This window comes from Pseudorca crassidens, chromosome 5 (assembly GCF_039906515.1).
Source record: "Pseudorca crassidens isolate mPseCra1 chromosome 5, mPseCra1.hap1, whole genome shotgun sequence".
NCBI lineage: Eukaryota > Metazoa > Chordata > Mammalia > Artiodactyla > Delphinidae > Pseudorca > Pseudorca crassidens.
In genome coordinates this window covers 137,044,717-137,167,883 of record NC_090300.1, presented here as the reverse complement: position 1 = coordinate 137,167,883, position 123,167 = coordinate 137,044,717, and the positions used below count along the sequence as shown (strand labels likewise).

Below are 123,167 nucleotides of genomic sequence, written 5' to 3'. Positions count from 1 at the left end.
AAGGAACTGTAACTGCTCTTCTACCAGGTGAGGATGGTGACCCATATCCTTATTGATGCCATGGTGTCCTGCATAGACCTGCAGCTCTGCCTGAGGGCTTTCTCTTGGCCTGTGCTACAGGCTGGAGTGTCCACTGCCTAATGTCCCTGGGAGCAACCCTCAGCCAAAGTAAGGAGGGGGGACGATAAATCCCCCAGTGCGTTAGTTCAGGTCATCTGGGGAGCAGTCTCTGAGATGGCGTTAGGTATATTGATACAAGAGATTTGGGGCAGGGAATAACAATGAGGGGCAAAGGAGAGGAGGCGGGAGGAGGCTGGGAGAGCCTTAGTGCTGAGAGGTCGTGAGGCAGGGAAGGAATTAAAGAAGGTGTCAGACATCAGTGCAGTTCGAAGAAAGTTCCAGCAAGGCTGACAGGGCCCTCAATACAAAGTTACGATTCTGAGGAGTTTCATGTCTCCAGGAGCTGGCCTGCCTTTGGACCCCACCATGCTCAGTAATTGGTGGAGAGCAGTTCTTGGGGAGCATGGCCTGTACAACCAGATTCTTGTAGAAAATCTAAGGCCCAATTTCACATCTACCACACCAGCTTCCTAATCTCATAGGAAAACAGTTAGGTTTCACATCATCTCCCAGAGGGCTTCATTTGATTTGAACCATGGTTGTCTGCAGTGATAACCTCATCACCCAGAAATGGCCAAGAATTTCACAAGTCTTCAAGCAAGTACCTTCCTCATGAGAATATACTAAAATGTAGAGTTCCCTAATTGTTTTAAAGACAGGTTTATTGAGGTATGAGTTATAAACTGTAAAGTTTACCCTCTGTAAACATGTATAGTTCAGTGAGTGTGGACGAATGCCTAATTCTGTTTTAAATGCTAATTTCCCTTGAAATCATGAAATCCTCCTAAAAATGGTCAAATGTTTTAGAGCTGCAAAATACAATATGAAAACGTCAGTTGCTACATTGTAGTGGTTCTTTACGGTTACGGTAACTCTTCTGATTTCTAACATTGTAATATCCATATAGTAAAGGGAGTGTTGCCATTCCCTGATTGTGGCAAAGAACACTTTGGTCTGTGGTGTCAAGTAAATGAAAATGAGAACAATTAAACTTATCTATGGGTGTTAGGTTCACAGCTGCTGAGTGTGACTACAGACTTCCCAGCAAAGGCAGACAGGCTAAAAATTGTTACATGGAATTGGTATTGATAGGCAGTGTTGACTGGCCCATGGTCTGCTTCTGGACCTCCGGGCCCCGGTAATTTGTACTGGCTTCCTCCCAGCCCTGTCGGTGCTAACTCTAGCAGAGGCTCAGAGGTTAGAGTCATCCTGTACAATGAGAATGCCAAGCACAGAGTCTCAGAATGTATATTGTGGTCCACCAGTTCACGGGCTCTTACTTTAAAAGATCTTTAGGAAAATGAGACTTAGATATAAGACATGACACCATCAAACTCCTAAAAGAGAACATAGACAAAACATTCTCTGACATAAATCATACCAATGTTTTCTTAGGTTCATCTCCCAAGGCAATAGAAATAAAAGCAAAAATAAACAAATGAAACCTAATCAAACTTACAAGTTTTTGTACAGCAAAGGAAGCCATAAAATGAAAAGACAACCTACGAACTGGGAGAAAATATTTGCAAATGATGCGACTGACAAGGGCTTAATTTCCAAAATATACAAACAGCTCATACAACTCAACAAAAATAACCCAATTGAAAAATGGGCAGAAGGCCTAAATAGACATTTCTCCAAAGAAGACATACAAATGGCCAACAGGCACATGAATAGATGCTAAACATCGCTAATTATTAGAGAAATGCAAATCAAAACTACAATGAGGTACTACCTTAAACTGGTCAGAATGGCCATCATTAAAAAAAATCGACACATAACAAGTGCTGGAGAAAGTGTAGAGGGAAGGGAACCCATCTACACTGTTGGTGGGAATGTAAATTGGTGCAGCCATTATGGAAAACAGTATGGAGGTTCCTCAAAAAACTAAAAATAGAGTTGCCATGTGATCCAGCAATCCCACTCCTGGGCATAGATCTGGACAAAACTCTAATTGAAAAAGATACATGCACCCCAATGTTCATAGCAGTGAAGTAAGTCAGAAAGAGAAAGACAAATGCCATATGATATCACATAGGTGGAGTCTAAAATACAACACAAATGAACTTACCTATGAAACAGAAACAGACTCACAGACATGGAGAACATAGACTTGTAGTTGCCAAGTTCGGGGGGATGGGGTGGATTGGAAGTTAGGGTTTAGCAGATGTAAACCATTATTTATATAGAAAGGATAAACAACAAGGTCCTACTGTATAGCACAGGGAACTATACCCAATATCCTGTGATAAACCATAATGGAAAAAATATGAAAAAGAATGTATACATGTGTATAACTGAATCACTTTGCTGTACAGCAGAAATTAATACAACATTGTAAATAAACTATACTTCAATAAAATAAATTTTAAGAAGAAAGATCTTTAGGAAAATGTACCTTATACCCCATGCTTGATGATTCACAATACATGGTAAATGATAAAGAGTTTGGCAAATCCTGTAGAAACCATTTTAAGCTACTTTACAAAAGCACTTTGACCATGAAAGCTTACCTTTTACATGTACCTTGAGATGTTGAAATTCCAGAGGTGCCTGCTGCTTAGGGACCAAGAGCCATGTTGAAGAGTGAACATCCTGCAGCCCTGATCTCAGGAAGGCCAAGCCCTGTTATGGCTCTGGTCCTTTGATTTCCACAAGAATCCTTGTGTGTCACTAAAACCATCCTAGCTCTCTTGACTTGGTTTCTTTTTCCAAATGAAAACCATTTTTGTCACATACAAGTTCCTTGTTTGCTCCAGTTGCAATTTTCTTCACTCTGGTATGTGTGAGCAATTTTTCAGTCTTTGAAGTTTTTGTTTGTTTTATTCTCACAACGATTCTGCTCTCAAACTTACTATATTTTTGACTGACAAAATTTCTGTTTTTCCAGTTTAAAATCTTGTCCTTTACTATGAACTTATTCAAAGCAAACAGCTAACGCTATTTGTAACCTACTGTTGTGTTGCCTCTCAAGACCACCATTTTCTCTTTAACAAGGAGTCATCCCTGCCTGTATAATAGGTCTCTGCAGATCCTGATATGAAGGTTAGCTCTAGGCTGTGTAACCTGAAAAAAAGCTATTAAAGATAACTGAATCAGGGCTTCCCTGGTGGCGCAGTGGTTGAGAGTCTGCCTGCCGATGCAGGGGACACGGGTTCGTGCCCCGGTCCGGGAGGATCCCACATGCCGCGGAGCGGCTGGGCCCGTGAGCCATGGCCGCTGAGCCTGTGTGTCCGGAGCCTGTGCTCTGCAACGGGAGAGACCACAACAGTGAGAGGCCCGCGTAACGCAAAAAAAAAAAAAAAAAAGATAACTGAATCAGGCTGTAAACATTCCCCAAATTTGCCAAATGCTTTCTAGTATTTTTGATAAGGAAATCCAGGAAAAGTAGGCCCTATTACTAATTTACATGGTGAATCTGTCAAAATTCATAGCCTTGTAACATATGGTATATTTTTTGTCATTGGGATATTCACTTCTAAATTAATAAATCCCATCATTTACCGGTGACATAAGTGTTTTTGACCTAAAGAAACGGCAAATACATGTTTCAACCTGATACAGGGAATTGTCCGTAGGAGAAATAATTTGGTCAAAACCCAACATTTAAAAATCATGTTTTTGTTTCTTTGTTTTTTTGCAGCATGCGGGTTCTCAGTTTCCCCACTAGTGATCAAACCCATGCCCCGTGCAGTGGAAGCACAGAGTCTTAACCACTGGGCCACCAGGGAAGTCCCTAAAAATCATGTTTGCCTTCAATTCATCGAAGCTATTGGAGCTGTTATCTGAAACACCTATTGGGCTGTTTTACTGATTGTCTGTGAATGCTGTAACAAATTACCACAAACTGGGTAGTTTAAAACAGCAGAAATTCATTCCTCACAGTTCTGGAGTCCAGAGATTCGAAATGAAGTTATTGGCAGCGCTATGCTCCCTTCTAAGGCTCTAGGGAAGAATCCTTCCTGCCCTCTTCCAGCTTTTGGTAGCTGCTGACATCACTTGGCTAGTGGCCACGTTGCTGCAGTCTCTGCCTCTGTCTTCACACTGCCTGTGTGTGTGTGTGTGTGTGTGTGTGTGTGTGTAATCTCCCTCTGCTGTCTCATAAGTACATTTGTGACTGCATTTAGGGCCTACCCAGATAATCCAAAATGATTTCAAAATTCTTAACTCAATCGTATCTATAGACTTGTTTTCCCTGTAAATTAATATTCACATGTTCTAGGGATTAGGATGTGGATATCTTTTGGAGGTGGTATTTTTCATCCCACCACAGGCCTCATTGCTCATTTTTTTTTTTTTTTTTTTTTTGCGGTACGCGGGCCTCTCACTGCTGTGGCCTCTCCCGTTGCGGAGCACAGGCTCCGGACGCGCAGGCTCAGCGGCCACGGCTCACGGGCCCAGCTGCTCCGCGGCACGTGGGATCTTCCTGGACCGGGGCACGAACCCGTGTCCCCTGCATCGGCAGGCGGACTCCCAACCACTGCGCCACCAGGGAAGCCCCTCATGCTCATTTTCAAGGTTCAAGATGGTGTCAGCCCATCTCTGTAGGCCCTTAGGACCTCACTAAGAAGTTTGTGTATACCACCTAACTTGTATTTTAAGTCAGCCAAGCCCAAAGACACTCTTCAAATTTGGTGACAATTTGTCCAGCTATTTTCATGTGCTGTAATAAAGAAGTATAAATAAGAAAGACAAGAAAAAGAAGAAATAAAGTTTTTAAAAGTCACTAATAAAATGGCCCTTATGTTTTTAAACCCTGATCATGTGCTTATTTCATGACTACAGTGGTCTATTTTGAAAGGGTTTGGCCAGAGAAAACCATAATTCAAAAAGACACATGCACCCCAATGTTCATTGCAGCACTATTTACAATAGCCAGGTAATGGAAGCAGCCTAAGTGTCCATTGACAGATGAATGGATAAAGAAGATGTACATATATACAACGGAATATTACTCAGCCATAAAAAGGAATGAAATTGGATCATTTGCAGAAATGTGGATGGACCTAAAGACTGTCATACAGAAGTAAGTCAGAAAGAGAAAAACAAACATCGTATATTAACGCATATATGTGTAATCTTGAAAAATGGTACAGATGAACCGGTCTGCAAGGCAGAAATAGAGACACAGATGTAGAGAACAAACGTATGGACACCAAGGAGGGAAAGCGGGGGTGGGTGATGGTGGTGGTATGAATTGGGAGATTAGGATTGATACATACACACTAATATGTATAAAATAGATAACTAATAAGAACCTGCTGTATAAAATAAAATAAAATCCAACCATTACCAAAAAAACAAAAAAAACAAAAAGAAAGGGTTTGGTAAAGCTGTGGCCTTCTACTGACAGCTCTACTAATGAGTCCAGTTTAACTTAAAGAAAAGCAGCAATTCAGACCAAGAACCAAGAAACATTGACCTAAATTGCCTTAGTTCAAAATCGAAAGAAACCAGGAGTAGGCAGAACATCTACTTCTAAAAGGGCCTAGCACAGATATTTCCCACTCTGAGAAAGGAGAGGTTCCTAGAGCAGCCGCACGCAGACACAGTTGCACTGGAAGTTTTGCTGTGGGCAAGTTTGTTTGTGGTCCCAACTTCACTTCAAACTGAGTAATTTTTAACAAGTTAACTTTTCTGTGTCTCAGTTGTCATAAGAAGCAACTTCCAAGCAACATACTCAATAACATCAACACATCTTCTGGAGCCATAACCTTACATGTGTTTTTCTGGTGCATATCTGTCTGGTATTCCTTCGGGGCTATACAAGTATTATACCTGAAAAGGCAAATAAGAAAAAATCCATTCTCACCCACTCCCATTTCATTTTTCTCTGTCCAGTGCAACCTCCAATTGAAGTGGGTTCTTCTGGCGGGGGGTGGGGGGGGAGCAAGCAAGGACCAGTAGAGTATCTTAATGAGTTTAATTCTGAGGCTGCTGTTAGTAACCACTACCAAGAGCAAAACAGTTTTTCTAAGGAGATAGTACATATTAAATGAGAGAAATCCCCTCCAGTTCTCAGAACTAAACCTGTGTTTCTGCATATCTCCTTCTATAAAGGAAGTGGTTTCTTTTCTAATGAACTATAGCTACTTTAGTATCCTGAAACCAGGGTGGGTCCAGCTTCTCTAAAATGGATGAAGAAATGTTAAATCAAGCCAGATGACAGGGCCTGGAGGGGGAAATGATCTTGTGCAACACGCTAGATTTAAATTCTGCTTTTGCTGTTAATAAAAGCAAGAAGGGGAAGAAGCAAAGAAAGAGCAAAGGCAAGAGGAAACAGTTTCCCGGGGTGCTGAGTTCTTCAGGTTTTCAATTCCTTTTGACCCTCCGGGTTTTGACTTCATTCCCGCATTTACGTCTATTAAGTGGAAATGGAATGAGAAGTCCGTGGGACACACTGATATTAACCAGGAAAAATGATTTGTTGAAAAATGAGGATAGGATGAAAGGATAAGATGTCTTTAGTTACGAGATAACACGGATGGCAGGAGCTACTCACCATTCAGTGCTGACCATAGCTGCCTCGGCCTGCGTACAGCCGTGTTGGAGTCTGGAGATCCTGACTTGGAACTTTCCACTCCACTGTACATACAGCTGAGCACTCTTATTTTTTTTTTCACACACACACACACACACACACACACACTGTATTTTATTTTTACAAGAGATAAATAAACTGACACCAAGCATTGTAAATGGATGACCACAACAAAAGCAACAATGTTGCAATTACCAAACACGAAACACACTCATACTATGTCATAATATTGACATTCAGTCCAGGAATCCTCCACTGTAACAGCTCCTTTACTTTGCAGTGAAAATTGATTTGTATATTTTTTGCCTCTGAGTCCTTGTGGGATTTTTTTTTTTAATTCAAACATAAAGTCACGAGAATTATAATCATCCTCATCAGTTCATTCAGTCCCATGTAATTAATTATTTTTTCATCTTGATCTTTTGTTAAAACTTTTATGAATTCATCAGTTTTCCATTAGAGTTCTGAAAATGCTTATTCATTCAGTTCAGCAGTATAGTCAGTTACCAGAAACCTGTACTTGTCAGAGTCTTTTCCATGAATTCCTTGAAGATGAAACCCTTTTATAGGAACATATTTGCAAAAGCATCAGAGTAAACCCAGAACTGTCTGTAAATGACAAAAGACTTAAAAATGACCACGGTTAAAGATTTGATGAAAGTTCATAATAATGCAATTGACAAGGAAATTTAGTTATTTCTGAGATATACATTTTACGAGCACTCTTTTTTAATAGTGCTCCTGAGGGCTCCAGAGCACACCAGAAGAAAAGGCAGCGAACAGAGTTGTTCCAAAGCAGCCATTAGTTTTTCTTCCTGCTACCTACCCAGACGCTCAGAATAAGAACTCTGCGCTGTTCGCAGTGAGACACCATGGACAGCTCTTCAGGCGCTGCCCTGCTGCCCAGCGTGCTGTCCCGAAGCCTCCCCCCAGCCAGTTAGGCGGGGGAGGCAGGGGGTGGTCCTGATACCCTTCTTGGGCACCTATCAATACCCAGCCCCCAAAGCTTTTCCCCTGAGTCCCTCCCCGTGGTTGGTAAGCTCTGAAAAGCCCACGCGAGGGGCCCGGGGAGGCCGCATCCTCCCTCTCCCAGCATCCTCAGCGGTGGGACCTGCAGCTGCAGCTTGGGGAACACGCCGCCCGAGGAGAAGGTCGCTGCGCGTGGAGGCGGCTGGCAGCTCACGGTTACCTGGCCAGCCGGGAAGCCCAGAGGGGGCGGGACCTCCCCCCGACGTCCCGCCCTTCCCCGCGAGGGGCGGGCCTTCCTCCCCTGGCCGCTGCGCCATGCGGAAGAGATGGGCCTGCTGGAGCGGAAGTGACGCTTCGGGCGGCTGTGGCGGCGGCGGCGGCGGCGGCTGCGGAAGAAGGAGGAGGAGGAGCCGGAGGAAGAGGTGAGCCGGCCGGCTGGTGGGGGGGGGGCGGGGAGCGGCAGCGGCCAGACGCACCGGCTGCGGGGCGCGCGGGCCGGCGCTTCCTGAAGCAGTCTCCACCTCCGCAGCCTGGGCGGGAGCGGTGAGCGGCGACCGCGGGCAGCCAGGTACTGGAGGGCAGGCGGGGTGGTTGGGAGACCACCGGTTGTGCGGGGCGCCGCGTCGGGCGGGGAGCAGAGGTGACAGCGGCTGTCAGCCTGCCCGCGGGGAAGGCACCGAGTCAGTTTGGGCGCCTGGTCATCTCTTCTGGCGTATAATGGAGGGATCGGGCTGCTCCGCACTTATGTCCCCCTGGGAAGGAGCCGCTCTCCGGGCGGTCGACTGTCGGGAAACCCCGAGGAGCCTCGGTCCGGTCCGTGTCCCGACTCGTGACTCTTCCCGGGTGGCCATTCATATCCACTGGCTGCTGCCTGCGGACCCCTCAGCCGGCGGTGCCCTGGCGCTGGGCTGGAGGCGGCGGTAGCCTGTACCGCTGCTCTTGCCCTTCACCGCCGCCCCCGGGAGAGCCCGTTGTGTCGGATAATCCTTTCCTCTTATCTCGCCCCCTAAGGCGCTTTGAATCAGCCTTGTTAACCTTCCTTCGCACCTACCTCTTCTTGCCCCGCAGAGGATCGGCTTGAAGTTTCCGAATCGTTTCCCTTTCAACGTAGTTGACAAATTCTGAAGCAGGAAGCTGATAAACAACTCCGAGCGAAATACGCTCAAAATGTTTCCTTTTGGTAAACATTAAGTAAAGGGGAAACTCATCTTCACCAAACCGTTCATGGACTTGGAGTGATAAAACCCTGCCTTGCCTTGCTGTGAGAATTGGCAGCTTTTCCTCTTGCTTTTCGGTAAAATTAAGTGACGACTTATCTTTTGGAATCAACCATTCTCTCCCCAAGCTCCCCCCCCTTTTTTTTTTACCACCCCACCCCCCCCATCAGAACCTGGCAGGGAGGGACTTCTGGATGCCTTGCAGTCCTTTGCTGCAGAAGGAAACATTAGCTTCATTTGCTTTGCTTTGCTTGGTTTTCACAGGGCTGCCTCGGAAGAAAGGAGAATGGCGTTCAGCAAAGGATTTCGGATCTATCACAAATTGGATCCTCCACCTTTCAGCCTCATAGTGGAAACTAGGCATAAGGAAGAATGTCTCATGTTCGAGTCTGGGGCTGTAGCTGTGCTCTGTAAGTCATCTCTCACAGCCCAGCTGATCAGGGTCTGTTTTGCTTGAAATAATTCAGCTTCAACCATTTTTTAAAGAAGACTCTGATATGCTTTTATTTCCTTTTAACCAGACCTTATTTTCTTTAAAACTTTTATTTTCTTTTCTTCCCCCACTGCAGGTTTTTGTTGGGGCTGGGGAAGATGCAGGTTTTGGTACAGATTTTTGCTTTCTTGGGTTCTTCTGCTGCTTCTCAAAGTAAATCTTTCTTTCCAAAAAATTATCGTTGCAGTGTATAGCATATCACATAAACCTGTAAGATGGCTTGCTTGACATTTTGGCTGTAATGAACAGCATTTCTTATATGTCAGTTGTAGTAATGGACTATAAGTATTTATTTAATATTGTTGGAGGATTTTATGGTGAGGTGCTTACATTTTCATTAAGAGGATTGTAAACAACCTTCAAAATTTCATGTAAGGTAGGTGATTGATTTCATATTGTTTAAGAAACTACTTTGATAGTTTGTTTTAAAGAAAAGGACTACTGCACCACAAGAAAAATAGTAGATTAGTAAGGCTTGGGTTATTTTGTGGGCCGATGGATGAAATTAAAACGAAAAAGATTAATTTGAACATTACACTTGGTAATATAAGATTTCGTCTGGTAACCTCAATTTAGGATTATTTCAAATGTGACTGTGTTGTCAGAGGCTCTCTAGTGGTAACGACTTGTTCTATATTATGCTTTTGCTATGTAGGATCAGTTTAGTTATTGGTCATATTTTTAAAAATTAAAAATACCATTTGAAAGGCATACTTACAACTGTAAGCCCCTAAATATTTTGAACTGTTAAACTTTCTCCATATTCAGTAGTGAAGGGCAGGAGACCCTAATCTCTGCATACAGAATACTAATGTACAGAATATTAATATCAGTTAAACCTGATTGATCTTAATTCTCTGAAATAGCAAAATTTTATGCTGATTGGGGAAAAGGATAGTGACATAATGAAAAGTCTTAAGCAGAGAACAATGTATAAGAAATATGTATTTTTTGGTACATGTGGTAACATGGTTTGAGTGAACAGGAAGAGACTATATGTGTTCTAAGAAACAAGTGTTAGTAATATGGGTTATATTCAGTCAGACTTAATTCATTTACTGATACATTGTTATTTATGCTTAAATCAACTAAAATATTACTTGCTACAATATTAATTTTGCAAAGCATGTTTCTTCATACTACAAATATTATTCTTATACTGATGAATTCTATCTAGATAAAACTATCTGTGGGGGAAAAAGGTTTGTTTCAGCATGTGAAACCCTTTTCAGCTGCTTGTGTGTTTTGGTGATTTCCTAATTTGTCTAAATTCTAAATGTTTCTCTAATTGTGATTACTGGTAATAATGGGAAGTCAAATTTTCAGCTACAAAGTTTGTATTACCTATAGTTATTAGGGTTATTGCTATACTTTACTCCAAGGTCAGGAAGCTTAAGGATAATCCTACTTCCAAACCTCCAGCAGTCCTCTCTTTTATGCCAAATAATGGTTTAAAAAAACAAAACAAAACAAAACAACTTCCCAAACCATTCTTTTGGCATTAACATTCATTTTAAGGAAAAGAATCTTAAAAACATTGTCTTAACTATTTATTAACTCTTTTTATTTTCATTAGATTTAGACTATATAAGTAATTCTTTTCAGGAGAAAAAAACTGTGAATGTTGCCTCTCTCCGTAAAGCTAGCATAAATGGATATATAATCTCTTGGGTATGTCATTAGCTTTTCTACTAATTAGCTTTTCTATGTCAGTAGCTTTTCTACTGTAAACTTTCATATTTAAAACATTAATATTTAAGAGCTAACAGACCTTTTTATAACTTATTTGACGTGTAAAATTAATTTGACATTCAGGTCAGAATGATACCAAGGTGTGTATTGTGCTGTAGAATGTTCATTTTTAAAACCTTCACATTTTGTCAGTGCCTGTTGTATTCAGGGGGCTGTGCTTGTAAAATACTGAGATGTTCTGTTTATCTTCACCAATCTCAGACCTTTGAATTTCGATGCATCTTGCATATTAATCTACCAGAAGAATCTCCTAAAATCATTTTTGATATTAAACCCAAATGTAACCCTATTTTTCAATAAGCTTAAGTTCAGACTCCTCAGCCTGTCAATCAAGGCCTGCCATCATTTGGTGCCACCCTGTTGGTTCAGTGTTGATCTCCTTTAAGGGAGACTGGTGTTTCCTCAGTGCTCTCCCAAAGTAGCGTGCTTTTTCCAACCGTCATCATGCTGTCCCTCTTCCTCCAAGACTGCTAGAATGCTTTTTTCTGCCTTTCCAGTCGAAGCCTGTCAGTTCCAGCTTGAGTCTTCTTCCTTAATGAGAATCTGCCCCTCCAGCTCACTCTTGTCTCTTCCTTCCCTTCATTTTGTGGAACTTAGTCTGTATCACAAGATGAATGCTTTTTATATGCTGCTTTTGTTGTTCTCTACATGCTTGTATGCAGGTGTTTTTCTTGAACGTACATGGTGAGAGTGACCCTAGCAGGACTCAGTTTCACGTACCCAAAGTTTGTGACTTCTACAGGCTTCAGTTGCCTGGGTTTAACGTTTAAACAATTAGACAGCTTAGGCAATACATATCGTTAAGGACTAACAGTCACTTAATTTTCTTGGCTTAGGCCAGAAGTGTCATGAGATAACCAATATGAAATGTCATTTTTCCTATTAGCACATATTAAAAAATAGGGTGCGAGTGAAAATAAACTCAGCTCATGGGTCCTCTTAGGACCCAAGTATCCACTAATTAATCAAGCCTTAGAATTCTGTCTTAATGTTGATAAAGATGTTAAATCAGTCATGATGCTATGACTTAATCAATCAATGAATCAGTGATTTTCAGCCCTGTGTGCACATTATAATTCCCTGGGAAGGTTTTTACAAATACTGATGCCTGGGCTCCAGCCCCCCAGAGATTCTGATATAATTAGATTGGGATGACCATTTCTGAGCATGGTTTATATAGGCCTTTCTATGATAGATTATGGCATAACTTTTTTGGCTCGCAGACGCTATCCAAAATAACCATGTTTCCAGAATTTCAGTGCTGTTACTGTCTACTGTGGGGTCCGTAATGAGTTTCCTTGAAACCCTCAGCCTGAACCAAGTGCTGATGTTCCCATAGCGCTTTTTAGTCTAGTGCTTTTCACAGAACCTGGAACTGTGTTCAGGTTTCTGCATCTGGATGCTTCACTCCTTGAGGAAAAGGCCCGGGTCTCAGTAATCTTTGTATCCCTAGTGCTTAGTTCAGTGTCTTACTCATATTGCAGAATAAATGATTATTAAATAAATGGCATGGGGGGAAGACTAACCTAATGTAGATAATAGTATTCTATGTTTGTAGTGCAGTATTCTGTGTTTGAAAGTGTGGTACCTTTTCATATAAAATTTATTTTCTGTCTTTTAAAGAATTGCTGTTTGACCGAACTGCTGATGTGAAACACATATGTTACACATTGTTTGGATTTGTTACTGAAAAATTCTCTTGGAAATAACTATTAACCACATCATTAAGGTTTTTCTGAAATGCCAATTAAAATGTGTGTGATGAATGTTCTTCATAACTACCATAAGTACTGTTAACAGTTTGTTTTAAAATTACTTTTCTTGAGATGGAAAATAATTTTATTGATTTCTTTCATTGCATTTATTTATTTAAAGAAACCTTTGGACTTCCCTGGCAGTCCAGTGGTTAAGACTCCACACTTCCACTGCATGGGGCACGGGTTTGATCCCTGGTTGGGGAACTAAGATCCCATATGCCTCAAGGCACGGCCAAAAGTGAAAAAAATAATAATAACAAAATAAAAATTAAAAAAACCTTCTGAAACGTTCTTAGATAATAGTTAATATTATTTTTAGTCACATGCCCATTTTCAGTGTTACTCATTTTTGAAAATTACTAGTCCAGAAAAATGTTCAGTTGAACCAAAAATTTGATGTCTGTGGAGCAGTGACTCAGTGTAGCAAGTGGACTCTCTGTGACTGGTATACTGCGTCTGAACCAGCATAAGCACAAGAGTGATGGTCAGCAAGTTGTAACACTACACCCTTCTTCTTGGAAACTAATTTTTTTAAAAAATTTATTTATTTTTGGCTGCGTTGGGTCTTCGTTTCTGCGCGAGGGCTTTCTCCAGTTGTGGCAAGCAGGGGCCACTCTTCATCGCGGTGCACGGGCCTCTCACTATCGTGGCCTCTCTTGTTGCGGAGCACAGGCTCCAGACGCGCAGGCTCAGTAGTTGTGGCTCACGGGCCTAGTTGCTCCGCAGCATGTGGGATCTTCCCAGACCAGGGCTCGAACCCGTGTCCCCTGCATTGGCAGGCGGATTCTCAACCACTGCGCCACCAGGGAAGCCCGAAACTAATTTTTTAAGAGATAAAGGAAGACATCTGTCAGTTTGGTGTTGAGTTCAGTTTTCCTCCACTTTGTACAGTTAGACACATGAAAAGACCATCACAGGGGACGGACAAGTAGCCAGTCAGACAGATACATGCTTTAAATTCACAGGCTATCTCATTATTTTACAACCCATCTCATGCTTTAGTAAAGGTAAATAATTTGCTTTATAATTGTATTCTAAATAGAAGATGGAGTAAAGGGGAGGTCAGCACATCGGAAATGGAGGATGATGTGCGGGTCACATAGATAGTGAGCGTAACATCTGTATTAAACGTAAGAGAGAAGTTTATAAAGGGCATTGGCAATAAACTCTTTGTTGCAGCTGTTTTCCAAGTAATGTAAATACTTTTTCCTGTGATTATGTATAGCCTTGGAATGGCGCCTTTTAACTAACCCATATGTGTTTGATTTTCAATGGTTTTTTAATATTCAAATGTATATATGGTGCTCACTTTTAGGATCCGCAGTGTTGCCCATTTATGCTGCATGGCTGTATCATAGCCTTACTAGTTGTGTGTGGTTGGTTGACCCTCTGGGTATACAAATGTTAGTCTGAGTGGCGTCTTACTCATTTGTTCATAAGTGAATGATTGTGCATGTGTTGTATGTCATAGTATGTCGTCACATAAAAGGGAGGGAGCAAATAACCATTACATTAAAATAATGTTGGACCAAATGACTTACTTGCTCTAAACAGTTTCTTGTACCCCTTAACCTGTCTTCAGAAGTTGCATAGAGTTACCGTAGTGTGTAAATTAAATATTGTGAAGTTATGGATCACCTGTTTAAAAGACGGGGATGTACGGTGTTGATGTAAACTCCTAACTCTTAAAATGAGAGCTTTCGTTCTTTTGGGTGTCACATACTGGTACGGTAGAAAGGATTAATTGCGTTTATCTGTCTAGTGGTAAGATTATCTTCAGGCTTTAACTCTGGACCTGGTTTTACCCCACATTGTCCGTCTAAGTGTCTTTGTCTACCTAATTTGTTTTCTTTTATCATGGAAACCTGAGCTGTAAAACAGAGGGATAAAATTCTTGAGCTCTTTGTCACAGAATGTGAAGTGTCTTGCCTTTTCTATGAAACTGCACACGGTAAAGGAGTCATACTTGCTATTCACTGGAAGTTACTCTGCTAGTCACAGCATTAAGCCAGAGGGGCCTAAGCTTTCTCGTTTTATGGCATCCTTGGGGTCTTATTAAGTTTTTAACAGCACCCGTAAGCCACCGTTCTGTTCATTAAATAGTTAGGTCCAAACAATAAATATTTATGTCCTAACAACCTTTAGTAGCTGTTTGGAAAAAATATTGCAAAGAAATTGAAAATAATTTACTTCCTTCATAAATAGCCACAGTTCCTTATTTACGGTATGGGAATGCCTGTTGAGCACTGAACAGCTTTTCAGACCTTGGGACCAGATTGAAAAGCACCACCCTCATTGCCTGTTCCACGTTGATTTTGGAGCAGTACTTGTTTTTTTTTAATCGCAGCAACCACTGAAAACCCAGCTTCGCTAAGATCTGATGTCTGATGTCATAAAGGAACATACTGCTATCAAATGTTAAAACTCTGAACTACCCCAAGCTAATAGTTTGGGCAGTGTCCAGCATGTGTTGAATATCTCCGTGTTTCTTTCCATTTAAAATATCCCTCGTCTCTCCTGAGAGTTTGCTGAAGTGTCCCAGAGCATCTCAGCATACAGTTTAGACTGGCATTAGACGTGCTTTATTTCATTTAATCCTGTGGGTTGTACTTTTATCCACACTTCGCAGATGTGGAAACTGAGGCTTGGAGAGATTAAATAACTTCTCTAATGACATAGTCTTACCATTTGCTTTTTCGCTCTAATTATTATTTATACTTTTGTTAGGGTGGTGGTTATTATTTGAGGGGGGTTGAGGAATGAAGAGCAAAAAGAAAAGAATGCCAGTAGACTTTAGAGTGAAATGGTAAGCATTTTCTAATGAGAGAAGTGTTAAACTTGCTGTGTTTTTACCTACAAACTGTTAATATCTAAGAGGGAAACATGGTTTGATTTAGCGTTAGGTAATTAGAAACTTTATGTTTTAACTTTGCCAGGCCAAGTTAAATGTCAGGTTTTAGAATTTTGGATGAATGTAGTAGGTGGTGATGACAAGCAGTGTGCATAGTTTTTTGTTTTTTTTTTTTAATTGCCAAATGCTACTAGTCAGCACAATTGCCCTTTACATAAATTGCAGTATCTTATGTCTTTTTAAGGAAAAATTTCAAGTTGAGGAAGGAAGTGCCTTTTATTTTTTTAAGAATTTTTTTTTTTTTTTCTTTTTTTTTTGCGGTACCTGGGCCTCTCACTGTTGTGGCCTCTCCTGTTGCGGAGCACAGGCTCCGGACGCGCAGGCTCAGCAGCCATGGCTCACGGGCCCAGCCGCTCCGCGGCACATGGAATCTTCCCGGACCGGGGCACGAACCCATGTCCCCTGCATCGGCAGGCGGACTCTCAACCACTGCGCCACCAGGGAAGCCCAGAAGTGCCTTTTTTATAGTTGACTTTTTCTGTGCAGAAAAATGAAATTTAGACTTGTTATATATCACTTTATGTTAGGGTTGCAAAAATTCATTTTCTTTTTGTAAATAATTTTTGGAATGTTCATATTTAATAGAAAAGAAAATAAATAGCAACTTAAATATCAACACTTAAAAAAAATCAACCTTACTTCTCTATCCTGGGCAGCAGGATTAGCCTGCTAACATAGGGCCAGTAGTCGTTCCTAAGTGCCTTCATTTCTTTACCACTTAAGTGTGCTATGAGGAAATAAAAATGAAGGCAAAAAATTTCTCTCTCACTGAACAGTAAAGCCTTGTTATGTGACTTCTTATTATATGATTTCAGGTCTCTCAGATGTTCTAAAATGTCCTTAAAATATAACTAGGCCAGGAATGTAGCAGGATACTTGCTTCTGAGCATGATGGTGTAACAGGATCTGTATTTGCCCTCCCACCTTAAATAACAACAACAACAAAAGAACAAAAAAATGTGAAACAATTTTCAGCTCTTGAACAATAGGCAGCACAAGACACTGATCCCTAAGAGAAGGGAAACAAATGAGGGGAGCCTTGCAGTCGCTGCCTTGAGAGCTTCCAGGCTACAGCAGCAGCAGGGTGAACCCAGACAAAGCCTGGCAGTCTCCCTGAGTTGAGGAGATAGAGTAGGGGCTTCGGCGAAACGCGAGCATCTAGAATTCTCAGGACTAAGTACCAGGAAAGGAATAACTGCACAGAGCTCCTGAGATGTGTAGCGGATTACACTTGAGACATCAGCTGAGTTCTGATTGGTGCCAGTGTATGAGGAAGCTATCAAGGCAGGAAAGAACCACCGAAGAGGAGCAGGCAGAAAAATTCCTGGAGCTCAGGGCTGGGAATAGTTCATGCTCCAAACAGCCAGAATGGAGAAAACTGGTAATTCTTGGGGGATTGGGTTGAGCACTCAGAGAAGGGTATATTACTTCAGTAGTGGAGCCAAGTAGCTCTAGACCACATGCTGCTCTGGTCCTGCCTGACAGAGCTTCAATGCAAGACCCAAAGGGGTCAAACTGTTTCCAGATAATTTCCAAATAACTCAACTGTATCCCAGAATAAAGATTAAGACTGTTTATAGGAATACAAAATGTATATACATGTATCCAGCATTCAACCCTGTCAATTTCACAATGTCTGGCATTCAATTAAAAATTACCATGCATGAAAAGAAGCAGGAAGATATACCCTGTAATGAGGAGAAAAGTCAATCTGTAAAACAGATGCTCAAATTAATAAGAACATTAAAACAGCTATTATAAATATAGTCCATATGTTCAGGAACACAGGAAAGAATGAGCATGTTAAGAAGAGACATGAAAAATGTAAAGGCCCAAATCAAACTTCCAGAATTGAAAAAAAACAATGTCTGAAATGAAAAAAATACACTGATGGGGATTAATAGATTAGACTCTGCAGGATAAATGAGTGGCAAATTTGAAGACAAAATAATAGAAACAACCCAAAATGAAGCACAGAAAAGCAGACTAAAATAGATAAACAGAGCATCAGAGGGCTGTGGGACAACTTCAAGTGGCCCCATATGTATGTGCAGTTGGAATCCTAGAAGGAAGGGGGTGGAGCAGGAAAATATTTGAAGAAGTAATGGCTGACAAGTTTCCAGAATTGATGAAAACTATAAATCCATGGATCCAAGAAGCTAAATGAACCCCAAGCAGAAGAACCATGAAGAGAAAGAACTACACCCAAATATGTGATCAAATTGCTTAAAACGGTGACGCAGAGAAAAATCCTAAAAACAGCCCAGGAAAGAAAAAAAAAAAAGATATACATGTAGAAGAAGGAAGATACAAATCATGATGGACTTCTTCAGAAACAGTCCAAGCCAGATGAGAAAGAGCTAGATCTTTATTTTTTTATTTTTATTTTACATAGAGCTAGATCTTTAATGTACTGAAATGGAAAAACAAACAAACAAACAAAAAAAACAGCCCTGAAACTGTCCACCTAGAATTCTGTACCCAGTCACAAACAAAGATGATGTAAAGACTTTCAGATGTTCCGAAGCTAAAAAAAATGAGCCAGTTATATGAGTAGCAATTAAAATAGTATTGCTTTTCTTTGCATCTAGCGCCAGTACATTCAGAAATTTTGAGGTTGTAAAGTCTGAATCAGTGACATTTTGTTACTTAGTTATGTTTTAACTCTAAGCTTGAAAGAGGTAGAAAGAGTGGAATAGATTAGTGCAATTGGGGTTAGTCTTGTAAGCAGAGTGCCAAAAGGAGGTATATATTTAAAAATTGCATATCATGTTTTTACTGGTGACAGTTTAAATTTGCTTGAGTTTTTTAATGGTTGTTAATAAGAATTTGTGTTTATCTTTTTCCACTAAAATAGATTTTGCAAGTGAAAGCCATCATTATTCCTCTGTAATGTTACACAATATAAGCAATGCATTCACATTGGAGTGCATTTCATAGCTAATGAACTAATCAAATTACTGTGAGTACATTTGGCATTTGGTGATATGCATTAACTCTTCGTGGTCAACTGGACACCTATTTAATTACTCCCTCAGTTCAGGCTGAAAGAATTTATGTGCTCTTTATACTCCTGGATGATTTTAAGATAACTTAGTTAAAAGAAAAAATAAAAAACAAAATACTTCTTATTAAATTATTAACTAAAACATATTGAATGTTATTAAAATACTCTCTTCTTCCCTTTTATTATAGTCTTCTTACATAACTTTATAAAGTTTCTTTGCTTATATAAACTAGGTCTTCGCAATAAATATTTATTATGGGTTATGTTTCATTTTGTTCACTAGTCGACCGTAGGATTGCTGTTGTCTGTTGAATACCTTACTGAAAGGTAGATAAACAGCCTTTTAATATCCTGTGGACCATGTTCGAAGTATAGGCAGGATGAATCTTATTATTTGTTATTTATTTTATTTTTTAAATTAAAAAAATATATTTTATTCATTTATTTGGCTGTGCTGGGCCTTAGTTGCGGCACACGGGCTCTTCTTTGCGGCATGCGGCTCTTTCAGTTGTGGCATGCATGTGGGATCTAGTTCCCTGACCAGGGATTGAACCCAGGACCCCTGCATTGGGAGCACGGAGTCTTAACCACTGGACCATCAGGGAAGTCCTGAATCTTATTATTAAGTAAATTCCTAGCTGGTTGTACATTAGTGCTCGTTAGTGGTCTGTCTTGGTCAACGTTGGGGATGTGACTTTGGCCTATCTTGTTTCACAATTTGATTATTTTCTTGGAGAATGGGATAGAAAGGTCGTTATCAGATTTGTAGATGTTGCAAAGCTGTGTGGGACTGATACAGAGCTGGGTAGAATAATTATTTATTTTGGATGGCACAGCTGAGATCCAATTTTTTTTCAAACTGAGAAAATGGATTAGAACCTACAAAATGAAAATGCCCTCCCCCTTGTTTGAGTTTTATGTCCATTCCTGAACCAACTACTGTGGCTACAGGGATATCAGGTGCTACTTGGGTTGGGCAGATGATTGGCAAAAGAAGGTAGAAATTTCTATGATTGTTTGAGTTCCCATAAAACCCCACCTGTACCATGGCTACATAGTAAGGGAGGGTGGGCACAGGTACTGGGTCGATGGTCACCTTGACCACTGCATTCCTTCAAATCTGCTCGCCTTCAGTCTTCCTTATCTCAGGGGATTGCTTTCCATCCACCTAGCTGCTTAAACCAGAACTTAAGAATCACCCTCTACACCTCCTTCTCTCTCATTTCACACATTCACTCCATTACCAAGTACAGTCAACTCAACCTCCTAATTTCATTGAGAATCCACGCAGTTCACCATTTCAGCTGGTTCTACACCAGTCAAGCCACTGCAGTCTCTTTCATGGACCATTATAATAGCCTCCTTAAATGGTCTCGCTGCTTCCACTCCCCCTACCCACTCTTCAGTGTTCTTAAATACACAGTTTAGATCTTATTATTCCCCTGCTTAATACCCTTCAGGGGTTGGTCACTGAACTTAAAATCCAAACTCTTTAAAATGACCTGCAGTAAAATCGAGTCCATCTCCCTCTTCAGTCTTACACTGTACTGTCTGTTGGTTTCTGTGTTCCAGCCACATTGGCCCTTTTTTTTTAGTTCTGAATGTATCAAATTCTCTCTGGTCTCAGGGTCTTCACAAAAGCTGTTCCTTCTGCTCAGGATTTTATTTTTAAAGATAAACTTGTTTGCACACGTGGAAAAGTATATAAACGATAAATGTTCGACTTGACTTATCACAGAGTGAACATATTCATGTTACCACTACCAGGTCGAGAATAGAACATTATTGCTGGCTCTCCAGAAGATTCTCTCATGTTCCTTTCCAATTATCTCCATCATGATCTGCAAAGATAATCACTGTCCTGACTTCTTACCTCATAGATTAGTTTTATCTGGTTTTCAACTTAACATAAATGGAATCATTCAATATGTATCCTGTTGTGCCCAGCTTCTTTCATTCAGTGTTAAATATGGGAGATCATGCATGTTGTAGCGTATAGCAGTAGTTTATTCATTTTCATTGCTATGTAGTATTCCACTGTATGAATATTCCACTATTCTGTTGACATTTGCTTTCTTTACAATTTTTCCTATTATAAATGACACTAGTATGAACATCCTTTTACATGTCTTTTGGTGCACACACATACATATTTCTGTTGGATATTTTCTTAGGAATGGAATTTCTGGTCGTAGGGCATGTGGATGTTGTCTGGAACACTTTTACCTGCACTCTTAATTTGGCTAACTTCCTGTTTATTCTTCAGGTTTCAACTTACAGGTCACTTCTGCAGGCAGGCAGGCCTATTCTAACCACCACAGTCCCCCACAAACAATTTTAGATTAGGTCCTCCTGTTGCAGTCTGTTGGAACTCCATCACTGTACTTAGTATAATTCATAATTTTGCAGGTGTATGATTATATAATGCCTGTCTTCCCAGTGGAAGGTATTGGGGCACCGACTTTTTTTTATTCCTAGAACTTTGCCAGGATCCTGGTATATGGTAGGCATTCAGTAAATACTTGTTGCACAAATGAGTGAAAGGTTATTTTTATTTTGAAATGTTGCCAAGATTGGGATGTGCAGTTTATATAGAACACTAATTTGGATAGCTGAGTATCTTTCAGCTGGAATTTTAGTTATTTACTGATACAAAGAAAACCTTTTTCCTTTAAAATAATTTTCTCTTTATGTGTGATGAAATGGAAGGAGTCTTTACCACCAGCTGGTTATATGATCTTGGACGAATCACCTAACCTCTAGTCTTTTTCTTCTGAAAATGAGTAGCTTGGACTGCACGATCTCAAGGATCCTCTGACTAGAGGCTCTCTGCTTCTACACCAGAGCGGTACCTGCATGCAAATAAGTCAGCCACAAACTGCGGTGCATGCAACCACAGGCAAATTGTGTTTCTAGGAAGGTTGTGCTAACTTGTAATCATATTCTTACTGGCTTTCTTCAGCTAACTTGTTTTCATATTCTTACTGGCTTTCTTCAGCTTGGTCTTCTGTATCATCAGCTAAGGAAAGACAGTCTGTTCCCACCTGGAAGGTTTGAGCCACAGCAGAATGTTGACCTTGGATGGCAGGACCTTCAGTGGGTAGCGTAATTATTTAGTTTGAAATATTGTTAATTCATCAGAAGTTAGAGAAATCTACATTTAAATTTAATCTTCAAAATACCATTTAGGTTTTTAGAGAAACGACTTTTTATTTATCTGAATGTCTTAGATAATAAGTTAATTTTATTTCTTTCCATTCAGATGGTAGAGTTAGCAAGGCAGATGTGACCATCGTGTTGCAATTATCCTATGTTTAATAAGCCTGTATTTTAGAGACACAACTCATGAAAATCAAGACATAGGTATATGATTATGTTTTCATCTGAATTTCTGTAGCCTGATCTTATGTTTCTTAATTGCCTTAACTTCTCATTTGAGAAGGGCGGGTGTAACACCAACAATGCTGAGTAATGCCAGCTGTGTCATATGACAGAGTGCTATAAAATAAGCCAGTCCAGCAAAAAAAGATGTTGAGTAATGTGATAGAGAACAATAGGTATGTTAAATTTTGATAGAGAACAATTGATATATTTATACTCTGAGTGTTTTCTGTAGTCTATAAACAGATAATCTCCATACCTTCTATTTTCATTACTTTACTGTAGTTTAAATAGGAGATGTAGATTAGGCCTGCCTTCAGTCATCAATTTGTTCAGTTAAACAACTCTGAAACAGGCACAGAGCTAATATAATGAATAAGTTGTCTGTATTAAGTTGTGGGATATCACTAGCTTGTGGCTTTATGTAGTTTTAAAGACTTCTTAACTACTTCTGTGATGACAGGTAAAGGTAAGCTTATGATTTTCCAGCTACAAGTTTGACAGGAGGATATGAAAGCTAATTTATTTAGGATGAATGTAAGGAAAACATTTGTGACAGAGTATTAGCAATATTTACCCTTCCTGGGCTCCCCATTCTATAATTGCCGAGTCTGCTTCTTTCCCAATTTGTTATATATCTGTTATTTGATGAATATATGATAGACTTGGGAAGAGCAGGCCATGGGGCCATTCTCAAGGCTGTAGAACTTATTGCTCCCTTTCAAGTTTATAAAAGTCCTAGTGCCCATTGAACTTTTGCCTACTTGGAGGAAAATACCTCTCGGATCACTTAGAATCCCAGTAGCCTGTCCTCTTCCACTGACTGGCCAGGTTATCTTGTATTCTCTCCTCTCTGAATTTATCCAGGATACCAAAGGATGTTGTCAGAATAAATTTTATCTGGGGAAATATCAAACAGACATCAAAAAAGAGAGAATAGTGTCATTGATTCCCATGTATCTGCCAGCCAACCTCAGCGATTATCACAGACACTTTTAAAAATATATTTATTTATTTATGTCTGTGTTGGGTCTTCATTGCTGCGCACAGGCTTTCTCTAGTTGCGGTGAGCAGGGGCTACCCTTCGTTGCGGTGCGTGGGCTTCTCATTGCGGTGGCTTCTCTTGCTGAAGAGCACGGGCTCTAGGTGCGCAGGCTTTAGTAGTTGTGGCGTGCGGGCTCAGTAGTTGTGGCTTGCAGGCTCTAGAGCGCAGACTCAGTAGTTGTGGCACACGGGCTTAGTTGCTCCTCGGCCTGTGGGATCTTCCTGGACCAGGGCTCGAACCCGTGTCCCCTGCATTGACAGGCGGATTCTTAACCACTGCGCCACCAGGGAAGTCCAATCACAGACGCTTGTGTTTATCTATATCCCTTATCTGCTATTGCCCCCCCACCCCCGCCACCACTGTTTATTTTGAAGTAAACCCTGGACATCATTTAATTTCATCCATAAATATTTTTTGAGAATAAATGTTTATGGCACATATTTTATTTTGCTTTAAATTCTTTTCTGTGACCTGATTCATATTCATATATTCACTAGGAGTAGATTCAGAGGCCCTTCAGATGATCAGTTCTAATGATGTGAGAATATGTTAAAAATATAGCTATAATTATAAATTTATGCTTAAGATAGCTCTGTGTTCTCAGGAAATGCACATTTGCACTAGATTGATGACTAAGATTTAAAGCACGAATGAAAGATAGTGTTGAATGTGACATGAGAAGAAAAGTTTTTCCAGTTAAAATAAGGAAAATAAGGAGGAGGTTAGTTACTGTTGTTGCCTGAGGTGTCACAGCAGTAACTTCAGAAGCCAGGCTCTGTCTTACCTTCCGGGCTTAACAAATGAGCTGAAGACATGTGGCCCTCCTTACCTCAGCTGAACTGCACAAGATCTTGATCGGCTCAGAATGACTCCTAAAACAATGGGCTTCTTGGCTATTCCTACCTACCCGTGGTTAGAAATCAGTCACTTGTAAAAAGAAAGATTTGTTTTTCCTAGCGTTTCGTTTGTTTAATAACAACATGAAAAGGAGGAAAAAAACCCACTTCTCTTTCAAAAAGCAGTCTGTTGCCCTCATGGAAAGCGTAGTAGATAACATTGAAAGACAGCACTAACAAGAGAGTGAGTAGCCTGAACTTCCGTATCACCACGTTTCCTGAACTTTCATTTCTGCTCGTTGTTTCCTCTGAGCTCTCCACACCCCCTGCCATTTTATACACTCCACAGCTTACACCCTCGTTAGCAGTCATTTAACAGTGCCCATTTTCCCATCCTCACCTTCACACCCCAGGACAGACATGACGTCACTGTGAGGAGCTGTTAAACTTCAATAATGAAGGCATTCAAATGCTGTCAATAGTAAGATAAAATGTTTATCTTTTTATGCATTATTTATTTATTTATTTTTAAGGTTTTTTTAAATTTTTAATTTTTTTAAAAATTTTTTATTTATTTTTTTTTCGGTACGCGGGCCTCTCACTGTTGTGGCCTCTCCCGTTGCGGAGCACAGGCTCCGGACACGCAGGCCCAGCGGCCATGGCTCACGGGCCCAGCCACTCCGCGGCACGTGGGATCCTCCCGGACCGGGGCATGCACCCGCGTCCCCTGCATCGGCAGGCGGACTCCCAACCACTGCGCCACCAGGGAAGCCCAAATTTTTTTTATTTAAAAAAAAAATTATTATTACTACTATTTTTGGCTGTGCTGCGCGGCTTGTGAGATCTTAGTTCCTGAACCAGGGATTGAACCCAGGCCCCCTGCAGTGAAAGCACAGAGTCCTAACCACTGGATTGCCAGGGAAGTCCCCTTATGTATTATTTTAAAACTTACGAAACATTCCCTTTTGTGCCAAAATCTCTCAATTTATTTTTGTCTGTTAGATGAATACTTAATCAATAGCTGCAGTGTTTAGAGTCACTGTGTTAGGTGGGCATCGTGTTGAGATATAAAGAAATAAGACTTAGTTTCTATTGCTACTAGTAGACGAGTGTCTGTGGCATAAAGTAAAGAGAAGAAAGATTTCCTTCCAGCCAGAGTAATCAGAGGAAACTTCAGGAAGAAAGTGGCATTTTTTGTTAGGTATTGAAAGATGGGTAATATTTGGAAACACAAAGATGGCTAACAAGTGTTCGGGATGGAAAGAACGTGGTGAACAGCGAAAGAGGGGAGGGAGGGGAAAGAACATGGAGCCTGTAGGAGGGGCACACGTCACTCATTTTGGCTAAGGCCTGGGATGCAAGGGGAGAGTATTAAGGGAAGAAGAAAGATGGGGATGGATTGAGTAAAGTCGTTACAAATGCTGTGTTTTATCTAAAGGTTATACACATTATTTTAAAGTGTTATGGCTTTCTTTCTTTTTTTAAATTATTTATTTTTGGCTGCCTTGGGTCTTGGTTACTGCACGCAGGCTTTCTCTAGTTGCGGTGAGCCGGGGGGGCGGGGCTTCTCTTCATTGCGGTGCCTTGGCTTCTCATTGTGGTGGCTTGTCTTTGTTGTGGAGCACAGGCTCTAGGCGCCTGGGCTTCAGTAGTTGTGGCTCGCGGGCTCTAGAGCGCAGGCTCAGTCGTGGCGCACGGGCTTAGTTGCTCCACGGCATGTGGGATCATCCCAGACCAGGACTCGAACCTGTGTCCCTGCATTGGCAGGTGGATTCTTAACCACGGTGCCACCAGGGAAGTCCCATGGCTTGCTTTCTTTTTTTTTTTTTTCCCCCATGGCTTTCTTATTTTAAGTAATCTTTTTACAGTGGAGGAATCTCAAATTATTTTCTAGAATTAAGTTACCAGAGAAATGGGATAATAATTTAATTAGATCCCTCCTAATCATATATTTCTCTGGATTTCATGGAGTTTCATAAAAGAAGGGAATCTTTTTCCCCCAATTAAAAAAATACATATGGGGAGGGAATAAAATGGTATTATAAGAGTTTATCTTCATGCCATTTAGAGAAAAAAGCTTCATAACTTAGGCATATGCACATGTATTTTCAAAGTTATTTTTACTGGCTACATTAAGAAAAATTTTTTTAATTTTTAAATAATTTCAAATATATGGAAAAGTTGAAGTTCAGTACAAAAGAACTTTTTTTTTCTGAACTATTTAAGACTACTAAGTTGCCAACAAGTTACCCTGTCACCCCCAAATACTTTATTACATATTTCCTAGAAAGGTATTCACCTACATAACTACAATATAATCATCAAAAAATTAACATTGGTACCTTACTGCTGTCTAATCCTCAGACTCCATTTAAGTTCATCAATTGTCCCAACAATGTCTTTCGTAGCAAAAAAGGTCCAGTTGAATTTTGTGCATTTTATTTAGTTATCATGTCTCTTTAGTCTCCTTAAATGCGGAAAAGTTTCTCAGTCTTTGACCTTTATGACCATAAAACTTTTGAAGATGAAGGCCATCTTCATTGTTTTGTAGAATGTCCCTCACTCTGGGTTTGTCTTATGGTTCCTCGTGCTCAGATTGAGGTTGTCTTGGCAGGAATATTACAGAAGTGCTGCTGCGTTCTTTTCATTGTATCCTGTCAGTTGACACAATCTTGACTTGTCCCATTACTGTTGGTGTTCACTTGGATTACTTGGGTTAAGGTGGTGTCTGCCAGGTGTCTCTGGCTGGCTCTTTTTTCCTTTATAATTAATAAGTGTTTGGAGGTGAGGTACTTTGAGATTATGTATGGTCCCATTGCTCTTCAAACTTTCAGTTTATGGGTTTATTCAGTGGGTTGTAATCTGTTACTCTTATAATTTATTTTGATGCTCAAATTGTCCCAGATTTCACCAGTAAAAGAAGCCCCTTTAAGCCAGCTTCCGCATTTTTGTAACATGCCACCATCATTCTTTGAACACTCCCTTACTTTCTGGTGCAAAAACATGTTATAGGCTCATCTTGTCCCTGCCCTTCCCCTGGAATTAGCTGTCCGAGGAGTCCTAGTTCCTTTTAGTGGAGAATGGTATTAGAAGGCAAGGTCTGGGTGCTAGGTGTGCTGTTTGTTATTGGAGTATTGCTGGTTGTGGTCCTGTCAATGGCTAGAGCTAAGGAGAACATGTAAGTGTATATGATATGCATACGTAGTTATACCCACCCATTTATATCTGTGTCAGTCTGTCTCACTAGAAAACTGTGAGTTCATACTGGTAACTCCAATTCTGATCAGCACTGCAGTGTCCTTTCTAGTTTTCTCTCTTTCCATGTTTGCAGTTCCCTTCTCTGACAGTGAGAAGCCTACTCCTGTGGTCTTTGATCATTCCCCTGTGCATAACCACTCTCCTGTTGCCGCTGCAGCCTCCTCCACCGTGTGGCTGCCTTCTTCACCCCAGTGGGGCTCCAGCACCCTGCCTGGGGCTCCCTCCAGTGCACCCTGCCTTCTCATCCTGTGCCAGGCCACTCCTACTGTCTCTGGATGGACACCACCCTCCTCACTCAGACTTCATCTCCTGCCCGGCTGCTCCTCCCCCCAAGTGGATGCTTTCTTTCCCCACCTCTGGCTTCAACTCCATGAACAGGGCCACCCTTCTTACTCTACCTAGACTCTCACAGCCTGCAAAGGACCTCCTTCCATCCACCCCAAACCTTTGAAGCGTAAATGGAAAAATAGGTAATCATCTGCAGTCCTTAAATAAAAATATTTAAGAAGAAAACACTTGGTTTTCTTTTATGAAATTGGAAGTGTCTAGAGATAAACGTTCGTATGGCTCTGAAATTGCATTCACCAGTTCATTGAACATAAATTACTGAACCCCTCCTGGGTGCCAGGCACTGAGCTAGGTCACCGGGGATAGGACGGCGAGCTAGACAAAGCCCCTTCCCTCATGAAGCTGCATTCTCTGACTCTGTTTAAGCTTAAACAGGTTAGTAGCAACTTAGTAATCTCTCTAAGCCTGTTTCCTCATGTCAAGTGGAAGTAGTCACAATTCTGCTCATGGGGTGCTTGTGGAAATTGAATAACACATGAAAAATACCTAGCCCAGTAACTAGTTAGCTACTGTCGTGATCATCACAGAAACAATATACAAGTACCTCAGCTAAAATAATATTCGTCACTCTAAAAAAATCATTTAAATTTTTCATTTAATATTTTGAGGGGAAACCAAAAAAATTCCTGGCAGGGAAGATGAAATCTCATCTATTCTTTGAATCTTTTTTTTTTTTCTTTTAGCATACTTTTATCTAAGAATATGCACTTTAGTTTAAATTGTGTGTTTAAATGTGTCCTGTTTCTTGAGCCTCAGAATATAATACAAGAGCACAAATAACCAGGCAACATGACATTTGTCTGCATGTTTGTATCAGGTGACAGTCTAATAGATGGGTCTTCTTTGGGCCTGGAAGACATGGTAGATTCATATGTTTGGAGCACAGTTAATGAAAAGGTAATTATTATGCATTATTAGAGAGAGAACATTTTGTTGCAGGATAATTTGTTATAAAATGACTTTCTCTTTTCTAAGGGAAGGTGATGACTTAATATTAAAAATATATTTTCTTTTTAACCCTTACTAGCTGCTGGTATTGGAACCCAACTGGTTGCTGCTAAACTGATAGATACATCTAGTAATGTCTATATTATTCTACCAGTGATAGTATTTGAAATGCATGTAACATGTAACCTGTAAAACTCTGGAATAGTATTTGCCCTGGAAGCCATGCCTTCTGTCATCAGAGATAGCAAGCCTCTCTAAGGTTTGCTTTTGTACATGTGGTACTCTGAACAAGGCAGTATTTAGGGGAAGAAGTTCCTGTTTTTCTTTATAAAATATTAAAATTTATGTTGTGATGTTTTCTAGCTGTGTTCCTTGTCACTGAATGTTAGGAGTAACTGTTCCTAAATATATAGTGCAGTAATAATCATAGGAACTCTAGGAATGCAGAATGAAGTTCAAATCCCCGTAACTTCAGTGGCTTGGTGAAATCTTCCTCACTCCTTAACTTCATACTGGGTGGTTTGATAAAGATAAAGACCTACCCCTAATAATGAACATACTAGAAAATTGTGACAGTATCGGCTAATTGAGTGACTGAGTCCTTCAGTCTTATAAGGCCTGTGCTGCCAGCTAGCAGAGCACAGCTCATTCGAAGGCAGAAATGGGATAACTAGGAAGAAGCATAAGAGTAGATGGTCTGAAAAGAGGTGAGGCAGGCAGAGAAAGTGAGCTGGTCTGTAGAACCCTGGAGAAGAGCTTCAAAACAAAGGAAAAGAGCTCTAATGCAGAGTACTATGGGATATTAGGAAAGCAGTAGACTGAGAAGATAGCCATTTTGTTGGCCATAAAGGTCGACAGAGAGGGACTTCCCTGGTGGTGCAGTGGTTAAGAATCTGCCTGCCAATGCAGGACACACGGGTTCAAGTCCTGGTCTGGGAAGATCCCACATGCCGCAGAGCAACTAAGCCCATGTGCCACAACTACTGAGCCTGTACTCTAGAGCCCGCGAGCCACAACTGCTGAGGCTGCAGACCACAACTACTGAAGCCCATGTGCCTAGAGCCCATGCTTCGCAACAAGAGAAGCCACCGCAATGAGAAGCCCATGCACTGCAATGAAGAGTAGACCCCGCGGGCTTCCCTGGTGGCACAGTGGTTGAGAGTCCGCCTGCCGTTGCAGGGGACACAGGTTCGTGCCCCGGTCCGGGAAGATCCCACATGCCGCGGAGTGGCTGGGCCTGTGAGCCATGGCAGCTGAGCCTGCGTGTCCGGAGACTGTGCTCTGCAACGGGAGAGGCCACAGCAGTGAGAGGCCTGCGTACCGCAAAAAAAATAAAAGAGTAGACCCCGCTTGCCTCAACTAGAGAAAAGCCCGCGCGCAGCAATGAAGACCCAACGCAGCCATAAATAAATAAATAAATTTTAAAAATGTACTATAATTCTGTATCAGAATGTAATTTATTAGAATTTATAACATACTATCGTTCATGTACAGATCATAGAGGAATGGGGAAAGGGAAAAGGGGTAAGTGCAAGAGATAAGAGGTAAATGAGGAGTAAACCAGTCAGCTAAGAGGTGAGTTGGTGGGTTGTGGGTAGGGAGTGGATAAGGGAAGGCAGTAAAGAAGAAAAGAACTGGAAGGGAAAGGATAGAATGAGAAAGAGGCTCATACCTTTCCAGATTTGTAGACCTTAGAATGTAGTATTTGTACTCGTCCATTGAGTTACTAGCTGTGGTTTATGTTTCTTTGGTTCTGTGTTCAATTTTTAATAAGTGTATTTGCTAGGAACTAGGCATTTTCCTTTAAAGCTTCAGGATTTGTTTTTTTGTTTGTTTTGTTTTGTTTTTTCTGAATAGAATAACCACAACAGCCTGTCCTAGGGAAATTATTCTGTGCGTTATATTCATTAGCAGATAACATTAACTTCATAGCAGGAGAAATAAATCCAGACAAAGGCCAGAATGACGATTTCCCCCCTGCTAGACTCTGTGGTCAAGTATTGCCATTAGCTTTCATTATTTAAACGTTAGTAGCCTTTTGTGCGTCAAGCACTGTTCTAAGTGTTAGGGATGAAAGGATGAATAGGACAGAATTCCTGCCTTCAAGGAGCAGGCTGGCTAATGAGAAGGACAAGCAATGAGTATATTTTAAATGTTTGGGCAGCGTGAAGAGGGAGCTCTGTGAAAGACCTGTGCCTGGAGGAGTAAAGAAAGGTTTCCAGAAAGTGATTTTGTGCCTGTGTTTTTATAGGGTGAATAGAATTTTGCCAAGAGGCAAAGGTTGGGTATAGAGTCTTTCAGGCAGAAAGCCAGATCGCTGTGCAAAGGTGCAGAAATGTAAAAGACCATGCTTGGGCCATAGTGATAGTTTAATATGATTGGAGCCTAAGATGCAGGGGGTGGGAAGGAGAGGAGAGTTATGAAGAATGAAGCAGAAAGGGTATGTTGAGGCCAGATTCTGGAAGACTCTTTGTTAAGGAGTTGGGTGTTGTCCTATAGGGGATATCATAACAGAGAGTGTTCCTGGTATTAGAGTAGGTGAACAGATCAGTGGAACAGAGAAGAAAATTCAAAAGCAACCTCCAAAACATACGAATATTGTTAAAGGTAGTACTTCAGATCTTTAGGAGAGGATGGATTAGGGAATAGATGGGGCTGGAGTAACTTGTTAATTCTTTGGGAAAAACTGTTAATTTACTGGTTTGAAAAAATCTTTTATGCGATGCATTTATGTTAAGAATATCAGGTTTAGATTTGGACATTTTTGCTTGAAACTCTGGCTTTATAGCTAAATAGAATCTGATGTTTCAGGTCCTTTTTCTTACCCTAAAACTTTTATTTATTGATTGATTGATTTTTATAGCATCAGCAGAAAAAGAAGCAATCAAGAGTACATACTCCAAAGTTCTCGATGCCTATGGACTTTTAGGTGTTTTACGATTAAATCTTGGTAAGTAGTCGATATAATTGATCTATTTTTTTCATTTCTGTTTTTGTAATTCTAAGGATTTGAGAGAGACATCTATTTCAGACTCTATATCTGAGCTATAAGTGTGGTAACAGCTTTTAAACCTTAATTAAGCTAATCTTGAGATAATGCTTCTTGCCCGAAAAGGCATGCTACATGCTGGTGCTCTTGTGATTTTAAGTTCCAGAGACAGTGTCCTATTTGAACACTTTTAAGAGACTGGTATCAGTTGTCAAAAGAGAAAATCAGGGCATTGCCCTTTTTCCTTGTTTCAGTGCATTTAGGAAAAGATGTCTTAGTGGGAACCACACACTGATTTCCCTGGTTTATAGTGGAAAAGACATCTGCTTTGTATTCAAAAGGTCTCAGTCGAGCCTGTGTCTGCTACCTAGTGTCACCATGGGCTGCAAAGTAACCTTTATGATTCTATAACGGTGTGACTCGGAGCGTGGCCCAAGGACTGGTTACGTTCCATAAACTGTTTTGTTATTGGTCTGGATGAGAAGAGAAGCCAGCACCATCGTGCAAATCAACACATGGCTTCCTTCATTGATAAAGTCTTACTATGGAGAAAAAAAGAAGTCAGCGAAACCAAATGGTAAACTTAGTGATACCATTTTCTGTTCTAGGAGAAGCACCTTTTCTCACCATGAACTGGTACCTGTGAACTGGTTCATGGGGCATACTTTGAGGAGCTCTGGTCTATCAAATGGAGATTTGCCATATGTTTTGAATCTATCACGTGTAAAGTGCTGTGCCTAGCTCTTAGCTAATACTGTCTTGGGTCATCCTCGCAGTCCAGTGAGATTTATTTTAATCTTATTTTCTAAGGGTGGATATCTCAGGTTGGTTATGTTAACACAGTGAAGTTGGTCTGGATAATAAGTAGTGGAGGAGCCAAGGCGCAGGGTGCTTCTGCCTACGTTAAAGCCCACGTTCAAAGTACACCACTGCTGGTGGTTAAGAATCCGCCTGCCAATGCAGGGGACACGGGTTTGAGCCCTGGTCCGGGAATATCCCACATGCCGCGGAGCAACTAAGCCCGTGTGCCACAACTACTGAGCCTGCGCTCTGGAGCCTGCAAGCCGCAACTACTGAAGCCTGCGTGCCTAGAGCCCGTGCTCCGCAACAAGAGAAGGCACCGCAGTGAGAAGCCCGCACGCTGCAATGAAGAGTAACCCCTGCTCACCGCAACTAGAGAAAGCCCGTGCAGAGCAACAAAGACCCAATACAGCCAAAAATAAGATTAATTAATGAATTAAAACAAACAAAAAAACCAAAGTACACCACTGCTGAATTCCACCTTCATACCCATTGCACAGAATTTTTGTCAAAACTAGATGAAAAAATCCCTGAGTTTTTTATAAGCCAAATTGCTTTATAAATTGTTTCCAAGGACTTTTTGTCCACATAGCAGCAGCAGCAGCTCACATTTATGTGCCATTTTTTCAACCTTACCATTTACACAGAACTCTCACATTCATTGTCTTGTCTGAACTTCCTAACAGTCTTAAAGGAAAGGTAGGGAAGATAACGCATATATATTTTTTTAATTTGATAAATCTTGCATGCCCTTCAATTAAGTAGAGGAACAGTTTCATAAATGTGAGATTATTCTGTTAATGTTTAAATGCTTCATTATACTGAATGTATCTAAACAAGGATTTTTTCCCCTAACTTTTGCCAAAATCTAGTTGTGAACTTAAACATGTCTATGATAAACTTAAAATAACCACAAGGCCAGATTTTCAAACATGGAGACACAAGAAGGAAGGCGGAAGAAACTTTGAATAGCTTAAAAAACATTGGGACTTTTCATCCAATTAAAGTCTTTGGTTTTTGCAGGTGATACTATGTTACATTATCTGGTCCTTGTCACTGGATGTATGTCTGTTGGAAAAATTCAAGAATCTGAAGTTTTCCGAGTTACTTCCACTGAATTTATATCACTACGAATCGATTCTTCAGATGAGGATCGCGTTTCAGAAGTGCGAAAAGTGTTGAATTCAGGAAACTTCTATTTCGCATGGTCTGCATCTGGAGTCAGTTTGGATCTGAGTCTTAATGCCCATCGTAGCATGCAAGAACATACAACCGATAATAGATTTTTCTGGTGAGTTCATATTACATTTCTCCCTTTGTAATCACGTGCTGTGCAACATAGAAGGTTGAACAGTTATTTCCAGAGATAGCAGCAGTGGGCATTGCCCATTGAGCACACCGCTCTTTCCTGCTGCAGTATCCTCAGCAGAGCATAGCAGGCATCCACTGTCATTTTTTAAAAGTTGTCATGTGATGTGAAACCCATTTACTCTCCCTGATCTAGACTGACCTTCCATTTCAGACATATATTTAAAATATTTATTTTAAAATTAGGAACGAATTAATTGTAATACAATTGCGTTACTCACATCCACTGTTCTTAGTTTTGAGGTCTTGTCTCTGGCAGCATTGCCTTTCTAAGCCCACATTCCCTTATTATTTTTAATTTTAAGGTTGTAAGTAGATGATCTTGATTCAAGAGCAACCGACTACGAGGAAGTAGTACGCTGGGATAAAGTTTAGTACTGTAATAAAATAAGACTTAATAAAACTTACCATAATAAAATATGTAACTGTGCCATGTTTCACGATTATGCGTAAGTGTGCTGTATTGTAAGTAAGCACTAATGGGGGCAGGGCCCACATGACTGTAATTAGTACCACTTTACTGGAGCAGACCAGATTTCTAGTATAGCTGTTCTCTTGTCCACAGTCAGCATCGATGTTGACTTTTTTCCTTAACACAACGGACAAATTTTATTTCATTTGTTTACTTATGTTATAAGGCCAAAGTCCGGGCCTCTCTGCTCTCGGTCTCCCTCAGTAGTTCAGATTCAGGGTGTTTCCTCCTGTATACTTTCCCTCCCACTTTCGCTATCTGCCATTATGGTCCTGGAGAAGGCCCTGGGTGTTAGAGGGCTTAAAGTCAACAACCTTAGGACAGGAAGCTAACTTCAGAGCAATAGCTTGGTCACCTTGTAGATCACATGGAAGTATCTTGGCCCAGAGGAGTGGCATGGGGGAGCAGAGAGGGCAGAGTGAAAAGGGCTTTGGAGCACTGTAGTCAGGGGGTGGGGTGTGGTGGGGAGGTCAGTGGGACAGATGAGTGGACGGAGTCCTGTCTGCTTGTGTCAGCCCTACACTTTTCTGATGGAAGAGACATTGAAGATTCTGCAAAAGGTAACGGTGTTGCAGCTGGACTTAGGGCAGCTATCCTTACCTTTTTCCCCCCTGCTCATTCTTACCCAAAATTTCCTTGATTGAGAGAGAAAAGTTTTCCTGCCATAATTAGAAGTCCAGGCAGGTGCAGATGCATTGGCTGAATGGTCAGCAGTCCAGAACATCACTAAGTTTAATCAGTGGGAATAATTCATGTATCCTTTCATTCAATTATGGCTAGAGTTGGGGCAAATTTAGATAACAGATTGAAGGGTTTATCCAGCAGGAGACAGGCTGAGCGAAGGGGACGCTGAAATGCCAAAGGTGAGTTTTGCTCGTTTTACAGTTTCTACAGTTTTGCTAAGGATTGGATACTGGAGCTTCACTTAGTATAGAAAAACGAAAGCTCTTAGAACTCATTGTGCTACCCTTACAGCTTATTAGTAGGAGTATTTTCCAGGATACAGCCAAGTAAGTTTTGTAGCCAGAGAGTAGCAACTTCCTCCATTGGAGATTTGAGGCTGCTGCCAGTCGAGAGTCAGGTGTAAATTTAAACAATCAAAACAGCAAGGCATTGACTGCAAAGAAAAATGAAGACTGACAGCAGAGGGAGAAACTCTACCTGAACAAATGTATGGATCCCGCTCCTATTTAAATGGGGGACCTCTGCTAGGACAGGGGCCTCAGCTGTGGTGTCTGGACAGACTGGGTCACAGTTTGAGCTTTGCCTCAGATCAATGTAGATAATAGTAAGCGTGGAAGCTTACGTCCTCTTTTGAAATTAATGGCGGTCATTGGATTTAATGTTATCCTCCGAGTAATCCTACTACTCATCGCCATTCCAGTATGCTTTCCTGAGCGGGTGAGAAGGGCTGGGGTTGTAGCTGGTTTCCCAGGGCTGCATGTGGCCACCACCTGTTTTCTCTCTCCTACAGCTGTCACTTGAGGAGGGGGTTGGGGACAACTGCTCCAGCCGCGTTGCTGTGTATTCTTGGTATTAATGGCCCTAAGGCGTCAAGAAAATGCTGTGACATTGTTTTTATACCTCTTAAGACAACAAGATAGTGCAAAGCACTTAAAGATTTCCGCTTAGATTGGTAGTTTTAAAACTCAGAGAACTAAGCTTCAGTATTCTAGAAACTTCACTTTTGTAAGGCACCTTTTTATCTGAAAGTACCAGATAGAAAGTTTTTCTTCACAACAGTATATTTGCTTTGGTGGTAGGTTGGTGAGGAGCTTCACGTGTTTGCTGTTGGAGGAATAAGGTTTGGACAGAGCCCCTGAGGTGGTCAGCAGGATGAGAAGATGGCCGGCGTGGCAGGACCCCAGCCCCTCAGCCCTGCTTTAGCCGTAGCAACTCTGCTTTTATGTTTCCTGATCACCAGGCTTCTGCGTGTTCGTTTGAACAAAACTCTTTGCCCCAAAAAAGTTTGGCAACCAGGCCCCATCCGTTATCTAGAATGTAAAAGTATTTGGAGCAGTGGAAAACTCTAGACATGCATTAATACGGTAACCACTAGCCCTTCGGGCTGTTTAAACTTAAATTAATTAAAATGGAGCCTTATAAAAGTCAAGCCTTAAGTAGAGCCTTCTAAAGTAGGGTGGGGATGTGTGTATGAAACCCTTTTTTGGAACAAGTGATAAATACATTATGAATAAAGACATAACAGAAATGGGGCCCAGATTCTAAAAACATAGAATGTATGCTGCTTTTCTATGGACCATAGATCACATGTCCAAGGATCTCATTTTGTAGCCCTATCTTCCAATCCCTGCCATAGTAAATGTAAATGAATTGATTTATTTTTGGTGCCTTTTAATGTGCATGTTCCAGGAGCAACATTTTGAAATGTACGCTGTGAGTCGTCCAGTGCTCATTACGCTAATGCAATTACTTCTTTTTCTGTTAGGAATCAGTCTTTGCACTTGCATCTCAAGCACTATGGTGTGAATTGCGATGACTGGTTATTACGCCTCATGTGTGGCGGAGTAGAAGTCAGAACAATTTATGCTGCTCATAAACAGGCAAAGGCTTGCCTCGTTTCCAGGCTAAGCTGTGAACGAGCTGGGACCAGGTTCAATGTCCGGGGAACAAATGATGATGGTCACGTCGCCAATTTTGTAGAAACAGAACAGGTATATGTTTATATTGCTTAATTCATGTATTAGGGGAGGGGCACAGAGAATAGTACGATAACAGATTTTTATTGATTCAGAACTCATTTCGACATCTGTAATGTCGTTTTATGGTTGTTCTTGGCTACTTATTAGCCTTAAGAGAGGATTCCCAAAAACAAACTTATTTAGCCATGGCTCTTCAAGTAAGTAACAAAACTTTTTGCTAATCAGCATGGCATTGCCAGTGTCATACGTTTTAGTATTGAATTTAAAATCCTCAATTATAGAGCCAGACAGCTTAAGAAAAGTGTGTTTTGATGAAATTAAGTCAAACCCAACTCTTAAAGCTAGGTATGTAGTACCATTAAAATGAAAAGTTATAATATTTTTGACTATGAAACTATGTAATTGTAAATTCAGGCGATGCCCCCGGTCCATTTCAGATCTTCAAATTAGTTTTTGAAAAATAGAAAAAGCTAAAGAAAAAAAATGAACTCTGAAGGTGTATGTATAAAATATTGAAATTCAAAAGGAATTCCTTTTTAAAAGTTGTAATTCTTATGCTTCTATAGTCACGATTTTCTTGGTTAATGTATATAGAAGAACTATCACTAGTTGAAAAAAGAATCCAACTTATTTAGTGGCCTATTGGATATTTTGTTAGGATCGTTTGTATATGAGAGATTGGTCATGAGATATAACTGGCGTGCACTAGAAGTTAGGAAACTTGTCGTTTGCTGTAGAGGTAACAGCTTCGTCTGTGGAAACATTTTACCCATTATTTTTCTCTGTAGGTTGTGTACTTAGATGACTGTGTTTCTTCCTTCATACAAATCCGGGGGTCTGTCCCATTGTTCTGGGAGCAACCAGGGTTGCAGGTATGCGTTTTGACATTCAGGTGTTTTTTCTCTTGAGAACTTTCCATATTTTCTAAAGTTTCAGGATAGTTTATCAGTTCATTTGATAGTTCTACTACTCAGTCTAATAATGTTAGCTAGATCCATAAATGAGGATCCAAGTACAGAGGTCCTGGAATTGTTCTAGTTATTTTTTCCTTTAATGTTCTTTTAAATATCCATAGAAATTCAGCTCCCATATTTAATATTAAAATTTTGACGTTTTCATGGCACACTGATTTTCAAAGTGTTTCTGTGCTTACTATCTCAGTATCTTAGTGTATAACAATTTAGTCTCTGTAGGTAGAAAAATGTAGTAGTTAAAACAAAGCTTCTGAAACCAGACTTCTCAGTTTGAGCCCTTACTTACCACTACTAGTTTTGTGATCTTGGACAAGTGATTTAACCCCTTTGTGTCTCAGGTTTCTTATCTGTAACATGGGAATAATATTAGTAGTTCCTACTTCTTAGGTCTTAGGGTTCTTATGAGGATGAAATGGAAAGTGCTTAGAATAGTAACTGGCACACACAGTCAGCACTAGGTAAGGGTTAGCTATTGTTGTTAATAAGAATATATCTGCTACTGAAATTTTACTTTGTAATTTGTAGTGACTTGTCATCTTGAATATGTTCTCTGTTTTGCTTTCTGATCTTTTTTTCCTAAACTTTCCTTTGTTGATTAAATGTAAGATTTTTTTTCACCTAAGATCATAAGATCATAATACATAATACATAATAGTAGTGTGATTTTGCATTTTATTTTTACTCAAACATGTTTAGTTCTGAAAGTGTTAAATTATATTCATTTTAGGCTTCTGGTATATAATGTGTAGTAAATTTTGTGCCTCAGTCTACAGTATTGAGAAAACAGAAAAAAAAAAAATCTTGCCTCCATTTAGTTCACAGTTGTATCTCTCTTATTCTAGGATGGTTATTGTGGAGGAGAATTGCAGACCACTTGAACCTTTTCAGTAAGGCAGTTTATTCAAGACAGGCTAAGAATTAACAAGGATTAATACTTGTGCTGCTTTGCTAAAATTCCTGAGTTCTCGTTAAGACCAGTTTAACTCATGTGGGTTTTATCTTTGGCATATAGGCGTAACTTAAATAGATACATTGCTCCCCAAGTCTCTCTTGGGAAAGAATACCCGCCCTACCCCACTTCTCCAAACTTTTTGTGACCAGAGGAGGGTGTTTGGAATATTTGCTTTAAGAAATTTCTAAAACCCTGTTTTGATGCAAGGTAAATGCTTTTGCTCTAGAGACAGGCTAGTATAAGAGATTGTAATAGCCTATTTATAAGCCCTCTGTTTACCTGCTTTCTGTGTTATTAGGAAGTCCAGAATTACAGTGTTTGGCTATTCAGTAAGGTTGGATCCTGAGTAGTTACACTGAGGGATCCTCCTGGGGTGGGACTTCCTTCCGGCTTCCTTCTGTGTTCTGGGGCCTGTCCACACAAGTAGTCTGGCTGGATAATGTCATTTGATTATGGGCTGAAAACTACAGATTTTTAAATCGTGCCTTTCTTGATGGAGATAGTGATTTTTGAGACATCAAGGCAGTCCAGCAGTTCTGCCAAATCATCACTGAGCTGGCCTGTTGTCTCAGGTTGGGTTGAGGATTGGGTCAGTAGTTCCCAGTTATTTAGCTTAGTAGTTTTTAAAGCCAGCCTTTCTTTGAACAGGGATGGATCCGTTTCATGAGTATCTTTTATCATTTCCCCACCATTCTAAAAGAGTAGGAATAGAGGAATGAAAATAATAGATATTGCTTTTAAAAAAATAAAAATATCAAGACCCCAAGTTCATTTTCTCATAGAAGACAAATAAGGACTTTTGACTTAGGGTGGCTGTAAATGGTCGTTAGGTGTCCTGTGTGTTCTCGGGACTGGAATTTATTGTTGGGAATCCTTGAAGTTAGTGTTGCCTAGTGAGATGTCGCACTTCACAAGTCACAGACAGAGAATCCTCAGGCAGTTGTCCCTTGTTCTACCTCTTTTCGTCCATGAATAATTCCTCTCAGGTTCTTAAAATATTTTAAAGGAATCTTTGGAAGTGATTTTAAAATGCAGATTCATGGCCTCAACTTCACTTGAATCTTTTTGAAAGATGCAACTTGAATCAACTTGAATCTTTTTGAAAAGATTCAAAAAAAGAATCTTTTGGAATTGGGCCAGGAATCTGCATTTTAATTTGAGTGGTTAAGTTAACCACTCAAATTAGAGAACTTGTGCTGTACTGGATCCTTTCCTGCCGCCCTTGCGGCGTATCCAGCCCTGCCTGCTCCAGCGGCCAGTCCTGAGCCAGCAAGGCGGCCCTGTGACGCTTAGCCCCAGCTTTCTCCTAGGTCTTGGGACTTTCTCTTTCTTTTCATCTCCACTCCTGTCATCTCAGTTAAGGTCTTCATAATTCCTTCTTGCCTGGAAGATTCTCACAGTTTTCTAACTGGTCTCCTCCCTGCTTTCTGGCCATTCTTACCACTTTTGATCTATTTCACTCAGCAGATCTGTGCACCCGTTTCTTCGTGTTCTGGCTTCCTCTACTTATCTGGCTTCATGCCTGGCTGTTTCTAGCAAGAATCCTCTGCTCCCCAAACGAAGGTTTGTTGTCCTTCAGTAGCCGACTCAGATCTCGTGGAATGGATTCCGGTCACTCCTCCACACTGATCTCTTCATGAAATCCTTAAGTTCTTCTAAACGTGTATTATTCTGTACACATTAGGTGTATATAGTCTTGTATCCTATGAGAAATTCAAAGACTGTAGTGATGCTTCAGAGAGAGCTTGCAATCTGTTTGGGGAGACAGGCCTTTTATGGAAAAGATAAACATCAGTATCAATTAGTTCGAGGCATCATAAGAGTTGTCATAAGGTGCTGCCCAGGTAAGAGTGATATTTCAAGTGCTGGCAACTCACTCATTTTACTTATGATTTCCTTTTTTTGAAGGTATTTAGCATTTATAATTTGTAGTGTTCCTCTGATACTATATCATTACATTATATTATAGCCTATATTAGTCTTAAAAATGGTAAGCATCATGAGATTTATGCCTGGCGTGGTGTGGCACATTGAATATTTGGTTGAATTGAAGTTTCAGAAGTATGTGAACACGAAGCAATACTATTGTCAGAAGATGATGTTCCATACCACCCAATGAAATGGTTTTCTAAAAATACCTTTGATGTAACTTTTTTTTTTAATGGGGTAAATTTATGGTTATTTAAAGCCTTAAAACTTTTATCACCATTGACATAACTTTTTTATTATAGAATTTTTTTTTAACATTGGGTAATAAAACCTAGTCTAGTCTAACCAACAGATTGCTGTAAGTGTTATGATGTGTAGCTAATTGTGTATATGCGTTGGGGAGCAGACAGTAGGGAACCAGCACAGCCGTTACCTAAAAAACATGAGAAAACTTGTATTTTTTTCACCTTCTTAACAGTTGAGGGTACTGTGCAAGATAAATGTTAATGAATAAACAAAATGCTAAGTCTTGAACTTTTATAGTATAGGCAATTACCTGAGAGGACTCCAAAGAGAAAGTTTTCTGCCGCCTAAAATGCTTAAAGTCCTGGAGCACACATCTTTCAAAATTTAAGATTTTATGCAGTCTGTTAAGCACTAGAAAATGAAATGGAATATAGATGTGACATTTGGCTAATCAATTTCTTACTAAGAATAAAAAGCACTAAAGAGAGAATCCACTGATTTCTCAGGACAGTCATTCAGTTGTCTCATCAGATCAGGAGGGGTAATGCTGAGTGGATGATAATACTGTTAATTCAGTTTTGAACTGAATTGGATGGGCATATTAGTGCTTATTTTCTAGTTTTATTTGTCCAACTGCATGACTGATTTGGCAGCCCTCCTCCCACGCTGCCTTTAAAGTCACTTTGTTCACAGATTAGCAAGAACGAATTCTGGGGAACTTTGATCCCAAAGTCTCAGGGAAATGTTTAAAAGTGAAATTCAGGGAAGGAATCTGGTCTCACTGCTGTACATCTTCTTGGCATCTGTTATACCTTTCTCAATTCTGCCTCATCTCTCTGTTGCTTTCCTATAGGAGAAAAGAAAAACTGTAACAAAACACAATCGCTAGTTATTTTCCATCTTGTTTAATTCTCTTAACCCAGATTTTCTGATTCTGCAAAATGTGCTGTAACTGTAGTTGTGTGCCTGAGAGATTGACTTGGAAAGTCTGTTTTTCCAGGAACAATATTTTTAATTTGTAGGATCTTTGGGTGAGGGAGGAGTGAACAGAGTATTCAGCATAACAGAGAAAAAAAGAATATGTAGACATTGCACTTGTCGGCAGCCCGGAAGAGTAGGAATTTTTGTCAGGAGGCCTGAATTGTCATGCGAATCTTTTTTGAAATGAATGCTGTTGCCCTGAGAGGACAAGTTTATTCACTTGGCTGTATTCGGTTTTTTATTGCCCAAATGGCAATATCGGTTGACATATGAAGGGCACGTAATTTGAGCTTAAAACAAGGTAATGTATGTGAAAGCACTCTTAAAAATATCTTACATAAATAAGAATCCTTGTTAGTTTACAAGTGTTTCATAATGGTCTAACTTCTAGTTCTTTTTTTGTGAGGTTGTGTTTTAAAAAATAAAAGGGATGAGAACCTCCTAGAACTTGTTTTTTAAAGAATATCATGAATGGCAATCACTCAGCTCACTACTGGGTGTTTAGCAAATGCATTGTTACATACTGTAAACAATATTTCTTTTGTCTACATGTTGGCTTTTGGTATGGTTACACATATTTTTCTTATCTTAGGTGGGATCTCATCGTGTTCGTATGTCAAGGGGGTTTGAAGCCAATGCACCTGCTTTTGACAGGTAAGACTGATTATTTTTACATAGTGCTGTAGGTTTTGATATTGCTAAGCAGTGAGACTAGTTCTAATTGTATTTACTGATTCATTTCAGCTTTTTTGGCTCTAAGGAAAATTTCTTCTTGACTCCTAATTTAACTGGAGGACAGTGACACTTACTGTTATGAATTCTAGGGGTGGTAGCACTAGGTGTGTGGGTCTTGTCGTCTGGGCCTTAAAACTACCTCTCACCGGTGCGCTGTCCAGTACGGTAGTTACTAGCCGCCTGTAACTCTTGAGCATTTGAAATTGACTAGGCCGGATTGAGATGTGCTGTAGGTATATAATATATACTGGATTTGAGACTTAGTGCAAAAAAAATGCAAAATACTTTATTGATATTTGTTTTATATATCAATTATATGTAGAAATGATATTTTAGCTGTATTGGGTTAAATAAAATATATGTAAATTAATTTCCTCCTTTGATGTTTACTTTTTTAATATGCCTTCTAGAAAATTTTAAATTTTGTCTGTGGCTCATATTACATTTCCTTTGGACAGCATTGCTCTCTAGCTTCTGGAATGGTTAGAAGCTAGAGAAAATAAAGGCTTCTATTTGGGATCTCTTTTCCTTAAGGCTAGAGCTATTAAGGAGGTCTCTCTGAGTACTCACGGAGTGTGTGATGTCCTCATGTGTGAGGTGCAGCCCTACGCCCTCTGCCCTTGCTGCCTTCCCACCAAAGCTGGGTGGCTCGTGTTTTCCGTGGCTGTCTAGCTTCAGCCTCAGGGTGGAGAGGGATCTAGATGATGCCAACAGCTCGAGCATAGGTGGGAGTTTGTCAGAGAGGAAATTGCATTGAGTTTTTATAAATTCAGAGTTTTGAGACTGGGTGGAATGGATTTGTATCCAGTTTTGCCAATTGTATGAGTTGAGGGGCTTCCCTGGTGGTCCAGTGGTTAAGACTCCGCACTTCCACTGCAGGGGGCTTGGATTCGATCCCTGGTAGGGGAACTAAGATCCCACATGCCACAAGGCACAGCCAAAAAAAAAGAAAGAATAAAATACTGCCACGTGGGTCCTGTTTAATAATGGGTTCCTGTTTATTGAAAAAGGTTTTTGGCTTGTCATTTGACATACGTTTATTTCCTTTCTTTCTTTAATAGGCATTTTAGAACACTTAAGAATTTATATGGTAAACAAATAATAGTAAATTTGCTCGGATCTAAGGAAGGGGAACATATGCTAAGTAAGGCTTTCCAGGTAAGTGTGATCATTTTTTTCTTCTGTTCTGGCCCATGGACACCTAGAATGGTATTTTTAAATAATACAATAATCAGATTCTTCCAGGAAGTAAATTACTTCCTAGAAAAAGATTGGGTACTTGTTGGAACCATTCATTCTTTGGGGCAATTAGGTAACAGTTTAGGATAATCTTGCTGAAATTGGGATTATGGAAAGCTTTCAAGGCAATTGACCCTGTTTTCTAATCTGCTTATTTATGTTGTAGAGAAGCAGAAGGATACCCTCCCCCTAAAAAATGCTTGTCTGTCACTGGCATAAAGATACCAGGCAGGGCTTCCCTGGTGGCACAGTGGTTGAGAGTCCGCCTGCCGATGCAGGGGACACGGGTTCGTGCCCCGGTCCGGGAGGATCCCACATGCCGCGGAGCAGCTGGGCCCGTGAGCCATGGCCGCTGAGCCTGTGCGTCTGGAGCCTGTGCTCCGCAACGGGAGAGGCCACAACAGTGAGAGGCCTGCATACTGCAAAAAAAAAAAAAGATACCAGGCAGTTTCCTCCTTCATCTGTTCATCGTCTTGCCTATTTCCTAGAAACCATAGTCACTGTTTTAAACCTATGAAATGTTGAATAATGCATTTGTATACACACAAGACTTCTTGTACTGATGAGAGAAAATTTGAGAATTTTCATTAAATAAGAACCTAAAGAAATGTCTGACTTCTAAGGAAAAATATTTTTCATAAATGTTTATTGAGTCTGAATTGATATAAATTATAGTGTTACATAAGATTATAAACTTAAACAAAATGGTTAGAAAACATTTTCTAAAGTTTAAGCTAATGAAGTCCAAAATTAATTATTTGGCTATTTTGTTTTAATATTGTTAATAAACAACTTATACTTTAGAGAATGTGGTAAACTTTTTATGGTAAACTTTTGAAACGTTTGTATATATTGAAGGTATAGAAAAATGAATTTTTCAATGGGCTTTGTCTTAAAAAATAAGCTATTTTATTTTGAGATTCTGTAATAGATATAAAGTCATTATATTTTTATGGTAAAAAATGAAACGCTGGTGGCTGGAAATCATTTTTCATTTTCTAAACCAGATGGGAATGTTATTTAAGTTCCCTGATATTAATCATGCCATACCCAATCTTTCCGGGATAGTATATGAGGTTTTAGGAAAAAGATGCCATAAGATATCAGCAAGTAATTTTCCATTTTACTGCCAGTGGCGATGAAAGCTTTGTGAGATTAGTAAGATTTCAAGGACCTGCTGAGATTTTCATTTAAAATGTAAAGTTCCATTTATAACAGTATATTGATAAGATCATATTTAGTTAACATTTAAATGAATATTTACCTTTTATTTTCAGAGTCATTTGAAAGCTTCTGAACATGCAACTGACATCCAGATGGTGAATTTTGACTATCATCAAATGGTTAAAGGAGGAAAGGCAGAAAAATTACATAGTGTTCTTAAACCTCAAGTCCAGAAGTTTCTGGATTATGGATTTTTTTATTTCAATGGAAGTGAAGTTCAAAGGTTTGACTGCTCTGTTTCTCTTTTCTTTAAATTGGGACTTTGCTATAATTTTATTTAATTAAATAAAATACCTTCCTTTATTTTACTTGATTTTAAGCTTGTTTTCCTTTCTTTCTAGTAATAGCTTACATTACTGGGTACCTACCATGGGTCAAGCAGTACACTTAGTCTTTACAAGTATAATAACAATCGTAGAGATCAGTTCTTTTATTATCTCCATTCACATTTGAGGAAGCGGAGGCACAAAGCTATCATCTGCCCCAGGTCATATAACTAGGAAACGGCAGAGCTTGATTTATCTGGCTCCAGATCTCATGCTGCTATCTCTGAGGCTATTACATTTCTCTCTTAAAATTAATGTCTTAGGGGCTTCCCTGGTGGCGCAGTGGTTGGGAGTCCGCCTGCCGATGCAGGGGATGCGGGTTCGTGCCCCGGTCCGGGAGGATCCCACATGCCGCGGAGCGGCTGGGCCCGTGAGCCATGGCCGCTGAGCCTGTGCTTCCGGAGCCTGTGCTTCGCAGTGGGAGAGGCCACAGCAGTGAGAGGCCCACGTACTGCAAAAAAAAAAAAAAAAAAAAAAAATTAATAATATTTCTTGGCTTCAGTAAGGATTATTATTATTATTTGGCTGTGTTGGGTCTTTGTTGCTGCATGCGGGCTGTCTCTAGTTGCGGTGAGCGGAGGCTACTGTTCGTTGTGGTGCGCGGGCTTCTCACTGCGGTGGTTTCTCTTGTTGCAGAGCACGGGCTCTAGGTACACGAGCTTCAGTGGTTATGCAAGCAGGCTTAGTAGTTGTGGCTCACGGGCTCTAGAGCGCAGGCTCAGTAGTTGTGGCGCACAGGCTTAGTTGCTCCGTGGCATGTGGGAGCCTCCTGGACCAGGGCTTGAACCCGTGTCCCCTGCATTGGCAGGTGAATTCTTAGCCACTGCGCCACCAGGGAAGACCCCAGTAAGGATTATTAAATGCAAAAAAAAAAAAGAAGACATTGGTTATTGTCTGCTCTGATACAGAACTATGGGGTTATAAATCTGAATGTGTGTTTGACTCCTAACTACTGGCCTAATTAAAAATAAGTGGTAATCATCATCGTTCTATGAAGGCCTCTGCACATTCAAAAATGGAGGTGCTTAGCATGGTCTGAGGGTGGAGTTTTTGGCCCTCTGACATCAAAAGGTCACTGACTCAACATTCACACATGCCCAGTTGGAGGGTTGGTGGTCCTAACCAGTGTTAACCAGTTCAGCTTGGTCCTATCCAGTCTTAACCAGCTCATCTCCAGCTATACACAGCTGACTCCAAGTCCCTGGAAAATAACTTGGACAAACATCTTATTGCTTAGCCTGCCTGCTGCTTGGAGGATGTGCAAGTCTTAAAATGACCTTGATTAGTGAAGGCAGGTAAAATGGGTTTGACTAATAATTACCCATGGTTTAATTATAATCTACATAAATCATTTATTTGGAAACAAAAAAAATAAGTGGATGTGGTTGAGTAGAGAGATATGTAATAAAGAATATATGGCACATTTCAATTAGGATGTGGTCACAAATCCCCCCTGAACAGTGCCATGGAGGGGGTGAGTATAGAGGACTTACAATTAGGTGACTTGAGTTCAAATTCTAGTTTGTTCCCCTTCTGATTTTGTGAGCCTGGATAAGTCACTTAGCTATTAGGAGTCTATTTCTTATGCTACAAATGACCCAGATTCCGTTAATAGTTAATGAATGCCTGCTAGGAGCTAGAGGCTGTGCTAGGAGGGAGAGGTCCAAGAAAGACAAGATGCATTTCCTGCCTTAAAGGAGCTCATGGATTAGTGAAGAAGATACAGTCTATAATAGACATTTTCCCCCTCATAGGTTATTGAGGGTGTTCAATGATGTGTATGAAGGGACTTGAAAGCCTAAAATACTCAATAAATGTAAGCTGATGCTACAGCTCTTGAAGATAATGATTTTACAAATAATTAGGGGCATCTGAATAGAGTACTCAACTTTTCCCTTTCTCTATGTTCCCAAAAGTCAGGTAACAAGAAAACAATTCAATGTAATTCCCTGTGACTTTCTAAAGTCTTTTGTGTTTTCAACAAATTGAATGGAGATAATAAAATCTATCTTGCAAATCTAAAAAAAAAATGTGTGGCAGAATGTTAACAGTTGTAGAATCTGGATGGTGGGTATATGGGTGTTCACTGTAAAACTCTTTCACCTTTTTTGTGTGTTTGAGAACTGTTAGACCAGAAAGTTGGGGGGGGGGAGAAAGTAGATGCTACACTTTAATCAGCTTAATTTTTCTCAGTTTGTTTTAGGTTTGTTATTTTTGTTTTAAACTGTCTGCTTAATTTCACTGAATTTGTTACAGATGCCAGAGTGGTACAGTTCGAACAAACTGCTTGGATTGTCTTGATAGAACAAATAGTGTGCAGGCATTCCTTGGCTTAGAGGTAAAAAGAATAAAATATGTCTGTGCAACTTGTATCAAATGCCTTTTTCAGTGCTTTTGTAATATTTATGTTTCTCATTAATGACTTTTCACAAAATGAAGTTATGCTAAAGGCATTCTTTACTTCTAGTCTTTTTCTTTGGGGGAGGGGGCAACATCCCTTTTCGTTTAAATGTTTCCTTTATCTGTTCTAAATACTTTCTTTAGATAGCATCTGTTTCCCTCTATTGTTCCTTAACTTTCCCTTAAAAAAACCCCCTGCTATTTATACTATTCCAGTAATTGCCTCTTTCTGCCTGTCTTTTGGATAAAGAAAAGAAATACGTGTATAGTGTGTGTGAAGAAAAAACAAACAAACGTGTATATATTTGGCCTTCATTCTCTGTGTTGTCTTTTAAAAGTCTTTTTGGAATGGGGGAGGATCTGTTTTCACATGTACAACCCTATAGGATTATATTTTCGACAGAGTCTGATCCAGTGCCATTTACATGGCATTTTCAAATCAGTAGCTACAAAAAACAGGACCAGATGAAAATGTCATTGTTAGAAGGAGAGTGAATGAGAGCCAACTTCTGTAACGAAGTCTCTGTTTAAAAGTTTTTTCTTTACTATTTATATATCAAATTCAGTCTAATTTAGGCATAATCTCAACTATTTGACAAACTGTGTAGCAATGCTGAGATTTCTAAGTCTTGCCTATTACGCAGCAGTTAGGTTCATAAGGCTATTGTGGGTCTTCATTTAGTTCCATAGGAACTTAGCATAGTTCTCAAATACTATGAAAAACAGGAATAGGAAGTAACAGGTTCTTATTTCCTCTAACAGAGGATCTTAAATTTGGCCAGAATATTGGTTAATTAGTTACTCTGCAACTGAGGGTCTTTCTTTCTCGAAATGCAAGTACAATGTATAGAATTGTCTACTACCAAAATGTAGTTTTCATGTAACTAAGTAAATTTTACTGCTTTGCCTTTTTTGAAATCTGTCCTTGAGGTTTACTTAGAAAATACAACAGAAATAAAAGTAAAAGCAGGAATTTGGTCCTAGGGATGGAGTTTATCACACGGCTCAGGTTTGTTTTGAGTTCTGTTCTGAAGTGGCTAAAAACATTTAGTTAGATTCTGAGAGTAAGCTTAGTGAAGTACTTGAACATCTTCATTAAAAGTAGAACAAGTGTTAGAATCTGACTTAGCTGACTACCCACTGTCTGTTGTTAGGTGTGAGAATACTCCCTAGTATAGCAGTTGGTTGACTGGTTACAAAATATACTGCTAGTGTAGGCAAAACCAAACTACTTGTAGTGAAGGCCACTTTTGCCCAGTTCCTTGAAGAAGGAGGTATAAATGATAAAGGAGATGCCGGAGGCTGATTTTGTTAATACTCCATGCCAGCAAAGAGTAGCCCTGGTGTAGGTCTCTAGGCAATCAGATAAACCCAGTATAGGGTTTTTAATATTATTTTAATGTTTGATCCCTCTATAATTATGGATAATGTCCACTTATAGACAAGATAAAAGGAAACACAAATGGGAGGGAGTTAAGTAAAAATGCAAGACATCGACTAGATTCCAAATAAGAGAAAGAGACTGGATAAGGATTATACGTTGCTTTGCCTTTGCCAGACTTCAAGGCTAAGAGTCATTCATAGTAAAGACCAATAACTTTTCTGAACACTTCTACTGTGATGAAGGAACTGTGGGAGCCCAAAGATCCTTGCATTCCTTGCATGCTGTGTCCCCCCTAGTTCTCCCTTATGTGCTTTACTGATACGAATTTTATACATTAGAAGCTGTCGTGACTTTATTCAGAGATATGACTCACTTTTAAAATTTTGATAACAATTCAAGAGCAGCTCTACTTTTCTCACAATCTCCTGACCTTAATTACCCAAATGTGTAGACCCAAATCCAGAAATTAAAGAAACTTAGTTATTTCTACATATATTTAAATAAACGAGGTAAATATTGATATATTTCTCTGCTCCAATGCGTGCTGTTGTGTATTGTTCTTTTAGGTGAACAAGATAAACTAGTCTGATTTATAGGGACATTTTTTTCCTGCTTTTTGGCTGCGCGGCTTGTGGGAACTTAGTTCCCCAACCAGGGATTGAACCTGGGCCCTCGGCAGTGAAAGAGGGGAGTCCTAACCACTGGACCACCAGGCAATTCCCCATAGGGCCATTTTGATAAGCTTAATATCATTTAACCAGAAAGAAGTTCTTATTACTGCAAGGGAATACTGAGTTACTTGTAGGTTTCATTGATGTGATATTTACTTTAGAAATTGACATGGTGGAAAATAGTAAACTTGTGTTTTCAGAATCCAGACCCACAAAGTCCTGTAACTGTAAATTCTTGGTTTGATTCTGGTAGTTCTTAAAAAGTCACATCATAATGAATGTATTCATATACTTACAAAAGTTTCTCTTTTGCTGTTTTAGATGCTAACTAAACAATTGGAAGCTCTCGGCTTAGCTGAAAAGCCTCAGCTGGTGACTCGCTTCCAAGAAGTTTTTCGGTCAATGTGGTCTGTGAATGGTGATTCAATCAGTAAGATTTATGCAGGAACTGGAGCTCTTGAAGGAAAGGCTAAGGTAGATCTAGATCTATCATAACATTATAAAAGATCCTTTTTCCTTCTTTAATAAAGCTTTAAATGGACTCTTTTAAATTAATAGTTTGGTTTTTATAAGGTATCTGTTTTAGAATTCTGCTTTATCATGCTTTTATGTCCTCTTTAACACTTCCTTCTATAGTGGATACTAATGACTGAACAGATAGTTATTTCCCTAGGTTTGAGGGACACGTATACATGACATATTCAGTTGTTTAGTGATAATCCACTAGGCTTAGATATGTGTTCCTCACATTTTTTAAAATGATTTTTCACCTGCATAATATGTTTTACTTTTCATATTATTTTGATTAAAAATATGTTTCTTTTAAACCTTTGGTTTTGTGTGTGTGTGTGTGTGTGTGTGTGTGTATGTGGCCGCACAGCACGACATGCAGGATCTTGGTTTCCTGGTCTAGGGATCGAACCCAGGCCCCCTGCAGTAGAAGCACAGAGTCCTAACCACTGGACTGCTAGGGAATTCCCCCAAATATGTTTTTCTTTAAAAAAAAAAAATCAGAGACTTCCCTGGTGGTTCAGTGGTTAAGATTCCACACTTCCAGTGCAGGGGGCATGGGTTTGATCTCTGGTTGGGGAACTAAGATTCCACATGCTTGCTGTGTGGCACGGCCAAAAAAAAATTTTTTTTTAATTAAAAAAGTAAAACAACAAAACAAAACCTCCCCTCCCTCCCAAATCATAGTCTTCCCAATAAAGAGTCTTGTCTTATTTGACTTTGTTTACCCAGCACTTGACGCAGTGCATTCTGTTGGATAGATGTGTGATAAATGCTGGATGGACCAATAAATCAATGGGCAATTTATGCCACACCCACTGTGAACCAAATGCTATTAGGGCTTAAGTTTGTTTTTTGTTTTTGTTTTTGCTTTTGTTTTTTTTTTGCGGGGTACGTGGGCCTCTCACTGTTGTGGCCTCTCCCGTTGCGGAGCACAGGCTCCGAACGCGCAGGCTCAGCGGCCATGGCTTATGGGCCCAGCCGCTCCGCGGCATGTGGGATCTTCCCAGACCAGGGCATGAACCCGTGTCCCCTGCATCGGCAGGCGGACTCTCAACCACTGCACCACCAGGGAAGCCCAGGGCTTAGGTTTTTATTCTTTTTCTTTTCTTACCTTGAAAAGGAGGCTATCAAAATGTGCAAAGGAAGTGTGAAATACGGACATAATTATAAGTCTGTGCCTCGTCATTACTTATATCTACAGACTACTTTCTCCTTTAGTGTTTGGCCCTTACTGAGGGACTTTGTGTGCATACTTGAGGTATTTTTCATTATTTTATATACTTAAATATTGACCTTTTATGTCTCCTGGCCTCCATTGAATTTAATATTCTAAATCCCTATCCCCAGAAATAGAAACAGGGACATTTACCACTTTTATAGTTTCTTATTTAGCCGCTTCAATATAGCAGCTGAAGTTCATCATCACAAAGTCTTCTTTTAATTTCCAAATCTTCCTCCTCTTCTGTGTCTCATAAAGTGTCATGCCTCTGTTCAGAGGCATTGGCCTTACCTGCAAAAGTTCCTTTTGTTCAACTCACAGAAATAATTTGTACTGACATTTACAAATATTTACATCTCAAATGGTCCCTTTTTTTTTTTTTGGCGGTACGCGGCCTCTCACTGTTGTGGCCTCTCCCATTGCGGAGCACAGGCTCTGGACACGCAGGCTCAGCGGCCATCGCTCACGGGCCCAGCCGCTCCGTGGCATATAGGATCTTCCCTGTCCGGGACATGAACCCGTGTCCCCTGCATTGGCAGGCGGACTCTCAACTACTGCGCCACCAGGGAAGCCCCCTTAAATGGTCCCTATTTTTGAAAACCCGAGATTGTTAAACTTTCATGTATTCCTTTTGAATAAAGAACATAATTCTTGCTTTTAAACCTGATTCTCTACAACTATTGCTTAAAATATTCTTTTATGTTCTGCCTTTTTGTTTCTGCAGTTGACTATCTATGTACAGAGGTTACATATATTTTCAGCGGTCTTTTATCTCTAACAAAATAGATATGAACTTTTATGTATTAAATATTCTAGTCTGAATTGAACTAAAATCTAACATCTGAACTGCTCTTTCTTTTCCTTTCTCTGGGTTCCTTTTGATTAATTGCCTGATAATGTGAATGGTGAGTCTCTTTTCAAATAATGTCATTTGCATATGTTTTATGGAAGGAAATAACATTTTAAGCCTCAAATTCCTGTTATTTCTTTAAGGAATAAAAATTACATGTTGCAAACTAAAGTTCTTTTTCTAAAAGGCAAGAGTTTGTTGTTGTTTTTTTAAAACAATCATCAAAATCTGTAAGATTAAAATATCTTTATGATAGCTAACACACCTGAGTAAAATATATGTTCATTAGAAGTTGTAATCGGCTCTCTCACTGTAGGAATTGGCATATATTTATTTTTATTACTTATATTTACATAGGCAAAGTGACCTAAAATATACAAACTGTAGTTTACATGTTACAGACTAGACCTTCCTTCTCATATTCAATTTTAGTTTTAACTAACGTAAGTTATTGGGAGCAATTTCAATTTTATTTTTCTACTATTAGAGTACTTTGAAGTTTTCCTGAGAACATGCAAGTGCAGTGTATCCTCCTTTATCTCCCCTGCTTCTCCCCACCTATCCCATCCATCCCCAGGTCTAAAAGTTACTATGTAAGAAGTAATTTCCTTGTCTTGAATAAGTATATTTCAGTTTATTTCCTTTATAGTAAACAATTTTAAACTTTTAAGGCTCTAGATATCATTAGTGGATGCAGTTGTGGCGCTGAGCTTCTTCTGTCTCTGTGCAGAGCTGTTATCCAAAAGAGGAAAAGAAACAGTGACATCTTGAGGCATTTTAATGTGATGGTTTGATATTCAAAATAGAATAATTAGGTCCTTTTTATTACAGTAAAGTCATATAAAGCTTATTTAAAGTTTCAGAATACCTATTGAATAAAAACAATTTAGAATGAAAGTCCATGCTTTTTTCCCCAACAGGCTGGAAAGTTAAAAGATGGTGCTCGTTCTGTTAGTAGAACAATTCAGAATAACTTCTTTGACAGCTCCAAGCAAGAGGCCATTGATGTTTTGCTACTGGGAAATACTTTAAATAGTGATTTAGCTGACAAAGCTCGAGCCCTTTTAACTACTGGAAGTTTGCGTGGTATGCGTCCTTACTTTATATTTTACTTCATATTGTTTATATTCCTTCTAAAAGTCCAAGAGGTAAATGTAAACTTACTTACGTAAATACTTTTTAGATTGAGTTGATTAAAATAGTTTTGGAAGGAATTTCTGTCCGTGTAATTTTCTAAAATTGCATTCTCCAAAGGAAGTTTATCTCTCCTAAAACGTCTATATCATTAGTGGAATTATTAAGCTAAAACCGAGGCCCATGCATGTTTTCTTTTATAGATTATGATTGAGGAGGGAAATGGTTTAAGTATTGCTAACTTTATATAAGGCAGGAATTCATAAAATATTCAGCTAGTACTTTCAGTAGAGTATTTAATAATTATGTAGAAAACATTGCTTTATTGAAAAAAACAATACCTTTGTTGGTTATTTAGCTAATCACCACCCCAAAAGTTTCTATAACTTGGTCCTACCTTTTAAATGCTGTTGTTTGAATAAGCATTAAATCATATTAATAATTTTAAAATGCTTATTATTGGACACCATCATTCCCAATTTTAATATTTGACATAAATATATGGCTTTCAGAATGGCTGTTTATCTTTCACTGTGTCTTTCATTAAAATCAAAAGAATTTGAGCTCATATCAGTGAGCGTATATTAAGCAGTATCGTGGGAAAACTCAATATACATTGTAAAACTTAATAGACTTCCTTAATTTCATATTTTTTTCTATTTTAACACTGTAGCACTCTGAACATTTTCATTTCTTCTGTTACCCCCCCAAACCAAACCTTTCAGTTTTCCCTGTTCAAGTAGGAGAAATTGTTCTTCATCGAATTATGTACTCTTGGGTCATTACTTAGTCAAATACGTTATCATGGATTCTTTCAGAATTCTGCATGGTGCTGAAGGTAGTTAATTACAGTCAGCTCCTCAGGGGTCTGTGAGTAGGCTGGGGACTGAAGTCTACTAAAGCTCTGAAAACCAGAATCTGATCTTAGCTACTCCTTTTAACATCAAGCTTTCTTCCTGGCTTCCAGCAGTAGACGCTGACTGATTTGCATCTTATCACCTCTTTCCACCTGTGCCTACTTTGATATGGAGGCATTTATCAGCAACAACTGAAAGTAAGCCATTGAAGGAAAGAGAAGAAGTGAGGGACCTGAGTAATTCCCAGACTTGATCATCAGTTTTTTTGGTTTCCTGCACATTTTACTATATGAAAAACATACCCTTAAAAAAAGTACAGTCAGTTCTGCTCTAATGCTTATTCTGAGAATGGGAATTTTGTTCCAACATGGATGCTATATCAGGGAACATTTTGAGTATAATGCCAGTTCTGCAGTAGTTTATGCGTGATTTCACTGGTAATAATGCTGGGGAAATGCGGAAAGCTGCACCCAGCAGAACTGCGTTGGGTGGAAATATACACAACACACATACACATGTGCGTGCACCTGAGACATCTCTCCCTCCACTCACCAGATCCATCCGTAACTGGTGTTACAACTTACCGTCCAATTGCAGAGACCTCTTCTCCCAGGATTCACAATTACTTACAAGCACAGGCCTCCTGCTGCCCATTTCTATGAGCAAACCTTAGGTCTTTGTCAAAATGAAGTGCCGTATTTTAGACGTATTCGTACATTCCTTAACCATCTAACATGCGTAAAATTCTGCTACTGTTTTTATATTAGGTTCCTATCTTTCTTGGCACGTCATTGCCAAAGTGTTTGAATGTTGTGCCCGAACCCCATTTTTGCCATAAGCCCTGTGCCTGTGGGAATTGGCACCATTTTGCCTAGCATGGTGATTTTGCTGGAATGTATATGTTTTGTTATAACTGAACTGATAGTACGTACCAGCTGGTGAGTCCCAGAAAGAATGCTACAAGGTGTAAGGGCAGTAACTTCAGTATTTCAAAGTCCTCCAGCCTCTTAGGTTTTCAGGTTCATATTCTCCCTCACAAGTATATGCACGTGCACACACACAGACTTAGAAAGCAGGCCTAGACCCTTCTGATTGTGAAACTCTGGACATCACTGAGTCCCCATAGGATTTTTCTTAGATGCAGAAGGTTTGCATCAGTCATCATCATTTATTTTTATCTTTGGTGTCCTACAGCCATCAGAAAAAAATTAACTCCTCAAACTAAATCAAAAGAAAAAAATGAGGCTGTCTGAGAATGTTTTGTCATAACATTCTAGACTTCAGCTGTAACTTGCTGTTTTACTAATGATTCTTTGTTTTCTTCTTGATGCATCCATAGTTTCTGAACAGACATTACAGTCAGGTACAGTATAGAAAATCAATCTGTAAATAAAAGCAACTTTTTCTCTATTTTTTTAAAAAGTTGATGTTGTATATAAATAAAGCCACAAATAAATGGAAACTTTATTTTGCCCTCCGAATCTAACATGATAAATTGATAACCTTGTTTTAATCTGAGAAAAATATTTTGAGTTTGAGAAAACTAAGTATTTCGTTTAGAAGGAAATATGCAATGCTCTTTGTATTCCTGTAGCAAATGCTTAATTCCAATTAAATGTAGGTCATCTAGTTTTCATTTTACTTTCATATTTCATTGAACAAACATTATTAGTGTTATATCTTACTCTTTATAGGCTACTGGAAGAAACCCAGGTGTGACTTTTTCGGATTAATGCCCGAGTACTGTGATATTTATGACTACTCAGTGGTGCTTCTCACACATAATATTTTAAAAGGCATTTAGTGTACTAAAATATGATCTGAAATCTTTTAAAAAGCATTAAGATTGCTAACAAACTTAGAAGAGTTAAGTGTGTAAGACCTAAAGGTCATTATTTTTCTTGCCTTTCCTGTTCTTAGGAATCTCACGCCTTCATTCTCTGGACAAGGTTTATGATCTTGTCTTTAAACTTGAATCTGTGGTGAAATGAGCAAAAGCTAAACTCTTGCCAGAAATTTAGCTGAAAAAGACTTTCACTTAAGATTTGGTATCCCTTAAGATTTGTTTCACTTAGTTATTGTTCTGAGTGTTTTGAGAAACTATTGGCAATTTTTTTGAGAAGGATGGAGGAAGAGAGTCCTTGGATATATTTTTGAGTTACATCATGGAATCCATTTTCTGAAATGGTATGGTATTTAGGGATGGACATCTGTTTGAACATAGACTCATGTCTTTCTGCATATTAAGGTGCCAACCAGTTAAGAATAAACTAGGAATTTTTTGTAAACTTTTTATTCCATTTGTAAACAGACTTTAGTAGCTCACCCAACGTGGCAACATGTTTTTGTTCACACAATTCATTATTTGTCTTGCTGGATATTTTAAGCTGTTAAATCATTATGGAACTTGTGTTTTGATGTAGAAAAGATTGTAGAAGCTGTTTTCTAGCAGTAACAATGGCAATGACTTCAATTAGAAAGACCACTGATAATCTGTAGTAATAGAGAATTATTCTTTATCCAGGTTCAGCAGGCTTTCAGTTAACCATACCAACAGGCCAGAACAAATAATCTGCTTTCATTACCACTGGACACCTCTATATGAGTAATCAAATCAAATAGCAAGAGGGCTAGAAATGTGCACGTTTGCCCCTGGGAACAGTGGGGACGTGCTTGTCATGTAAATCAGCAGTCCTTTCATGGGATTCACAGGTCAAACTATTTTCACTCTAATCCGAAAAAGTTATTTGCCTCTTTCACTCGTTCTCTCACAAGACTGCTTGCTGTATGTACCTTGGTATCCAACAATAATAATTAATATCGTAATAAAATAAGATCCTGTGGTGAAAGGTGAGCACCATTGTGATTTCCCTTTCCTCTTGCCAGTTAACCGCCCGTTAAGGGCATATTCTCTGTCTTTAGATTGAAGTCCTGTTAAGGCTCTGTTAATTTAAGTGCCAAGGATTTGACTTAACCTAAATGAAGCATGGTTTAGGAAGCAGAAGGATAGGTGGAAGTCAAAAAAATAGGTGGGGAAAGGATTGAGGATTCAAAATGTATTGAACATTTATTCATTTAACCATTACTTGCTGAGCACTTACTATGTACCAGGCGCTCTTCTAGTCACTAGGGATATTAGACCATTTCTGCCCTCATGGAGCTTCCATTCTTGTGAGGGTCCAGTGGCTGAGCAGTGAGAGAACAGGGATGGGGTGGCAGGTGAGGGCAGAAAGGTGGGGCAGGTTGTTTGGGGCCTTGCAGAATGTTTGTAAGGACTTGGTGTCTCCTCTGAGCTGGGAGGCATTTAGTCATGGCTTCATCTCCATCCTCTCATTATTGTCCATAATTTGTGTTTTTGTCAGGGGGCCATTATTCATTAAACCACCTGTCAGTAGCTAGAATCCTAAATGTAATGGTTCTTGAATGTTTTTGTTTGGGGAGAAGTAACATATTTTTACTAGCCTCCGAATGAAAGCTGTATGAAAGTCAGTTGCTATATTCCTAAAAATGTGCAGTCTGTGCTTTTGTATTTCATAAAATAGTGTACCATTTCAGTGAAACAGAACTGTTTGTTCTGCATGTTTTTTTGTTGCTGCATTAATTTTGTAATAGTTTTTTTACTTGGGCTATTGTACTTAATGTATGATTTTTTAAAAGTTGTGTTGGTTAATTGCATTGTGCTGGGCTCTGTGTTCAAGGCTGTCTTTTTTGTGCTTATGCATGTATCTGATGCTTCTTTGTGCTGATGATGGTAATTGTACTTTCCAGCCATCATTTCTCAGTCATGAAAATCAATTTTTGTAAATGGTTAAATGCAGCCAAAATTCTGTTGTGTTTTGTTCTCGATTAGCATCTTCTAAAGTTCTAAAGAGCCTGTGTGAGAATTTCTACAAGTATTCAAAGCCCAAGAAAATTCGAGTATGTGTGGGCACCTGGAATGTGAATGGCGGGAAGCAGTTTCGCAGCATAGCTTTTAAGAATCAGACCCTCACTGACTGGCTTCTCGATGCACCCAAGTTAGCTGGCATCCAGGAGTTTCAAGGTTGGCTTTTTATAATACGGATTTAATTAATTAACCCTGACTGTGATTTATTAATCTAGAAAAGAAATGTGGCACTTCACAGTATACATTACCTTATAAAAGAAACTGGGATTTATACATTTGAAGACCAACATTCTTATAGGTAAATCTGTTCAAATCTTAGGTCTTTTGTATTCCTAGACCTTTATCTACTACTTCATAAGAAAACATGGTAAAATAAAAAATCCTTTTCTTTGTTATTTGATTCTCAGGAAATTGGATCCGTACATAAATTGATATCTTTAAGGTAACTACACGTATAAGAAAAACTAGTTCTGTTTTTATTCTTTAGACTGATACAAAGGAAGCTTATTTTATGATTGATAATTTTTCAAATTTAATATGTTCTATTTTTCAAATACAGTCCTTTATTTGCTAAGATAAGAAATAGGGTGATCATGAGCAGTTTTACAAAACTTGTTTTGACGTTTGTTGGCCCTTTATAGCAAACGGTACTGACTCACCCTTGTAAAGACTTGTCATTCAGTTTGGGTGCTCTGCCACCAAGCTCTTACTAGCCAGAACCAAACGCTGAGCTGAGGATGCTTGTATTCAGATTCTAACTAGAGTCAAGGATTTGAGGCCTTCGTCGTTTAAGTCAGCTTTAATTCCTTTTTCAAATGGTACACATTTACCAAGTGTTATTTATGAAGGTGATGTACATAGGAAATACTGTGAGATGCAGATTTTCCTTTTTTAGTTGTCTTTAATCAGTCACACCTTAAACCCTGGGAATTTCCCTAAACTTTTATTAAAATGCCCTTTTTCATTTACACTGAACCTAACTTGAAACTGTTGTTGTAGTAGTAATAATAACAATAATAAAATAACAGCTAATACTACAATTCTAACTACTTTACATCTATTCATTTAATCCTTATAACAGACCTAATATACCATCACTATTATTATTCCAATTTCACAGATGAGAAACTGAGACACAGTAAGAGAAGTGACCTGCCCAAGGTCATACAGCTAGTAGTGGCACAGCCAGGGTTTGAACTCAGGCAGTTTCCTTCCAGAGTTGGGCCACTGCATTTTATTTGTGAACTCGGGCAAGTTGCTTAGGTTCTCCAAAGCCTCAGTTTCCTGTCTGTAAATAAAAGGCAGATATAATCTGTCTCCTAAGGTGTTTGTGTAGTAAATGAGAAGATTTGTATATAAGCCTTGCACATAATAGCAGTCAATAAATTTTTTTTCTCAGTATTTGTTCATAGTATTTATAAGTTCTTTCTCTAGCTATTTATCCTCATTTCTGAATGCTTGGGCCACCCAAAGTACCCTGGGGTTGCTTATCTAAAGCAGCTCTGTTCTCTTTTGGTCTTGTCAGCTATGAGAGAGCTAATGGCTAGAACAGAGGGGTTAGTCTGAGCCCCTGACTCTTCTCATTTTCCTAGATTGCTTCCACTTAGGAATCTTCAAATTTAAGTGTAAAAAATCCCTCTCAACTGTTTCCTCTAATTTGAGACTGTTACTCAACCACTTTATTATTTGTACCCTTTCTGAAAAATTTCTTTCCCTCTCCATTTTGAGTCACTTTAGCCTTTGAGCAGTGGCTTGTTCCTCTGCTGTCCATGGTACAAACTTTAGCAAGAATTCTTTCAAAATGATTTCTGAAAGGACTTAAGGATCTTCAAGAATAACAGTCTTAGATAGGCAAACTTAGGTCACCTAAATAGAAACTAAATGGAAAGTAATTTTGTCCCCCTCAGGGGGTTTTGCCTTTAATTTGAATTTGGTTAAACTTGAAACGCAAAAGTGGACTTTCATGAGATCTGATGTTGATCTTAGTTGGGTTGGGGGCTAGGGGGGTTGCCATTTAACTAAGGCCATCTCTTAAAAGTCTCTCCTGGATGCTTCATTGTAGATAAAAGAAGTAAACCAACTGATATATTTGCCATTGGTTTTGAGGAAATGGTAGAGTTGAATGCTGGAAACATTGTGAGTGCAAGGTAAGCCAGCCAGGTAACACACAGGGAAACTTTCTAGTTGACGGGCATGGGGAGCAGATAACTAAGTACTTGTTACAAGGATAGATTGAGAGAATATATGTGAAGATGCTTTTTAAACTATAAAATAGCAGTTCTCAAACTTTTTGGTTTCAGGTCTTTCTAAACTCTTAAACATATTGAAAATCTTAAAGAACTTTTATTTATGTGAGTTTTATCTCTTGATATGTATCACATTAGAAATTGAAAATGAAAAATTTAAAACATTTAATTCATTTAAAAATAACAATGATAATAAACTCATACATGTTAACATAAATAACACATTTTCTTCCTGAAAAGTAGCTGTTTTCCAAAACAAAAATTTACTGAGAAGGATGGCATTGATTTGATAGTTTTGCAAATGTCTTTAGAATCTGGCTTAAGACGGCTGTATTCTCACATCTACTTCTGCATTAGTCTGTTGCAATATGTTGTTTTGGTTGAATTATATGAAGAAAATCACGTAAATATGTAGCTGGAAACCGAAATATCTTAATAGCCTTTTCAGACCATTTCTTCTCTGATACCACTTAACAAATAGTTTCCCAAAGGTTAGTTGCAGTGTGGAATCTGAAACCATAGCGATGACCTTTTTGTGCTCAGTTATATTAAAACATTGGTCTATCTTTTACCCTTGCATGATTTTGAAACATCATGTGTTGGTCATTTGGAACATATTAGTTCACTGAGTTATGTAGATCTTCCAAATTTTGACACATTTCATTATACAATATTAAACATTATATTGGTTAATTTCATCACTCATCTCATCAGCAAATTCTTCAAGTATGTGGAAGCTGTCAAGATCAGAGTAGCAGATACAGGTTTATCAAGATTCTCATTTTGCTTGAAAACATAAATTTTATCTTTGGGAATAGATGCTATTTTTTTTCCCCTTGAAAACACAGACTTGGCTGAAAAGCTGTTTGCCAAATAATCTAAATCTGAATAACCATAGTCTGTCACTCGTTCTTTCTTATATTCTATGAAAAAAGGGGCATTTCAGCTCTGAACTCAAAGTATCAGGTGCTTTTCTCTGAAACAACCATGGTGTATGCATTCAGTATGCAGCAGAAGTGCTTGATGTGTATTGTCCATTCATCACACAGAATACTATAAAGATGGGACTCAAGGATTGAGCTTTGACAGAATTAATAATGTTTACTGCTTCATCAGGATTTTCTTAGGTGAAATGGCATTTTTTTAAACTGTGAGCGCATGGGGGTAAAGATTATAAGGAATACTAACTAGTAGAGTTTGGTGCCTGGATTCCTGCTAAGACATCAGCACTTTTACTTATTGTTTTTGCACCATCATGCAAATGTCAATACAGTGAAAAAGGCAATCTCTTAGCGATATTAGGGAGACAGTTTTGACCTCATGGGTTTTAGGGATCCCCAGGGATGTTCCCCGACCACAGCAGAGAACTGATGTTCTGAAGTGTTACTACAAATACAGATTATTTTAGTGAAATTGAAAGCTTAAGTGTTTTATTTTAAGAAATGATGCTTGCTTTAAAAGTTGAGTAGTTGCCCATCTTTTGTGACTTTTTTTAAAGAATCTTTTTCTTTTTTTAATTTAATTAATTTATTTATTTATTTTTGGCTGCGTTGGGTCTTTGTTGCTGAGCGCGGGCTTTTCTCTAGTTGCGGCGAGCGGGGGCTACTATTTGTTGCGGTGCACGGACTTCTCATTGCGGTGGCTTCTCTTGTTGCGGAGCACGGGCTCTAGGCGTGCAGGCTTCAGTAATTGTGGCTCGCGGGCTCTAGAGCGCAGACTCAGTAGTTGTGGTGCACAGGCTTAGTTGCTCCACGGCATGTGGGATCTTCCCAGACCAGGGCTCGAACCCGTGTCCCCTGCATTGGCAGGCGGATTCTTTTTTTTTTTTTTTTTTGCGTTATGCGGGCCCCTCACTGTTGTGGCCCCTCCCGTTGCGGAGCACAGGCTCCGGATGCGCAGGCTCAGCGGCCATGGCTCACGGCATGTGGGATCTTCCCCGACCGGGGCACAAACCCGCGCCCCCTGCATCGGCAGGCGGATTCTCAACCACTGCGCCACCAGGGAAGCCCGGCAGGCGGATTCTTAACCACTGTGCCACCAGGGAAGTCCTCTTTTGTGACTTTTTAAAAAAGATTTTCAGAATAAAATTATGGACTGAAATAGTATGGTATTATAGTCATCAGTCTTGAAAATGACAACTTTCTTCTTAGCTAAAGTGAATAACAATTTATACAGGGAAGTAGAAAAGAATTCCGACTTCATTCATTTTGCTGTTTGACTCTTTCCTGAAAGTACAGATTCAGGTCTTAGAACATATTCTGAGGGCTCCCAGTACCAAACACATTGTTCAGTTGTTGGTCTAAGTAGAGATTAATCAAATTATTCTTTAATGAAAATGGTGATTATTCATTCATATATTTAACCAATATCTACAGAGCACCTGCCCTAAGTGCTAAAGATACATCAATGAATAAAACAGACAAGTATCCCTACCTGTGTGCACCTTCTTTTCTAGTGGAGGAGACAGACAATAAATAACTCGAATAAGTAAGTTATATAGCATGTTAGAAGACGGTAGGTGCAACCGAAAGTAGATAGATAGAGGTCAGGGGATTGGGCATGTGGAGGTGGGGAGGTGTGTGTGGTTTGGAATGGAGTGATCAGGGTTCATTGAGAGAGCTGAAGAAAGGGATGAAAGCTGTCGTTCTGTTTTCAGAATCCAAGTCTTGGTGGTGGGGTTGGTAGGGAATCCGTGCTCTGAATTGGTATTTTGGAGGCAGTGTGGCATGGTGTTAGATAGATTAGATGGGTGGATGTGAGGTCGTATTCTGGCTTACCGTTTATCGTTTGTATGACCTGGAACTACAAGAAGATTGTTTTTGCTCGCCACTGGAGGTTCTTGGGCACAAACTTAATACTCTGAAAATGTATAAAGAGAAAGACTCAAGCATTTTTGCTACCTTCTTTATACGAACTGTGTTTCAGAATAACTGAGTAGTTGATAGGAGAGAAGTTGTTTATAGAAGAATTCCAACTTATTACAAATGCCCATGGAATGCTGAAATTATGAAGTCAACAGGTTGTAACCCCTAATGAAATAATGGATCTAGGCAATGATCATCAGTCGATGTTAAAACCTTAGAAGAAGGATCAGTGGAGTAACTTTTTATTACAACGAGTCAATTGTCACGGTCCTAACAGCCTATCGGGTGTAATATCACAGAGATTAGTTCCCACTATCATGCAAGGGTGACTATACCACCTGTGAGGTTATTTTTGCCAAAACAAATCAATAAAATTGAATGTTTCTTAATCAAGCTTCTAGAGTAACCAGTTTAAAACAAACCTGACAGAGGAACAAGGTACCATGAAGACACATCAGACAAATCCAGACTGTTAAACATTTTACAGACAAATAGCCCAGCTTCTTAAAAAATAAATAGCATTAAAAAGAGGGTTGGGTGAGCTGAGAGACTGCTAAAGATTAAGAGAGATTAAGAGACAAGCAAATGCAATGTGTGGACCTTATTTGGACCCTGTTTTAAAGAAACCAACTGTAAGAAGAGGTTTTTTTAGATAATCAGGGAAATTTAAATACGAACTGAGTATTAGATGATACTAAAGAATCGTTAATATTTGAGTGTGATAATGGCATTGTGACTATGCAAAAATGAAAATGTCCTGTTGCATTTACAGGTGCATACCAAAGTGTTTCTGGGTGAAATGGCCTATGTCTCAGATTTGGGTTAAAATATTTCAGGTTTAAAAAAAGGGGAGGGGGTATGGAAGAAGAATGATTGGCAAAATGTTGATAAATGTTGAAGCTGGATAATGGGTGTATGGTGGTTTATTTTATGAGTATCTCTTTTTTGTGGCTGTTTAAATTTTTCCATTATAAGGTTTTTTTTAAGGTATTATAACTCATAAAAATAAGAAAAGGCGGGGGAATGTATCTGGAAGCATGTTCTTCTCTGTTATCCCAATGAATACTAAAGAAAAAATAAAGTATACAAGCTTGAGATTACTCACATGGTGAGCACTCATTTAATCAGTAAGCTCATATTTTCTTTGTAAGGGAGTAATAGGATAGACTTTGAAGTGTGGGTGTTCTTTTGGCTAAATTTTGGGTTTTCCTTTTTAAAGGAAACAAACAAAAAAGCCCAGACCGCGTAAAGACTTCACTGTTGGTGTGGATTTCGTGACGTCAGTAGTTTTATTAAATGTGGGCATATAAAGGTATAATTGACAACTGTCTTATAAAACAGGCTATATTACTGTCACCATCTTTTTGAAGATTCCCTCTTTAATATTTTCTGTTAGCACAACAAATCAGAAGCTCTGGGCCGTGGAACTTCAGAAGACCATCTCCAGAGACAACAAGTATGTGCTGCTAGCCTCCGAGCAGTTAGTGGGCGTCTGTCTGTTTGTTTTTATCAGACCACAGCATGCTCCGTTCATCAGGTCAGTAAACAGATCGCTCTCCTAAGGCTGCTTCCTAACATCAGATAATAAAAAGGCCTGTCATGTTTGTGGCTTCAGAGAAACACTTGTTCATGGTTCTTGTTTTTAAATGTGCTTTTTTTTTTTAATTGAAATATAGTTGACTTACAATGTTGTGTTAGTTTCAGGAATACAGCAAAGTGATTCAGTTATACATTTGTATATATATCTATTCTTTTACAGATTCTTTTCCCTAATAGGTTGTTACAAAATATTGAGTATAGTTTCCTGTGCTATAAAGTAGGTCCTTGTTGGTTATGTTTGATTTTATTTTATTATTTAAAAAAATTTTATTGGGGTATAATTTGCAATGTTGTGTTAGTTTCAGGTGTACAGAAAAGTGAATCAGTTATACATATACATATATCCACTCTTTTTTAGCTTCTTTTCCTATATAGGCCATTACAGAGTATTGAGTAGAGTTCCCTGTGCTATACGCTAGGCCCTTATTAGTTATCTATTTTATATATAGTAGTGTGTATATGTTAATCCCAAACTCTTAATTTATCCCTCCCACCAGCCCCCTTCTCCTTTGGTAACCATAAATTCGTGTTCTGTGTCTGTGGGTCTACTTCTGTTTTGTAAATAAGTTCATTTGCTTGTAAGTGATATGGTATTTGTCTTTCTCTGACTTCTTTCACTTAGTATGACAATCTCTAGGTCTATTCATGTTGCCACAAATGGCATTATTTCATTCTTTTTTGTGGCTGAGTAGTATTCCATTGTATATATATATACCACATCTTCTTTTCTTTTCTTTTCTTTTTTTGTTTATAAAGTAGTACTTACTCTTTTTTTTAAACTTTTCTGAAGATTTAAATTTATTTATTTAAAAATTATTTATTTATTTATTTATTTATGGCTGCGTTGGGTCTTTGTTGCGGTGCACGGGCTTCTCATTGTGGTGGCTTCTCTTGTTGCAGAGCACAGGCTCTAGGTGCGTGAGCCTCAGTAGTTGTGGCACGTGGGCTCAGTAGTTGTGGTGTACAGGCTTAGTTGCTCTGTGGCATGTGGGATCTTCCCAGACCAGGTCTTGAACCCGTGTCCCCTGCTTTGGCAGGCGGATTCTTAACCACTGCGCCACCAGGGAAGTCCCTGTACCACATCTTCTTTATCCATTCATCTGTGGATGGACATTTAGGTTGCTTCCATATCTTGGCTATTGTAAATAGTGCTGCAATGAACATTGGGGTGCATGTGTCTTTTAGAATTATAGTTTTCTCCCAATGTATGCCCAGGAGTGGGATCCCTGGATCATATGGTAACTCTATTTAAATGTGTTCTTGAGTAAAGAATCACTAATAGTTTCACTGTACTCTTTCACAGGCTTGCCCTCAAAGTGCCCCACAGTGTGTAACGTTATAATTATGTAACAGACATTCCTATTTTCTTATGCACACGGAACTATTGGAATTTCTGATCTTTGATTTAGAATTCTTCCTTTTAAAGGGATGTTGCAGTTGATACTGTGAAGACGGGAATGGGAGGCGCAACTGGAAATAAGGGAGCAGTCGCAATACGAATGCTGTTCCACACCACAAGCCTCTGCTTCGTCTGCAGCCACTTTGCTGCAGGACAATCGCAGGTCAAAGAACGAAATGAAGATTTTGTGGAAATAGCGCGGAAGTTGAGTTTTCCAATGGTAAACTCTTGTGGCTTGTTTTTGAAGAGGAAGCTTTGAAATGTGTTTCAATTTACCCCAAATTCTATATCAGTTTTTGAAAATTTAAGGTAGTTCCTAGAAATGTCAGCATTGTTCACCTAAATATTAGGTACTTCATGTGTAATTACTGTGGGGTTAAATAAATCGGGCATGGCAGGGGTGAGGCAAAGAAGAAGTTGTAAAACATTTTTTTAATTGATTGTTTAAAATTCTCTCTTTGCTTCCAGGGGAAGATGCTGTTCTCCCATGACTACGTATTTTGGTGTGGTGACTTCAACTACCGAATCGATCTTCCTAATGAAGAAGTGAAAGAGCTCATAAGACAGCAAAATTGGGATTCTCTTATAGCAGGAGATCAGCTTATCAACCAGAAAAATGCTGGACAGGTAGATACATACTTAAGATACTTGCATTGGGAAGAAGGGGACCTTTGATTATGAAAACATACTTTTCTTAAAGTGTTGCTTTTTTTTTTTTTTTAACCTCTTGGAGTCTCTTTATACTTAGTAGATATATATCTATAGTTTAACAGGTAGAAAATTGCCTTCTCTTTTTTTTTTTTTTTTTTTTTTTTTTGGCGGTACATGGGCCTCTCACTGTTGTGGCCTCTCCCGTTGCGGAGCACAGGCTCCGGACGCGCAGGCTCAGCGGCCATGGCTCACGGGCCCAGCCTCTCCGCGGCATGTGGGATCTTCCCGGACTGGGGCACAGACCCGTGTCCCCTGCATCGTCAGGCAGACTCTCAACCACTGTGCCACCAGGGAAGCCCTGCCTTCTCTTTTAAAAAAAGAAAAGGAAAGGAAAACTCATAATAATTTCCAGGAGGAAAAATATATTGTGTCTCCATAAGATTCACTTTCAAGTAGAAGAATATACATTTTTTCTTTCAGTAATAGCGAATTTAGAATCTTACTTGTCAGGGCTAGAGCTTTTTGGCTTTAAGATCCTATGGTAATTTGCTTTATTTTGATGTTGTTGTTTCTCATATCATCTGCCTTTTTGAGACTTAGTTCTAAAAACTTGTGACCACAAAAGTTGGAAGAATTTATTTTAAAAAAAAGTTTTTTAAGAAGAGGTGATTGAAGCCACTTGATATGGTATCTTTCTGGTCATCAGACTTAAATTCTGATGGATACCATGTAACCTCCTTAGGCCCCAATTCCTCATTTGAGAATAAGACATCAAACTATTTGATTTCCAAAATCCCATACAGTTTTAAATGTGTCATGTAGCTCAAAAGTCTGGTGGAATTCCATTGTTCACGTTTTTGTACTTTGCTTAATCAAATGTCAGACAAGTGGCATGATAAAGCCCACATCTTGGGTTATTTTTTCTTAAGCTCTGTTCCATTCAGTTAGAAGTGTTCATCAGAGGCACATAAATTTCATGAGTCTCCAGTGCATAATAGACATTTAATGCATGGCTGCCTGAATGAAAACAGAACGTTTTTGCCTTTTCGAATAACTTACTTTATGTATGTTTATTTTAGATTTTCAGAGGATTTTTAGAAGGAAAAGTAACCTTTGCTCCAACATATAAATATGATTTGTTTTCTGATGACTACGACACCAGTGAAAAGTGCCGCACCCCTGCATGGACAGACCGTGTCCTCTGGAGAAGAAGGAAATGGCCTTTTGATAGATCAGGTTGGGAAAGTTGGAAATGGACTTCTTCATTTAAGTGAACTAGTGCAAATTTTACAAGGAAGAAGGGAATGATACAAATAAGGCGAGGAGGACTACTTTTTTTTTTCAACACAGGTTATCTAGAATAAAATAAATTCAATTTAAATATAAAACTTAAAAAAAATTCTCAGACTTGCTTGTAATACTTTAATTTTTCAATTTGTTTTCTTTCAGTGGTGTAGTGTCATACAAAGAGAAGCAGGGAAACATTTTTACGGAATTGTCAACTGAATGCTAATTAAGATTTCTAATTTGAATAACTCAAGTGGTTTGCAGATATTTTGAACTGCTACCTGTCTGTTCAGTTATTTTTGAAACACCCTCTGGTCACAGGCCTTTAAGTAGCCTCAGAGTAAAGGCTCATCTTAATTTTAACTAAGTAAAGCATAACATGATAACCTCACCAAGAAACCTTTTTAACTTAACGGTGTCTAGACTTCTTGCCTGTTAGCAAGTGTGTCTGGCTTCCCAGCCTCAGGCAACTGAAGCCAGTGAAATGAACGAGCTCCACATGATTGGTCATGCTCAGGTGGCTTCTCCTATGTTTTGTTTTATTCTGACTGCAGCTGAAGATTTAGATCTCCTAAATGCTAGTTTTCAAGATGGAAGCAAAATCCTCTACACGTGGACTCCTGGCACTTTGCTGCACTACGGAAGGGCCGAGCTGAAGACTTCTGACCATAGGTTTAAACAGTCTCTGTATTCCTAATTGTGCTTGAAATTTATTTGAAATACATCCTTCCTTAAATGTTCCTAACACATCTTCCTTCCTTTATGCCTAAGGCCTGTTGTTGCCCTGATTGACATCGATATATTTGAAGTGGAAGCTGAAGAGAGGCAAAACATTTATAAAGAAGTAATTGCCGTTCAGGGTCCACCAGATGGTACGGTGTTGGTCTCCATCAAAAGTTCTCTACCAGAAAATAATTTTTTCGATGATGCTTTGATTGATGAACTTCTGCAACAGTTTACAAATTTTGGTGAAGTTATACTCATAAGGTAAGTAAAATATGTATTGTCCAAAAGCAGCTCATGATCTGTAAATAATATTTTCTGTGTTAGAAATCACTTTATTTAGTATTTGAATAGCATATGAGTATTTGTATTTCCGAACTGAAGGCGAATCATACTATAGAACTATTATTCAAAGAGCTCATAGGTTTTGAAACTGGACTTGCTACTTAGAAAGTTTGAAGTTGAGTAGCAACACTTGATGTGAACAACTGATGACCAGAATAGGTGCACATTTAGATGTGTTCTCTCAGGATTCCTATACGCTATAACATGTAAGCCCTACAGAAGAATGAACATGTGATTGCTATTTCATTTTTTTAAGGAGTGACAGGAGTAAAGCGGAGTGACTTTTCTGCCCTCGGTTTAAGAAATTTGATGTTTTCTGTAATTGTAAGTCGTTTAATTTCCATCTGATGGAGGAGCAGCCCTGCCAGGTGAATAGTCAGGAGTCATTCTTTCCCGTCTTGGTTTCCATCACTGACTTAACCATCTGCCTTTTGCAGAACCAGATGCCTCTTGTGTGGTTTAAAAAAACGGCCTATTCCAAATGCCCAGCAATCTTGAAAGACTGAATAACATGTATTGAATTCCATAGGGAAGAGGTACTATCCAATTCCTTTCTGTGCTGTTCCTCTGTTTATTTAGGGATGTTTTATAGCTATTTAGTGGGCAAATCTCTATATTAGGTGCTGTGGCAGAGCAGAGGACAAATGGAAGACCCAATTCCTGTTTGGAATCTAGGGAATATCAGCATGTGTGTAGTGGCTTTCCTAGATGCTACACAGAATACTCCACAGAATGAAGATGGGGTAGTTTCTTCTGGAGTGAGAAGCATGCCTGGGAAACCTTACTCTCCTTTCTGAGAGTACATGGGCGAATAGAGAGGAAATTGTATTTAGACTTAACCTGAAGTCATTTGACAAAGGTCTACCCCAAAGGTTTAAAATGAAACAAAAAATGGCTAGAGATCTTAAGACTCTAGCAAGTACGTGGTGAAATCTCCAGATGACAGTAAGCTTTGCCAAGTACAGAAATGCCAAACCACCGGAGCATCACATGGACTGTGTGAGTGGGCAGCACAGTAGCAGATAAATGCCCTTTTGAGCAAGTTAAAATATTGCACTGGGCCAGAGAGAACCCAGAGTGTGCATAACGGATGAAAGACTGATGCAGGAAGAGGACCTGTCTGCCTTTATCCTAGGCTCTAAAGAACTTGGTGTTAAATTGGAGCTGAAAACTTTCCCCAAAATGCTTGTTATCATTGGAAAAAGAATTGGTAACGAAACAAGGCATTATCCTAGCATTATAAAACCATGCTGTGCCTCCTAACCTGGAATATTCTGGTTGTTACACCTTAGACAACCAAGTTAGAATAGAAAAAGCAGACGATGAAAGTAAACAAGGACAGGACTACTGTCACTGGTAGGCTAAACTGATCATCACTTTTTGCTCTGGAATAAGGCAACCATTAGGGAATGAGTGAAGTCTTTATATGTAAGTAAGAGATCCCCTGGAAATGTAGATGGGGCAAATTTAGATACTTGTATTAATTGGGGGAAAAGTCTAGAAGCTTTTATCCTCGTGAGTGAAAAAAAGGAAGAAAATACAGCTTCTAAAAGGTCCTACATAAATCCATGGATATCAGAACCAGAATCTCTTGTTAAAGTTCAAAATGTATAGGGGGCACATTGCCACGTAAGGATAGGACCAAGAAATTAGCCCTGCCACGTGGCCACAAACGCTTTGGTACCAGTATCAGAGAACAAATAGGGTTTGGCGTGGGGGAGACTGGTGCAGCGTAAATGCAGCCTTTTGATAGTGATTATAACCTTTGGAGGATGGATCTGGTCCATTGCCAACGATTTGAAAAAGATCCCCTTCATGGTCTTTAGGTAGGAATGATGTCCCTGTGTCTTTCAAATGCAGCATCCTGCAATTTAGGAACTTTATGCCAAAGAAATTGTCTCTTACCTGTGTTTTGTGTGGGGGGGTATGTACGCATGTACATGTTTTACTGTCTCTCATCTGAAAAATCTGCAAGGATTTCTGAACCTGATTTATACAGTTGGGAGTAGTTCAACTAGTAAAATTGTTTCTGTAAATAAGACTGATAATGTTGTAATTTGTTTTCTTTTTTCATGATAACATTATTATTTATCAGTGACCATCTCCTTCAGAGCTTGTTCCAGTGTCCTTTTTATTTTTCCTTTTGGGGGTTTCTTATTTCAAAACTATAAACTTAGAATGATAGCACAGGCCTTTGAAGTCATTTAAATGCCTGTCATTGAATAAAAACAAAGACCATAATCTAAGGCTCCTTGGGGCCAGTCTGATTGACTGATATCAATTGTTTTTTTGTTTTTGTGACAACTCCCTGTCTTCTTTCTTGGTCAAAGGAAATTTGCTTCAGGAAAATCACTGAGACAGTGAAAATACATAATACTGGACTACAGGGTCAGGAGAATTGGGTCCTAGCCCTGTATTTTATTCTCATAGGGTCACTTTGAACAAGCCACTTCACCTCTGGCCCTTTTTCTCCTTGTCCATGAAATGAAGGATTGGATTAGCAGGGATCATAATTGGAGGTCCACCGGTCCATTTCTTCTGGCAGGCTGTTTTATTAACAAAGTATTTAAAAGAAATTTGAATTTGAATGCTTTTAGGGAAAGAGTGCCCTCTCCAGGTCACCGCTGGCCCTGTTGCTCTCGCTCTTACTTTCTGACCTCTATAAGCCCTTGTTAATCGATAATCATTGGACTAGTCATTGGGCTAGTTATACCTTAGGTATTAATTATGATTTTTTTATGTTTCTTTTCCCCTTCCTTAAAGATTTGTAGAAGATAAAATGTGGGTTACATTTTTGGAGGGAAGCTCTGCCTTGAGTGTTCTGAGCCTGAATGGTAAAGAGGTAAGGTAGCATTTGTTGAGTCTAAACCATTCTGTAATTAAGTGTCTGAAGATTGTATTTTTAGAGACATGCAGCAAATTATCTAAATGTGTTTCCAGTTCAGGAGGATAAAAGACCTAGTATTGCGCTTTAATATTTATTATTTAGACTAGATTTCAGACTAATTTAGGATTATTTTGGTCCTGCCCTAGAGATGTTAATCATTGATATAGACTAAGAAGAAAACATGTTTACTACCAAATTTTATTTTATTATATTTTCTTATATAAAACTTTAAAATGTTTAATTGGAATAGATATTCTGGCTCATCTATATAGTAGAAAAGATTTCTAGCAAATGGAAGAAAATGCTTCACTTACAAGAAAACAAAGGAGGAATGTGCTCATTATTCCAAGGAACTTGTTTTATTGGCTTGGATTGTGGTACCCAGGTCCCTTTTTCAAGCGTAGGTGAAATAATTCCCGTAGATAACAAATCCATCCCATTGAGGCATTTTAGAAAGTTGTAATTAGTGGAGATATTCCTAACCTACGATTTGAAATGGCATTGGTTGTGGGAAACTTACATCAATGTCCTGGAATAGCTTTACTGCTGTAAAGTGCTATGTCTATTAGTTTTTTCTGAATGCTTTTAGACAAATCCTATATATCTAAGTATATGGTCACTAGATAGGATGGACTAAAATCCAGGCCTAATTTCTCCAACAGCAGGCAACTCGGTAAAGATTTACCTGAGCTTCCTCTTCTGTTACATAACTTCCACTTCCTTGGAGAAAAAGATTTCCATGTGTATATTGCTTTTGAAATAGATTTTGTAGGGTTTTGCTTGTTTTTCCCAAATGCATTAGTAATACGCTCATGCAAAAGTAAATTAAGAAACACAGAAAAGTATGAAGAAATAATAAAGACCACTTGTGGTCCTACCATTATAAAATAATTTTTCTAAACCTTCATATAGGCATATATATATATATATTAAAACAAATGGGATTACATATACATGTACATATATATTAACAAAAATGAGATATACATATCATGGACATCTTTCTATATGAACAAATATGTCATTTTTAATGACTGCATTTTAATTAAAAATTAATTAAAAATTAATTTTATTATGTGGATAAATATATAAATTTATTTAACCAAACTCCTATTAATAGACATCTAGGTTGTTTCCAACTTTTTTTTAAATTTATTTTATTTTTAAATTTTTGGCTGTGTCAGGTCTTCATTTCTCTGCGAGGGCTTTCTCTAGTTGCGGCAAGCGAGGGCCACTCTTCATTGCGGTGCGCGGGCCTCTCACTATCGCGGCCTCTCCTGTTGCGGAGCACAGGCTCCAGACGCGCAGGCTCAGTAGTTGTGGCTCACGGGCCCAGCTGCTCTGTGGCATGTGGGATCCTCCCAGACCAGGGCTCGAACCTGTGTCCCCTGCATTGGCAGGCAGATTCTCAACCACTGCGCCACCAGATAAGCCCCCTGGCAGGAGTTCTTTAGACCCAACCAAGTTGTCAGTTACTTGCCGCGCAGTCTTAATTTGGATGTTTGGTGGTCGTCTGCGTGGATCTTTTCAAGTCCAGAGAGATAGAGCAATAGGAGAATGAGAAAGACTGAGGGGGAAAAGCCTTGGCCTCAGTGCGCTTCTTCACGGCTAGAGCACTGGTCTCTGCCAGATCCTGCAGGCGACGTCAGCTGCCACTTAACGGGCTACTTGAATCTACGTGGCTCAGGGTAAGTCCCAGCCGCCCTTCAGAGGGGAGCCATAGCCCAACAGGCGGATCGAGATTATGGCCTTGGAGGCCCCGCATTGGGTGCCAGGAAAGATGTTGCAGGAGAGAGAGTGGGGTGCGAGAGGATGGTCACATCCCAAGTCATGTCTGCGTCCCTGGGATGGCCGCCCAGTGTGGGTTCTTGGCTTTGTGCAGGCAAGAATTCAAGAGCAAGACACAGTAAAGTGAAAGAAGGTTTATTCAGGGAGATACACACTCCATAGACAGAGTGTGGGCCATCTTGGAAGGCAAGAGGCTGTTTCCAACTTTTAATTACTAAAACCAGCATTCCAGGGAACCCCTGTGTACGCTCTAACTTTGCATGCTTAACTATTATTCCTTAAGATAAATTCTTAAATGTAAATTTGCTACGACAAAGATATTAACATATTAAATGTTGATACTTGTTGGCTAACTGCTCTTCAGGAGGAATGTATCTAGTTGTATTATGCCTCGGATTACCTAACATCCAACATTCTAATCAGTATTGGATGTTTTTTAACTTTGACTGTCTGAAAAACTAGAAGTAGTATGTCACTTCTGTGTTAAGATTTTGATTGCTAGCTCTTTTAATTCATTGGTCATTTTGTACTTCTCTGACGAGCTGTTTGTGACCTTAGCTCATTTTTCCCCTGGGGTATTATTCATCTTTTGAAGCTCCCTTGATGTTAATCCCTTTTCATAACATGCTGCAGATATTCTTCCCAGTTTGCTTTATGACTTTGTTGTGTCTTCACCATATGGAAATAACTGATCTTTAAATTTAGTTCTACCTTTGATATCTTAAAAAGCCCTTCCTTCTCCCATGGTGCTGTAAATATTTAAGAGCGGCTCTCAGTTTGGCATTCTTTGTCAGCTCTTATTCCCTTTCTGAATATTTCTTTTGTCTTTCCCCTGATAATTTTCCTTGTTTGGTTTTTTCCTCCCTTCTTTTCAGCTCTGTTCCTCACCCTCAAGTCTAGTCATGTATGTTATGCTCTTAGAAAGGACCCACCCTTAGCTCCCTTAAAAGATTTTCAAAATTCTGAAAAAATAATGTTTTGGGAAAGTGCATAATAATGTTTGATTTATCCTTTTGAAAGTTAGACATTTCCAAACCTCTAGTCTATCTTTGTTAGTACCACTGTTTCAGCCCGAAATCTTCTAGACGCAAGACTAATAGGAACACTTCCAATCCAGGGGAGAGTCTGGAAAAAGTATATAGCGTAAGCAGGACAAACCTGAAGGATGACCTTCTTGAGCATTTTCTTTTCTGTCGTCTAAATTTCTTTCTTTTCATTTGGCTCTGATCTCTGCCAAGTGGATATTGTTGATGAAGTGCCTCTTAAATGGCCATTATTTTAGTTATTATTAGTCAGCCCGTTATTAGTGACTGAGGCTTAAGAATACTTGTTAGTATTCTTTGGTGAATATATAAAGAATGCTGTTGACTTTAAAAAGTAACAAATGGCATATGAAGCCTGTTGCCAAGTTCTGAAATTTAATTGATTTGGTCTAATAAGTGAGTAAAGAATTATTAGTTCTTAGGACTCTGACTTCAAAGCTCAGGATGGACACTAAATTCCTATTAAACACGGCTGTGCTGTTCAGGCCAGCAGCTTTCAACCTCTCCAGCCTATGCCTTCAAAGAATTCTAATGTCAATAGCACGTAAGGAAAGTATTTTTTTTAATACATCCACAGGACAGTGTAACTTGATTATAATATGTTGGTTGTTTTAGATTATACTTTTGTCTAAAAGCTTCTCACATTTATAGGAAAGGCAGGGCGCCAGTTTCACAGATACCAGTCTTTCTGTTTTCAGAATGATTCACTTTTGTTGAAGATTTAAAATGGTCTTAAATTCTCTCAATATTCTTCTGACGTTTGAAATGCTGAAACTACTTTGACAGTATAGCACCTTTCAAGACCATTACCCCAAGTTAGGAAGGCCCAAATGAACAGGGCAATTATTTTAAGGATTTTCTACTGTCCTTTCTTCAGCTGTCTCATGTAGGAACAGTTATTTAATCTGTGAATCAAAATCATAGGAAGTATAAAATGATGTAGTAGGGTTGTCAGTGAATTTATGTGTGGCCAGGGCAAGATGCTTACTGCAGCAAAGGAGACTTAAATCTGTGTGCGTCCTAGGGAAGACCTGAGGTTTAGCAACACGCGCTGTTAAAGGGAGGATTGGGCACATTTGAAACTAGTTGAGGGAACTCCCAGGTTAGGACTACGCGCGTCCACTGCAGAGCGGGGGTCCGGGTTTGATCCCTGGTCGGGGAACTAAGATTCTGCCAGCCACGTGGAGCGGCCAAAAAAAAAAAAAACCCCAAAACCAAAACCCAACCAAAACAAAACAAAAAATTAGTTAAAAATACAGTATATGTGAAATGGTTATGTTGAATTGAGTCTAGCTGAATGAAGCCTATACTGTTGTCGTAGTATGACTGAGGCAGGCACTTTATTCCAAGATAGTGAATTTTCATGCAATGAATTTTTATTTTGTATCTCTTTTACTCAACTAGTTATTGGGTCGGACTATAACTATTACTTTAAAGAGTCCAGACTGGATCAAAACTTTGGAAGAAGAAATGAGTTTAGAGAAAATCAGCGTCCCCTTGCCGTCCTCAACAAGCTCCACCCTGCTTGGTGAAGACGCGGAGGTTGCGGCCGACTTCGATATGGAAGGTCTGCTTGTTGAACACATTTACTGCTGTCCTTCAAGATGTTTCCTTCCCATCAGTAACGTCTCAGTCTCCAAGTTTATCCTTCTCTTCCTTCTTGTAACACTGAGAGCAATATTAACGAGATTTTGTTTTGCATCGTATTGTGTGTCTTTTGCTTGTACCCAGACTTAAATGTATTTGCCATTCTGCCATGCAAAGGTCAAGACCTTTCCAAATGTTAGTTTATGTCCTTGTGTCGTAAGAGCACAAAGTGGTATTTTTGGTGTGTGGTTTTGTCCCCCTAATTGTAGTTAAGGTAGAAAAGTAGAAGCTCAGTGTGCTGAAATGCGTTCAAAATAATTACTACAAAAGAATAATTACTACAGAAGAAGATATATTGCTTTCTTTTTTAAAAAATTTATTGAAGTATAGTTGACTTTACAGTGTTGTATTAATTTCTCCTGTACAGCAGTGATTCAGTTATACATACACACACACACACACACATACATACATACATTCTTTTTCATATTCTTTTGCATTATGGTTTATCACGATATTGAATATAGTTCCCTGTGCTTTACAGTAGGACCTTGTTGTTTATCCATTCTACATATAATAGTTTGCATCTGCTAGTCCCAAATTCCCAATCCATCCCTCCCCCACCCCCCGCCCCCTTGGCAACCAATAAACCACAGTAATTTAAAGTAATTTTAATTACTTTAAAATTTCAAAGTAATTTTAAAAGATTCTCAAAGTGGCTAGGAACACATGCATTTGAAACTGAACCCAGCCATATAAATGTAATCATTTCAAGTTTGGAGTTCGGGACAGATTATCTCGATATAGTGATTTCCTTAAATGTGATTAAGAAATGCATTTGCTTTTTAATGCTATATATGTGCTATATTATTTTAGCATATTTTCCATTAAGATGCATACCTTAGTTTATAAAATGACAATGCATCATATTGTGATACCCTGTATGTCTAGATAACGCATTTAAGAGTTGAACACCTCAGAAGATCATCTCACTTTCACATTTCACTGTTCATTTGTTTACTTGGTCCACACATTTATGTAGTACCTTTCATGTGCCAGGTCCATGCTAGGTGCTGTAAATTCAACAGATGTCATCCTTGCTCTCCCCAAGCTCACAGCTCAGTTGGTGTTACAAACAAGTAAGCAGGCAATTGTAATCATGTGACATCAATGCACTGGTGAACGATGCTGCAGTAGTTCATGGGGCAGCTGCCTGACCTAGAGTTGGAAGTCGGGAGAGTTCTACCAGAGAAACTGAAATTGAGAGTCTGTAGACTGAGTGAGAATTAGATTAAAGAGGATAGAAAGGCGTGAACCAGGAAGAAGGAATGTGCAGAGACCTCAGGGGACAAAAAGGATCTAAGTAGACGATGCAAGTATGCTTGTGCAGGGGGAGTGGGTGTGGATGGGAGGTGGATTTGGTTTTGAATATGTTGAGTCTGAGGTGTCTGTAGGGTCCATCAGGCCCAGATGTAGGCTGTGGTATGTGGGCCTGGCACTCAGCAGAGAGCTCTGGGCCCACCAGGCAGCTCTGATGACAGTTTAAGGCCATGCGTTTTTATTAGCTTGGCCAGGAGGATGAGATAGAGATGGGAGAGGACTGGTCCTGGGATCAAACAGAAATGCAGACTTCAAGGACAGGCAGAAGAAGGCTGCCCATAAAAGGAAAATGAGAAGAAAGAACCAGAAATGTCAAAGAGCCAGGAGAATATAGCAGCTTAAAAATCAAGGAAAGAAAAGATAACAAGGGAGAGTGGTCTGTGGCAAGAAGGAGAAGTGAGCACCGCAGCCTGCCCTTTGGGTTTAGTCCCGGGGAGGAGGCTGTTGGTGACATTCAGGAGAGTGATTTCAGTGGAGTGAAGAAGGCAGATGGTGGTAAATCGGGGTGTGGATGCAAGGCGAAGACGTGTAGAGAGTGTCTGTAGGCAACTCTTCACAGAAGTTTGGCTAAGGCGGGGGAAAGGGAGAGGAAGGCAGCTGCTCCAGGGAGTGTTATTTTGAAATGGGGACGCTTGAGAACGCTTAGTGCTGATGGAAAGGGCTGACGCCATTGGGGAGGGGCAGGGCAGAATGAGTGGCAGAACACGGTCCCTGGGAAAACGGGGGTGGGCAGAACCCCACTGTTTCCATCCACAAATACCTGAGTGCCAACCACGTGGTTAGGCTCCAGTTGGGGGCCAGATTGTTGAAGAGAGGGGGTCCCATCTTAAGACTACCCTTTTCTCTGTGAAGTTTAAGGAGTGGGGCAACTCATGGTTTCAGGAGAATTGAGAAGGTTCAAGATAAAGCTCCTGAGAAGGGGTCAGAGGGAGAGCCAGCCAGGAAATTGTGGAATTACCAGGCAGCCCTGGGAGCCCAGATGAGGCTGAAAACCACAGAGTTAACATGGCTTCAGTCATCGGGGCCACGTGGTTGTCTCTGGCCGCAGCACCCAGCAGCCCAGGTGCGCAGTTATGGAGAGGTTAGACAGTGGAGTTGATGCAGGCGCGATGGAAGAATAGTGCAGGAGGGGAACGGCCGAGCTGAGGAACCAGAGGACGTGAAGACAGATGCAGAGACACAAAATCAAAGGCCTGGATCCTGGTGAAGTCAAAAGAGGAAAGAGTAACTGAGGGCGAGAGTGGAAGTCTGGGAAGTGGTGGTCAGAGGGCAGTGTTCTGAGTTCACCGTTTCAGAGGCACTGCAGTTCCAAGGGGCATATGTGCCAGGAGTGGAGGAGAGCATCAGCAGGGAAAAGACATCAGGTTGTTGATGGGCTGACCACATGGACTTCGATGTCGCCCAGAAAGATGGCAGGACCCAACTTACCAGCTTGCTCTCTCCTTAGTCCTCAGTGAATGGGTGCAAGAGACCAGAAGGCTGGAGGTTGGAGATTATGGCGGCAAGCGGGGGTTGAGGGAGCTACATAAATTCGTGATGGCGCAGCCTCAAGGAAATAGGCCTTTTCGTTCAGGCTTGGAAGATTGAGTTCTGCAATTGGAATTGGGTTGCAAGGGGCACCCTGACCCCACTTTCCAACCCTAAGGAAAGAGGAGGTGAGGAGATCTCAGGGGAGAACCAACTCCCCCCTGTTGTGTATATGTCAGGTTGGGGGAGTCCAGGGGACAGAGTAGCGAGGAGACTTCTGGGGAAAGTGTGTGACCGCGTGAGAGCCTGTCTACTGCGAGGGCAGGACCTGAGTTGAGGGCACTGGGGAGCGGGCAGTTCCATGGGCGAGAAGGAAGGTTTGGAGGGAGAGCATTAAGCTTCCAAGTCAGCCAGCACTGAGACAGCTGCTCAGTGGAATATTGAAAGCTCTGGAGCCAACCCAGCTCCAGCTGTTAGTCACCACCGGCCTCCTGTTGCTCTGAAACAGAAGACTATCTTCAGTTACATTTCCTATAAGAGCGTTTGCACTAATTCTACTTTTATATGTATAAAATTTTTATATATGCCCACATGCTTAACCTATATATGTTTGCAGTGTCATAATGTTAAATGTGTTTATCTTATGTATATAACCCCTTAAAGCCTAGATTGGTGAAAAAAAATCTCTGAGAAAGTTAACATGGTGGTAACTTGGCTGACCTTGGCTGACCTTGCACTTTCTCAGGTGATGTTGATGACTACAGCGCTGAGGTAGAGGAAATCCTTCCTCAGCATCTCCAGCCATCTTCCAGTTCTGGCCTTGGCACTTCCCCAAGTTCTTCACCCCGGACCAGTCCCTGCCAGTCACCTACCATATCAGAGGGGCCTGTGCCTTCCCTTCCCGTGAGACCAAGTCGAGCTCCATCAAGAACACCCGGGCACCCAGCTTCACAAAGTGTGTATTTTACTTAAAGTTTTGTATGACTTTCCCTGGCTAATGCATTTGATTTTAGACGGTTAAACCTCTGATGCCTTTGCCTCTCCTTTGGAGACCCATTTTTGTTTTAACTTTCATATCCATAGGCTGAAGTGTAGCATGTTTTCTGTGTATACGAAAGAGGAAACTTCGCAGATGGTAAGCCCTAAATGGAAAGGATACTCATCACTGCCACTAGATGAGAATTTTTCTTAGTTCTTTTTCTATGTGGCCAGGCTTGTCCATGTCTTATCGTTGATGATTTTCTATCGTTACTGTCAGGACCCATAACTATTCGGGCTTAACTGTCTATCTGTACATTACCTAAATTATAATATGAAGCAGAAAGAGACAAGATATATTTTTTGAATTCAACTTGATAGTCATGACTTCTCCAAAGTTGGAAGATTTATCTCTGGAGGTTGTTACGTTACATGGTTTAGTCACTGTTCCATGCTAACCAATGTCTTCAGAAAATACCTTCCATTTCATAAACTTCTCTAGCTCGCCCACGCTACTCTTAGAGGACTGGCTTCATTCAATAAATTGAAGATAAGCCAGGGTATAGAGAGAAGAGACACCCTTTTCTTTTTCTTCTCTCTATTGGCCAGTACACTGCAAATGACTTAACTCACACAGTACTTCATGCCATCTTTTTTTTTTTAATAATATAACCACTGTCTCTTTTTTTTTTTTCGGGGGCGTTGGATCTTCATTGTTGTGCATGGGCTTTCTCTAGTTGCGGCGAGCAGGGGCTATTCTTCTTTGTGGTGCGCGGGCTTCTCATTGCGGTGGCTTCTTTTGTTTTGGAGCACAAGCTCTAGACACGCGGGCTTCAGTAGTTGTGGCATGCAGGCTCGGTAGTTGCGGCTCGTGGGCTCTGGAGCGCAGGCTTAGTAGTTGTGGTGCACGGGCTTAGTTGCTCCGCGGCACATGGGATCTTCCTAGACCAGGGCCCGAACCCGTGTCCGCTGCATTGGCATGCATATTCTTAACCACTGCACCACCAGGGAAGCCCCCTTTGTGCTGTCTTAATAGGGCCGCTCGATAAATCCCCTTCAGCACCTGGGGCCTGGGTAAGAAGTCCACAGAGAGCTAGCCTGATTGCTCTCATGGTACCAAAGGGTAATGTAGTAGCAGAACTGCTTATGTTATTGATACCAGAAATGTGTGACATTACACTGTAGTACAAATTTAGAAAATTAGCAAAATAATTTATCATACGCATATAGAAAGTACCTTTGTGCTCACATCCACTTGGAACGTGATCCTCTTACCTCAGGTACTTTTTCGGTAGGTTCTCCTGTTGACACTCAGCCCCTGGAGCCCAAGCGGCCCCCCCCTCCCCGCCCGGCTGCTCCTCCTGCGCGTCCAGCCCCCCCACAAAGACCGCCTCCGCCTGCAGGTAACAAACCATTTATTTCCATTTTTGCTCGGTTTAAAATCTCCCTCCACTCTGTTTAAAAATGTTTTGCATGTTTCAAACTTCTAGCTTCTAGATTTTACTATTTTTCTATCACTGGTGCTACTTCCTCAGTTTTTCTCTAAAAAACGTGGTGGGTGTGACAGAACAGGGAAAAATATTGTTTCTCAACTAGATTCCTGTAACATGTTTTCAGAGCTGACCTTTTACAAGTGTGAAAGAAGTGTTTGTTTTGTTTTTGCTAATGGGGTTGTACTGATTTCTATAAAATGCATGATTAGAACTGAAGAACATACATATACTTATTTACTATAAAGTTTATATATTTGTTTAAATGTTCTTTTAAAATAAGTATAATGTTTCTATTTAGAAGCATTTGCATTACATAATAGCTTTTTTATAGCACCAAGACATGAATATGTGGTTTCTACATGATATTTGACATCATGAATACTATAGTAAATCTTTGACATTTCAGTTCTTTATTTAATGTCGTTTCCTTTCTGCTGCACATTCTCTTATGAACCATAAGGGGCTAGGAGTCCTGCACCTGCTAGAAAAGAATTTGGAGGTAACCATTTATATTTGTTGTAATGTATGGATCTTGGTTCATTAATTTTTTTGGAGTTTGATTCCTATAACTGAAAGACATTTTAGGTTTGTTTGATAAAAGTCAAAATGAATGACATTTATATGCCAAGTTAAAAATAGCTCCAAACTTCCATTATATTCCTGTTAAGTAAAAGATTAGAGCTTGGTTTTATTAGTGAATAGAATTAACAAGAGCTTCCATTTCCCAGATAGAGGTGAATTACTCATCAAGGCCTGATACACTTTTTCTTAACAAATACAGTCAATTTGGTTACAAAGATTTAATTCCCCCAAATCATACTACTTTCAAAAGTGATTCAGGCACAATGAGTATAGACTGTTTCCCAAGTATTTGATTATATTAGATTGTATTAGAGCTCTAGTACATTCCCTTGCCAGTAGCCTGTGGATTAGCAAAGTGTCCTAGAAATGCAATTTAAAATAATTATCTGAAATATAGCTTTCATTTTGCATGGCTCTATCATAACTTGTCATAGCATTCATGCCTCATTTTTAAAATGTAAGAACAATTTTCTTTTATATATTTCAATAAGGAAGTTCTTACTAGCACATGGGTCACTTTTTGTTAAAAGTGTAGTTTACTTGGTTTACATGAAAACTTTCACAGAGCATAGTTGGAGGTATACATTTGACAAGTTTATTTAATCTAATTCTCAGGAAAGGCTGAGGCAAGATATTTCAGAAGAGCTTTTACAAATCCAGTTTTAATGTCATTAAGGCTCACTCTACACATGCAGTTGGTCTTTCTACTCTAGCTGCCTAAGGACATTGCGGACCGGCTCGTGTGTTGTTACAGATTGACTTTGCTGTGTGTAGATTTTAATGACTTTGTATAATAAAGGTAGCAAAGTTATTTCAGCACTGTGGCCTCTGCAAGATACTGCTGGAGTATAACTTTTCCATTGACTTACAGAAAACATTAATTTTTCCCGTTTCAAACTTGTGCTTTTATTTATAGTTATAATAGACTTTTATTTATTTTCTCCTTTAATTAGGAAAACAATCTATAGAAATAAGTTGCTAAATAAATTTGTGAAAAGTTATACATGATAGCAATTCAGCGGCTTACTTAGAAATCTGATTTAATTTTAAAAATCACTTCTCTTCACAATTCTTTTGTAGGCAATGTTCGCAGTGTATTTTTTTAACCCTATAAACCAATAACTGCTTGAAGGCAATAAGCTGAGAGAAAGTAATTACAGTACTTTTAGTTTTTTTTTTTAAATTATGTATCGAAAACTAACTTCTAAGAGACTAATATAGTCTCAGAGATTTCATATGAAATTGGAACTTTAAGATTTTTGTTCCTTTTTGACTGGCAAATATTGGAGCTTTTATTAGTGATTTAACTCTGAATATAAAGAATGAGATGATCATAAAGCAAAGGCTTTCATTACACATATTTTTCAATTCCTTACTGCTAGTAATGTCAGATATAAAACGCAAACTGTCCTTCTCTTGCATTCTAACTGTGGAAAGGGCCAGACTCAGGTTTGGGCCAGGCACCTAAAGTCACTTTGGTTTGTACTGATATCTTTGAAGAAATTTAAACCAGTGAAAGAACTTTTTTGCAAAAGTAAGCTTAACTCAGAAATTGTTTTGTGTGCCTGCCTTTCATTCTGTGTGCTATGGGCCCTGAACAATATACAGCTTCTGTTCTTTCTCTAAAAAGGTATTGGAGCCCCTCCCAGTCCTGGGGTAGCTAGGCGAGAGATGGAAGGTAACAAGACTTTTGCATCATAGAAATGGATCTCTCGTTTTATTTCTAAATGTCAGCCCCTCCAGTGTTTAAAGGCATACCAAATCTTTTCTTGGTCCAACTGTAAACTCCCCCTCCCATCCTTATGTATACCTTGTAACTTGGTATTTTTTTTCTCTTTCCATTCTGTGTTGTATATAGTTTCTAATGGATGTCCATTTAATTTCCGCACAGTTCTCATGTTGTTTTGCACTCTGTGTTGTATATATTTCATATATCCTTTGGATGTGAAATTATTGTACAATGTTATTTTAAGAAGAATGCCTTCAAAATTCTTTTCAGAATAAGTCAAATGTTTAGAAATGTACTATACTAACTCTGGAGTTTTAAAAATTAATAATTGTAATTAAACCTTATTAATTTAATTGTAATTAAACCTCATTAATTGAGGTCCAAGAATATAGTGTTTTTCGGATGATTTCAGATAACAGAAATGTTTTAATGACGCTGAACTAAATTTGCTTAAAAGGCTATAAAAACTAGAAGCCATTCATTAAGATTATAGTTCTTAAAAAGCTGATGGATTTCATACAACAATCACACTTGAATTTCCTTTCAAAAAGAATAAATATGAGATGCAGGCCTCAATAGTGTCCCCTAACTCCTTTTGGCCCCAAAAGTAGTTTATTTCATTTCATCCTTTTACTACCTTTCTAATGAGTTTGAACCGTAGTTTAACATTGTCTTGCATAAGGCAGATATTTGGTAATAAGATGTGCCTTCATCATAGGATTTTGCTATAGAAATCCCAAAGATCTCATCGTGAGATTCCTTTATCCATAATGACATCTACAGCGTGAAGCCCTGAAACAGTGCCATTAGGTGCCCCTTGTGTGACTCGGAAAATGTAGTGCCGTCTGTTTGCTCCGGAGCTGTTTGTCCACCAAGCTCTGGGAAACAGCGGGGCTGCATCTTGTGACCATCCCCCTAAGCTGACCATGTGTTTTCAAGGTTCACAGGAGAGAGCTCTGTTGGGAAAGTCACCTTAAAAGTGACCTTCTGAATGAGGTATCAGACCAAGTGCTAAGCTGGCTCCCATGAATGTCACTCTCAGTATCCTAATTTTTCTCTTTTTGGGGGTATTTCCTTCAGAGCTGATAATACGCTTCCTTCATCATTATCTAAAGCAAAGTACTTTTGTTTCCATCTCACGCCCCCAATTTCTGCTGGTAATGAAACAACAGCAGCCAGTGTTATGCAGTATGGCTTGATTGTTTACTTATGACTAATTTTTTTTTCCTTCCTGCTTCAAAGCACCCAAAAGCCCTGGAACGACACGGAAAGATAATATAGGTAAAAACACTTGAATTCAGCTTAACCTTAAAACTGGACCGTGAATAGACACTTGGGATATAAGTAATGGTTTCTTGTTTCTTTCTTTTTTAAAAAAAATGAAATACACGGTGCGATGTCTTTGTTCCAGGACGCAATCAGCCTTCACCTCAAACAGGACTCACAGGCCCAGGACCTGCTGGATACAGTACAGCCAGACCGGTAGGCAGCATCTCGCCTGGGAGCCAGGAGGTCTAGGTTCTAGGTCCCAATTTGCTGCTAATGAAATGTGTTATCTTGAAGAAATCATGGGGCCCATTAAGGCCCCAGTTTCCTCAACTCTAAAATGGGGAATTGCACTTGACGCTCTCCAAGGTACCTTTCAACACTAAGTATTTTAACATCCTCTTCAAAAGTAACTAAACATACTTTCTTATTTGAATAAAAGTGATGCAATTAAGTAGTTGCAGTCGCTACATAAATATCTTAGAATCTCTATATGAGGAAGTGATGTTTTGGGGCAACTTTTTATATTATCTGAGTAATTCTTCAATCAGAAGGATTTGAAAACTAGATTTCAGAAAACCCATTTATGATAGTCGGTCAACTAAAGCTGGTTCTAAAGGTATTAAAAGCAGGAGAGCAGGTGGCATTGCAGTGCCTTTCCCTGTGTTGTGAATCTGTGGTTTTCTGCGTGTTTATCAGTGTTCTCTTATACACAGAATTATCCTCTTATTCACCCAAGTGAAAATTTTCTCTGGGATAGAGCAAGTAACTTAAGGGGAAAAAAAGAAAGAAAGAAAACAGAAACCAGGCTCAGTCTAGTGGGTCCTGGGACTGCTGGGAGGCCTCCAGCTAAAGAGTAAGAAGTGGGAACTGTGACTGTAACTGGAAATTAAGAAACTTCTGTTAATGAAACTACTTCTAATTTCTAAGGAATCCTCATAAGATTTATAAGATAGAAATACTTCGTTCTTTCTCTTGTAGCTTTCTATTTAACATCCAACCTAAAGGCCTTTTTCTATATATAACATCACACTCCAAAGTAAAATGTCTGTGGAGTATACCTAAAGATAGCCGTTACCCACTCTCCTTTTTTCCAAAGAAGGGGAAATTGCTATCCGTCGATTCTACCACTTCCCACAAAGGACTTTCTTTATTTAATACTGTAAGAATAGGGAAGGAAAGTCAGAATTTTGTGAGATAACATTCATAACTTTTGCTTAAAATAAGGAGTATTGGGAGCTTAAAGTCTTCAGCAAATGTGTGAAAATAGAAAAGACGTTTTTCACCAGTGTGTCTTCCAGTGTATTTATTTTAGCATATCGAGTAAGGCACTCAAGAGGTTTTACATCTGTGTTTAAAAAAAAAGACCTCGGCATCGTTTTTCGTAAGCCACTTAGTTACACAGTGTATGTCAGGTCACGTCCTCGTGACCTGTAATACCATCCCCGTCGCCCATTAAGGCAGCATCGCACAGGATGAAGAGCACGGCCCTGCAGCGGGTCAGACCTGAGTCTGGCTCCTGGCTCTACTTTCTAGCTCTGTGGCTTTGGGAAAGTTGTATACATTTGTTCATCTTCATTTATAATAGAGATGATAAAAGAATACCTACCTCTGAGGGCCATTTGGACAATGAAATGGAAATGCCTCCACAGTGCTTAATTAACACAGCGCCTGGCACATAGTAAACGGTGGAAAATAAAAAGGAAGATTTTTAAAACTTGTGACGATGTGGCTATAAATAAAGAGCCATTAAAATGACAAGAGGCTGAGGAAATGAGATGAGATGCAAAAGCAAATATTTTCACCAAATCTTATCTGTTGAAAATAAGTAAATATCTCAACGGTTACGTTTTCCATTTTTAGATCATTCCACCCCGTGCCGGGGTGATCAGCGCCCCCCAGAGCCATGCTCGGGTGTCTGCTGGAAGACTGACTCCTGAAAGCCAAAGCAAACCATCAGAAGTACTGAAAGGTAGGCCCTGTATTAGAAACAGCAGTGCCGTTCTGTATTCTTTCCCTTTTTCTTTTTCTTTTCCTTTCTGCAGTGTCTCGCTTTTTACAACTTACTTGAATTGGGATAGCCTTGTGTCTTTCTTTATGCCACAAGAAATGAGGCTGCTTGGGGCCAGGGGTGGGCGGGACAGGGACTAGAATCCCTTACATTTCACTAAAGGAAGGATAGAAAGTGGTTTTCTAGAAAACACCTAACATCTGGAAATGACTTTTTTTAGGGCCGGCTGTTCTTCCTGAACCACTGAAGCCTCAGGCCGCCCCTCCTGTGCAGCCTTCTCTGGCCCCGCCGGTTCAGCAGATGCGGGAGCCTCTTGTCCCGGTGGCCACACCTATGCCTCAGTCTGCCCCGCAGCCGCCCCCTCGGAGCAGGTCGTCCCACAGCTTGCCTTCTGAGCCTTCAGTGCAGCCGCAGGTAAGTCCTGCCAGCCGGCAGAAGATCATCTGGACGCTTCTGTGAGGGTTTGGGCTTATTTTTTGTTTTGTTTTGTTTTTCTGTTTTTCTTTTTTTACTGAGGTATATTTGATGCCTTTGGTATAGTCTTTGAACATACTTATTTTAATTATTAGCTTAAGAAATAAACAAATATGAGATTCACTTTTAACAAATGTTTGTCTTTTGGTAGACAAACATTTAATCGCATGTTCAGATATGACTTCAACAGGCGAATGTCATTGGACATCTCAAACCAGTCACACAACAGATGCATGGTTTGGCTGTTTGAGGTTTGGGGTTTCTGTCTGTCTGTCTAACCTGTGGCCTGGATCAAGGGTTCTCAGAGAGTGACCCTAGATTAGGGATCTTTAAGGAATTCCAGGCAGCTCCCAGGCTGTTTTATCTTGTTAATGTTTAAAGTGTTGGTGACTTTCTGGGTTTTTTATGCATAATTTACTTTGGATAGTTAATGAATTAGGATGGACAATAATAATTTATTTTCTTATTGCTCACAGTTAATAAGTTTTGGCTTTTACATCCTGGAGAGAGAGGCAGTCAGATCACTCCTGACCACTGGCAGTCAAGTTAATTTCCAGTAACGCTCTTATTCCTCCTGATGCCACACAGCTAGCTCTTTTCCGTGGTGGAGCCAGCACTGGGCTTCCTCAGGGATCTCTAGCAGTTTCAGACACTATTGGATCAGTTTAGAAGTTTTGGGCGTGCAGCAGCAGGCTTATTCACCAAAGTGAAAACCATCAAAATAATGTTATCTCATGAGTGTCACACAGAAAACAGTGCCATTGCACTGTTGAGGATGCTGAAGATGTATAATAATTGTAGAAATCCTTCCAACAATAAATATCTATTATTTTCTCTCTGCCAATCGGCTTTTAGTGTATCATGAATTTTTCTTCTCATTTTCTTGTGAGGTGTACTATTGTATTTTTTTTTTAATGTAATTGGAGGGCAAGAAACTTTCAAAGTAGCCGTATCTTAGAGCTTTGTATTGCTGTTTTAGGACAGAAAGTGATCATGAGTTTCATAGTAAAAGTGAACCCTGATTCCTAAAACTCTATAAATGTTTTCAGTATTGAAAGTAGGTATGGTACTCTGAACAACTTCAGAAAGGACACACTTCAGGTAAGGTTGCAATTCTCAGTAGAAAGTCATCTGTGACACAGAAGTACTACAGGATGAGTATTCCAATGACTGCCATGTGTCATTTTCTTAGGTCATTTTTCAGCTTGTTTTGCTTTCTGATTTTCATTGGAGTGGGTGCGGTAATCTGGTGGCAGGCAGCAAGCCCATGCTTTGTGTGTGGCTCAGTAGATTGTGTTCTTGACTCTTGTATTCTGTTCATCAAAACTATGAAAGATGTTTGTTTTAAACCTTCTTTTTGCCTCAATCACCGATACCAAATTCCTCTGCACATTATATACACAGACTTTTCTTTTGGGGGAGTGGGATCTTGTTCATGTCTTTGTGACTGTCTTTGTGAAGGATCACAAAGTGGTTAGTTTCCTCCTTGGAGCTTACAACGCTGAGGGGCCGGAAGGAAAGGGAAGTATTTTACCTTTTGTGCCTTTTGAACTTTGAACCATAAGAATAATACCTATTCAAAAAATAATAGACATTGAAAATTTTTAAAATCTTCTGTAGTGGCTATAAGTTGAAAAGGATGGGATAGTAAAATATGACATTTGTTATTTTGGTAATAATATGAAATAGTCTTAGAATTGAACACTTAGTAATTTTTACAAGTCTTTATCAATTCTGCCAAAAATCTACAAGGTATTTAAAACATAAAAACACACATGACCCAGCTTTACTTTTTATAACTATTTAAGTGTCCTTTGATTCGATAATTCTATATAGAAAAGATTCTTCTAATTCATATGATTATACCACATGTTATATATCCTTTACAAAATGTGAAAATGCCTCACCTATCTGACTTCCAACATCTTAGTCATCTGATTATCAGCTAAAAAGCAGAAGTCAGGAATCCAATGAGAAGTAAAATATTAGCATCGTGGCTATACTGTCAGCGTGATTGCTGCCAGTGAGGGAAGAGGGCAAGTGGAACACCTCAGCATTCCGGATCAACTGAATTCCATCCCTGTGTATCTTAGTATAGACCCATTCCTGTGTCCTGTCCTGTGCCAAAGCTGATACATCAGGACCATCAGGAAAGCTTAAATTCAGGAGTCTCATGTTTCGTAGGCAGGAAACTCTAGTAATACTTAATACTTAAGTAATACTTAATACTTAAGTAATTACTTAAGTAATACTTAAATTGTCAAAGAGAGTTTTGGTATTTTAAAATAAGGTGAGCTTTAAATATTGGGGAAGATTTGCTCAAACTGTTCCTTGAGAATACTGTAAGTTTTAAAAGTACTGCTATATTATGAAAAGATTATGATTTCATTTTTAAACAACAAAAAGAGGATCCAGTTTCTTACCTTGTTGTACCTTCCAGCTCATAAATTATGAAGTGAATTAATGATAGTATCACCCTTCAGAAAACCTGAGTAATATAGAACAAGCCTGGATCCTGACCATTTGTTAAATACCATTTTTCACTTTTTTGCAAAGTGATGCCATTTTGTACATTTTCTCTAATGGTGATAAACCCACAGACTATCTTAAGGCTGTGTCCTACTCTTCTTGGGCTGCCATAACAAAATACCATAAACTGGGTGGCTCAAACAGTAGAAATTTGTTTTCTCACAGTTCTGGAGGCTGGAAGTCTGAGATCAAGATGCCACCGTGGTTGGGTTCTGGGCTGTTTTCCTGGCTTGCAGACAGCTGCCTTCTTGCTGTGTGCTCACATGGCCTTTCCTCAGTGCTTGCACGAGGAGAAAAAGAGCAAGCCCTCTGGTGTGTCTCCGCCTAAGGGTGCTAATTCCATCGTGAGGGCCCCACTCCCATGACCTCATCTAACCCCAGTTACCTCCCAAAGGCCCCATCTCCAAAGACCATCACTTTGCGGGTTAGGGCTTTCAACATATGAATTTGGGGTGGGGGGAGACACAAACATTTCATCCATAACAGGCTGCTTCAAATATTTTAGAGCTTCCAAACCCTATTCGGAATATTATTTTTGGAAAAATCACTTTGAACTAGTTAGTAATCAACCTCAGACAAAATTAAGTTTGAACACTAATTCAACAATACATTTTTCATTCTAAATGACAGAAGAAATTGGAATTGTCTCTTGGTCTTATGCTATGACCTGCAAATATCACTGCTCTTGGATTTTGTATATAATATAGAAATAAAAGTATTTTGAAGGCTGAATTGTTAGGGTTGTTGGTTGGTCTCCGATTGTCCTCCTAACTCTTTCCTTTGATGTCTGTGTTCCTTTTCTCAAAGCAGGAGCAACCATCAGGGTAACAGGTATTGGATTATTTCTCAATCTTATATGTGCTTTTCATCTGTCTTAGCACATTAGATGTATGAGTCTTTCGCTTCATACATCTAAATTTTCACTCATTTTAAAAACCACCTGTCCACATTAATAAATTCTATTATCATACCATAAAACCTTTTTTTCTTAGTATTTTGAATTTTTAGGAACCATTTTAGTTCTTGCTAATGCTTTCCCATTTTTTTTTGCTTTGTTTTTTACAAAAATTAACAAGACTAAGAAGTTTAACTTCAAGAAGGTAAGCTTTAGGTATATAGAAGTGTATTTGGCAAAACCAAAAAGGTTCTTGGTTTTAACAATGGCATAATTACATAAATACAAAATTCAATTTTTTTTCTTAGATTTCTTTTGGGAAATTAAAAAAAATAATTTTAGTAGCACAATTCTTTTTCGTAAGGAAGAATTGATGATTTACAAAGATGAAAGTTAACGTAGCAGGATTGTTTAAGGGCCTTTCCAACACCCTTCTCTGTAAAAATACCATCGTCATTAATGTCAAGTCATCACAAATCCTGCTTAGATATATATAAATTAATTCCAATGTAATGAATGATGGTGTGGCTCTCATTATAATTTCAAGTCTGATTGGGCAAAATGATCCTGTTCCTATCAAATTACCCTTTAAATTATTTTGAAAGAAAATATTTTAATATATGAAAATAAAGATATTTAAATGTCTAGCATTTATTTGGCAAGGGCCTACTATTCTAAGCTGTGCAAGCATAAACGTCTTACCTGTAATGTCTGTGTCGTGGACTCTTGTATCTACCATGGGAGAATTGGGGCCCAGGCCCAATCAAGTACTTCTGTTTTGTTATATGAACCATAAATAATCCAGACATTATTGGTAATGTAGAGCTAATTGTAATTTTATGACGTCTGTAATAAAGTTGTCTCTCAAGTACTTTAATACACTTAGAATACAGTTTAGAATCTGTGACATGTTTACTCTTCAATTTTGTACAAATTTATTGCCACATTAAGTTTAAAGAAAAACATATTTGTTTATTCAATTATAAAGTATGTTCTAGATCAGTTGAATAAAACAGATACAGAGAGTGATTCACTTACGAAGTTATCCACACTGTTTCCTTTTGCAAATGAACAGCCTTCCCTATTCTTAAGCACCAAGTTACTGTTTCATAAGATGCAGTTACATTTTATTGGGACTGCTGCTCTTTTTTTCAACATATTTCATGAATGTTTAGTTATTTGTTTAACAACGATCTAAATTCATTTTGGGTCATGCTCTGTTTTGTTACGTTGCAAGTCTTGAGCTAAAATTCTCCCTCCCCTGTCCTTTTCAACCCAAAGGTTTGTTTCCTTACCTTTAATTTGACATAAATATCCAAGTCATCTACCTAGTTTTAATAATTATGTAGGGTTTTGAAAATTATTAAAATGAAGTTCCTGATGAGCCAGTTTTCTTATAAGGCCAGGTCCCCAGTTCTGTTACCCGTAGGGAAAGTTGGCCGTGCTCAGTCCCACAGCCATGCTCCACTCCAGCCAGCTTCTTTGTGAAGTAGGCACACAGGGCAGATTTTTCATGACTGTGAAGTAATTCCGACCCCTCCTCCTGCCAGTAACAGTGCACAGCCAACTCTGTCACGTAGAGAGGACTGTGCACCCTCTGGGCACAGCTTCATTTTGGTTTAAGAATTAATATACCAAATAGAAAATGGGACTTCCCCCACCACCCCGTTTTAAACAGTCATTGCATTTGATTGTTAACAAACGTATCCATTTTGGAACATTTTTACAAGATGAAGGAAGGTCAATTAAGGAGTACCGTTATGTTACTCACAGCGTTTATCCTGCAAAGGAGAACCTACATTAAAAAGCAAAGAATGCTTTGGAAATTCATTTGTCCAAGTAGAAAAGGAAAAGATGTATTGTTTTCAGCTGGTGAATACAAATATACTAATAAAATTAATTTTCATCCATAAAGTTGAATTTCCATATTTAAATCTCAATGAAAATATATTTAAAAGAACAGTGAAACCACATCATCATCATAGATGGGTGCTGGAAGTTTATTTATAGAGATTTCGCGTAAGTTCTAAAGATGGATTTCTTCAGTTTGTGTGAACATCTGATAGTACTGGGCATGAGCAAGACTCGTCTGCTAATTCTGTGCAGTTCCCCATTTTACTGTCTCAATACTTGCATGGATAAAATAAGCTCAGTTTAATAGAAGGACTTATTTATTCAGTAGCGAGTTTTTACAAAATAATACTTTAGCTGTTATCTTACTTAAACCACCAGAGTAACAAGCCACGCAAAGCTGCTTTTTATTTCCTAAATTCGTATACTTCCCCACCCCCACCCCCGAAAATGAGGAATAACTGAGACAGGAAGAATAGGGGGTATTCAAAGTAAGTATATTGCTTTTTGGTTGATTATTCAGTGCTCGCTCTCTTCTCCAGGTAAAAACAAACGGGGTCTCCGCCATCAGACTGGACTCGCCATTAAAGACCGACCCATTTGAAGACCTGTCTTTGAACCTGCTTGCTGTATCAAAGGCTCAGCCATCTGTTCAAACCCCAAACCCAAAGGGGTTGATTCCATTGCCTTCTGCAACCCCAAGTAACATGAATACTTTGAGTTCTGTAAGCTGCATGCCGACAATACCTCCAATTCCAGCCCGGAGTAAATCCCAGGAAAACACACGATGTTCTCCAAACCCATTCACTGAGAGCTCGAGCAGCACAAATCCTTTCACCGACAGGACTGCCGCTCCCAGAAACCCCTTTAGAGCTGAATCTCAAGAATCAGAGGCCACTTCGTGGTTCTCCAGAGAAGAGCCCCTTGCTCAGAGTCCTTTCCCTTCTCTGCAGCCTCTCAGACAGAACAGTAGCAAGCCTTCATCTTCACTGGATGGCTTTGAGGACAGTTTTGGTCCGCAGGGCCCACCCACACTAAAAAGCAGCAACCCAAAAGGATGGGTAACCTTCGAGGAAGAAGAGGACTTCGGTGTGACAGGAAAGTCAAGGCCCACTTGTCCAGACCTACTGGGTCATCAGCCGAGTTCGTCTTCTGGCTCCAAGGTGACCCTTAGTGATGACTGGAATAAAGGTACCAGTGTCTCTTTCTGTGTGTTGCCAGCAAGAAGACCACCTCCGCCTCCTGTCCCTCTGCTCCCACCTGGCACCACCCCTCCGGCAGACCCTTTCACAGCCTTGGCCTCTAAGGCATCACCCACGCTAGACTTTACAGAAAGATAATGTTATACAGTAGAAAGCAGTTGTTTTTATAGTTTTGGCAGGGTAGAGCCAAAAGAATTGGGCATTCGTTATTCATTATGTGCAATAAGTAATTGTTAAGTGCACTGATGTTGTCATGAAATACCACTATTTAATGTGTACAAAGTTGGAATATGTGTATATTGGAAATAAGGAAAAATCTTTCTCATTATTAACTGGAATTCTGGTGTGTTTCTGTTTGGATAAATACGAGAGAGTAGAAGCCATAAAAAGTGCTTGAAACTACTTCAGAAAATAGTCCTTATTCAGAAATTCTTTGTCAGTCTCCTTTACAGAATCTCAAAAAGCCCAAACAACTTCTAGCTGACATTACTGCCAGCCCCTTTCTTACTTGTTAAAAATTGGTATTTATAAGTATTTATCAAAGAGCTGTCAAACTTATACTGAAACAGAATTTAAAAGGATATATATATATATACACACTGTGTGTATATATATATATATATACAGTAATTGTATGTGTATATATATACAGTAATATGTATATATATATATATACACACTTATATATTTGTAAAACGCATAATTTAAATTCTAAATCAGACCAAATTTTTACCTAAAAATTCGAACATAGTTCTTTCAATATTTCATTATCTAAAGGATGGCTGAAAATGAAATTTGGATATTTCATTCCTTTTCTTTCTAAAACTAGAATGATCTCACTAGGGAACCAGAATCGACCACAGTTCCATACCCACCCCCGTCTGACACGCACACGGCGCACACCCTTGTTACCTGCCACGGCAGCACGTGTGCCGGCTTTTCCGGGGGAGGAGCTTCTTGCAGCCGGAAGCGGCGTAGTGTGTGGTTACAGTCGGTCACGTGGACCGACACCCCGGCCCTTTCAAAAAAGCACGCTGGCCCAGAAAGTCGGGAAAGCACGTGCCACCAAGCTCAGTGAAAAGCGTTAGAGCTCAACGTACGCGAAGGCATCCGCTGCCCACGGCCCTTGCGCGCTTCTCTTGCCGCCTCCGCTCTGGAAGTGGTGAGCGGGCCACAGGCGCCGCCCGGGGCGGAACTGGGATCTACTCCTTGTGTGTTCTCTCCCTCTCACGAACTACACGACACACCTGTGATGCTGCTTTACGTTTGTAGAGGCTACACCTCAAATTAGCTGTGGATTTTGTCTCCTGCACTGCCAATATGCAGCTGATCCTGCTTTAATTTTATGAAGACGTACACAGAATGTATACAGAATGTAGTATTTTGATACCATTGAGTAATCCTAATCAGAAAACTCCTTGAGCAATAGTTGTTTTGTTGTCAGTTTAAGATTACCTTTACCCATTATATTAACGTTCCTTTTATACAAAGAGTTGTATATGTCGACCTAAATTCCGTTGTCTGCATTTAACCTTTAAAGATGTGCATTAGCGGAATATCAGAAAAAAGAGTTCCTGGCTAAGAATACGTAAAATGTAAAAGCACAGCAAACTGCATCGCACTTAACCGCATAAAGCAAATCTGTTAGGAAAAAAGCACTTTTCTAAATACTCAAATGTTATCAGAATACTATGTTTATAAAAGTAACCCTCTCTCTATTAACAGCCAGGATTTGCTGTTAGAAATAACTCGTGAGTTTTATATTGTGCTTTTTGGGGGGGTTCTAATCATTTCAGCAGTAGTATATTTTAAACAGCAGTATTACTATAGGCAGTGTGCTTCAAAATGTGAATTAACTTGTTGAAACTGTGGCTTTAACAAATCTATGTGATTAGTATATATGGTATTCAATATTTGCTCTCTATTAGCAAAATAATTCATTATAAACTTCACTAGTGCAGATTGCAGTTCTGTGAGCAATGTTTCCTATTGAATATAAACTACTGTCTAAAATATACATATCATGTAGCAGCTCAGCCTTTATCAGCAAATTCTACTTGGCAAGTTGCTGAAAAAGTACACAAAGTTATGAAAGTTAAAGGTCTGCTGCAAATAACTAGCCACTATTCTGTGTATTATTAAAATATTTACCAGTTCTGTTAAAAGCAGAGCAGAAGCTAGACACAGGATCTCTTTGTGAATTCTTCATTCTCTATAGTAGATTGCTGTTTATATGTAAGAATTTTATTGCTTATGTGGCATACAGTATTTATAACTATATACTTTATAGAAGTACAGTATTAAAGTCAGTGGTATGTAAACACTCTGTACATATCCTGTGAAATGTGCTGTCATATGAAATAAATATACCTGTCTTTACCATATTGACTCCTTTGCTCAAAAGGGAGGAATTTTTCTCAGCCGTTTTCCTTGAAGTTTATATATACAGGTTTGGTGACATTTGGGGATTAATTCTTGTTGTATAATTGGGTATTTTAATTCAAGGTCTTATTTTCATCCATTTCACTTCTCTATGTAATATTTCGGCTAAAAGTAAGAAGAAAGCTATTCTGAGATTACTAATCACCGTTAAGAAGCCATGCACTTATTCTGCAAGAGAGGCCCTGATGCAAAATCTTGTTGGCTCGAAAATAACACGTGAAGCATGAATGATGATTTTCTAACCCAGAGCAAGAGAAACAGCCTGGGGGGTCAAGGGGAGGCGCAGAAGGGAGACAGGTGCACGAGGAGTCAGGCGAAAGAAGAGACTGCCTTAAAAGACCCAAAGTCGGGGGCTTCCCTGGTGGCGCAGTGGTTGAGAGTCTGCCTGCTGATGCAGGGAACATGGGTTCGTGCCCCGGTCCAGGAAGATCCCACATGCCGCGGAGCGGCTGGGCCCGTGAGCCATGGCCGCTGGGCCTGCGCGTCCGGAGCCTGTGCTCCACAACGGGAGAGGCCACAACAGTGAGAGGCCCGCGTACCGCAAAAAAAAAAAAAAGACCCAAAGTAAGAGACCGAGGCCAGTTGTTCCTGTGAGTATTGCCTTTTTTCAGATTGCCATTTAAAACAATAACCTTGATTCTTACATAGTTCAGTTATGTTCATTAACCTCTGATTAAGAAGTTACAGATACAGAATAATAGGCTTTGTAAAACCTTTTTATTTTAAGGTAAATTTGTATGCAGTTATAAGAAATAATACAGAGAGATCCCAGTTTCCCCAAACTGGGAAACTACCTTTTACCCAGTTTCCTTCAGTGGCAACATTTTGCAAAACTATAGTACACTACTACAACCAGGACATTCACATTGACACAAGACCTTCCCATCACCACAAAGATCCTTCATGTTGCCCCTTTCCTGCTTCCCTCCCATCCCATGCCCCTCTCCTGTGTCCTTAACTTCTGGCAACCACTAACCTACTCTCCATTTCTACAATTTTGCCACTTCGAGTGTTCCGTAAATGGAATCATGTGTAACCGTTTGGGATTGACCTTTTTTACTCCATAATTCCCTGGAGATTCATCTGGATTGCGTGTATCAATAGTTTGTTCCTTTTTATTGCTGTGTATATCAATAGTATTCCATGGTATGGATGTACCACAACTGGGTTAACCATTTGCCCACCCACTGAAGGACATCTGGGTTGTTCCAGTTTGGGGCTATTATAAATGAAGCTGCTATGAACATTCATCTCAGGTTTTTATGTGCACATAAGTTTTCTCTGGGATAAATGCCCAGGAGTGCAATTGCTGGGTCGTAGGGTGGTTGCATGCTTGGATTTTTTAGAACTGCCAGATTGTCTTCCAGAATGACTGTACCATTTAACATTCCCATTGGCAATTTACGAGTGATCCAGTTTCTCCTCATCCTTGCCTGCATTTGCTGCTGTTACTATTTTTTACTTTAGCCATTTTGGTAGTAAATATTTCATTGTGGCTTTGTGTTTCCCTAATAGCTAATGGTAGTGAACATATTTTCATGTGATATTTGCTATCTAACATCTTCTTTAGTGAAATATCTATTTGTGTCTTTTGTGCATTTCCTAAATTGCTTTTTTACTATAGTGTTTTGAGGGTCCTTTTTGTATGCTAGATGCTCTACCTCTGTTGGATATGTGGTTTGCACATATATCTCTCTGTCTGTAGCTTATCTTTTCAGCCTCTCCACATGATCTATAGCCAACATCCTGAGCCCCGCAGGTCCACATTTACAGCATGGTGACCGACACAGGAAAACCAAACTCACAAACTCATGTATAAATCAAAATGCCAATTTATTAATGTTAGAAAAGTAAGTCTGACCACATGAAGATTTCGCAAACATGTGGAAATATGGGAACTCATACACTGTTGGCGAGAGGGCAAACTGGCACATCAGCTCTGGAGAGCAATTCAGCAACATCCAGTAAAGTTCCTGCATTCTATCACAACCAATTACACTTGGAGAGAAACTCTAGGACATGTGGAGCGGAATGTGCATTGTTTGTAATGGTGAAAACTAGAAAGAAACTAACCATCAAGAGGGGAATACAGTGACATATTCATAGTGGAATACTATACAGCGGTGAAGTGAATGAAATATTAGTAAATCTCATTATGGAGCCATAAAGCAAGGTACAAAATAATACAGTATGACATTAGTTACATAAAATTTAAAACATGCAAAACAATATTCTCTATTCTTTACGGATACATATGTGTGTTAATGGTGTGTATATATATATATATATATATATATATTGCGGTATGCAGGCCTCTTACTGTTGTGGCCTCTCCCATTGCAGAGCACGGTCTCCGGACACGCAGGCTCAGCGGCCATGGCTCATGGGCCCGGCCGCTCTGCGGCACGTGGGATCTTCCCGGACCGGGGCACGAACCCGTGTCCCCTGCATCGGCAGGCGGACTCTCAACCACTGCGCCACCAGGAAAGCCCAATGGTATTTAAAAAAAATTTTTTTTTTAAATACAGTAAAAATGTGCTCTTTTCCTCCCTGGCTACCTGTTATCTAGCAGCCATCATGAATGGCCCATTAGTTATTTGTACCAGAGTGTTCATCACTAATGCAGTGCTTCAGCAGATACAAATGGTCATAAGATGCCCTTTACCCTAGAAAGGCAACAGTACCTAAAATATTGAGACAATAAGCTAAAGTACACAAGACCACCCAGATGTCATCTTTGTCTTCAGATTCAGAACCCACTTGGGTGGTGACAAGACAACAGGCTTTGGCATGATTTATGATCACTTAAACCACACTGAGAGGGCTTCCCTGGTGGCACGGTGGTTAAGAATCCGCCTGCCAATGCAGGGGACACGGGTTCAAGCCCTGACCCGGGAAGATCCCACATGCCGCGGAACAACAAAGCCCGTGCACCAAAACTACTGAGCCTGCGCTCTGTAGCCCGCAAGCCACAACTACTGAGCCCATGTGCCACACCTACCAAAGCCCAGGCACCTAGAGCCCGTGCTCCACAGCAAGAGAAGCCACTGCAATGAGAAGCCCGCGCCCCGCAATGAAGAGTAGCCCCCGCTCACCGCAACTGGAGAAAAGCCCGCGCGCAGCAATGAAGACCCAACGCAGCCAAAAATAAGTAAATAAATTTATAAAACAAAATAACCACACTGAGAGAAAGCTACGCACAAAATTTGTAAGACATGGACTGTATGAGAAGAAAAAGACCTAAAGAGAACACTGAAAGGAATGCAACGGAAGAGTAAAGTTAAGAGGACTACAAAGGCAAATATCAGTGCTGACAAAGGTTAAAGATGGTGCAAGGGCTCGACCTGTGACAGTCTGGCAGATTTTCCACCAGATATGTAGTTGATAACTACGTATTTAAATAAAACTGAGTGGCCAGTACAAACATGGGTTTTCTATACTTTTCATTCATTTTATATAATTAAAAAGTATACCTAGAGACCCTGTAGTACATGAGTGTGTGGATAAATGGTTCTCTCTACCTAGAAGGCTATACTATAAACCAAGTTTTTAAGCAGGAGTTGGCTTGATGGATATGCAGTTGGATTCAGGAGAAATAGGGGGATGATCTTACAGCCAGCAGTCAGGAGCTAACTGACCACAGTAGGCCACTTTCTTCCTCTGGGGAAGAGAGACATTTGCCAATCTGACCAGTACTGCATGTTCCAGGGTCTGGGTGAACCCTGCCGCAACACTACTAGAGATGAAAACACATCTCTCCCTGGGCGCCATCCCGCTTCTATCCAGCGTCAGTCTAACGGTCTTCACATGAGGCTCTGGATTGGCTTTGGGCATTTCCAAGGCCTACAGTCACACACTTTCTCCACTCTGCCCCGGAACTTAAGGGTTTCAATGGAGGGAGGCAAAGTTTCAGGTACACAAAGTGGCAGGTGCTTGTAATATTCAATTTGCATTTGGCAATGGCCCTTCCAAGGAGATAACCAGGGATCGGGGCCTTGCACTATTTTAGCTTTGCTAGCGCCTCGTTATCAAGGCCTCAGTACAAATGTCACCCAAGGAATGCCTGAAGGCTTAAGGCATTCCCTGACCATCCAATCTAAAAAGCCAGTCACCCTGTTCTGTTTTTATATCTATTTGAATTTGCCGTATCCGTTTTTGTTTTCTTTGTCACTTACACTGAATATAAGCTCCATGAAAGCAGTGACCCTCAATCTGCCTCCCTGTCACCGGCGCCCGGAAGGAAGCACCGAACCCGATTGCCTTTAATAAGAATTTGTTGGGCAGTGAGTTGCTGGATAGTTTGGGGAGGGTCGCTACGGCAGCAGCCGCTCGAGCCACTCTAGAGATACGAATTCGAATCAGCCCCACGAAGGAGTACGGACACTTTCCCTGACCCTTCAGTGCTGAAAACCGGAGCAGAGGCAGCAGACACCGGGGATCCGCGATCTGAGACAGCCTCTTCTGTGCGTTCCAGACCCGAAGCAGCGGGAGGCATTCCCGGAAGTGGAGACTGGGGGCGGCGGAAATGCTACCGAGGCTCGGAGCTGCGGTGGGGAGACTGCTGCGGGGCTAGGCACCTGTGGGTTCCCACCACCCCACCCATCCCCGACCTAGCAACCTCTTTCCCACCCACCCACCTCCCTGGGTGGAATCTTGGGCCCCAGGCGAGCCGACTGGGCGGCCAGCGCTCCACTCAGCCGGCTGGTCTGTTTGAGGGTTGCCCTGACGACACCCACTTCCGGGAGCAGGGCTCGGCGAATCCGGCTCGCCGGGTGCGGGCGGGCCCCGGAGGCCTTCCCGGACTGTGTGGATCGTTGCTCGCCAGCACCTGCTCACGGGAGTGGAGGGCGAGGTCTCCGCCCCAGCCTCGGGGTGTGACCTTGAGCGGCGGCCCTCAGACTGTTTCTTTGTTGCTCCTGGCAACAGCCACTTCCGGGAGCGAGTGCAGTTCCCCCAGCAACGCGAGCCCCGGAGCCCCGGGTTCCCGCCTCCCAGCGGCAGTTAGTCGGTCGGTCGTCGCTGTTCGCCGCTCATCCTGGGCCTTCTCGCCTCCTCGGCGGGACCTCCGGAGCCACCATGGTTCTGCTGCACGTGAAGCGGGGCGACGAGAGCCAGTTCCTGCTGCAGGCGCCGGGGAGCACGGAGCTGGAGGAGCTCACGGTGCAGGTGGCCCGGGTCTACAACGGGCGGCTCAAGGTGCAGCGCGTCTGCTCAGGTGCGGCCCGGCGGCGCGGCGAGTTTGCCGGCTGGGTTGGGGTGGGGGCCCGCACCGCGAGGGCCCCGGAAGGGAAGAAGAAACTGGGCCATCTGGGACGAAGTTGGGCGGGACCAGCGAGGCTTTTTCGGGCAGGCTGGGGCCGAGGGTCAAGTTTGTGAAGATTTGCAAAGATATGCGGCAGCCGGGCTTGAAATGGGACAGCGGGGTTCGCCAGAGATGCTTCAAGAGCTGGTGGACCGCGAGGAGAGGCTCCCGGAGCCGGCGGGGAGGGCGCACCCCAGGGTCTGGGAGCCGGGATTGGGGCGCTGTGAGCAAACCGAAATAAACCCTGTACAGAGGAGGCAAGAGGCACAGGAGGGAGCCGGAAGCTTGGGCCCAAGAGCCGGTGTAGTGGATTTCAACAAGTGTGAGAGGTGGCACGACCACTGGGCCGTTTTTTACAAGTGAATTTCCTATTTTGAGACTTTGGAGGTAGAGCAGTTTCCGGTGGTGAGCCCCCCACCTTTGGGATGGCCTTCAGAGGTGAGAAACAGTGAGAGAGCCTCGGTGTTCTTCCCTCTCTTGGTGTTCCCTTCTCCAGGAAGCAAAGCCTGATTCTCCTGTTACAGTGTTTTGGTCACTGTCCTCTCGACACTCTGGAGCAGTGCCGTCCAAGGGAGCTTTCCACCGCGATGGAAAATGTTCCCAGGTTGTGCTGTCCAGTAAGGTATCCACTAAGCACAGGGGGCCGTTGAGCACCACGAAGAAACTGCGTTTTTTATTTCATTGCATTTCAACTTAAATCCAAGTAGCCACGTGCAGCTAGTAACTGCCACATTAGGCAGCGCAGTACTTGACAGGATGCTACTCCAGGTGTGCTCTAGGGTGTGATTGTGTCTATAGTTATACCACGTGATTTTTGTACCATGGAGAACTCCTTAAGCGTCATGGTTTCTACCTTTATGGGTCATATGTATAGTTTCTTAGTAAAATTTACTGACTCCAAAACAAGCTTGATTAAGTGTTATTTTAAAATGAAAGCATTTGGGGAGAAAAGGGCCTCAACTTCTTCTTCTATGAAATTATCCATTGAAATGTGGTGCTGATTGTTCAGGCATGTTAGTGAACTTAAAACCCATTCATTTGGGACTTCCATGGTGGTCCAGTGGTTAAGACTCTGCGCTTCCACTGCAGGGGGCGCGGGTTCGATCCCTGGTGGGGGAACTAAGATCCTACATGCCATGCGACGTGACCAAAAAAAAAACCCAACCCATTCATTTAGTCTACAGTCCTTGTTATCAGGCGTGATTCAGGCAGGTCCCAGTGCTATGCCCACTGAAGACAGGGATGAATGAGACCAGCTCCTTGACCCCCAGATACTTACAGTCTGGTGGGGAGAGAGATAATATGTATTGCATAAATAGCCCATTTAGTTCCACCATTTGTTCCATAGTACTGTATTATTACAGGCCATCTAGTGTCTTCACACAGTGCTATGGGAAGACTTAGCTCCACCTACCTCCTTCATGGAAAGAAAGAAGGGAGAGAGAGAGAGAAGGAAAGAGAAGAAAGAAAGACAGTTTTGCAAGGTTGAAATGTGGATTCGTTTTGGGGTGAATATATACGGAACAGGAAAAATATAAAGCATGCATCTGAATAGTGAACATGATACTAGAAAATCAAGATCTTGTCTCTGCCACTGTGGAAGGGCATGAGCTGCCTTATATCCTCCCCAATGATCAGATGTACATAAATCCTTTATAAAGTATTTATATAAAGTTTTATATACAGTAGTTGAAGTGTGACCAGAGCAAGCCTCAGGTGATACAGCTGCAAATTAGGGAAGATGAGGATGTTGATAACGGTCTGGCCTACCTCTCAAGGTTAAATTAAATGAGATAAGCTATGTGAACGCACTTGGAAAACCATAACTCCCTATGTGGATGTGTATTCAGACTGTCAATGAATTTGAATTTGTGCTTCCTGAGTGCCGGGAAGTATAACATAGCACCGTGGGTTAGAGCACAGAACCTGTAGCCTGTGAACGGTGGGTAAACACCCAGACTCTCTGCATCTGTTGCCCTAGGACAAATTGGTGAGCATTTGTCAGAGGTCAAGGACAGATCTGGCACATAGCAAGTGGCATCAGAGTGTTTGTTAAATAAAATAGCCAATGGGCAAGACCCCCGACCACTAGGGAGCTTACATTCCAATGAGGTGTAAGGTTTTATGATGATGACTACCATACATATTGTCTAACTTTCTCTTGTTTTTAAGAAATGGAAGAATTAGCAGAACATGGCGTATTTCTCCCTCCCAATATGCAAGGACTGACTGATGACCAAATTGAAGATTTGAAATTAAAGGATGAATGGGGTGAAAAGTGTGTCCCCAGTGCGGGTTCAGTATTTAAAAAGGATGATATTGGACGAAGGAATGGACAAGGTAATTCACATTTTTCTTCTCTCTGCATGCCTGAGTATAGCGATAAGTACGAAAGCAGTTCTTTAAGTTAAAAAATTATGAAATACTTATAAATACAAACTTATAAAATACTTATAAATACAAACTTATAAAATACTGCACCATATAACTACTTGTAAAACACTAATCCAGAATGAATTAGGTGGAAAAGAAGACATCTGTCTTCTTGCTCTAAGTTGCAGCTAACTTTTAAATGTGATAGATGAACCATAAGAAATTACCATTTTTTGTTCTTCTTTCTCTAATTGCTTTAGGTGCAAGGTTAGGTTGTTTATTTGAGATGTTTCCTGTTTCTTAAGGTGGGATTGTATTGCTATAAACTTCCCTCTTAGAACTGCTTTTGCTGCATCCCATAGATTTTGGGTCATCGTGTCTCCATTGTCATTTGTTTCTAGGTATTTTTTTATTTCCTCTTTGATTTCTTCAGTGATCACTTGGTTATTAAGTTATTAAATAGTGTATTGTTTAGCCTCCATGTGTTTGTATTTTTTACAGATCTTTTCCTGTAATTGATATCTAGTCTCATAGCGTTGTGGTCGGAAAAGATACTTGATACAATTTCAGTTTTCTTAAATTTACCAAGGCTTGATTTGTGGCCCAAGATATGATCTATCCTGGAGAATGTTCCATGAGCACTTGAGAAGAAAGTGTATTCTGTTGTTTTTGGATGGAATGTCCTATAAATATCAATTAAGTCCATCTTGTTTAATGTATCATTTAAAGCTTGTGTTTCCTTATTTATTTTCATTTTGGATAATCTGTCCATTGATGAAAGTGGGGTGTTAAAGTCCCCTACTATGAATGTGTTACTGTTGATTTCCCCTTTTATGGCTGTTAGTATTTGCCTTATGTATTGAGGTGCTCCTATGTTGGGTGCATAAATATTTACAATTGTTATAACTTCTTCTTGGATCGATCCCTTGATCATTACGTAGTGTCCTTCTTTGTCTCTTCTAATAGTCTTTATTTTAAAGTCTATTTTGTCTGATATGAGAATTGCTACTCCAGCTTTCTTTTGGTTTCTATTTGCATGGAATATCTTTTTCCTTCCCCTTACTTTCAGTCTGTATGTGTCTCTAGGTCTGAAGTGGGTCTCTTGTAGACAGCATATATATGGGTCTTGTTTTTGTATCCATTCAGCCAATCTGTGTCTTTTGGTGGGAGCATTTCGTCCATTTACATTTAAGGTAATTATTGATATGTATGTTCCTATTCCCATTTTCTTAATTGTTTTGGATTTGTTATTGTAGGTCTTTTCCTTGTCTTGTGTTTCTTGCCTAGAGAAGTTCCTTTAGCATTTGTTATAAAGCTGGTTTGGTGGTGCTGAACTCTCTCAGCTTTTGCTTGTCGGTAAAGGTTTTAATTTCTCCATCAAATAATGAGATCCTTGCTGGGTAGAGTAGAAAGTTAGATCAATGGAACAGGATAGAAAGCCCAGAGATAAACCCACGCACATATGGTTACCTTATCTTTGATAAAGGAGGCAGGAATGTACAGTGGAGAAAGGTCAGCCTCTTCAATAAGTGGTGCTCGGAAAACTGGACAGGTACATGTAAAAGTATGAGATTAGATCACTCCCTAACACCATACACAAAAATAAGCTCAAAATGGATTAAAGACCTAAATGTAAGGCCAGAAACTATCAAACTCTTAGAGGAAAACATAGGCAGAACACCCTATGACATAAATCACAGCAAGGTCCTTTTTGACCCACCTTCTAGAGAAATGGAAATAAAAACAAAAATAAACAAATGGGACCTAATGAAACTTAAAAGCTTTTGCACAGCAAAGGAAACCATAAACAACACCAAAAGACAACCCTCAGAATGGGAGAAAATGTTTGCAAATGAAGCAACTGACAAAGGATTAATCTCCAAAGTTTACAAGCAGCTCATGCAGCTCAATAACAAAAAAACAAACAACCCAGTCCAAAAATGGGCAGAAGACCTAAATAGACATGTCTCCAAAGAAGATATACAGACTGCCAACAAACACATGAAAGAATGCTCAACATCATTAATCATTAGAGAAATGCAAATCAAAACTACAATGAGATATCATCTCACACTAGTCAGAATGGCCATCATCAAAAAATCTAGAAACAATAAATGCTGGAGAGGGTGTGGAGAAAAGGGAACCCTCTTGCACTGCTGGTGGGAATGTAAATTGATACAGCCACTATGGAGAACAGTATGGAGGTTCCTTAAAAAACTACAAATAGAACTACCATATGACCCAGCAATCCCACTGCTGGGCATGTACCCTGGGAAAACCATGGTTCAAAAAGAGTCATGTACCAAAATGTTCATTGCAGCTCTATTTACAATAGCCCAGAGATGGAAACAACCTAAGTGTCCATCATCGGATGAATGGATAAAGAAGATGTGGCACATATATACAATGGAATATTACTCAGCCATAAAAAGAAATGAAATTGAGCTATTTGCAATGAGGTGGATGGACCTAGAGTCTGTCATACGGAGTGAAGTAAGTCAGAAGGAGAAAGACAAATACCGTATGCTAACACATATATATGGAATTTAAGAAAAAAAAATGTCATGAAGAACCTAGGGGTAAGACAGGAATAAAGACACAGACCTACTAGAGAATGGACTTGAGGATATGGGGAGGGGGAAGGGGAAGCTGTGACAAAGCAAGAGAGAGGCATGGACATATATACACTACCAAATGTAAGGTAGATAGCTAGTGGGAGCTAGTGGGAAGCAGCCGCATAGCACAGGGAGATCAGCTCTGTGCTTGGTGACCGCCTGGAGGGGTGGGATAGGGAGGGTGGGAGGGAGGGAGACGCAAGAGGGAAGAGATATGGGAACATATGTATATGTATACCTGATTCACTTTGTTATAAAGCAGAAACTAACACACCATTGTAAAGCAATTATACTACAATAAAGATGTAAAAAAAAAAAAAGAAATTACCATTTTTGTAGGCAACAAGTGATTGAAAATTGGCATTTTCATGTGGTTCGACCTAATCGTTTGAGGGGATAATCATTGATAATGTATTGAAGGGTGTGTTTTGTTATAGTTTTTAGATCAGGGTTTATTTAGAGATTCTGTGTGGAAGGAGGAAATAAATGTCAGCCCAACAGTCTCCGCTCGAATTGAGGACATGTCTCTCTTGTACAGAGCAGCTTAGGACACACCAGCACACTGAAGAAATTCCTCTTGTTTTAGTATATGGTTGTTTGTGTGGAATTGGAAGGAAAAAGGGATGATAACCCATTTTGATAGCTTCTTATCCCTTTTAACCTGCATAAAAAACTCCATTTAAAAGACTATAGGGGCTTCCCTGGTGGCGCAGTGGTTGAGAGTCCACCTGCCAATGCAGGGGACATGGGTTCGTGCCCCGGTCCGGGAAGATCCCACATGCCGCAGAGCAGCTAGGTTCGTGAGCCATGGCTGCTGAGCCTGCACGTCCAGAGCCTGTGTTCCGCAACGGGAGAGGCCACAACAGTGAGAGGCCCGCGTACGGCAAAAAACACAAAAACATCAACAAAAAAGACTATAATTGGGACTTCCCTGGTGACGCAGTGGTTACGAATCCGCCTACCAATGCAGGGGACACGGGTTCAAGTCCTGGTCCGGGAAGATCCCACATGCTGCGGAGCAACTAAACCCGTTCACCGCAACTACTGAACCTGTGCTCTACAGCCCGCGAGCCACAACTACTGAGCCCATGTGCCACAACTACTGAAGCCCGTGTGCCTAGAGCCCGTGCTCTGCAACAAGAGAAGCCACTGCAATGAGAAGCCCACGCACCACAATGAAGAGTAGGCCAAACTCGCTGCAACTAGAGAAAGCCCGCGCGCAGCAACGAAGACCCAATGCAGCCAAATAAATAAATGAAGAAAGTTTATCATGGATTCTTTAAAAAAAAAATAAAATAAAAGACTATAATTGATCAGTCAACAAACACCTAAGTATCTACTATGCCCTTAAAACACTATTAGGAGCGAAAGAAATAAAGTGTCCCTATAAGGCCTTTGCATGCTCAGAAATTTTTTTTTTTAGTATTGAAGATAATAGGAATTTCTAGTATTGTTTCTTTTGAACGTTAACCTAGAAAATAGTTGGTTGTCTTCCACATCTTTTCATACCTAAACCCATTCTCAATTTGGAGAGATCTTTTGCTTTTTAGGAGGAATTGCATGAATGAAAAAACTAATGGTACTCGTAAGAAGAGTTAACAGTTTATTTTTACCAGTTCATTATTCATCTTTAACCAAGATTGTCTTAATCACTTTTATTTTAATACAGTTTTGTATTTCTAGTATTTTCAATGGCTATGTTATTTATTCAGCATATGAAGTTTGAAAGATTTTTACCTAATTTCTTACAGCCAGCTCTCCTGTATCCCTCATCTGAATTCCATTCTTATACTTTCTCACTTCCTCCCTGACGCAGACAGAAGGGATTAAGATGTTTAAGAAGAGTTTTAAAGATGGCTGTCTCTCTCTCCCTTCCCTTTTTTATTTTCATAGCTCCAAATGAAAAGATGAAGCAAGTTTTAAAGAAGACTATAGAAGAAGCCAAAGCAATAATATCGAAGGTTAGCTTTTTAAATGAAGCCTTTCTTTCCTTTCCTTTCCTCCCTCCCTCCTTCCCTCCCTCTCCCTCTCTGTCTTTCCTTTTCTCTTTCCTTCTTTCTTTCTTTTTCTTTCTTTCTTTCTTTTCTTCCTTTCTCTCTCTTTCTTTCTCTCCCTCTCTTTCTCTCCCCCTCCCTCCTTCCCTCCTTCCTCCTTCCAGAGGCAAGGGAAACAAGCATGTTCGGGGTGGGCCCTAGCTTTTCCTTTTCATAATTGTCCTCAATCCTCCCAGTTCTTTCAGGTCTGACAGAAATGGGTATCGGCTTGTGTAAATGTGGTTCACGTATGAATTGATGCATATATGATTTTGTTTCCTTAACTTTTTTTTTTTTAGTTGAAGTATAGTTGATTTACAATATTGTGTCAGTGTCAGGTGCACCGCATGGTGATTCAGTTGTGGTTTTTCCTGATTATATTCTATTTTAGGTTATTACAAGATATTAACTATAAGTTCCTGTGCTACACAGTAAACCCGTACTGCTTGTCCGTTTTATGTGTTGTAGTTTGTAACCCTTAAGAACTAATGAAAGTGGAATGGGGAGATGCGAACGTTGTAACCACATGCTGGATCTACAGATACCTGACTGGCACAGCATGTGTTTATTACGAATTAGCTTTTTGTAATTGTCTTAAGTATTTACACAAAAAGTGTTTCATTGAAGGAGAAATATACCATTGACATGCCTATACTGTGAGTCTGGAGGAGAATAATTTAAGGATTTTTCAAGAATTGAATGTTTTTATCAGTCGCTTTTGTTTATGTGTCGCTGGGACTAGTTGCTCCCACCCGCCACTGCAGGCCTTCTCACTTGATAACTGCTTTTTCTTCTGTTCCTCTCAATGCACTGGGCATAACTGTTATTTCTAAACCAACATTTCCCAAATTCTTCAAGCTCTTAACTAATCCTTTAAGTGCTTCAGGAAAGGCTGCCCTTCTGCCTGTTAATATAGGAAAGACTCTGGGAAAGCCGACAAGGAAGGCTTCGGTTCGATCCAATGTTTGCAAAATACATTTGACTGCAGAACCTTTTTTTAAAAGGGTAATAGCTAGTAACATCTAGTCAAATGGGCACATCTCAGAGCACGTTAGGAGAACAGTGGCCTGGACCCTGCTCCGCCCCCTTCACTCCCCACTCTTGCTTCTGTGGGTATCCTTCCTATTCATTTGTATCACTTCTTCCCTTTGCCTGTGTGTCTTTTTACATAGTCATGTCATAGTTGAGAGAGAGAGGTTTCCCAGGGGCTCCAGTCGCTTTGCTGCAGCGATTTTCCCAAAGTTGCAGAGCTCCTGGGTGGCCAGGCCTCACTTCTCACCCGGGGCTTCCACGCTGCTTCCCAAATGCAGCCGGCGTCGCTCTCGCCTCCCTAGACCCTGCCCTGCGGGGGGCACTTAGCCCTGTGGGTCAGAACGCACTGGGCGAGCAGGAAGGAAGAGTTCAGGTCCCAGCAGCCCCACTGTGACCAGTCCCTTGGCCCTGGGCCTGGGACTCCACCTCCATTGCTCAGGTTCCTCAGGGGGAGAGTAGAAGATGGTGGAATATCGAAACTGGGGCTCCTTGGGGTGGGACGATGGTGTCCATGCCGCCTCTCTTCCTGGGACCCACCCTCTGCTGTGAGTGGGAGACCAGGACAGCGGGGAATCTCTGTCGTCCTGAGGCCGCACCGTGAGTTTCTCTGTTACCCAACCATGGCATCTGGTGGGGAATCACCGCCCTTGACATTGGTGGAGTTTTTGTAGAAAATGACCCCGTGGCGCCCCCTTTCTGCATATATTGGTAGTGGGGGGTGGAGCCCTCCGAGTGGGACAGCTTCCCTCCGGTGACCCCGGATCCGGGAGATCGTCACACCGTCAATACGGCATGTGCCCCTCCTGGGAAGGCCTGATTTATGAGGATGTATGACTTGGAAACAATTTCACAAGCCGCACTGGGAGTAGGTAAGGCAGGAATATTACCTCCGTCCTACAGATGAGAACGTAGGTTTAGAGAGTTTAAATCTGGGCCTCCAGGGCATTCTGTCTTCCCTGGGGTGCATCAGCTTCAGGCCACGGGTGCTGCCTGGTCCCCGGTCCCCCCGGGACTTGGGCATCCACGCTGATGATCCGTGTTGCACCAGGTCACGGGACTCCTGCATTTCCTCGGAAGCAAGGATTTTCACCTCCCTTCCGTGTCACTTGCCTACAGCTCGGTCAGGTTATAACTCACAGTTACTCAGAGCGGTTCCGTCTCAGATGTGGGCCCTGATGTCGCCCTCGTAGTGCAGGATCCTCCACCCTTCCCTGCCCCCGCCCTTGCCCCCCAGCCCCTTGTCAGCGTGCCGAGGGTTCCCGATAACCCCTCTCCCCTGCCTTGCCTCCCAGCCCAGCGGGGCCCCAGGTGGCCTCTTCCGGGCTCCGGGTCTCTGCGTGGCCCGTGCTCCTGGCCTGACCTCCTTTGCTGAGCAAGCTCTGACCTCATGGGGACTGCGGGCCCGCTGGCCCTCCCCCCAGCCTGTCTCAGACCTTTCCTCTCCTTGGGCTCCTGCCCTCTCACCTTCTCCGTGGTGGCAGATCTGCCTCCTGCTTTGGTAGTGAGGTCGAGGCCGTCTGGCGTAAGCCCTCGGTTTTCTGTCCCCCCTGCAAACCGTCTCTTCCTGCATCTCTCTCGTTCTTCCCTCGAAACTGACCAGTGTCTCCTGCCCCTGGGCTCTCCCACTTCCGCTGCTGCCCCCACTCCAGCTGGTCTGCATCCCCCCTTCTAGAAACCCAGGAGGAATAATGCCTTTAGGCTCTCCTGTCCTATGGCAGCATCTGCTCTGTAAGCACACTCGGGCCTCCTACCTTAGCCTGAAATCAATCCTCTGCAGCTTAACCTTCCACCTGCCCCCCCAACACTCGCCTCCCCCATCTTCCCACCCCCAGCAGCTTTCCCGAAGGAGAGGCCCCCAGATCCTCGGACCAGATGCTCCCGGGTTTCTCAGAACCTGGCCTCTGTTTTCTTCCACCACAGAAATGGCCGCCTCAGGACCAACAGTGACCCCCCTCCTGCAAATCCAGGGGCTTTTCCCGTCTGACTCCTGGACCCCTCTCTGTCTTTCGACCACGTACATGAGCCTCCTCTATCCCGGTTCCCTCGCGGCTTCCTGGGTGCTGTTTTCTCTGGCTCTTGCCTCTTAAATTTGGTGTTTCTCAAAGTACTTTATCCTGAATCTCTTCTCTTTTCTTTCTGCTCTTTCTTCCTCGGCATTTTATCTTCTCTGCCAAATACAGATTCCACTCTCCACAATAACTCTCAAGTCTCTGTCCTCTACCCCAGCATCTTCCTTTACTTGCAACCTGAGTTTCCAGCTGGTTTCTAGAAGGTTCTACCTGAAAGTCCAACCAGCACTTCAAACTCAAGTTTTCTAGACCTGAACTCATTGATTCCTCTGCCCTGTGTTCTTTACCCAAGAGGAAGCACTTCCTGCAGACTTTCTATTTCTACTAAGAGCCACTGCTGTCTCGGTTATCCAGGCTCAGTGTCACCTTCGTCACTTCCTCTCTGTCACTCGTATGCCTTAGGTCTGGTCCTGTACCGTCCACTCCCATGGATTTAAGATGCATCTTAAATCCAACCCCTCGTTTCATTTCCACGGTCACCACTTTATTTAAGGCTCCCCGATAGCCTTTTTTTTTTTTTTTTTTTTTCCCCGGTACGCGGGCCTCTCACTGCTGTGGCCTCTCCCGTTGCGGAGCACAGGCTCCAGATGCGCAGGCTCAGCGGCCACGGCTCACGGGCCCAGCTGCTGCGTAGCATGTGGGATCCTCCTGGACCGGGGCACGAACCCGCATCCCCCGCATCAGCAGGCGGACTCCCAACCACTGCGCCGCCAGGGAAGCTCCCCTGATAGCCTTTGTGTTCAGACACCAGCTGGGGGGCCTGTAACTCAGCTCTGACACTAACTACCCAGAGCTGGCACGGACCCCGCAAGCTAAAGGGTGAGTTCCTCAGCCAGACTCGCCCGACTTCCGGCACCAGGTGACCTGCACTCTGTCTGGTTTGGCCGCAGGTTTGGAGGTTCCCACCACCCCACTTCAGGTTCAGTGATTTGCTGGAATGACGCACCGAACACGCTGCAAGTGCTGTAGTTCCTATTTTGTTATAAAGTTTTGTTACAAAGCATACAACTCCCGGATGGGAGAGACCCAGAGAGCACAGTTAGAGCCAGGGGCAGGGGGTGCAGAACCTCCGTGGCCGCTCCTCCTCGTGGACCCCGGCTGCACACCTTCAGTGTGCTCTCCATCCAGGAGCTCCACTGAGCTTCAGCGTCCAGAATTTTTATCAGGGTTTCATTGTGTGGACCTGATTGGTTAAATCAGTGGCCACAAGACTGAGCTCCTCTCCAATCCCCTTCTCCAGAGGTGGTGATGATGGGGGTGCGGGGAGGGTGTCTGAAAGCTCCAACCTGCTAGTCCCAGCTTGGGCTTCCTGGGGGGGCCACCGCTCCCCAAACTATCCAGGGGTTCACATGGATCACCTCGTCAGCATGAACCCAGGTCTGGTCAGAGGGGGCTGGTTAGGAATACTGACAACCCTATCACTCGGGAAATGCCAAGGGTTTTTGAAGCTCTGCGCCAGGAACAGGGGGCAAAGACCAGATACACTCTCGATTACATCACACCTTTCTCTGCATTCTTCAGAGCCTGCTACGTGGTCTGCCCCCGCCTGGGTCCATTCTACAACCACTGCAAGATGAGTCTCACAGCGTCACCACTTCTTCCCAGAGAAGCCACTCGCTGCCCATCACCTCACTGTCAATGCTAACTCCTCAGCCTGGCGTTCACGGCCATCCCAAAACAGGCTCCAGCCTGGCCGGCCAGCAGTGCCTTCCCTTCCCCGAGCTGCGTGGGCTGCTAGCTGTTACCTGCTTTTCTTTGCCGTTGCTTGTCCTGAAGCACTCTGTTCCCTGAGATGCCGTCCCCTCTGCCCTGTTTCCTGATGCCCTCTCGCATCTGTACCGCTGGACTGGGGTTCCTCCCCTCAGAGTGTCCTCTGCACTTCACCCCTCTTGGTGCCGCTCGTATCCTGCCTTATAACCTAGGTCGTGGTGGCCATGGCTCAGCCCCAGAAATAGACCGTAGTCACTTTGGTAGTGAGCGCCGTCTGATTCTTTCTGTCGCTCTGGCAGTATCTGGCACGGGTCTTGTACAAGAACTTGATTGAGATTTGTTGAATTGATGAGCTGCATCATAGATAACGATGCCTGTAATCATTTTCAGAAACACGTGGAAGCCAACGTCTGCGTTACCATGGAGATGGTGAAAGACGCCTTGGACCAGCTTCGAGGTGCAGTGATGATTGTTTATCCCATGGGGTTGCCGCCATACGATCCTATCCGGATGGAATTTGAAAATAAAGAAGATCTGTCGGGGAGTCAGGTATGTGGCTCTTGGTGTTTCTTCCAGGTGAGTCCCTTCCCTCCCCCAGCCCCCAAAGAGCAGCAGCCCCTCCGATTTGACCTTTCTCTGCTAATGTAGTTTGTTGCTTCATACACAGCTTTCCATTTTGCTAGACTAGGCTTCAGAGCAGAGTTGTGAATTCAGGGGAGGACCCCGAGGATGTGCTCCTGGCTGAGGCCTTGGCCCCCACACACAGGGGTGGCAAGAGACAAGGGAGTAACTGAAAACAGTCCCATTTTCTTTGACCACTGGGAAGCCAAAACCCTAATTCGTGCCTATTTCTACCCAAACGTATCGGTCCCTGTGCATGGAATTTTGTGTTCTAGCCTTATCTCTTTTTTCCCCCCCAATACATTTATTTATTTATTTATTCGTTCATTCATTCATTCATTCTTGGCTGCGTTGGGTCTTGGTTGCTGCACCAAGCAACCAAGGGCTTTCTCTAGTTGTGGCGAGCAGGGGCTACCCTTTGTCGCGGTGCACGGGCTTCTCATTGCGGTGGCTTCTCTTGCTGCGGAGCATGGGCTCTAGGCACGTGGGCTTCAGTAGTTGTGGCTCGCGGGCTGTAGAGCGCAGGCTCAGTAGTTCTGGCGCACAGGCTTAGTTGCTCCGCGGCACATGGGAGCTTCCCGGACCAGGGCTCGAACCCGTGTCCCCCGCATTGGCAGGCGGATTCTTAACCACTGCGCCACCAGGGAAGCCCCTAGCCTTACCTCTTGCTCCTTATTATTTTCTTAGCTTTATGTTCCACTTTCCTTTGTTTTTCTCATTTTTTCATTCCTTATCCTGTGGGACAGTATCTTTTTCTCTGAGCCATCTTAAATAGGCAGGATATGCAGAAGCAAACGAACAGCCCCATTATACCTATACAGCTCTTCCTCAATTTATGATGGGATTATGCCCCAACAAACCCAGCGTAAGTTGAAAATATTATAAGTTGAAAATGCACTGAATACATTTAACCTACCAAATATCATAGCTTAGCCTAGCCCACCTGAAACGTGCTCAGAACACTTACATTAGCCAGCCGTTGGGCAAAGTCATCTAACACAAAGCCCGTTTTATAATAGTGTGATTTATTGAATACTGTACTAAAAGTGAAGAACAGAACTGTTGTCCGGTACGGACAGTTGTATCGGTTGATGACTCTGGCGATCACAAGTTACTGCCGTTGCCCAGCATCACGAGAAAGTCTCGTACTCTACATCACCAGGCCGAGAAGAAATCAAAATTCAAAATTTAAAGCATGGCTTCTACTGAATGCCTATCACTTTCACACCATCATACGGTCAAAAAGTCATAAATCGAACCATCGTAAGTCAGAGGCTTTTGTATTTAAACACCCAGCAGGATCCCCGTCTTCTTCCCTGGCAGTAATCTAAAAATCCATCTAAGACAGACCTTGTATCATGGATGAGGGTGCAAATGAGATAGGATACCCGCCACCTTCCAGAAGTGACCTGAGTCAGGGCATGAGTTGAAACTAACAGGAAAGGTGCTGAAATCAGTGAGGGCTTTGAGTCGGGGGCATTAGTGCTGCCCGTGGGGGACGGCAGGGGAGGGCAGGGTGCTGGAAGCCTGTCCCACTTCCGATGCTGGGAGGGGCATTGGCCAGGCTCCCTGCCCACAGGGCCGGGCCACACCCTTGGCCGTGTCCTGACTACCTTAAAGCTGGTTCTTACCGTGAACCCAGGCAGCACTCAGTGTCATCTCAGAATCAGAGGCACAATTGTGGTGGGCAGCGAAGGAGCTAAGACGAACAAAGAAGCTTTCGGACTACGTGGGGAAGAATGAAAAAACCAAAATTATCGTCAAGATTCAGCGGGTAAGTACTTTAACATGTCACTATTTTTCGCTTACTTGCAAACTGATAAAACTTCATATTAAATCTGAAAGATTTAAACTCTTGTGCAGACACTTTAATCCTGCCGGTCCAGGCTTAAAGTCAAACTGTCCTCTTTATGGGGCAACAAAAACATGAAGGAAATATGGATCGGTGGACGGTATCTGGAGTTTGTTTTAATTGGGGGGAAAGGAGAGTATGCTGCGTTCATTTCAACTTTAAAAATGAGGCTTACAAAAAAAAAAAAAAAAGGGCTTACAAGTAACTAAAAATGTTTCTTGAAATGAAAAATACAGCCCAGAGCACTGATCTCAAGTTTTTCTAAGTGCTGACAGTCTGTGAAAGAGGTGGAGGGCTGGAGACCTGCAAGGACTTCGTGTGGAGCCGTATACCTGCAGGCTGCTTTGCTGTGTGCTCTCTCCTAAATCATCTCTATAGTTTGGGGGCAGCAGGGTCCCCCACGATTGTCTCTACCCCTCCCTCACTGGACCTGCAGTGGCTGACTTGGGAATGGCTGTGACCAACACGGCACCCTCCAGCCTCCACTGTGACGGCCCAGGGCCAGAGCGAGACTCCCCTCGTGATCCGCTGTGGATGACCAGAGATGCATGGCCTGTTTATCTTTAGCAGTCGGCAAAGGCAGTTGTAAGGCGTGAGCTGTAACTTCCTTATAAGAACGCCTCAGTCCGCAATTTGCTGTCCCCCCGTCTTTTCAGAGGGGGCAAGGAGCTCCAGCGCGAGAACCCATCATTAGCAGTGAGGAGCAGAAGCAGCTGATGCTTTTCTATCACAGAAGACAAGAGGAGCTCAAGGTACCGTGTGACTGATGGATCCTCAGCTAGCTGGTGCCTGGGGCGTTCGCCCCCCACCCCCAGGCCTTACTCTGGGCACGGGGGTAGCTCGGGGGGCTCTGCAGGATGTGGTGAGGGCACGTCCTGAGCTCCAGCCTCGCCAGGGCTGCGGGGCCCCTGGCCGGTGTCCGCCTGCCTTAGGCTCTGGAGGTGTCCTGCTTCTGGGGACGTGGGGAGCAAGGAGGTTGGTCGTGGGTTCTGCAGAACACTTTCCTGAAATGCCTTCCTGAGCAAAATACGTTTGTGTCCAGAAACTGGAAGAAAATGACGACGATTCCTGTTTAAATTCTCCGTGGGCAGATAACACTGCTTTGAAAAGACATTTTCATGGAGTAAAAGACATAAAGTGGAGACCAAGATGAAGTTCACCAGTTGATGAAGCTTTCTAAAATATTAGCTCACCTTTCTTTTGGCAAAATAATAATAATAATAACTAAAAAGGACACCCACAGCTCTCTTTGAAAGTTGTTGAAATTTCTGGTTTTCCTAGTTGTTTTTCAGTTTGAATGTTTAAAATAAAAGTTATTCAAGGTTTTAGAACTTAATAAATACATTCTCAAAAGAATCCGCCTAAACTATTTTTATTTCAGGACGACTATCTACTAATCTGAGGTTTTTCTTTGGCAAACTACTGAAGATATAGTTACAAACATTTTTTGCTTCCTGATTGCTGTATTGCAGGAGGTTGAAAGTACCTTTTGTCCCAGGGATCTGCTGTGAAACTTGGCTGTCAGTGGCCACTAGAGGCCGCCCGTCACTTCCTTACCCGCATTCTTCCTGGGCCCTCCCTGTGGAACTGTCAGAGGCCCAATTCTCAATCTTGTTTCAGAGACTGGCAGGGGGTCTAACTGTAGCCTCGTGTCTCCCAGCTTCAAAGGTGAAGTTCACCCCCTGGTTGAGACCTGGCTGGTCTTGTCTTCCAGGTGTAAAGGCTGTACCTGTGATGGAAGTTGGGTGGCCAAACTAGACTAACCTTGAAACTGGACAAATTCTTGTGTAGTTTCTGGGCTTTTCCTGAAAACAAATGCAGATCCTGGTAACCGATGGTTCTCCCTGTGGGCTCACAAGAGCCTGCAGCTCTTGTCGTGCTGAGGTCGGTACCGAGGCTGACAGATGCAAACGCTGTTGGCTCGGTGACAACCACGTTGGCTCACCTGTCATCCTGACTGGTTTTCTAGGACATCTTTGCTTTTAAATTCTCCGAGTCATCATCTCTGCAAATGCTGACGTCTCAGCAGCTCGAGTACATCTCTCAGATTGTGCAGCCAGAAGTGGCCTAGACGTCTTGTTCAGCTGCATTTGGTCTGTAGAAGACTCTTCCCCTAGTTGGAGGAAACGCATCATGCTCACTCTGAGGAAGAGTGAAGTGACAAGGACGCTCCCTGCCCTGGTCTCCCTGTGCCCACTGCTCCTCGCCCGCCACGGTGCTGGAGCGCCCCATACACGCACAGCCACAGGGATGGAGCTGGGGCCGGGGCCGGGGCCGGGACCCTGGGTTCCCAGACCTGATTCCGTTGTGGAGGGTGAGGACCGTCCATGTCTCCCCCAGCCCTTCACACATCGGCGAGACCCACTCAGAGTGCCCTCACCTCGAGGGGAGGCTTGGCTCCTGTCAGAGACGAGTGCCCCTGGAGAGCAGCCTACACAGGTTCTTCTCCCAGAACCCTCTGCAGCCTGTCCTCATCTCCCCACAATCTCCAGGTTACTTAGGGCCCCTGCACTGACTAACATTTCTGCTGTCCTCAAAACAGCATTGTTCTAACGTGGCTTGTAACCGACTATACGTCTTGATTGTACCTTACTCTTCCGATTGTCAAATTTTGTAAAATCAAGTTTGCATCGGTTTGCTTTTTGACTTTCATTATTATTTTATTTTTAGCGAAGTAGAGTTGACATGATATTATATTAGTTTCAGGTGTAATTTTATTTTTTTCATTATAATTGTAAACGTCTCTGTGGAAAGCTTCTGTCCTTGGATGATACAAAGTTTGCAATAAGATCCTGTGATTTTATTTGAGGAGCTCCCGCTCTCGTCAGTGCATATAGTTCACACGCATGCGTGACAGCCACACTTGAATTGCAGAAAACATTAAGCCACGTGATCACAGTAGCTCTTCTTAAGAATCACTATTTCCGTATCACTAGGAATTCTTGACTCAATGGGATTTCAATGCTTTCTGTGGCCGTGACGGTTACTCTGTTGCTTCACATAATCACCGGAAATTGTTAACCAAAGGGCCACTGGCTTTTGAGTACAGAAATCACTGCATTACTATCATCACACTACAGCCCTTTATTGAATACTCACGTAAAACGCACAGTCCTCTCCTCGTCATAACCCCTGAGCTCTGTCTGTTCTGACATAGCGGCTCCTCAGAAGGGCAGTACTGGAGCTGCCCCTTCACGGCCGTCTGTCTATAAGGAAGGGGGGCAGGCAGTCCCTGGGCGACTCTGTGCTAATGTGGGTTGATTCACTTCGCATCCACTCCCTGAGGAAGGTGGTGGTGACGTCAGACGGGTGGCCTCGCCCATCCATGGTCGCCTCGCTAGTGAGGCTAGAGCCAAGGGCCACTCCCAGGACTTCCCAAGAAATCAACCTACCAGCAAAAGTCATCTTGCCAAATGGCAGGCTGTGGACCAGCCTAAGTATGCAGGCCTGGGCTTTTTGGTGGGACTGTTGTTTTTTAATCCCATACATCTGTGGATCAATAGCAAGGAAACACAGTGCATGTTGTCTGTTGCCAGGCTGGGTCTGCGGTTTTGTCCTCCATAACTTGTCTTCTCACACGGTTGTTTCAGGGAGACCAGGAATGCCTGTAATAAAACTTGTCACCACCCAAAACCCTTTCCACCGGCAAACCGAAACCCCGGGCAGTGTTTCTGTCACAGGATTACGTTGTTCCTTGGCAACGGCTCTGCGAAGCCTGTGCCGTCAGGCTTGAAATCAGCCGCCACGAGCTGAGGGCAGGCGGCCTTGAGCCGTTCTCCATGAAGCCTCAGGAAACTGCGTCCATCGCCCACCCTTCGTCCCAAGATCCCAGGGGTCGTCACTCTGTTCCTCCAAGTCCACTGGCCCCAGAGAGAGGGCCAGGAGAGATGTCACTGTTCCCAAGAAAAGTTCGATACTGGATGTCAGAGTACGGAGCTGTTTCCCAGCTACCAACGTGCTAAGTGCTTTACATGTGTTTTCTCGTTTACAACCTCTCGACAGCCAAATCGGGAAGAAACTAGTGTTGTCATTGCACCAATAAGGAAGCCAAAGCCCAGAAGTTTCTTTCGCCCAAGGTGAAGCATCTAAAAGCCCACCTGCTTGCCCCAGAATCTGCCACGAACTATACGGTAAGTTTCCATATATACCTAGTGTAGGTGCTAAACCACGTGCTAGGGAACATCGGGGAGGGAACGTCCACGGAACCCGCCCCTGTGAAGGGCCCCAAGCAGGAGTGCTCTCTCCAGAGCGGGCAAGTGGCAGCCTTCGATTATTTTAACTTACTCTGAGGCCGATAGTGATGGGAATACGGGTCCTAAGACTGCTTCGTTTCACCAACCACTGAAAAGGGGGAAAAAAGATATGTGAGCCCACCCATGAGGTGCTTTAAGCAAGTAGACACTTGGCTTGACTCTGAAACCACTGCCCAGAGCGATAAAAAGAGTCTAGGGTTGTGTCCCTGCTGGAGAAGGGACCCCAACCTGCTCTCAGGCCCAGCACACGCGGGTCGTAGGACACTTTACCGTAGGATTCTGGGCCACACTAGCATGGATTCAGAGGTTATTGGATGAGCAGATTCCCACAGGCCAAGTCCCAGGCTATCATTACTGTGAATAGATTGAACTCGCTGCATTCAGACCAAGAAAACAGCTACAGCTGTCTTGCTGTTGCAGCCACGGGACAGGGTTCCAGCATCGTCATGAAATGCAGAATGGGAAGTACCAGCAGCTCCGTTTGCAGTTTTGTCGCCTAAATCCCTGATCCTACAACCGTCTGTGTTGGGTGGCAGCCCTGCTCAGCAGCCCCGTGACCACAGCTGTGTCCCTGCCGTTCCCCTGACCCCACCCCAGTGCGCTTGGTACATCCGCCCAAGGTACCCAACGCGTTCTGTTGCTTTTCCTTGGCTCGTTGAGAGAGGCCGTCGTACTGCAGGTGCCCAGGTGGCCTCAGCACAGGGCTAATGAAGGTGAGGGTGGTACCTGCGCCTTCATTCTGCCCCTTCACCTGTCACATCATGTTGTTGTTGTTGTTTAATATTTATTTATTTGGTCGCGCCGGGTCTTGGTTGCAGCAGGTGAGCTCCTTAGTTGCGGCACTCAGGCTCCTCGGTTGTGGCATGTGAACTCTTAGTTGCGGCATACAGGTGGGATCTAGTTCCCCGACCGGGGATCGAGCCTGGGCCGCCTGAATTGGGAGCATGGAGTCTTCTCCACGGCGCCGCCAGGGAAGTCCCTGTCGCATAGTTTTGAAACAAGACAAACCCCGCCTACGAGCGGGTGACTACAGCGCAATAAATGCCCACAGGCCTCCTCTGTCCCCTCCTCCCTGCTTGCTTACTCTCGCCTCCCCCAGCCCCACCCCCAGACAAAGTAGGCAGGCATGATAGCATTATCCTTCCGTTCTCGTTTCTCATTTCGCGTCTCTATTTGCATTGTGCTGGACCAGGTCCCATAGGCTCAGAGCAGCTGTATGTTTCAGGGGTAAGTCAGCAAAATACAAGATGCACTCAAAGCTCCTACTGGGAATTCCCTGGTGGTCCAGTGGTTAGGACTCCCCTGGTCGGGGAACTAGGACCCCACAAGCCTTGTGGAGGTGGGGAGTGGCTCCTGCTCTCAGAATCCTGTGTTGTAACTAAATCACTTATTGTAAAATAAAAGAGATGGAGGTAAAACTACTAAGGGCATTAATATGCAAATAAGAACCCCCAAACTGAGAGCTGCTCCGAGTTTAACTCTTAGACCTTCACAGAAGGAGCTCAGCTCACGTGAACAGGTGTCCACCTTTTCTTGCAACTACTTCCAGGTCTGAAAGCGCTTGGCATTTCTAGAGGTAACTTAGCATTGAACTGAGGAGAGAGTTTTCCAGTGGCACAGCTGTTGATTTTTCCCTGGGAGGTAAATCTGATTTAAGTTATTGAATATAGGATCTTATTAGCTTTACGCTAAAGGAAGTCAAAAATTGGTGCACATGTCTAGAAAATAAATGTCACAAGTTGACTGTTAGCAAATATAATTTAATCTAATAAAGTTCAACTGAAGCTGTCTGTATGAGAAAATTCACCCTGAGCTGAGATGGAGGAAAAGGAAACATTACCTGGCCTAAAATAGCAATTTGTTAAAAACAGAGAAAGAAAGGGGGAGAGAGAGAGAGAGAGAGAGAGAGAATTTCGGAGTGTGTGGACATCCCATGCTTGTTGAAACAAGACCGAGGAATTGGGCATTTTTCTTTTTCTCAAAGCAGTACGTTTCCTATAATGCTTCAGACTACCATGGTTAGAATCTATCCCTCTGAGCGGCTTGTAACTCAGTCTTTATTTGCATGTCTGTCCCCTGAACGGACTGAGAGCTCTTGGCGCCAGAGACACTGTTTTACTATATTTTGACTCTTTCCCCGCAAAAGCAAGTTTTCTGACACTTCCCCCCACCTTTCTAAAGAAGGTGAAGCAG

General features: G+C 41.1%; 2 protein-coding genes across 14 annotated transcripts; both read left to right on the top strand.

Annotated features, from left to right (window-relative positions):
• The first annotated feature begins 7,903 nt into the window (after nt 1-7,903).
• Nucleotides 7,904-97,054, top strand: SYNJ1 (synaptojanin 1). 13 transcript variants are annotated; one of them, XM_067739362.1, is made up of 33 exons: nt 7,904-8,052; nt 9,112-9,257; nt 31,447-31,533; nt 33,397-33,664; nt 36,663-36,888; nt 37,665-37,748; nt 42,551-42,612; nt 43,755-43,851; nt 45,210-45,379; nt 47,739-47,820; nt 50,259-50,411; nt 53,449-53,605; nt 55,850-55,873; nt 58,361-58,552; nt 60,459-60,543; nt 64,903-65,043; nt 66,532-66,724; nt 66,973-67,131; nt 68,235-68,391; nt 68,997-69,114; nt 69,214-69,429; nt 72,274-72,352; nt 76,633-76,795; nt 80,408-80,617; nt 81,936-82,043; nt 82,594-82,632; nt 84,346-84,393; nt 85,687-85,725; nt 85,856-85,926; nt 87,574-87,682; nt 87,942-88,135; nt 91,532-91,555; nt 94,013-94,149. In XM_067739362.1, the coding sequence occupies exons 1-32, from the start codon at nt 7,946-7,948 to the stop codon at nt 91,550-91,552; spliced, it is 4,005 nt and encodes a 1,334-aa protein (XP_067595463.1). In that variant the 5' UTR covers nt 7,904-7,945; the 3' UTR covers nt 91,553-91,555; nt 94,013-94,149. The 13 variants fall into 13 exon arrangements, with proteins under 13 accessions (XP_067595463.1, XP_067595462.1, XP_067595459.1 ...); XM_067739361.1 differs by having other exon boundaries at nt 53,440-53,605; nt 91,535-91,555; XM_067739358.1 differs by having other exon boundaries at nt 53,440-53,605.
• Nucleotides 97,055-101,842: 4,788 nt separating this feature from the next.
• Nucleotides 101,843-118,077, top strand: CFAP298 (cilia and flagella associated protein 298). The gene is made up of 7 exons (XM_067739351.1): nt 101,843-102,329; nt 104,589-104,756; nt 109,298-109,365; nt 114,639-114,797; nt 116,512-116,643; nt 117,378-117,473; nt 117,764-118,077. The coding sequence occupies exons 1-7, from the start codon at nt 102,191-102,193 to the stop codon at nt 117,872-117,874; spliced, it is 873 nt and encodes a 290-aa protein (XP_067595452.1). The 5' UTR covers nt 101,843-102,190; the 3' UTR covers nt 117,875-118,077.
• The last annotated feature ends 5,090 nt before the right edge of the window (nt 118,078-123,167 follow it).

What these genes read in the sequence shown, in the direction of transcription:
- SYNJ1 (XM_067739352.1), top strand. Translation starts at nt 7,946, where the DNA reads ATGCGGAAGAGATGGGCCTGCTGGAGCGGAAGTGACGCTTCGGGCGGC. An exon ending in TGGGGCTGTAGCTGTGCTCT is followed by an intron (nt 9,258 to 31,446) that starts GTAAGTCATCTC and finishes TGATTTTTATAG; the next exon opens with CATCAGCAGAAAAAGAAGCA. An exon ending in GGAAACATTGTGAGTGCAAG is followed by an intron (nt 60,544 to 64,902) that starts GTAAGCCAGCCA and finishes ATTTTCTGTTAG; the next exon opens with CACAACAAATCAGAAGCTCT.
- CFAP298 (XM_067739351.1), top strand. Translation starts at nt 102,191, where the DNA reads ATGGTTCTGCTGCACGTGAAGCGGGGCGACGAGAGCCAGTTCCTGCTG. An exon ending in CCAAAGCAATAATATCGAAG is followed by an intron (nt 109,366 to 114,638) that starts GTTAGCTTTTTA and finishes AATCATTTTCAG; the next exon opens with AAACACGTGGAAGCCAACGT. An exon ending in GAAGACAAGAGGAGCTCAAG is followed by an intron (nt 117,474 to 117,763) that starts GTACCGTGTGAC and finishes GTTTGTGTCCAG; the next exon opens with AAACTGGAAGAAAATGACGA.